Here is a 144,179-nt window from a genome sequence, read left to right on the forward strand (position 1 = left end):
ATCAATAAATGGCCTTTGCCTATCTTAAGAAAAATTCACTCAGAACTCTGATATGTTAACAGTACTAAATAAATCAATAAATACATGCATACACACATAAATAAGTTAATACAATAACTGTGTTAAGATTTAGATTTTTTAAAAAAGTTGTTTATGTTTTTGCAGAATCCAGTATTGCTCACTGGTTGGTCATTACATTTTGTTAATTTGATTTCACTGTTTAAAATGATGCCACCTCTTTTCAGACAGAACCTGTGATAATAAAACAATACAAAATTTTTAGTTCCGTGTTAATAAAGCACTTAAAGCTGTAAGTATGGCTAAATGCTTTTTTCAAAATTAAATATATCACTCCTTAGGTGGTAGTGGCCCCAAGTTCAGTAAAGTTGGAAAGATATTCACAGATTCGGACTTCCAGCATCAATAACTCATTAGATATAGGTTGTCAAAACATAAACGGTGCCTCTTTCCCATTGTTGCAAGGCAGACAATGTGCTACAAGCCCAGTTTTATCAAAAGTAGCTGTCTTTCAAGCTACAGGAATAACATTGGTGTCTATGGAGTGAACAGGATCCGTCTGCAATTTGCAAAACGCTGCAACAGTAAAGAGAGACAAATATTCAATAACTTCACTCTTATACATTGTAGTGTCACTAAAATCACTGCAGCCTTCAACTGGTTCCTGTTGACAAAGTGTTTTAACAGAAATGTAAATGCTGTAATTTGATTCTTTTAATGAACCATGTAACTTGAATGGATGTGATGCTGGTGTGACCACAGTGCACATGTCTGATGTTGCTCACAGTGGTCCAAGGGACGCTCAGGGAGTTTGTGTGTTTGCTCAGACTCAGGAAAAATTAGAGGGAACATTGCATATAAATACTGTCCAATTCTTCTGTTTTCTTTGGCAGAAGAATCTGAGTCTCTCAACTGAAAAAATGAGCTACACAAAATAGAGCCTAGTTGCTAATGGGGTAATCATTCCAATATTAATGTGTTTTAATCCTCTGCTTTTGTTTCCATCGCCTTATCAGATTTTTCAAAACATTTTTGGCATCTAAACTCATACAAAAGGTCAGCTTTTATCAGTTTGTGTTGCAGTTAGAAGTCAAATTCTCTAACAGGAGGGTAATTATTGCATAATGTAGTAATTGTTTAGTTCATATGAAATCAAAAACTATTGATGAAGGCCCTTTGTAAGTTCCCAGGTTCCAAGCTAACATCCCCAAGTAACTCATTTTGAGTGAATAATGGTTAAAATACTTTACATTCTGAATGAATAGTAGCTGCATCCATCCATCCATCCATCCATCCATCCATCCATCCATCCATCCATCCTCTTCCACTTACCCAGGGTTGGGTTGTGGTAGCATCAGCTTAAGCAGGATATTCCCGATGTCCTTCTGCTCAGTAACATTTTCCAGCTCCTACTAAGGAATTCCAAAGTGTTCCAAGGCCAGATGAGATATGTAATCCCTACAGTGGATTCTCTGTCAACCCCAAGTCCTCATCCTAGTTGAATGATCCTGGAAAAACTCTAAAGGACGGTTCCTAGGAGGCCCAAACAGATATGAAGACATGAAGGAGCACCGACTCTACCCAAACACACAGAAGAAAGCTATTTGGCTGCTTGTACTTGCGATCTCGTTCTTTTGGTCACTACCCTGAACTCATGACCTTTGGTGAAGGTTGAAATGTAGACTGACTGATAAATCAAGAGCTTTACCCTCTAACGCCTTCATTACTGCTGATGCCGCACCAATCCACCTCTTCATCTCACGCTCCATTTTCCCATCACTCATGAACAAGATTTCATGTTAGTTAAATCCCTTCGCTGAGGGCAGCAACTCACCCCAGAGGGAGTAGATCCACCAGTTTCCAACCATGACCTCAGACTTGGAGGTGCTGACTCTCATCTCGGCTGCTTCACACTTGGTTGCAAACCATCCTGAAGATGCTGGAGGTCGCGGTTTGATGAAATATGTCATTTACAAAAAAATCTGAGACTGAGTGCACCAAATTGGACACCCTCCTTGCATTAGCTGTGCCTTTAAATCCTGTTTATGACAATTACAGACAGTATCGGAGACCAGCATTTACTGGAAATGTACTTGAATCTGTGCCAACAATAAGAACTCTGGCTGCTAGTTTCATCTCATTAAATGGATTCAACAAGTGAAATAGCTCATTAACTTTCTATCATTTGACTAACAACACGCTACTCTCCCTGTCTAATCTCTTCAATGTTCCCATGATGGAGCAGGATATTTAGTTTAATGTAGATGCAGCTTCCTGACACAGCATCAGAGTCAGAGACGTCTCTATATCCTCTTTTCTAGCTGCTTCCACGGCAATCCGCCGCTGCCTCCAATCCCATTTTTCTATCTGAGTGTGTTCATCTTTGTTTCGCTGACAGACTCGCGCTGTCACTTCATCCAGACTCCTCGATTTGTCATTGTTTGTCATCGGAGAGAAACCCTGCTGCCAGTTGTCCTCGGAGCGGTGGGGTTTTTGCTCAGCCAGTGTGTCTAAGTCTAGTGAGTGTTGGTTGAGTTCAAAAATTGAACTGGGGGGAGGAGGTCTGTTTGGTTTGCTGCGCTCTACAGTAGGGAAGAGAGAGGAAGATTAGGTGGTTGTGGCAATAAAACGAGCAGAGGGGATGAGTGTGAGTGGCTGTGTGTGACAGCAGATCCCATTCCGTCTTTATGGGACGATTTCCAACCGAGAAAAGCGCATTTTGTCATCTCACGGTGGAGCTACAGGAAGCAATCAAAGAGAGCAGCCAGCAATCAGGAGAATTTCTTCAGGTCTCTGCTGTGATTTATTACTCATCGTGTTTCTTGTGACCATGATGCTCACAAGGCCACGCCAATGTTTCATTCCATTTATTTCAAATTATGTACCTTTTTTCTAACAATTTCTGAAAGAATACTGCCATGTTGCAGACGTTTGAAATGGCCAAAAATGTAAAAAAGACGTCATTCCTAAATGACTATCCATGGGTGTTAAATGCTGCTGGCTTTCTGGTTTTTTCCATCATGCAGCGATAAAATGGATGTGACTCATTCGTCGAAGGTTTTCACAACAGGTTTCACAAGTTATTTCACAAGAAAGAAATGGAAATGTAAGAAAATCAGGCTTTTAAAGGTAAAAATACAAGACATGGAAAACTCAGCAACGATGTGGAATATGCATTTGTTTTGAAAAGAAACAAGCAGAATTACTGTTATGCTTGTCTTGATAACAGAGGTTTTGACTGAAATATCTCAATAACGATCAGATGCTTGACTATTAACCCTTTGATGCGCAGCGTAGGTGAGGAGATACCCATTTTCCATTGGATTTGGGTCACTTTTGACCCATATTGTGCATCAAAGTGTTAAAATCAAGCATTCATGGTCCCAGATAATGAATCCTTTCCATCCTCTAGAACTCAAGCACTACCATGGTTGACATATTTTAGAAATCTCGTGAGCTCAAGGTCTTTATAGTCAAGTTACATCCCTTGGAAACTTGGTGACCCCCCTAAGAAGCAGCGGTTATGTCAGGACCAAGCTAATGTCTAAATGAATAGAAAAAGAGCCTTTATTGTAAATTCAACGGTCACAGATACATAAAAACTTCATGTATAAACCCACCAGTCAAATCTGATTTTAAAAAAGCCTAAAAGTTTGGCATCTTTGCATTAAAATTACATTGAAAAAGCATTAAAATAGTTACTCAACACTGCCAATCATGTTGGTACAACAACACAATTGGCTGGATGCTTCTTGGTTTAGCTACTACAAATCAAACAGTTGGCTAAACTGATGAATTTATGAACTCAATCACCAATTTTGAATACTTTTTCAATACAGCATGAGGTTCATTTAGCAAATTATGGTCCCATTTAGAGTGAAATAGACGATAAATGAGTGTAGTGTCCTTGAGTTCTTGGTGTGATCCACAAAATCAGTGGCTAAATTTGAAACCTGAGGCCCTACAACAGCAGTCCACAAACCTGCTGGCTACATCTGTTTTTTTTCATAAACATTCTATGCTAAAACAAAATGTCTCCCATAGAAAGTGAGATGAGTCCCTGCAGCAACATACAGTATGAGAACAAAACATGTTCTAGTGGTCCTCAAAAAATAGAATAATAAACCTGTAAATGCGCAAAATATGGGCTCTTTAAGTTCAGTTATGACTATTTCAACATGTTTTTTAAACGTATATATTTTGTGTATGGGACATTTTGAGCATATTGGCATTTTAGTGAAGGTTGTGTCCCCCCTCAGTATCTAATTAGAGCCTTCCTCCTGACTAATGTCATTCCCATTAGTCACACCTCGACATAAAAAAAGAAATCCCAGAACTTGAATGCAGGTCAAAGATCACCAAGCACACACTGATGCTGCTGTAATTACAGACGCTAAAAGCCTCACGCCGTTCCTTTAAGCCCTTTCAGCCTTTGAGGGATTCAAACGTGGTGGAAAGGCAGCGTTAATTCAAACCATTTGTTGCTATAATTACATGGGGTCACTCTTTAGGCCAAGAATCCGTCTTTTTTCTCCCAAATATCTCCTGCCAAAGTCCTCGTGGAGACATTTTGCTTGCTTGAGGAAGCGTGTCCGTGGCACAGAGATTTGTTAACCGCACGCTGAGGCAATGGAAAAACAAAAAAGCACGAAACTTTTGCGTGACTTTGCACAATTACGGCCGCTTATCCTCCAAAGCTTTATCTAAAGATTGGAGCTCTTCATCAGAGACAGTGAGATCAGGCTGCACCCAGACACAACATGCAGAAACAAGGGCTGACAGGGAAAGTAGCTCATCTATTGAACCAGTGTTCAGTGGTGGGAAGAAGCAGCAAATGCTTACTACAACTCATCATGACTGTGTGTACTGGGCTGAACTTTAAATCTACAGTGAGGCACTTGGGGGTTTGTTAATGATGTAGAACTTTAAAAGACAGACAGGATGTGAGCTTTGTGTTTCAGTTATTCAAAGTGTAGCCTTCAATACAGGCTCATCTCTGATCAGAGCTGCATCCGTGGACCAAACCTCCTCCTAACTGCAGTGAATGATGTGAGCTGCACCTGACTGACAGTCTGTAAAGCTGTGCACCATCTGCTGGTATGATGGAGAGTAGCAGCTGCAACAGCTCAGTCTGAAAGGAGTGTGAAAGACTTCAAAATACTGACTTCATATATTGACATGCACAACTGGTTATAGGCGCAATGTCAGGAGCTGATTTGTAAGTAAATACTCAATGCATAATGTGTAATAATACATTAAAACCTGATTGGACAGTATTTAAGAAGTAATATCTTTGCTGCAGCATCGTTTTGATAAGCTTCTGCAATGTCATAGCATCTATTTCTGTCCACAGTTAGATTCATTTTCTACCAAGATCTTATATTGATGATATTAGAGTCAGACAAAGTCTTCTCCAGAATGTCCCAAAGAGGTCTGGACTCTGTGGAGGACAATCCATCTCATGCTCCCTGATCCACTCATTCTCAATGTGAGCCCATGAATCCTGGTATCATCATCTTGGAACATGAAAAACTCCATTGATGGAAAGACCTGGTCATTCAGTATATTCAGGTATCAGCTGACCTCATTCTTTGGGAACATAACGTTGCTGAACCTGACCAGCCCCAGATCATAACCATAACCCCCACAGGCTGGTAGACACTAGCCATGATGAGTTCATCACTTCATCTGCTTCTCTTCTTACCCTGATGCCCCCATCACTCTGGAACAGGGTAAATCTGGACTCATCAGATCACATGACCTTCTTCCATTGCTCCAGAGTCCAATCTTTATGCTCCATAGCAAACTGAAGCCTTTTTTTTCTGATTAGCTTCACTGATCAGTGGTTTTCTGAGAGCTACAGCTGTTTAGTCCCAGTCCTTTGAGTTCCCTTCACATTGTGTGTGGAAATGTTCTTACTTTCACTATTAAACAGCTGTGAGTTCTACTGTTGATTTCCTACGATCATCTAAGAGTTATTGAATTGTATTATAATAGAAAAATTCCCTAAAATTATGAAAAAATATTTAATATCAAACCAAGAGTTGTAGTATGAGCAGTAGGAGTCAATTGGTGGCTGCAGTAAATTTGTTGAATATTTGTGTCTCTTCGCTGTTTGAGGCGGTTTTGCATTTTGCAGACGGTCCCTGTTCACTCGTCGCACAGCCAGCTGCTCATAGACACCAATGTTATTTCTGCAGCTTGAAAGACAGCTACTTTTGATTAAACTGGGCTTGTAGCACATTGTGTAGCTTACAACAATGGAAAGAGGCGTCGTTTATGTTTAGACAACTGTTAACCGTTCCTGCTCAGCTGCCCGACCGGAGTCAGAAAGCACAGGGGAGGTCAGTTCTCCTGGGCCGAAGTTACTGTCGTTCACTTCGGGGTTAACCCCCTTCACTTCACCAGCAGTTGTAGAAGGCAAAAACACGGGGGTCCGGCCTTGTTTGAGAATACTGCAGCCTTTTATTGCAGATAGACTGTGATTACACTGTTCATTTACACTAGCCCACAAGCTACACTTCTTTTCTTAACTGGCTCCCGTCTTCATTCGCTCGCGCTGCATTCAGTGTCGCTCGGACAACTCGCGCTAACTCGCGCTCGCTCGCTCCCCCCCCCCCCCCCCCCCGCGCGCGCGCGCGCGCACACACACACACACACACACGCTGCTCTCTCTCTCTCTCTCTCAGTGGAGCCACGCACTCTTATAACACAACGTATGTTTAATGAGTTATTGATGCCGGAAGTCCGAATCTGTGAATATCTTTCCGACTTTACCAAACTGTGTTTTGTTTCCTGATGTCGCCGTAATTCGCTGGCTTCATGCTGTCATTTGCGAGCATTTCACCACAAATAACATAATTCTGTCTTGTCCTTTAATAAAACCAAATTTAAGGTAACTCTCGAGGTATAGCCGGTGTTTTTTAGGTACTGATGAATCTTCACCAGTTTTACGTTTTTCAGACACCGTTTCCGTCAGTAATTTTCTAACTGCACACAAACTAATGAATCGGGATGAACCAGAAGCCAACCTGAAGGAAGCGTGGAGAGAAGTTGAAAGATCAAGGAGGTGTGGCCATCGAAGCAGCAAAGGATTTTTGAAGAAAGACCAAATAAATGTGTTTTAAAAATGTTTTATAAGTAGACTTGTGATGACACAGTGAGTCTGTTACTCTGATTTTATCCAGAATGTAAAAATCTATTTTTTATAACATCACAGCCTCAGAGCAGACAAAGCTTCGCCCCCCCCTTACTGATTTTTGGTTTTTCAAATCGACTTTCCGTGCAAAGGGAAGACCAAAACTATATAATTCACCAACCCAAAAGTACATTTATATGATGAAAACCATCATTTAACCCTTTGATGCGCAGTGTGGGTCAAGAGAAACCCATTTTCCACTGGATTTGGGTCACTTTTGACCCATGTTGTGCATCAAAGGGTCAAACAAAAAAGCTGGGAAATGAAGAGACGTGGGAACTTTACAATGTACAACTTTATTTTTAATGAACTCTTCAGTGGTTGGTAGTCACAGCACAGCTTGCATGTATTAAGCCACACACCTATTTTACAAGATGACGGGAAAAAAAAAATAAAGAAAAAAACACAAAAAACCAGAGTAGATGGTCATCAGTCCATCTGCAGTGACTTTTCTTCTTTACTAAAATATCCTTAAAAGGCCACTGAAATGCATAAAATGGTGGTTTTCCGATGAATGGAATATTTGACGGTGGCGATTTTGCTTTAACCTGACATCAAGACTCCTCACATGGCGTTGACAGTGCATGTAGACATTTGTAGAAAGGACTGGGTTAGCAATACCTAAGATATTCTTTTTTTCTTCTTCTTTTTTAGTGACAACACCTCGGCTATAATACTACAGCTTTAAAAAAAAAAAAATGGAAACAAAATTAACAGCACTCTTCCAAGATACTGAATACAATGAAAGTGAAATGTAGTGAAGCGATTATTCTTTTTTTTTTTTTTAAATCTCACAATTATGTGGAAAAAAAGCACTGAACACTGTCAGCCGTCCCGTGCACGAGAGAGGCTCTACTGTACTGTATCCAATGTCTATGAAGAGAAAAAAATAATTAAAACACACCTTTTTGTCCTCTGGAATTTAATAGTAACAGACAGGAACCATAAACGCATGCCATGTGCTGGTCTCAAACAAATACATACAGGTATATACAGCATCACTCAGTACCTGCTAAAACAAAGTGAGAAATACAGAGTATAAACTGACTACACTACAAACTTAAAAAAAAATAGGAGAAGGGGTGAGCGATTGAAGCAGTGGAAGAGTGAAAAATCCTACTTGTGATGGACTCGTCATTAAAGCATTAAAAAAAAGAAAAAAGAAATGCATATTGCACATACAGTGAAAGCTTAAATTCCACCAGGTCCGCGAGAATTTTTCCACACAGAGGTACAAAAAAAAGTTCTTAAAAAATTCGTTAGAGGATGGGTGAGTGTGCGCGCGCGTCGGTGATTTGCGTCGGAGTGGCGTTTAAAGGTTTTAAAGGGTCGAAACTGGGAAAGGAGTGGAGGAGGAAATCGCACGGCACACGACGAGAAGAGGAAACAAAAAAAAGAAAAAAATTACATCAACTAAGAGAAGATTGTGGCACAAATAAAATCAGGTGTTGGATAATATCTGTTCTCCAGTGATAGCCGAGAGAAGAGAAGAGATCGAGTGTTTTTTTTCCTTTTTTCTCTTTATGTACAACTAAGGCTTATTGGTTAAATAGTATTTCAGGCTTCCCCGCCCACTTTTACATGCTCATCACGCAACCCTTTGTTTTCCTTTTTTTTTAACTCTGTAAACTCGGTGGTTTCTATCGGGAGGATGCGTAGATGGGGGGGTGCTGCAGTTGTGGAGGAGCAAAAAAAAAAAGGGAGATTAAGAGTTGAGGAAGGAAAAAAAGAAAGGAGTCTCGTCTCTGATGTCTGTTGCAATTAATATCTAAATGTGCAATTCCATTAGTCACTGCTAGGGGGTGCAGGAGACGGGGAGGGGTTGGGGGGGGGCGTCTGGTCTACTTGGAAAGCTTGCTAATGACTCGAATGAGCGCTCCATTCTCGTCCTTTAGTCTCTGGTTGTCTGCTTTCAAGTCTGGGAGCATCTGGAAGGAGAGAAAAAAAAGGAAACAGGGAAAGGGAGAGAGAAGAGAGGAAAGGTTTAGACAAGTCTCGACATGTCGTTCAACCAGTCAAGCCTGTTTTTTTTTTTTTAATGCAAACTGTTAATTGCAGCCTGTGTAAGATCTCGGGAGTCACACGGCATCTCATGTTTAACGGTCTCTCTCGCTTTTTTTTTTTTTTGGAGGAATTAAATCACATCTTTGCTCCGAATTTGAGAGGAAGCGGGCACACAACAGGCCAAAGATCCTGAGAAAAGCCATGCAGAATCTGATCAACTGCTTCACCAGCAGCCGGGAAAATGAAAAATACACACAGCAGAGGTTAAAAAAAAAAAAAAAAAAAAAAAAACCACTTTCGCTTCATTTCGATGGCGTTTTTAAAATAATGGATGCCAAAGTTAAAATGTTGGCAAATTTGAGGGTTTGAGGTTTATTTTCTTCATGACATCTGCTGGATTACAGAAATAAATATCTTCATATTTGGGTCAATATATAAATGCGGGACTTTTTGTATCATAGTTGACATTTTTGCTGTTTTCAGGCCTAAAATCAACATGGCCGCCTATAACCAAACACCACATGGCATTTTTAAAGAAAGATTCTTCTAAATATTATATATACAACTGAGTAAAATTGAAATTGAAAGTTATTTCTAAAGATATTGTAGTAAACCTGTTGACATGCCATAAATCCACACTTGACTCACACACTACTTTATATTAAATAAGTCAGAAAGCCTTGGAGTCTGGCCAGTCTTTTCTTCAGGAGGAAATGACATCATCATGTGGAGCAGGTCATGTGATCTGGAATTAACACACTTCCTTGAGAGGTGTTTTTGTAATGAGTAACTTAGCTGAAAGTGATACAATTTGTTATTTTCCATATAAAATTTGATATATTGCCAAAAAAGAAATATCTGTCATCATTTAGCTAATTAGAAGGTAGTTGTTATTAAATTTGGATGGTTATTTAGTTGACATTTTAGTGATATCCAGTCATTTTTTAAATTAAGTGATTGTTTCCTTAATAAATAATTCTGGAATTTGTAAAGACACGATTATAATGAACATAAAGAACAACATTTATTTTTTCATAAAAATGTATGCAAGATATATCTCATGGACTTCAAAAGTCCCTCAATTATATATTGACCCATCAGATCAGGGGTGTCAAACATGCGGCCCACCGGCCAAAACCGGGCCTCCAGAGGGTCCAGTCCGGCCCTCAAAGTGTAAAAATTACAGAGAAGACATTAACTGCAGATTGTAAATTTGTAAAACTATAAATTTAAAATAACTCCTAGACCATGACAAGTTGTTTTGATCATAAAGTAAAATACTAGATTGTTAATTTAGTTTTGTTTTTGTTGTTTTTTGTCATTTTTTCTGTTATTTGTCGTTTTGTGTTTCCTTTATGTCTCGCTTGTGTCTTGTCTTATTTTTGTCATTTTGTGTTTAGCTTTATTTGTCGTTTGTGTGGTTTGTCTACCTTTTTGTCATTTTTGTTTCTTATTTCTGTCATTTTTTGTCTCTTTTTTTCGCTTCTCCATTTTTGTCGCTTTGTTTTGCCTTGTTTTTGTTGGGTTTTTTTTTGGCTTTTTTTGTCTGACTTTTCACATATTGATCACAAAGTAAAATACTACATTATTCCGTTTCAGATGACTAAATGTTGTGTTCCTTTGTAGACACTGATCTGTAAGTTGCAATGTGTAAATGATAAACTGAGGCGTAATGTTGCTGAAATTGCATTTATTTTTAAGAAATTTCAGGTTGTTCATGATGTTTTGTAAAAAAGAGAATTCTTTAAATGTGAACATATTCAGAATTTACTTTTTTGCACTAAAACAAACATTTAGTTGTGGTTATTTCTAGGTTATTATGCTGTGATTTTACTGGTCACTTGAGATCAAATTGGGCTGAATGTGGAACCTGAACTAAAATGAGTTTGACACCCCTGCATCAGATGACTACAGATATTATTGTGTACTCTGTTGTCATGGCGACTTTCAGAGGAAAACAGTTTCTCTCAATAACACACATCACTGAGAACCTCCAAGAGATTTCAGTCCACTTCAACACAAACTTTCTTCCATTGATCACAGATGACAATCAACTGCTGCTACACTTGAGAACAGGGTTAAATATGTTCTTTATACTGATCAGGCAACAGAGCAAACCCAAGATCCAAATGAACCCGTCCGTGCATGCAGTCGTCTTATGTATCTGTTGATGTCATCTGTTTAAATCAAAATCTGGGAAGTACAGAGGGAGGGGCGGGAGGGTTCAGACTCAGAAGATTTGGGCCAAAAAAGGTTGATGCCACAGGGAAGCCACTTCATGCAAAGATGCCAGAACAAGCCAAACGGAACAACTGAACTCTCCCTCTGATGGAAGCATCACAACTAGAAGTTACAAAGAGGACACTTTCCTTTACAGTACTATTTTCTTAATACAGGGGGTCCTTGCTTTACGATGTTTCGCCGTTACGTGGAATTCGTCGGCAAGCGGAGCGGATGAATATATCGTTACGACTTTGTTTACATTTGCCAGTTGTACGCCACCTTGGATTGTGCTACATCTGCTAACTTTTTGCCCTTCTAATGAAGGGCAAAAAGTTAGTTAGCCATAATTGTCTCCTAAGCGCAAGTCAGACTTTTCTGATGGCGGTGCTTCCAAGAAAAGGAAGTGAAACTAGACATGAAAAAAAAACGCTCAGAACAAGGCAAAACACCGACGAACATGGGTCAAGTTATAAAAACAGGTCAACATATTGTAGCGACCCTCTGTGATGAATGAGTGAGACTTTATCTGGTTCTCTGCTGGTTTATTGAACCTTCACTCAGGCTACTGTGGGCCGTAGCCAACGCCAGAATAACTAGAAAAACCCCATAACTTAGCTCCAGAATTAGCCACCGTTCCCAGCTCGCTCTACTGCTGACTCTCAGCCAATCAGAGGTGAGCTAACTAAACATGGCACGTTCACTGACATTAGGTAAATCTGGAACTGAACAGTAAACATTGAAACCTCAACATCAGCAACAATATCAGTCCGTTGCAATATTCTGTTATCGTCTTGTAAAATCACTCATACATGCATGAAAGGGTTAGGACCTCTGACGTAAATCGAGGACTCCCTGTAATTCACGTTCTGAATAAAGGTAGAAATCTGTCACCCTTAAACACTTACCTGACTCATTCACCTTAGTTTCTTAACCCTCCTGTCGTCCTGCAGCTCAAAATTGACCCGTTTTAACGTTTGAAAATGTGGGAAAATAAATGTTTTCACAGTGAAACTTCTGATGTCCACATTTTCAACATTTTTGGGAAATCTTTGAACATTTTTTGGTGGAAACAAATGTTAAAAATGTTTCTTAAGAACATTCACATAAAAATCAATCAAAATCCAGCTGGATTTTGGTTGATTTTGTTGTGAATGTTCTTAAAGAAAATATTAGAAGTTTTGCTGCTATATATGTAATGACTTTAGATATTTTTAGGCTTTTTTGGAAGACTTTTACTCATTTTTTGAAAATATTTACAAAAATTTTCTTGCCAAATTTGGAGGGTTTTTTTAAAATAAAACTTTTAAGGGAAACTTTTAAGGAATTATTGGAATTTTCTTTCTGAAGGTTTTGCAAATTTTCATAAATTTGGGGAATTTTATTGCTGAATTTTTGGATTTCTTTCAGACAAGGAGAGAATATTTTGTGGTGCCCGTAATTGAGGACAACAGGAGGGTTAAACCATATTTACGATTGAGTTTGTATTCGTTGAAAGGTGTGGGAAGGACCTGAGAGTTGTGTACTGTAAAAGGAGTGTCCAGTTGTAAGGAAAATAAAAATAAAAGACACCCTCCCCAATCTGAAAACCAAAAGCTCTGGGGAGGCAGAGAGGGGAGTTAACAAAACCAAGTGATGTCTGGGCGGCTGGACACCTGCCTGTCTATGGGTGCGGGGCAGAGCGCGAATGGAGCATGAGAAGAATGGGGTTGGGAAGGAGTGGGGGGGCACAGTGAGGAGGAAGAAGAGGAGGAGGAAGAGGAGGAGATGGTGGTGGACAGACGGACGTGGCTTAGAGGTCGACGCTTGGCAGCTGGCTGCAGGCCGACTGCGAGAGCTTTGCCACCACTCGGGCCAGGGCCCGGTTCTCAGCCTGCAGCCGCTCCTTGACCTGCCGCAGGGCCTGAACCTGCTTTACCTGGGGGAGGTTCTGCAGGGAGGGGTGGGGGAGGGAGGGGAGACAACAACCACAACAGAGGAAGAACAAAGAGAAACAAAGAGAGGATGGAGGAGAGAGTGGCAGGAGAGGAAATAACAGAAAACGTGTGTTCGAAGAGACAAATCAAGGGAGAGAAAAGGATTAATGAAAGACAGGACGATAGAAATTAATCAGAAAGGAAAGGGGGAGGCCGAGAGAAGGAGAGAGGGAAAACAGAAAAGGAAGATTGTTAGAAAATGGGGACAGACTTTGGAAACCGAAGGCATGATTACGAGCTTTCTGGTTCAGCATGATGCTTGTAGACAGAATGGAAAAGTGATAAGATCAGCCTAAAAATAAACACACTTTGTTATCACAGTGAAGGAAGAATATGTGCTGACTAGAGTTTAATGGATTTTTGGTGCTCTCTCTTCTCCCCAAATCAATTTTCCAGAATAATGAACACGTAATTGTCCATCTCAAAACCAAAACTGAAACGTTAACGGTCAACTTAGACTAAAACAGCTGACCTGAACAGCAGAAGCAACACAGAAGTGGACGTTAGTAAAATACTGGCAGAAATACAGAAAAATAGCCCTTCTGGAAACTAAAATAATATTATTATCATCATTTATACATTCACAACATCACACAGTACTGTCAAACATATTGATAAATCAGCTGATATTCTTTATATACATATTTTTATATACTATGAAGACACCGCTTGACTCCGCACCGCTGTGATACTTACTCTGCTACATGTGCTGCAGACAGACCTGAGGGTTTTGTAAAGAATGGAGTTGAGTCGCTCTGTTGGACAAACTGTGTGTAATCTTTAAATTTCCCTAAGCGTTTTTTTCTGGCTGATATTAGCCAACCCATACAATGCCGTTCAAAAGTTTGGTGTCACGTACAAATGTCCTTATTTTTGAAACAAAAGCACTTTCTTTCAATGAAGATAATATTAAATGAATCAGAAATACAATCTAGACATTGTTAATGTGGTAAATGATTATTCTACCTGGAATTTTTTAATGGAATATCTCCATAGGGGTACAGAGGAACATTTCCAGCAACCATCACTCCTGTGTTCTAATGCTACATTGTGTTAGCTAATGCTGTTGAAAGGCTCATTGATGATTAGAAAACCCTAATTATGTTAGCACATGAATAAAAGTGTGAGTCTTCATGGAAAACATGAAATTATCTGGGTGACCCCAAACTTTTGAACGGTAGTGTAAGTCAACCTTAACTAATTTAGAGCAACTTTAACTCATGTACACTACTGCTAAAAAGTTTGGGGCCACTTAGAAATGCCCTTATTTTTGGAAAGAAAACATTTTTTCAATGAAGATAATGCTAAATAAATAAGAAATACAGTTTCCTAAAGAGATCTTGCCTCTGGATTTGGCAAAAAATGCATCTGAGATGAATTTGAAACAGAGATGGTGAGATAAAATGCGCAAGATAATTTATGTAGAGAGAACAAATAGGAATCTATTTTCTTAAAATCTCCAATAGTGATAGTAGGACTGATAACATCAGAGCTTATTGATCCTCTGGTCTTCAATCATTTTGCTCCATAGCCTGCTGATATACCAGGTTCTGGTACCTTTACCTACTGTAAAGAAGGTCTGAAACTGATGACATTTAAGTCTGTTTTGCTTTAATGCAAGTATATAATGTTTTGCTCTTACTAAAGAAAATTGTTTTTTTTTTTTGTCCTTTGTTAGTGGCTGCTTAGAAACATGCGGTATTTCAAGGCAAATTTTTGTGGCTGTAGCTCATCACTCCTTGCAGAGATCTGAGACGGCAGCTAAAAGACAGAGGAGGCCTTCAGTTCAGCTGCTGAGAACAAGCTGTTGACTTGTTTACGACCTCTCTGCTTGTCTCACTGCTCCTGTCATGTCACCATGTTCTTAGACCTTAGAAATTAACTGAGTACAAAGGAAAAACTACAAGCTTAAAACCCAAGTTGTTCCAAACTCATAACATAAATTAAGCATCATGGTATTTAAGCCGACTCCTATTAAAACAACAAAAAAGTGACATTTATGTAGAAACTGACACCTACAGCCTGAGTTTAAATATCTCACATGCAATAATGCGCTATGTGTGTGACCGTGTGTGACGTTACCTTAAGTTCCTCCTCCATCTCAGAAATCTTCCTTTCTAGAGCTCTTCTTTCCTGTCGGGTGAAGAAAGCAGGTTAACTCTGAACTCACACACGTCGCAGATACAAGCAGGAGGAAACACGCTTCAGTGCAGGCTCTACACACGGCAATAAACGGGAGGTGTGAAGGATGGTGAGGGTGTAGCGACAGCACACAACTCAACACACGCATGTTTTGTGAGGCGTCTGTAAGCAGCAGCCAGATCAGACCTACATATTCAGTGAGCTATATGTAATTTACATCCAAAAAGGCAGGAATGAGTCAAGAAATGGGGGATGTAGATGTTTAGAAGTTGTGCTGGATGGCAAGTTAATGAAATGACTCATGGACAGGGAGGTCAGAATGTCTTTTTGAAACGAAAAAGGACATTCTTCTATTATAAATCAGTCCCTCCAGGAATTTGCGATGTTACAACCGCACAAATTCACCCAAATTCAACCAATCTCCGTGAATTTTGTCCAATCACCGCAACTTTTCTGCAATTTTGTCCAGCCTCCCACGAGTTCCACCAATCATAGCAGTCCCCAGCGCAAACGTGATGCACGTACGTCACCGAATTCACTTCCTTGTTTATGGTTTGAAGATGCAGACATATCCGATTCTAACGTCTCTCATTTACCAGCAAAAATTACTGCTAAAGACCATGCAAAACAGTTTCCTGATGTTCTTCACCAAAGCGGAGGTAAACTGTTTGTGGTGGAATACAAACGAAAATCATCGATTGACAAACACTTTTCTACCATGAAAAATATTAGGAGAACGGCTGAAACGAGGGGACCACAGACCAGACAAATCACCGTGACAGAAGCTGTTGCATCCAGATCTGTTGGAGCTCTGAAAGAATGAAGGTAAGTTAGATTAACTACTCTGTCAAGGATCACGGTGGAGTTATGTGATGATCAGCATATGTAAATCATTCCTCTGTTAGCAACATGACTTAAAAACAGACTCAGCCAGAAATCAGCCAGAAATTGTAAAAACAGAAAGAATATTAGGATTTTAATCTTTCCTGTGGTCCTTTAACTACTTATTACTCCGTCAAGGAGGCAAAGCCTTGACGGAGTTTTGTGACAATCGGCGTACGCTTGTCTGTCTGTTCGCAAAATTATTCAAAAATGGACTAACAGATTTGGATGAAATTTTCAGGGAAGGTCAGAAATGACACAAGGACCAAGTGATTAGATTTTGGCAGTGATGCAGCTTATAGTCTGGATCCAAGGATTTGTTAAAGATTTCCCCTTGAGATAGCGGCACGGCATCACTGTAACTATGACAAGTGAACACTACCTCAGCTGCCTGCTGACGATCACATGATTGTGATCCTACTACAAATCCACCGCTGAGGACTTACTGGAAATGATACAAGGAACAATTGATTAAATTGTGGGGGTGTTTCCGAGTCCCATCAATTCCTGTCGCCCGCTACATATTTAGATCACGTGATTCTGTATCCGTACATAAAGTACACATGTATAACACATGCCTGTGCTCAGCACAAGGTCAGGGAACAAACAGTCTTGACCGAGTACTGCACTCTCTGAGTGCGTTTCTTGTTAACTGACATGATAAGCTGTGGGCATGTCATGTCAGGATGTGAAATTAACTTTATAAGCCACTGACAGATATGTCCAAATATGATTCACTCACTAGCAAATTATCATTTAGTGCCTTAAATCTACCAAATACTTCTTGTTAAACCAGCATTTGGCTGCTGCTAATTTCCCACCATGGTGTGCCAGCTTCAGTGTAAATGGGTTGGAGCATGTTAAAGAATTAGTTTAGGAATAAATATTGTCAATTAAAATGTTGAAACATGTTCTAAAAGCTGAAAAATTTAACTCTTAGGCAATTGTCACTGTTCCCTGCAATTTCATCACAACAAATACACTTAAAACGCTGAAATTTTTTAGAAAAGCTGCCACGAATTCAGGCATTTTGGGCTGCGACAATCTCGAAAAATGCCCGCAAAATCCTGGAGGGACTGTATAAAAGGCTGAAAGGACAAATGACAAATGAATGGTGATCTCATGTGTTGCTTGAAAGTAGTGGATGAAGTTCACAAATCCTCAGGTTATGATATCATGTCATGGCTACACAGCTGCAGCTGAAGACGCCAGCGTTGTTACTAAATGCAGCATGAAAACACACATGCACAGTTTCTTAAAAACAGCAGTTCAACAACCTACGATCTCCCTGAACTAATGGAGATAAGACACACTTTCACACACTCGAAAATAAGAAATGAAGCAGTCTGGAGAAAGTGGTGACCACACGCTGCCTCTGAGGTTCAAAAACAAGTGAAAGAGAGGGTGGCAGTGGAGGGAGGGCGTCCCTTTAATCCCAGCTACATGTGTGACACGACAGCCAGCAGCAGAGAGGAGACTGATAACAGAAACTTAGGGGAAGATCATACCACCACCCAGATGATATTGGGGCCTGCTTGTTACCTTCAGACATAAACCCATTGGCAGTGTTACTGTGACGTTTATATAATCAAAAAATAACTGACAAATACTTCTCATTCCATATTTATCCTGACAGTTGAGAGAAGACAGATATATTTTCAGTAAAGTTCATGGTGTTAATGAACAAAACGGTGTGCTAAAAAACTAATTCGGTCATTACCCTTTTCTCCATCTCAAGCTGTGATCGGTCAGCATAGCGTTCCTGCCTCTGGAATGAAAAAACAGAGAGCAGTGGAACAATTCAGAAAACTCTGATTGGGATTTTTACTGATCATCTGAAGTGGTTAGAGCTCAGCGTACCTGTGTGGCCTTCTCTAGTTGTAGCTTCAAGTCTGCCAGCTCCAGGTCCGTGTCACGTAACTGGGCCTTCAACTTCTCATTCTCAGCTAAGATCTGCTCGTAGAGCTGGAGGGAGAAGCAGGCAGATCATAATGAGGTCCAGTTTAAACCCTCTTGTGTTCTGTATATAGGACTCAATCATCAAAAGAAAGGCTATGATTTGTTATTTAGGTCCATGTGTATTACCAAATTCCCTGTATAACATTTGCTTTAAAACAAGACCTATAATTATGTATTTTAAACAGATCATTCTAAATGACATGATGGGATTTCTCTTCAAGTGAGCAGAGGCCTGAATATGGATTTATTATAAATGAATCATATTATTGTGACATTTTATACATTCATGCATCAGCAGCAACACTTAAGGCCTCAGTTTATCTGCATTAAGATTTATGATTGGCGATAATTACAACAGTCATTACAGTGAGCTGTATAATAAGGTTGGGTGACTCTGACTCTCCGTAAAGTGTGATACCGACACTGTTTTTTTATTTATTTATTTATTTATTTAAAAGGCTCTTTCAATGCAGGGTTTCAACGTACTCCAAGTCTGCAAGTTGAAGGTCCATGGTGAATCTGCAATTGTGGACTGTAAGTGGGTTAATATATAATTGCGGGACTTTTTGTATCATAGTTGACGTTTTTGCTGTTTTGAGCCTAGAGAACTATAAAAAACACTAAATACCTTCTTATAGTCAGTGGTGTCGTCTCTATCCAGTCGGCTTGAATATGGCCTTCGACTCTCACCATAGCTACGGCTATAAAGAGCGTCATTGCGATCTAAGGATGAAGTGCTCTCATTCCTGCAACAGCAATGACAGACACTTGTTTAGAACCAAACGTTTTAGTCACAGAGACACAACATGTGAATGACAACGAGGAACACAACATACCTGGACAATCTGTCACTCTGTAAGGAAACAAAAAACAAGGCTAATGTTAATGTCTGGAGATCGAAAAGTACTTTATGACTTCTAATATGTTCACAGAATCAATAGGAGAAGTTATATACACAGAAACCAAACTGAAGAGCAGGATGAAATCTATTATTCACTTGAGACGACAGCCTCCTCAGTATGTCTCAGCACTTGAACTTCACTCCCATGCAGTCAGCCTCCTACAAACTGCTCTTCATGCAAATACATACACAGTAATCCCTAAACAGCTGATAGCTAGTGCTTTGGAAGGCCCGCTGCCTCTCCGGGCCGGCAGCAGCAGCCCTCAGAACGGAGCCACACATCCGATAGCGGGGTCAGGTTGGAGGGGTTGGGTCTTCCAGCTATTTTAAAATGGCCGGCGAGCTCCTTCCTGAGGCGGTGACACAACAATGCTACAGCTTGAGAGGAGAAGTCCTGACAGTGCTTCCAGGGAAAAACATGATTAGATATACAGCTTGGCACTACTCGATGCACGACTGGAGAGAAGATGGAAGAAATTTAGATATAGTCTGTGAATAACAAAGCAATAACCTTTTGATCTTTTAAGATTTATGTATTTAACCCTCGTGTTTTCCTGTTTTAAAGTTTTAAAATGTGGAAAAATATATAAATTTTCACAGTGAAACTTCTGATGTCCACATTTTCAACATTTTTGGGAAATCTTTGAACATTTTTTGGTGTAAAAAAAGACATGTTAGAAATGTTTCTTAAGAACATTCATAAAAGAATCGGCCAAAATCCAGCGAATTTCACAGGATTTTGGTTGATTTTTTTGTGAATGTTCTAAAAGAAAATATTAGAAGTTTTACTGATATATATGGAATCACTTTAGATATTTTTAGGATTTTTTTGGAAGATTTTTACTCATTTTTTGAAAATATTTACAAAAATTTTCTTGCCAAAACTGAAGAATTTTTTAAAATAAAATTTTTAAGGGAAACTTTTAAGGAATTATTGGAATTTTCTTTCTGAAGGTTTTGCAAATTTTCAGAAATTTGGGGAATTTTGTTGCTGAATTTTTGGATTTCTTTCAGACAAGGAGAGAATATTTTTGGTGCCCGTAAATGAGGACAACAGGAGGGTTAATGTCTCATGCACAAATCAAGGAACAATCTCAACTTTTCAAGACTCTGTTCGACAGAGTATTCCATTTAATAATTTGACATTTCTGATGGAAATAGCTGAGCTGGAAAGGAGCTGACTCCAGAAGTTTTTCTGTGTGCTTCTGTATCTCCATGCAGAGATAATATCTTGTTTCCTCTTCAGTGCTCTGCTGCAGCTCCACCCTTTTGACTGTCCTAATGTAAGCGATGGCTAACAGCGATTTCATCACATCCTCGTCTCCCTCGATGACTGTACACAAACAACAACCGTCTGCTCTCTGCTATGCTGCAAACGACACTCCCCTCCAAACGAGAATTTCACCGAGCCGGCAATATTTTCACAATGCTGCCCTCTCTGCCCTTTGCTTGAAAGGATGAATGCACTTAATTAGATTCCAAAGCTTATTTATGGCTTGATTATTTATCCCTTGCATGTCATTTCTAGCATACCGAGCACAGAATGCAAACACTGAAGGTTCAAAAGTGCTTTCATTCCTCTTCAAATCTCATATCCAAATTTCAAATAGGAAAAAACTCGCTGCTATCTCATTCGTGTGTGTGTGCGCTTTGACCGCAAAGACCCGGACTTCCTTTCCTTTGTGGACATGCGTGTTTTGAAAACCTACTGATCTATGGCGGAGAAGGCCGGACAATAACCGGAAGATGGAAACGAGGGAGCAGCAAAAAATTCAAAGGCGGCAGACAGTGAGAAGAAAAGTTCAGTGGGAGGGGAGGAAATCATAGCTGTACAGGACACAGTGGGAATATCAAAGACTAGCGGACCTCTTTGGCCTCGACTAAATGAGAAGAGACACGAGGAAGGACCAAAATAGAGAATAAATGCAGAAGGGCAAAAATCAAACGGAAGTACAAGAAAAGCAACGGGACCGGTTTGATTTGGTTCACGGGGCCAGAGAGCTCTCACTGAAGTCAGTTTTATCTACTTTCTGGGTGTGTCGGTTGGAGATAAGTTACCTGTGGCTCTCCCTTGGTGCTGCCCTCCTCTGAGTCTGACTGCTGATCGGGGTCGTTTTCATCACCCTGGAATTAGAGGGGAAAAAAAGACAGGAGGGTCCAAAGGATCAAAGAGGAGCACTTGGGGTCGTTGTGTTCTGAACTGCTGCAGCTCACAAAGACTGCAATGAATATTTAAGTTCAAACATCTCTTACGTCTTGAGTCCAGAAGGAAACCCCAGTGGAGCGTCTCTTCTCGCGGGGCCGCCTGCGATCCCGGATGGAGCGAGGCTGAGACTTGTCCTCTCCCTCCTTCTCCTCCTCCTTTTTGTCCGCTTCTGTCCATCGAGAAGAATATCAAATGAAGAAAACAGTGAGTGGATTACACCTGGAGCGGATGATTTTCAGGCAGCACAATACATCGTTTCAGCATTGAACTCAAACCCAACACGCTACAACATTTTTGCTGCTTGATATAAAAAGGAAACTTCTCATTTCCTATGACTAATCTACAAGACAAATCTGTCAAAAAGAACACAGTTTACTCTGATTTTAGCCTTATTAAATATGCTACTTGATTTTTCCCTTTAACTTTATTGACAAGACACAAAGTTTGTTGATAGGAAAATGGCAAAAAAGAAATGCAACATCAGTTATATAAAAAAAATTCAGTGTTCACGATAGAATTGCTGCAGAACTGTCATTAAAATTAGCACAACAAGGTTCTGTATAACAAGTGCGAAGCCAAATCTGAAAGCCATCCAAAGCACAGAACAATTTTGAATGCTTCTGTCATTGCTCCACCATAAAGTTCAGGTTGAAATGGCTTTTTTCAGCTTTCTAAGAAAAAGAACTATTCCCTCCCCTATAAATCCATACAAATGATTATTTTTCCAAATACTCTTATTCAGGTTGTGTGACGGAAACTCCTGCATTTTTTCCACACTGTTATATATATAAAATGCAGGAAAAAACATGACAATGTCTGTCTTTTCAGATATCAAGCTGACTTAGTTAACAGTAAGTATAACATAACTTGAATTTCCCTCAGGATTAATAAAGTATCTATCTATGTAAATATAAACATAGTGCACAGTAAATATGGTGCACAGTATAGTATAGTACAGTATAATATATGTCTTGACAGTTGTAGCTAGTCTCCCATCTTGTGAAATGTTTGTCAAAGTCACAGTCAGTGTGTGGAAAGTACAGAAATTACATGATAATGAAAGGGAAAACATAGCATCTGCTTTTCTATATCGTCTTTTTATGTTTACATCAACAGTGTGCAAATACCCGACTAATCCTATAAAGAATACAGTTTCAGGTCAACCAAGAACGGTTCGACTGCACAAGGCACACTCATGACAAGCTGACTTGGCTCCTGTTCAGAGAGGAAAAAAGAAAGCTTTGGTCACAGAACAATGTGGTCACTGTTTCCTTCAGTTGAACAGACTAAAGCTGCTTTCTTCTTTTCCCAGGGATGCTTCATGGATTTATTTGTTAATAGAAGAGGCACTTTATTTAAAAGGAAACCCAATCCCTTTCTGTCTCAATGCTCCTAATCAGCATGTGGCAGTTTGCCCGTGTGAATGCAGACCTGTGCAGAGAGAAACAGTATCAGGTGGAATCCAACAGTCTGCATGTTCTGCCTGTACGGCTTTGTATCGGAATTATTTCACTCCCAGCGTAATGACGGTTAAGACGGCCAAAGATGGCTTGTTAGCGGCGTTAGCACAGGATGACGGGCAGCAACATTAAGAAATAGAATTTTGACAAACTGTCCCACATCAAGGCACCTTTTATCAACAGTAAAGAGCTTAGGTTGGATAAGTACATTTGACACGAAAATTAAAGCACTTCTCTTTGCGTTTTTAATATTAAGCGCCCACTGACCTTTTTCTGTATCTCTGGAGGAACGGCTATAGGAGGAGGTGATTCCCGTCAGACTGTTAGGCCTGTTGAGGGAGCTGGAACTGGAGGACAATGTGGTGCTGGAGTAGGAGGGGGTAGAGGCTGTGGTAAGTGTGGATATGGCGGAGGTGGAGGAGGAAGATGAAGGCCGATAACGCTGGAAGGGAGAGAGGAGGCAAGACAGGTAAGAGGGACGGCATAGTCAAACATTCAAGGTGCAGATTACTGTGAGGTTCCAATGGCCTGTACTCAGGAAAGTAAATACAAAAAGGAGAATGTACCTCTTCGAAGCTGCGGTACTTCGATCGGTAGTCATCTTCCTTCGTCTCCACCTCCTTCTTCTCCTCTTGTTTCTCCTTGTCCTGCTTCTCTTTCTCCTCTTTCTCCTCCTCTCGGGTCTTTGGGGGACGACTCCTGCCGATTGTTTTCTCAGCCTCTTGCAGGTCGGTCAGAGTCACACCCTGGAACAGGAGGGGAAATTTCTCTCACAATTATCTCGAAGATAATTACAATTGTATTATTATTAGTTGCTCAAGATGTGCGGGAGCATTTGTGGTCTGTGATGGTTGATTTCTGGTATCATACAGTCTGAAAACCAGTGGTACGGTACAGGTAGATCGTATTAGACAAAGCTTGAAGTCTGTCAGCTTGTAAAATGATCAGTTTTTTGTTCATAAATGCAAAGAAGCCAAGTCTGGAGCAATATGCTAACAACTTTCACTTTAACACGCTATGGCAATTAAAGTACAATGCAAAGCTGGGACAGTTACAGACCACCATTTGTTAGTTATTAGTTAGACATGGAAGGTAATCTGAGTTCTAGCTAACCTGAGTGGACCTCCTCGACTGTCGAGCCTGTCTGGAGCGAGCTTTCCTCTGAGACTCCGACTCCTCGTCTCGCACTGGCGTCAGGTATGACCTGAAAACACACAGAGGTTAACAAACACTTAACATCAACTGTAAAAACACTCATGCATTATGAGTCGCTGAACCGTCAAGATATAGCTTCCTCTTTTCAGAATGCACGGTAGAAACTTAAAGGTTACGCAAAGGGGAAATGGCCTCTATAATTTACAGATTAGCTGGAAAAATAAACAAAGGACACATTCGCTCACACAACACAGGCAGTCTGAAGTGTTGCAGGTTCTTTCTTTGACTTTGGGTGTGTTCAGTGTCAAGCATGTAACTGACGTAATCCACTCTGGACATTTGTTTTCTCTAATTGCTGCCGTACCAGTGAACAATGAGGCAGGTAATTTCCCAAGTGGTGTGTTTCCACGCGTCACTCTTCTTTCCCGAGTAGCTCATTAAATTTGAATAATATTAATAGAGGAACCCCTCGACCACTAATTTTCCTCCATTTTGTTCTGAGTGCATCACATAGAGTTGGAGTAGAAAAAAAATTGTGCTTCAGTTTCACAAGAGGTTCAAAAACAGCCATTTGTAATTCAATACTGTGTGACAGAAACGTACATCTGTTAGAGTGACAAGAAGATAATTTTTAATGAGTAGGAGAGGCAACTGATATCACTAAAATGTCAACTAAATAACCGTCCGAATTTAAGAACAACCACCTTCTGATTGGCTAAACAATAATAAAAGCTTATTCCAAAATTGTTTTTTATTAAATTAAGATAATCATGACAGATATTTCTTCATGCAATATATCAAATTTTCCATGGAAAATAACAAACTGTATCACTTTCAACTAAGTTCCCATTACAAAAACAAGGAAGCGTGTTAATTCCAGATCACATGACCTGCTCCACATGATGTCATTTCCTCCTGAAGAAAAGACTGGCCAGACTCCAAGGCTTTCTGAGGTATTTAATATAAAGTAGTGTGTGAGTCAAGTGTGGATTTATGGCATGTCAACAGGTTTACTACAATATCTTTATAAATAACTTTCAATTTCAATTTTACTCAATTGTATATATAATATTTAGAAGAATCTTTCTGTAAAAATGCCATGTGGTGTTTGGTTATAGGCAGCCATGTTGACTTTAGGCCTGAAAACAACAAAAATGTCAACTATGATACAAAAAGTCTTGCAACTATATATTGACCCTGTTAATGACTTCCAGTCAGTGCACATATGGAGAACACAAACCCCAATTTACCAGGACAGCATTCCTATAATCAAGTGGCTAATGACAACGAGCAGATGTTGCTACAGCACAAAAGCAGTAACAATTAGTTGAATATTTATTGATAAAGTGGGCCGAAGTGGGCCAAAATTTGCATCCCTACTAGTGGCATTCATGACTACAGGTTAATTGATTGCCGTTGTTGATTTAACTAATCTAAAACATATCAACTGATGAGAAGATGAAGGACACACATGTCAGGAAATGTATTGTACATCAGCTGTAGGTCCTGGTTGCACCGCTAGCTGGAGCCTCTTACTTCTTCGTTACTTTTTGATACTGAAACAACGTAACGAGGTGGTGACTCGGACAACAGGCAGTGTCACATTGGTGGGCGTAACATTGTGGGGTTTAGTTAACAACAGGCCACCATAGCAGAGATTTGTATTGTGATCAATGGATTGCGGCCAGCGCTCACATTTCCAAGACAACCCTTGCTTTATTAGGACAACGTTCCGAGTGTCGGGTGGCTGGTGTAACCAATCTAATGGGAAAATCATGTGTCCATAGTTGAAAAATACTGACAGTACCAAGAAGAGACTGCTGTAGTTCATTCATGTTAATGATTAATCAGTTATTGACTGATAATGCTGCTTTCATTTTCCTGAAATGAACACCTCAGAGGCAAAATATTCCTGGAAAACAAAAACATAAAGTCTGTTTTGCCTCCAAGACAAAGCTTTCAAACGGATTCACATCTCTGTTTTAGGCTCAACAAGCAGCACATTGTGAGAAATGAAAAAGTAAGCTGTTCTGTCAGCCTGGAGCACACCTCTGTTGGCCACACAGGGGTATGAACTCATTCAGTGGAGAATGGAGCCTTGGCCTTTGAGGAAAATGTGCTGCTTCTGCCCACCTTCCTTATAAGGAGAAGTCGCTGGAGCAGTCTGGGCTCTTAAACAGCACTTCCCCACTCCCACTGTGACAGGTGGCTTATTTCAGCACCGCCACAGGAAGACATGCACTCGACCCCACTCAAACACACACGTGCAAACACATAGTTTCTGCAAAAAAACTCTCACATGCTTCCTCTGTCACAGGCAGACAAACAGAGACAAACTCTCACTCTCTTCCCACAGCGTCTGTGCAGGACGAAGATCACTAACTAGGAAGGAAATGCATCCGGATTATTGTTTAACTGAAGGAGGCTTTTCAGGTTAAAGGTAATATTTCTCAAAATTGCTTACAGTAAATATTCTGAAGCAATTTTAAACCTATTTCAGCTAAGAAATGAATAAGAAATGTGTAGTAAATATATACAGTTAGTAAAACAAATGTGTCAAGATAAAAACACAGCTTGGGAAAGGCTCACCTAAATCCAAAACAGCAAGAAACAAAACAACAAACTGTATGTAGTCACACTAAAATATCATATTGTTTAAATCATATCTAAGACAGTAATAATAACCTGACAATTTTCCATTCGTTAAGAGGCCAGCATCAGCAAACAAAAAGACAGTTTTAAAGTTTTAGAGACCTAACAATTCATGTTTCAGCACTATGCGTGTTTGCAAATGTTTAAGAGCAAAACTAACAAGAGAAATTTGTAACAAATTTACATTATTAGTCATGAAAGGACATTCATTTCTATGTTGTGTGGGTAAAGGGGTGTGTGTTTGTGTTACCTGCGTCTTTCGGAGCCAGTAACAGTGCCAGTGGTAGTGGTGGTAGTGGTGGATATGGCGCTGGTCGTAGTGGTAGATGTCGTGGTCGTGGTAGAGCCAGTGTTTATAGTGGGGATGACCGCAGCAGACTCCTTCTCCTTCTCCTTTTCCCTCTCTGCACTTTCCTCTGACCAGTACCTGTTTATACACCAACGTTTTATAGAGAAATTTAGCTGGACAGATTCCATTTCAACTGCTTCTGAAACGCTGGACTTTGTGGTTGTAGACATATCAGATGTCAAATACGGAATTACTCCTACATCCACACATACAGTGATGCACTTCAAGGGCAAATTCCTGTACATTTTATTTCCTGCAAGATGATCACATTTTGATTTTGTTACAGAATTAATGAACAGTTAGCTAAACAGAATAGAACAGAACAGAATCATTTTACACAGATTACACACTACTAGTACTTCATGATGGGTTGCATGATATCATTTTTCACTTTAAAACTTTTCTTAAGAGAATAAAATTTTAAAAAATAATTAGGCTCTTTTCCATTAACTGTTTTGGAGTAAATAAACTAGACTGTGTAGTGTTGTCAGAGAGTGACATTATAGGCTACATTACACATTGCTGTATTAAACAGAGTAGAAAAAATCTCCAAGAATCCTTCAAGAATTGTTCCAGGTCAGACAAGTTGCTATTAGTAGGGATGTCCGATAACATCGGCCTACCAATATTATCAGCCCGATATTGGCATAAAAATGTAATATCAGTCAATATAGTTATTGTTTTTTTCCTATCATGAAAACCAATAAAATAATGTCTGGATTTTGCTGACAGTTTTCAAAATTGTACAGTATAGTTGTCACATTGTAATAGACTCATAGAGGGAGGGAGGGAGAGTGTGACCTGTTGTTTGAGACAAAAAAAGAAAAAAAAGGCATTTTTTCCACAACTTAAGTTGACGTAGTTTTCTTATTTTGCATGGACAATGTTTACAATGGAAAGCCTTCTTGCATTTGAGAAGCATCCAATGGGGCATCACAATAAAATTAGGCATGATGTGTTAATTCCACGACAGCAGATAAGTGACGTTACCTAAAATTAGCCAAATACCCCACATATATCGGTTGATATCGGAATCAGAAATTGAGAGTTGGACAATATCGGCATATCGGTTATCGGCAAAAAAGCCAATAATGGACATCCCTTGCCATCAGGTATTATTTCATGTCAGCTCGTATTAGACAGCTATAAGGTTATCCAGAGATGAAAACGAATAAAGGAGAACAGCTCATCCATGACGTGAATATTTTCTGCATCAGAACATTTTTTTTGAAGTCCCATCACCTATGAAATGCTCTTTAACTCTTTTCATAAAAGCCTAACACCCCCTCAGGCGAGCATAAAAACATTTTGGGGAATGGTTTGTAAATTTCATTCCACAGTTTGCGTTAACTTTTTTCTATCCAATGTGATACTTAAAAAAAAAATTAAAAACATGTTATGCAGATACAGCTATTGACCTGTTGGCATGCATCACTGGATCTAGCTGAACAAAGAAATCATAACTTTTAAAGGACAGATTCAATAAACACAATAAAACAGACACTACTGAAAACGAGGCCACCTGGGAGACTAATTTTTCTGTACCAGGTGTGAATCCTGTACCTGCTGGTGAGACTGGTGGAGCCAGTGCGAGTGGAGGAGGAGCCCAGGCTGGAGAGCAGGCCGCGATGGCCTGTGGGCGAGGTAACAGACGAGGAGGTGGTGGTGGTCATGGAGGAGGAGGTGGTCGAGGAGCTCAAGTCCTCGTGTCTTCTGCCGAAAGAGCCGCTGTAGAATAAAGGAGCCGCCGTTAAAAGAGAGCTACATGCAAGCAGGACTGAGTGACTGCGACTAATTGCAATTATTTTGTTCGATACTATGGCTGAAATCTTGAACTGTCTTAATTAGGATTGATGAATCTAATTACAGTGAAATATTTTTGTTGTCTTTTTACATTATGATAGTTTATTATATTACATAGTTTTAGTGCATTAACTGTGCTACAATGCATTGGAAGCTAATGTAATTGAAGGAGAACACACAACACTAATAAATCATCCGACAAAGCCCGAGGTAACTACAGAAACAGTTAGGATTTATGTTAGTTTTAATAGCTTTGATTAATTAAACTGGGAAGTTCCATTGCTTATTCTGTTAAAAGTAAACTGAACACACTTTTACATACAGTTAACGTAGTATTACAAGAGGACATTATTTATGTGTCACAGGCTCATTAATAGGGCTGCAACTGAGGATTATTTTCTCAATTGATCAATTAGTTGCTCGGTATTAAATGTTAAAAAAAGGCAGAAAAATAGCAGTACGAGTTTCCCAAACCCCATCATAATGTCCTCTAATGTTCAGCTTTCACTACATCTCAGAAGCTTGGTATCAGGGAATTTTTTGTCATTGTTTTCTTAAAAAAATAACTCACATTCTTAATTAACCCTCATGTCGTCCTGCGGGTCAAAATTGACCCGTGTTAAAAGTTTGAAAATGTGGGGAAAAAAAATATTTTCACAGTGAAACTTCTCATGTCCACATTTTCAACATTTTTGGGAAATCTTTGAACATTTTTTGGTGGAAAAAAAGAAATGTTAAAAATGTCTAAGAACATTCACATAAAAATCAACCAAAATCCAGCGAAATTAGCTGTGAATGTGAATTTTATGTGAATGTAAAGAAAATATTAGAAGTTTTACTGATACATATGTAATCACTTTAGATGTTTTTAGGATTTTTTTTGGAAGATTTTTACTCATTTTTTGAAAATATTTACAAGAATTTTCTTTCCAAATATGGGGGATTAAAAAAAAAAAAAAAAAAAAAAACTTTTAAGGGAAACTTTTAAGGAATTATTGGATTGTTTTTCCTGAAGGTTTTGCAAATTTTCAGAAATTTGGGGAATTTTTTTTCCGGAATTTTTGGATTTTTTCAGACAAGGAAACAATATTTTTTGGTGCCCGTAAATGAGGACAACAGGAGGGTTAAATGATCATCAGAATACTTGGCAATTAGTCTTATAGCTGAAAACCCATTAACTATTTGATAGCGCTCTACTTGTTGATCGAAAAACTATGAACTGCTCTGTTCAAAATCACTGAAACAGCATGACAAGTTTTTTCATTCTCCTGCTAAAATTAATTTCAATTTTGTCAAGAGAAGTTGGAGAAACTGACAACCCAAATCTTAACCATGCTTCATCCAGCAGATGGAATTCATTTGGACATTACATGTAACCGGTGAATACATGACGGCCACTCCAGCAGAGCAGAGATGCAGAGTCAGAAAGGACAGGTGGGTGTGGAGACGGCGGTGCCCCGGTGAGGCTGGTGTACCTGCGGTAAATGCTGTAAGACTGGTAGTGGGAGGCGGGTGGCTGCCAGGGTTTAGTATTACAGGTGTTAGGGTCCAAGCTGGAGGTTGACGAAGACTTGGCTGGCACGTCCCGCGTGCTGCCGCTCCGCCCTATTGCTAGCGTATGGGATGTGCTAGCGTGTTGGCAGGCAGGTGGGCGAGAGAGGCATGTTAGCGGTGGAGGCGCGCACACACATATATAAAAAGTACAGGAAACATACATATTTAAGACTATCAAGCTTTGACACACTGATGGTGCATTCATGTCATATGGGAGCAGCTAGACAATCGAAAGCAGAACTTGTGGGAAGCTCAAGAGTTAAATAATGTTTAACTGATTTCATTTTGAGAAGATGTTAAGATGTAAAATTTCTATACTAGATCCAAGGGTTGTTAAAATCAGAAGTCAGAAACCTGGAGAATTACAAGAAACGACAAGTTCCCAAGTAGCTTTTACAAGCTGAAAACTAGGGTGACTTCATTAAGTGGATCATAGCCAACTTTTCTCCCATACAATATGAATGCAGCATAAGTCCATGTCGAGGTTCTGTGCCATCAACAACCCTGGGAATGTGATTTATCTCGGCATCTCGGCTCGTTAAAACATCCGAGTAATGCAATGCAAATTCAGGGGCACAGCAACCTGACAGGACAGGTACAGTCATGCAACAGAATCCGTGGCGGTGATAGAAAGAGGCATTGGGCTGATTTGCATGGCTTTCTCAGTAGCTGCTGCAAATGAAAGCATGTACATACACATCTCTGGTGACATCGTTAAAAGCAAAATGCAGATGACTGATAAAACAACTATCAATCATGACTACATAGTAGTTTAGCTCCAAAGCTATGCAAGTCAACCTGGTAACGGATCAACACATCAGATCAGGTGGAGCAGAGATCTGATGACGAGATGAGGGATGGAGGTTTGGTAGAGGTTTGTACTGCCGTGGAGGCTAACCTGCGCTGGTAGCTGGGGGTTCGGTTGGTGGAGGCGCTTCCTTCGCTGTTCTTCAGGTCATCATCCCAGCGTCGCCGGGTGTAGGAGCCACTACGTATCAGAGCAGTAGAGTCCCTGGAGAACCACAAGCTAGAATAGTACCCTATGCTTCCAATAACAGATACTGACATGTATACTAAAGGTACTGTATGTGCTCCCCCTTCAATTTTATGAATTCTATTAAATTGTCAAAATCTACCACACCATTGCTGCACAACATTACAACTATCAAAGGCAGCTGCTCAGGGCCACACACACCATGCAGTGCATTTGGGCTTTTTGCCTGCAACACAGCAGTGGGCAACAGGAGCCACTCGTGCCAATACATGTTTGCACGGAGCCGCTCGGCTCCAGGGGGTTCACCTGTTTTCCTTCTCGTCGATGTCTGATGTGCTGGCCAATCTCCTGGGGATGGTCGGGGCCACATAGGCAAGTCGGGTTCCTTTGTCTTTTTCCTGTAGGCAGCGAAACAAACAGGTCCCATGTTAGTGACCATTTGTGAAGAGCTGTCAAGCACTGCAGTTTTTAACTATAACTGCTGTTGAAAACGTGTAACGGCCCTTTAGTTTTAATGGATCGCTTATAAAAGCACTGCAGTTCATGGTAGCAATGACTTCTTACCTGTCAAACAAATACAGTCATGGAAAACATTATTAGACCACCCTTATCACCAAAAACAATGGTTATCCAATCAAGTACTAACTCCTTTGTGTATCAAGTGACTAAAACAGACAGAAAAGGAAACATGGAATGCCTAAAAGCACTGTTTTTGGCAGTACAATGCCATAGCTATTGATGGAAGAACTTAAGTGATTTTGGTTTTTAATCAAGAAAACCATGGAAAATGTGTAGATATCAGCTCTTAAATTAAACTCTTATGCACTATTTTTGTTGTTATCATTATATTTGTCCAAACAAATGTACCTTTAGTTGTACCAAGCATTAAAATGTACAAAATGAACAACAGAACAAGGGTGGTCTAATAATTTTTTCCATGACTGTATATATTGCAGCAAGCTAATCAATGAAATCCATAAAAGGAGCTCATTACAGACTCAAATGCACTATCCATTTATACTTGTGTTATATGTATACTGCTAGGCCTTTCTCCAATATCTGGAAAAAAGACAGGAAGAAAGGATTAAATATCTCAGACTATCTGGGCATATGACTGTCTTGGGACATCCTGGTGGCATTGTCATGTCTGATAGGCATAAAACATAACTGAAATAGAAAAAAAAAAGGAAAATTACTATGTCACTGACCTTCTCCTTGTCTTTGTTGTCCAGGGATGAGGAGAGACGAGGACTGGATGCGGAGCGCATCACCCCAGTGGTGTCCTTCTCCCTCTGAGCCTCCTTGGTGGCTGTAATCTCCGCTAGCGCTCCATAGCTGCCCGTCTTCCTCAAACCGAGACGCCACGACGATGGAGACTCGTCCTTCCTCTCCTCCTCCACTTTAGCGGAGACCTTTCCTGCAGGCTGGGTGACCTGAATAGGCGGAAATTGAAGCAGCTTAGTTAACGATGAATCAACCATTTTTAAGCACGGAGATATTAAATGAGATTTTTAGTCGTTTTGGTAAGTAACACAAACGTCAAATCAGGTCAAAACGGTTTGGATTAATCCACAGGGGCTGAAGTTTTTAGTTTTGAGGATAAAACCCGAGGAGGCAATTTTTAAAGGGACGACATGCCAGCTGAGAGATGCACCATCAGACTAAATTCAGAGTAAAAAAATATACACTTGTATCTGACTCCACTACTGAACTACAAAAGAAATTCCTAAAATAACACAGTAAACACCGTGTCAGTCAAACTGTGACAGTTTGAGGGTCCATTTTATAGTTTTCACAAAATCTGTGGCCACATATGCATTTGCAACAATGACCAGAAGATGACAAGCAACTAAACAAAAACACAGAAGCCACACAGATACAAAGTGAAAGGAGGATTAAGACAGTGCGCTTGTGGATTACAATGAGAACGACACCACGTAAGGTCGGTGAGTGAAAGTCAGCCATAGAGAGGTTCAATCACGATGTGGGTTTTTCCACTGTGGGTGGTTCTTCACCACGACACTACAAATGATTCTTCACAATAAAAACATTCCGCTGGTGGAAAGCTTTTATTGTGAAGCACCAACAGCAAGAAGTGTTTGGTTTACATCAGCAGTAAATTAACACACATCTGAGAATATCTAATTAATATCTAGTTAATATCTGAATATAAAAAAAATAGCGCAGGGGTGAATCTAAGCTTCACACCACAGAGATTCAGGTAGAAACTTCTAAAACAGGGGTGTCAAACATGCGGCCTGCAGGCCAATCTGGCCCTCAAAGTGTAAAAATTCCAGCGAAAACATTAACTGCAGATTGTAAATTAGTAAAACTATAAACTTAAAATTATTTCCAGACCATGACAAGTTGTTTTGATCATAATGTAGAATATTACATTGCTCATTCTTCTTTTGTGTCTTGTTTTTGTAATATTTTACCTTGTTTTTGTTGTTTTTTAGAAGAGGCTGGTACAGGCTGGTCGTGGTTGACAGTGAGGGGCCAACCAACACCAGTGGAAAAACCCTACATCACCTCAATCAGGCCAGGGTGGTTAGGGGAGTGTTTAGTACTTTCTCAGTGCACAGGTGCATGTAGGATGAGAGAACAACTCTGGTGCACACCAATGCCTCACCATAGGTTTTTTGGGCCCTAGAGAAATGCCAGTTTTGCGCAAACCTTGACGCCACAATGCAGGACAGCCTGGCTCCGGCACAGGCATGAGAGGAGTAATACAATCAAACTAAAGCCAACCAAGACAAGAGCCCAGGATGAGAAGGATGCAGAGAAGGGAGGGAGGGAGGACAGGGAGGATAACGGAGAGGTTGAGACAGAGAAAAAGCCAGAATAAGACAGAAGCAGCAGCAGCAAAAGAAACACACTTTATGGGCAAAGACAGGTATTTAAAAGCCTAGTCACACCACATAACGCTCACTGTCGAACTCAGGGGGCTGCAGGTTGCATGTTTTCAGTTAGAACAAGTGACAGATCCAAACGTTTGGATCTGGACATTGTTAATGATTTGCTCACTTATTAGACAGAAGACATTGTGGTGTGTGATCACTAGGCTTCAAATAAGGATTGGAACAAGAAGTTTATTGCAAGAAAAGAAGCAGAAAAAAAAGAAACGACATTTAGAAAGCCTTGGATAGGTGGCCACTGGGTGCAGACAGTCGACTGCAGGGTAGAATTTAACCTACAAATAAAGATGCATTCAGAGGAGACTAAGAAGTGAAATATGCAGGTGGTGACTTACATAATGAAATGAGTCAGGGCTTTTGATATTAAAATGTATCTGTTTACTGCCAGCATGTCGGCAATTAAAACATTTTAAATCTGTTTCCGTCACATACAAGGTCACATTAGGTAATATGTAATATTGACTAAGATACGTCCTTGGAGATATTCATCAGATTCTCTTTGGGTAAATGCTTGGCCATAATTTGCCAGCAGAGGGCAGCAGAATCAAAAGTGGGACAATGCTGCCATACAAGCCCTGGTTTTCTCTCAAACCACAAACTCAGTCTACTGCACTAGACACTCTGGCCTACTAGTAACCAGACAGCCTCATAGTAAACTGTTAACATCATCCACCAATCATCCTCATTGTGCAGCCCGTTGCCATCGTTGTTTTCGACTGTTAGTTGTAAGTAGTAACTCTAATGATGTCCGTTAGCTGCACCATGAAGAGCAAATCACAAACACGGCTGGCCTGGTGGCCTGGAATATGTACTTGAGACTAATTTATGCAACTCCCTGTGTATTTAGGTTTGTGTTCAAGGGGGAAAAGCTAGTAAAGAGGTTGTAAATTTTATTGATTTGCGCACATAATGTGACACAAACAGTGCAAGAAAAAGCTTCATGTAAAAGAGAAGTGGCAGCTACTACTTAAAGAAGTTTGATTACATCATGGCTGCCCTGTAGCATTTCACTTCCTCAAAGGTCTTTTAAAAACAAACTACCGAGTGAATTGGTCTGTTTTTAATGCGGCTTATGCCTGAGGGGCAGGTCAACAGGAGCCGTTCACCAGGCCATACCTTTTTAACTGGTGAAGTGGGAGACGTCACCTGGTTAGTGGGGCCAGTTGGAGATGACACGGCGATGCTGGTTGGGCCTGACGTTGTGCTGTTGCTCACCGCTGCCGACGGCTTGGTCTTGTCTGGAGGGGTTAAAATAAAAAGCTGCGTGTTATCAATAAAGCTTACAAGATTACAGTGACAAATTATATTAAGCATTTCACAGTAGCTTATAAAACCGTTTATTGAAGAGCATACAGAAATCGTAGAATTACACATTATGTGGTTTAGTCGGACAGAAACGTATGGAATTCCAAAGAGCTCACTGAATAAAACTATAAGTGGGTTTAAGTGTCCAACAGAAAATGCTTTGGCTTTAGAAATGATTTGGCGATCCCACACAGTGAAGTCTAAAATAGGACACACACAGTACCTGCTTCTGTCTCCGACTCTGAATCTTCTTCCTCCTCTTCTTCACTGGAGCAGCTTGATTCGTCCTTCTTCCCCTCCTCTTCTTCGTCCACCTTCTCTGGTTCTAAGGTCTCAATGCGAGGAGCGCTCTTCTCTGGCTCCAGAAGCAGTGTTTCTTTGCTGCAACACAAAAATATAGACTACATTAATAAAGAACTGCAGCATCGGTAGCCCTGTTTCCATAAAACTGTCACTTTAAGAGAACATTTTAAGAAAAGCAGAAAGAAAAAAAAAACTTCCGCCATCTATGAGAGGAAAATGAAGTCTTTAGAAATTTCTATCGAGCAAACAGTAATTATTCTTTTATTTTAGCTGGCATTGGCCATGTTTCATGTGGTCTGGAGTAGGGGTGGGGGAAATTTCCGATTCTTTGATGCATCGCAATTCGGATGTGGACGAATCTGAATCAATTTACAAACGTCCAAATTTCCATTATTTAAATCTGTTCATTAAACTAACACAGAAGGTTCTAAATAATGCGGAACTAAGAAGCGCGGTACACGTCATCTCCGGGACACTTTGGGATGCGCACCTGGAGCGGAAATGCCGACACGCGCACAGATTAAAACAAACCTGGCTAACCGCCACCCACCTCGCCGTGAGATCCCAACAGCTCCTTCTAATTTAAAAGCAGACGTGTGGAAACTTTGGCTTCTACAATGTCGATGGTGGAAGCAAACTGGACAAGAGCCACATTACATGTAATGTATGTACTGCTGCATACATTGGAGCCCAGATACACCATCCTATCCCGACGCTATTTCACTGACACGGCTATCCCGACGTTCTACAATATACATAAATTAAAAATGCATAAATAATCAATTTATAATCGAATCGTAGTCTTTGAATCGTGATCGTTATCGAATCGTGAGGTGCCCATTCCACCCCTAGTTGGGAGACTAAAAAAAAAAAAAAAAAAAAAAGACAAGAAAGAAATGGAAACAACTGATCAGTAACACGAGTTCAATGTTTTCTACACCCAAACTTATTTGGAAAAGCGTATTCCAGCTCTTATAATGTATGTTGACTCTGAAACAAGTGTAAAAACTTTACATTTGGTCTCTCATATTAACTTTTCTCAATGTGACCCTTCAAAATGTACCAAATAAGACATGACAGAAACATTGCTGGAGTGGAGGCACAATGGTCTATGTATAACATAACAGAAGAAGAAAAATCTAACTAAAACAAAAAGACACCTAGTTAGTTATAACTTTGCTATATAGGGGGTTAATAAAACCCTATAAGTAACTCTATCAACCACCAATTATGTTTCACGATCAACTATTTACCTCTTGAGTGGTTTCAGTGATTGGTTGTTGTCCCCTGTGGTTGTTGTTTCAATCAAAGGAGATTTCTTAACATCTTTCTTCTCGCTCATCAGCTGGAATAAAGAAAAGACACTTAGAATCCTGGTCAAGCGATGAAATCAGATAATGAAAATAAGCTTTACTTTAAGTACAATACCTAATTCAATCAGCAGTCACACCGACTCACCAGATTTTGTTTCTTTTGTAGTTCTTCTAAGTATCCCAGAACATCTTCGTCTGCTACATCAAAAGGGGTCTGGCCCTGAAGAAAAGGAATAAAAGTTAAAGACTGGACAGTACCTAATGACAGGATACCTCACTGCTGTGGTTACTCACCATTTTATTAATGAGGTCCATGTCACATAGATTCTCCACCAGTATCCTACATGCCTCCTCTTTGCCCCAGTGTGCTGCTGCATGTAGAGGAGTCCAGCCGTCATAGTCCTTAATATTTACATCATACCCTGCTTGGATTAAAAGCCTGCACATTAAGGCATGGAGGGGGGGAGGTTGTGAGAGGGAGAGGAAACAAAAATAGTTTTCATTTGAAATGTGCTTCTCGGATTTGATTCTGTAAACTAATCTGTCAAGGTGCTGCCGGGGCCAAGGTTTTTATAAGTGCGTCAGCATTGCAACCCCAGGTCAGATTTATGAGATGTGGAGTCCACCCCGTAAAAATACACAGACATAATCTGAAAATCTTAGTCATCCCATCGCAAAGCTGGACGAAGTTGGCAAATTTCAAAGCCTTTAAACCTATTTCAGCCAATAAATCTGCCATTACGGGGAAAACATTTAGATCCCTGTCTTATGTATGGTAGTCGCGCTAAACATCTGAGATCTTAGAGCTATCTATGGCAGCAGTGTGTCCTGGCTGGCTTCCCAGACCAGATGGACAGGCGGTTGCAGTTCCTATCCTCGAGCAGTGTAACTGTATTAACAACCCACAGAGACAGTGTCGAAACAACGGAAGACGACGAGATGCAGAGATGGAGATATGTCTGGTATTAGCAAAGAAAAACAGCACTAGGCATCACCACTGCCTTTACTACAAACAGTATTCATATAATGTAGCATACAATAGAGAATTTATGTAACAACAAGCCATAAATAGGTTGGTCATAAACTATTATACACCAGGGCTTACTTTAAAACCTCCACGTATCCTTTAGCAGCAGCTACATGGAGCGCCGTTCCTCCAGATTTTGCATGTCGGACATCTTGGATCTGGCCGCTGTTGAGCCACTGCCGGGCATCCCTCAGCATGATTCGCTCCTCCTCTTTCCGGGCCGCCTCGATATCCACTCCTGTTGAGATGGAGGACAGTGATACTGTAAAAACTGACATCCAGAGATTACCTGCTACTTAGGAACAAGCTGCCAACTGTAACAGTGAACCCACAGAGAGAACAAGGCATAGCTACATCAAGACATTTATAAGTTCTATTTGTTTTACATCCCTGGGTAAGGTATGTGAGTGTTCGTCGAGAGAACAGAAAACATCTGAATACAAAGCAATGAGATAAATTATTGCATATTTACATCCTGCTATGATAATGCTGTTGTACTGAAACCCTGTACGCATGCTCAAACTCATACACCCCAGTAGTTAAGACACACTTTAATGCTATACTTTTTTTTAAACTTCTATAAAGAAAAAAAACAATATTCCTCTTACACCATCTCTAAATGCTAGGGTGCTGTCAGGCAGTGGTTCTGCTTTAGGGAACAGTTTTGTGCCAATATTCTGTCAATTCAACAATGAAACAGTGGCTGCACACAAAAACACACACCTCAGCTGGTTAAGTAGGTCAATATGTCTAAGCTATACGCTGCATGCAGGGCAGCAGTAAAAACAGGCATGTATTGTCTTGTTGACACCTGGCTGGAACACAACACGGTCTGAAACACACTGCTGCACAAATCGTTGACTGTTCAGCTGAGCGTCAACTGTGTTGAACTATATAAACAATGATCCGAGAAGTGCTCTGGGGCAGGAGCCAAAACTTCAGCTGATCTTATAGGTTTCTGTTAGACTCCCAAGGACACATCATCACTCATTTCCTGGCAACTCCAGAAAGCTTTAAGACCCTGGCTTTTTAACCCAATGAAAGAACATCTGTTTAGAAAGTCTACCTTTATTCTGAGGTTTATCTCCACACAGCAGGAGAAGACCGCAAGGAGAACACTTGATTTGCAAACAAAGTTAGTGATTTGATTTCCACTCCTTCTGATATCTGATATTGTGTCTGTGAGTATTCCAAAATATAATAGTGAAAAGCAATCCACACCAAACACAAGCTTACATCGAGGCAGCAGGAACACTTGTTTAAGACTGGACATGTTGCCCATTAAGAGGATTAGTGAGCTAAAGTCTAGGAAAGTGAAAGCAAATGGGAAGACGGTGACATAGTGTCTGACTTTGAGTGGATTTCAAGTTTCATTTCAGCCAGAGCAGCTTTGCGACAAGGACTAAGGCTCTGTCTCACTATGGCTGTCTGGTCAGAAAAGCAGTAGTAATTCCATCTGTACATGGTTACAAACATCCAATTTTTATTACAGTCAAATGAGAAGTGACAAAGGAATCAAAATGTGATCTGGGATTTGGTGTCACAGTAGCCAGCCAAATACATTTGTAAAGGAGAATTGTAACAAAGAGCTAATATGTATTTATTCAAGTTAAGACATCTACAAAAATGCCATAACTCAAGCTAAATTAATCTGGACTTCATAAGCCAAGGAGTGTGAATTAGAGATACAGTAGGTTATGGTGAAATGGGTGCCGGCCAGGTAGGGCAACATCCTCTGATCTCTTGGGAAGCAGCCTACACTGCGTCTATAAAAAGCAGGGAGCCTAATGGCCTCTAAGTAGGACTACAGAACGAGAGCCGAGTGGAAGAATTGGCAGCAGTTCAAAGACGAGTTTTACAAGAGAACAGCACATCTTCTACCTGAGCATTAAGATAAAGATAAAATCCAACTCCACCAAAAAAGGACTTGTCTCCCACTTCGCCTTGCTAACACTATCACTACAGAATGCTTGGCAAAGACATAGAAATAAAATATTCACAGAAATGTACCCTGCAGCAAACACTCTGAACCTCAGATGTACGTGAATGGTTTGATCTAAATCACTGTCCTCTCTGTAGCACCCAAGCTAACAAGGACAGAGAGTGAGTTGGAAGCATTTACGAGGGCGTCCGCCGTAACTCCATTACAAGAGACAGGCAGCAGCAGCTTTCACACAGCAGCTGATGGAGAAGGCAGGCGAAGCAGCACGGCTCCCTGGTCACTTGACCCAATCAGGGTCAAGAAGAGGACCTCGAGGTTGGCCCTGCAGAGGGGAAACTATGGCCACACGTTAACAAGTTTAACCCCATGACTGGTATCTCTTTGAGAGGAGAAAATCACATTAGAAACATACAGACGTGTTACACAACAGCTAGTTGCATAATGCTGCCTGCTACCTCCAGCATAAAGAACTGAGCTATGGATTGTCTGCAGCTGCCCTCCAGCCAGGATCACTACAAATTCACTCTGCAGTCGAGTTTTATCATGAAAAGTTGCATGTAAGTGTGAATAAATACAAAAATATAAAGATAAGGATCAAACTTGAGTACTCAATATCCACATGATGAAAAAGTAAAGTCTATGATTATAGTAAATGAAGATTCACATTTTTTTTTGTGCATTAGTTAGTGATGGACATGAGGAGGCTGAGTGAGGATGACTCCAGCAGCGCATCCATCAGGTAACGGGAAATCAAAGCCGACAGCAGCCACTGTATGAGGTGCTCGAGGTTTGGGTGGGTGCAGATCTCACCATCGTTACATAATATGACCAAGGAGCGTAACATACAAGCAGCACTTCCAGTGTGATTATCACTGGATGCCACATGCTTTCAAACACTTGGACCTTGAAATGAGAGTCAAGGGATTGACAGCTTAGAGTCGACCTTTTTTCCTCAAGATTGCTGAAAGTACAAGACAGCTTAACACTACACATGCACTTAAAATCAGTGTGAGCTAAAGCAGCTGAAATCATTATATGGTATGAGGACGGCTGAAATTGTACCTACTTTTCATATAATGGATGTGGCTACAAGGGAAAACAATCTGCACGTTCCCACTAGATTAATTAAAAATCAGCCACAGCAAGCTGAGTGCATTCAACCTGCTAAACTTATTGGAATGAATTAAAAATAAACATAAAAAAAGATTTATTTTAAATTGAAATAATGACAACAGACTGAGCAGAATAGTGCACACCAGCGCATATTTATACAATTCCTAATCATAGCAATAGAACTATCGAGAAATGTAACGCAGACAAGTTAGTCCACTGTTCTGAGGTGTGAAAACTGCTGTTTGCAAAGTTTACACTTGACTCTTTGTCCAGCTGCTTTAATAAAAATGCAGCTACACCAACAACTTCTTTGTCTTGGTGTCAGTTAGTTTGCAGCTGAATCTGAGTAAACATTGAGCAGATGTTAAATAAGCTAGAATTAACAGTCTCTATTTGGTTGGGTGACTTTAAAATTGTGAAAATAAGGAGGTGCTCACAGATAGTTTGTTCCTCCTGCTGCAAAATTAGGAGCTTTTCCCTCTTTAACACCATGGACTGTCCATTGGATGAGAGCCCATCAACCAACCAACTGATCACTCGATCCACTCGACTATAGTCCTAATAGAGACACTCAATCTTCTGACCTTGTGTGCAAAAGTTCATATAAATTTCCAATGAGGCTGGTACATTCATATCAAGACATATATGACTGACACATTGTGCAAGATTTGCATCTCAAACTTACTGCAAATTATTAATAACCATGTTCAAATGTCACACTTCTTGCAGCATGCAAATACCATTATGTAAAAGGTTAAGATGCTAGGTTTGCTCAAGGAAGTGAAAAACGTGCCACAGAGAAGGGCAAGCCAGCTAAACTTTATTAGTGAATATGAGCTGAGGATCACCCCTCTGGCCTGGGGCCAGTTAACACGTCTGTGCATGGCCTCTCACCATAGGGGAGGGCCTTTCATCAAGAATGCCCAGGACAAAAACAGAAAGACCGAACGTTTCAGTTTGGATTCATCACATGAGAGCTCACAACATAGCTGGATCAGTTTTCTATGTTATGTAAGTTTTCATGAAGCAAGCAAGTGAAAAACAGCAGGTGACTGATACCCAATGAGAATTCAGATACTATTTGAAAACATATTCATACAAGCATGAAATACAAACGGGGCCCCTACCAGGTATGTTACCTTCAGCGTGCCCTCAGGGATCATGACATAAGGATTGTCTCGAGACATCATACAAAGTTTAGATTACACAACATTGCTCAAAGCATCTTAACCGCGTACACACTCTAAACTGAAGCGTCTAAATACTGGTATCAACCAAAAGAAACAGTATTCACTTGCCTCCACTACCTTCTTTCACATTACATGATTTGCTGCCCCACATATTGGCTATATTATCAGTCATTGCATTAATTTGACACTGACATACTGCAGAGCATTTTTAATCCAACAGCAGTAAGGAAAGTGTAGTAAACAGAGAGGTAGTCCAGTGTGGAACAAACGGCAGAATTCAAGGTGTTTGTAATACTGTACCTTGCCGGTTGATCTCATTTTGCAGGAGCTCCTCCATTGCCTCCTCTTCAGCGATGTCCAGAGGTGTCTCACCCTCACTGTTGACAACTCCTACACTAGCACCCTGGCTAATGAGATACCTGCAAAAAATAAAATGCAAAACACATAAAACAATTACACCTGTGGCAGCAGGATATTTCTGAAAATTCATTAAATGCGTAACATTGCTTTTGATTTAATGCCAACATTGGCTGACACTGCATCATAGGCTGAATCTACTGTTTACCTCTAGATCAAATTATATTCATTTATCAATTATACAGAATCTATTGGTTACAATGACTACAGTTCATTATTATTTATTCTAATTTAAAATCATTGCTGTCCTGTGCTGGCATCGCCTCCCCATAAGATGGTAATATGGGAACTCTTTCATGTTAACAAGCTTCCAAATGAGATAAAAGAACTTCCAATCTCTTGAAGAACATTTTTCAAAATGTGCAAAGACTAAACCTGAAGGATATCTGCATGATGAAGGTAAACAATCATGGCACAGGAAGGTAAGAAGCTGATGTGTCATGTGTTAATAATTTAAGGCATATTAGATGCACAATGTGGTATACATATGTGAAAAATAAAACAAAGACATCCATTTTTTCACTAAGTTCAGAAACATTTTATGTAGGAAGGCTCAATGTCAGTATTTACATTATGATGAGAAGCATAACAGTTGTAGGTATTTTGTAAATAAAACAGGGCTGCACATATATCGGCAAAATGATAATCATGACTATTTTGTACAATACTGAGAGATCAGGATCATTTATCATGATTACTTATCATGATTACTCACTGATGTGAAGGTATCACCCTGCTAATGAACACGTCTTTTCATCAAAATAAGACTTAAAATCTTCCCCTGAACTCAGTGAACCCAAGTTGAAATGAAGTAACTCCATGAGATGCTTTCTATGAACAGAACATGCTTTGTAAACATCAATACTGCAATTTTGTTTATTTAATTTAATTGTGATTAATTTACAATTCATTGTGCAGTAGAATAGAAAACAAGCATTTTGAGCATAGTCATGGTATTTATGGCCACTTTAATATAATAAAGTCATTTTCATTTTTTCCTGTTGAAGACAATTTCTCAGAATTTGTCACATGAAGAATTTGATCAAAACATTTTGTTAGTGCAGCTCTTGCTTTTCATGAATGATTTCTTTGAATGAATGAACAGCTTTTGTCTGCATAACCCCAAAGGCTCATCATCTGAAAGCATGAAAAACGCAGAGTTCAACCATAAAAAAAAACTCTGTAGATAATATTGGACAACCGAAATAAAGCTGAACACTGCATTTGTGGCTACATAGTGATTTAACCCTTTAACCAACCCCCCCCAGCAGTGATTCAAGACATTTTAATCATTCACCATGTTGACTTCAGCTGTTTCCAATTAAAGCTGTGGCGAGACTCGGGCCCTTCTCATTAGACCGACACACCACTTGAAACGCATTCAGCGCTTATGACTTCCCCCCAAATGGCAACTGACTGGCTATAGTTACATTTCAAAGTTTTATATCTTTTTGATTGGACTTTCTATTCTGCCTATTTTAGGTTGACTTTACTGGGTTTGATGGCTTTGTGGTCTGGAGTCCCCACTGTGGGCTCCTTAACCAGCCCTATAATTACATGGCTGTGGTGCCACCAGGGGCTCACAGATACAGGCCTGCTTTGCAAGTTCCTGTTACTGTGAATGAGGATGCTGGGATTAAAATGGGCCTTCTGAGAGCTTCACCGCCCACATCAGGTTGCAGATTTTCTCTCTGTGACATCATGTCTCCCATTAGTCACACATATCAGGACAGCCACTTGACCTTTTCATTCAAAATCTCGCAACAAAAAAATCTGTTGTTTTCTGTAATGCTAGCCCTGTACTGATGCTGTGTTCATGAGGCCTTCTGACACACACTTGTCTGATCTGAAAAGTTAACATTAAACATGTTAATATGAAATTATCCATGCATTATTGCTAAAAAAAAAAAAAGGCTAACACAGAAGTAAAGCAGGTCACAGCACACTCCCAATAAGCTGAACAATGAGTACAACTGAGCTCCTTCAGCCCCCTTTAGCCTGTTTAAATATCCTCTGATAACATCTGTGTTGTGCTCTATGCCCTATGAGCTGTCTTCTTACCTGAAAAACACTAGGGGCAAGAAAATACTAGAGTGCAACTCTAGAGCTCGATTCCAGATAGTGCGGGCGACCCTGATCTCTCCACATTTGATTACATCACTATAACAATGTTTGTCTGATCCATCAGATGGGTTGCCGCTCTTGTCTAAATGTGACGACAACCGTGTGGCGCTGACAATGTTGGCCCATGAAATTTGGATTCTGGCACACCAGTGGGCATCTTCTCAAGTAAACATGCCCCAATTGGCAGTTGTTGAGGCTGACGTAGTCAAGTTAAATCAATTTTATTTATATGGCACAATCATAATTTTTCCACAAGGCAGTTGTAATATTTACAGCACACAAAACCCTCTAGCCTTGGACTCTTGTACAGATGGGGAAAACTCTATATCACATTAAAGCATTCACCCCAAAAATGGAAAAATCATCATAACGGAAGGTGATAGTAGTGTTCACATATGGAACTTTTGACCAAAACCTCACTGTACTGTGGTAAAACCTGATCAGAGGACTGCATTAGGCCTTACTAAGCAGCAATAATCCTAGCAGCAATATAGAGACAAAGGTCACTAATGAGGGGCCCAGAGGGAACAGGGTGGTTCAGGCCTTAGCTGGAGCCCAGCCATGTCAGTCCCCATGTCACTTTGTGCATGACAGTCCAAATGAAAGCTTCAGTGAGTAGTGCAGCAGTTAAAAAAAAAAAAAAAACAGTCTTCAAATAAGCAACTGTCGACACAAAACAGGATGTGAGGATGAGTTGGCAGAAACCAGACCTGATGAAACAGATACGACTGCTTCTCAGTACTTACTCTGCTATGTCAAGGTATCCACAGGAAGCTGCAGCGTGGAGGGGGATCCAGCCCTCATTGTCTGGCTGGTTGATGCCGGCTCCGTGTTCCACCAGGAAAGTCACCATGTCAACATTGTCATCTATGCATGCCTGAGAGAGAAAGGAGAAGGAGAGTAAGAGCCTTGTTTTCATGCATTAGTCCATTTGTATACATACACAAGCTTACGTCAGTGGGACGGTCTGTGCTATAGTTACAAACATGTAGCATAGAGATAGTTTTACATTGTGTGTCTGCTAGGTTGTCATGTGCGTCAGGAATTGTTGGATAATTTTGGCAGCCGGAGCGTTCCCAAAATGCCGGCACATAGCAGGGGTGCTTGAAATACCACATAGCGTAGTACTGCTGATGGAGGCTTTGAGGTGCTGTGCAGATATGCTGTTAATTTATGCAGAAGTGACATAAACACCTTCAAAGGCTGTTTTTAGTTTAAAAAAAAAAAAAAAAAATCTGTTTTGCGCATAAACTGATATATTTTCAACTGTGATAAATCAAACTACTGACACCCGTACATTCTCCTCATCCACTGAGCGGTTGAAATATCACTCAACTATTATAACACTAAATACAAAAACACAACTAAAATTCCACATTAAAAGAACCCAGTGTTCACCAATCTATGGAATAAGGCTCACTTTATTATATTTGTGAAAAAACTGGACTGATTTCCCGACCAAACTTTCACTGGCATCATTCAAAAGTAAGCAACAATACTGCGAAGCACACTAAATGACATTTCGCTAAAATATGAAGCATGTCTGACAACGAACAACATATCCTTCAGTCGGACAAAGACCCTGCTTGGTCTTGATATGGGATTAGTGCAGTAGAGGGTGCTTGCTATAGACCAATGTAATTTTCTTCACACGGGCAATAATGCTGTTCAACCATTTTTTAACCTGCCCCCAGTAAATCAAACCAGATATGACTGTTGATACAGTGAAAACAAAAGCGATACCCACAGAAATAAAGAGCAACTGCAAGTGGGAGGAATCTAATTTAAGATCTTCTGACTCATGAGGTGGGAGATGTTGTGGGTTTACCTACATTAAAGCTGAATTTGCACCAAGGTGGGACTTTACATTTAATCTGTATCTACTTGTCAGTCAAGTGTTTGCAAGAAATTTACGTTTTTGGAAACTGTAAGCAAAATTCTACTTAGTGTTCTTCACATGTTTTCAGGCAATCTGTATTATCTTTTTTTTTCTTTTTGTTTTAAAACCCTTAAATGTTTGCACTGTGGCCACTACAAAGCAATTCATGTCTGGCCAAGATGTTTCAGACAATGTCCATGTAACTGGAGCATTCCCGCTGTTAAAGTCCAGCCCTGGACATTTGTTGCATGTCATCACCAATCTCTTGCTCCTTTCCCGTCTCTTCTCTATTGCCTCCAGTTTATTGAACAAGACAACGCCATCAAAAGTAATTTGTTGTAAATAAAGAAGTCTGTTTCAGCCACGTTCTGACAAGAACTTTCACCACTGTGAAATGTCCTCTGATGATAAGCCTCTGAAAGTAAATCCTGAAGCCACCTTTTTCAGCAAGGAAAAGCAGCAGGAGAGATACTGCTGTGCACTTTTTATTCATGCCACACAAAGATCATGATGAAGAAGTTGAATCACATCAAACATAACAAGGGTACCTGCAAATCAGTAATCATAAATAAAATCCTAAAGCAAAACCTCATTTTTTAGTGTATTTGCAATTATCCTGAACAAAATGCTCAACAGCTAAAAACCAGTATCTCTGCAATCATGCGTCCACTGACAGTCATTGTAGTAAATAATCGTGACAAACACTTCAAATCCAAAATAACTGCCACTTAGCAATATGAAAAACAAACTTTGCTCCAAAGCCCTCAGACCCATAACTGAGCACCGCGCCTGGACTGTCTCGCTCTCTCCTGGGGTTGCTATGACAACCAAAGCGTTGACAGGGAAAACAGATACACATGAACACACGCCGGCCTCACGTTCAGGGCACACGACTATCTGGCTGGAATCCTTGTCCAAATTTGGGCCGTTTACAGCGCCAGAGCTGGAGAGAGCCCGCAAAAGGCCTCACTGAGCTTATCTGACAGTGCATGCGTGTTTGTGTATGATGGGTTTTTGGGCGCATTTATGTGCTGGAGCACTTGACAGACTCTAAATTTTGCTACAGGGTAGAAGAGAAAATCTGCAGCTCTCATCACTAGTTGAACATCACCCTAATGGGCTTGTTATTTTGATGCCATCATTACATACAAATATTGTGGCTCTCTATGAAGGTGGAAGTGGTTCATGGCTTTAAAATATTCCCCATTCCCTATATTTATTCAAATGTATGAGACAACGGTTCTATATAATCATATCTATAATAGCCATCAAATAGTTAGAAATCACATTACATAATGATGAGCGCTGGGTTGTTACCCTATGACAAGTGCAGATTCATATTTTGCCACAACCAATCCCAGTCTTTGGCTGTATTCATGTGTGGCCATTTTTGCTGTGCACTTTCCTCTAGAGATTCATTATAGTGCAGTCTGCTGCCTTGTGGGAATCAAAATAAAGACAAGTGGCCCTTAGGGACAGCTTTGCCGAGCGTGTTCAATTGGAAACCAAGACAGTAAGTGAAAGTGAGCTGTCTGACTGGCAGTTGTTCAGCCTAATGAATCAGTGATTTCACCCTTGAGCACGGCCTCTTGATTTTTCGCATCTGTTTTCTTATTCCACATACAAAAAGACGACAGATGATGACAAATTCAAAGCAGACAAAACTGTTACAGTTAGTTTTTTTTTTTTTAACGACAACAAAAAAGCCTAGATTCTCACTAGAATAAAAATTGGCAATGTAGGTTACTGTCTTTCTGCAAACTAGTAGTGCATCTTTCAGGGGTTTTTTGGGATCAGAAAAACACAAATAGCCTTACTTCCTCTCATGCATCTGCAAAATCATATATGCATACTGGAAGTCAGCTGTGGTATTGAGTTTTGAGTATAATCTTTTACAGAAGATGCAAGGGGGTGCTAGGCAAAGCATAGCTTCATCATTTTTTTTTGACATTGTTGACTTAGGGATGCACACCATGTCTTTTTTAAATTTGTGCCTGCTTTAAAATAGAAAAAAATTATTGTTCCAGCTTTTTGCCTTGAAAAACTGTCCTCCATACCCTGATCTAAATCCTCTCCCTCAGTCACTCCCCACGCTTATTATCTCTTCAAAGTCGTCTCCTTGTCTAAGAATGGAAACAAGCCCCTTAAGGTGAGCACAGCGATGCCGGTGACCTCCCTCTTCAGTGCGTCACCGGCCTCCCTTCGCCGACTCCTCCTAGCGGCTATTGGAGCCCAACAAAAGTAATCCCTTAATGGCTGTAATTGTCTGTGGTTGACAGGTGCCAGAGTTACTGCCCGCATCGAGAGTATGCTTAGTCTAGCAGCCTGAGGGATGGGAGAAAGAAGCACCATGGCATCCTTAATCATCATTTCTACAGCATCACAGTATCTAAAAGCCTGCCATGCTTCCAGCTGGGGATAGCACACTCCTAAACCAACAAGAATATAGAGAGAAGAGCTGTAACATAAGGTGGCAGCACAGACTTGTGAAGCTCCATATTGCATGTACCCTCCATAAATATACAAAGACAATGTTTCATAACTACAGCAGGCAGAGTGAATGAGTCTGTCAGAGCAGAATGAGGGAACCTGAATATCAATTGGGAGTTATATTAGGAAACACTGTGGGCTTAATCCTGTTTCACACATCACAATCGGCCCCCGTGTGACATATAGAACCTGTACTGTGCTCACACTGAAACATTCAGACATGTAGTGACTCACTCTCAAACAGACACGTAGGCCATTTAAACCTGTTTGGCCAGTGTGCCTCAGAGGAGAAGAGAGGAGGCCTTGTCAAGCATAAAGGTAATAAGATGGATGGCAGTGAAAGAAGAATGACTAAGATATGAAATGTACCGAGAGTAAGGTTAAAATGTGACTCCTATCAGAACTCATTCGTAAATGTATACAAAAATAGATTACAAAGTCATACAGATACCACAGAGATCAGACTAAAGGACCACAATAATATATATTGGCTTTTAAGATCAACTTAAGTTGGATTTTATTCATTTGTTTTCATCCTTAGAGTAACAAAGACACACACACATCATAGATTCAAGAAAGCTCGAACTGACTGGACAACAAGCAGCCACAGGATATTACATATCACCTGGATGTTTGCTGTCAGTTTGTCAGACAAGACATCAGGATGAGTCCTCGCTGCTCTTTCTGATAAAATGGAAACTGATGCTTCTGGGAAGTTGATGTAACAGCAAAAATTAAATCAGGCTCTAAACTAATCAATCGACACAGGATGCTCCATTTGACGGGTCGATAAGAGTTTAATGTACATTGTGTGTGCGGCTTCTGAAAACGGCCGCGTTAATCCATTAGGCTTTGTGGGGATGTGGTTAGCAGATGAAGACAATACAATGAAAAATCATTAATCTCTAAATAGAAATTAATTCAACTAAATCAGACAGGTCGTGAGTGGGAGTCAAAGGTTCAATATGATGAAAAGTGAAATTGTAGACAATGTTGGTAGAGACACAGGAAAAATGCTGGCATCTGACTAACTTCCACCAGTATGGTCTGATGAGGAGGAAACCCTCAAGACTGACATTCATTTTACAGAAGGTCAATCATGTTGCATAGCAAAAGTGTTGTAAAGTAGAAACGTGATACCACAAAAAGTCTAATGTTTGTGTTGTAAAAATTAGCTGTTAAACAGTTATTGGTTTGGTTGATTGTATGCCCCAATATTCAACTTTTTTCAGCTACATTTATCTTGCTTTTTTAACAATTTCTGACAGCATTGATGAATTTGAAAAAAATCTGGAGTCAATCTGTTGTCTCGAATAAATGCTAAAAGATTTAATTCACATTTAAAACATAAAACCTTAGTCGAATCCTAGGTGAAAGGTAGAGTGCTGTAGTGTACAGCATATTTTAACGCCTTGGAAAGGCCTCTTATATCCTGTAGGTAGTGACACCACTTAGCATGTAATTTTACAGCTGCTTCTACCATGCTTCTTCTCCAGCTCCCCAAAACACATGCTTTGAATCACAAAATGTGTCTTCTGCATTTATGAGGAAATGCATGCTATTAGGAGCACTTTAAAATAAGCTCTTATTTGTCAAGAAAGAACTGGCCTCAAGTTGCACTCAGTGAAAGAGGAGGAAACCTGCCCCTATATTCAGCCAGAGTTAATATTGAGCACCGCAAGCAAACATGACACAAAACTGGCTTTGCAATTGGAAAACATTTTACTGGCATAGCCTAACTTTGCTAGATAAATAGTCGTTGTGAATCCTGGATACCTGCAAATAACTTGGCAGTGCTGTTAATGTTGACTTGCTTATATTAACACAAGGTTATATAAAGTACAGCTGCCAAAAAGGCAATTTAAGCACGACTATATACATATCTCACACTTCACCCTCTCATCAATTGATTGCACTGCGCTGGGCTGATTAAAAGCAGAGTCATGAGATTAACTTTAAAACAACAATCCCAAGCCAGCAGGGATAAATATGGAGAAGATCAGGACAGCGACAACAATATAGCGAGCATCATATGCAGCAGTCTAATCCTGAAATAATATGGAGGAATTCAAGCACCGCTCTCTTCTAGCACCGCAAACAAGATGGGCTAAGCCGTTCTCGGAGTGGGCCCAAAAATGCACCCATGACATGCACCTAAGAAAGGAGGCCGGCCTGTTGCCACGACAACAAAGCCAAAAAGAGAACACGGGTTCAGTCCTTGTCGGGCTTTTGTAAGAAACATAAATAAATAGAGAAAAGACTTCATTTTAAAGCACATGGGGGGGCGCTCAGATAGCCCTGAAGGCAGTGCTTTAAGCAAACCACTGTGAGAAAACATCAAAAACTAATGCTGAAAGGAGCATCTTGAGGTGCCATCTTTCTTTTTTTTAATCTCTCGCAACTTTAAACTGCTATTGGAGCGATTCTCATGACCTTTTATGGCCAAAAACGAGATGGCTTGCGCTGCGATTATGTGGGAGGCGATGTTACTAATTATGGTCTCTAATTTATAATGTCATTAACAACACAGTAGACGGAACATAAATGAATACGAGTCACAGTGTGGAGATATTTAATCAATCACAGAAAACTATGACTAAAGCATTTTTAATTCATAACAGTTAAATCCTTTTGTTCCCTTATTCCTGCATATGCAGGGGCTATCATGGCATTAGACTTCAGGTGATTGCAGCAAATAACCTGTGAATCTCTAACCTGACTGGGCTGGGCAACAAAGTTCCAGTCTAATGCAGGAGTGTGAAACACGTGGCTCGCGGGCCAAAACCGGGCCACCAGAGGGTCCCATCTGGCCCGTGTAAAAATTACAGAGATAACATTAACTGCAATTTGTAAAACTATAAATTTAAAATCATTTCTAGACCATGATGAGTTGTTTTGATCATAAAGTAAAATACTAGACTGTTCATTGTTCGTTTGTCATTTTGTGTCATTTTTATAATATTTTGTCTTGTTTTTGTTGTTTGTTGTTGCTTTTGTCTGATTTTTATCATTTGTGTCACATTTTTGGCGTTTTGTGTGACGTTTTTGTCTCGCTTGCTTGCGGTTTTTTTGTCTCATTTTTGTCACTGTTTTGCTTTATTCATTGTTTTGTGTATCGTTTTTGTCGTTTTGTTCCACAGTTTTGTCATCTTTTTGTTGCTTTGTTACTTTTTTGTCTAATTTTTGTCACTTTTTTGTTTTGTTTCATGCCGTTTGTCTCTTTTTGTCATTTTGTTTCTTGTTTTTGTTGTTTGTGTGCCATTTTTGTAATATTTTGTCTTTTTTCTGTTGTTTTTTAGTCTTTTTTAAAAGTAAAATACTATATTGTTCGCCTCCAGACACCTGTTACTAAATGCTTTGTGCCTTTGTCGATACTCTGATCTGTAACTTGTAATGTATAAATGATGAACTGAGGAATAAGGTTGTTGAAATTTAATTTATTTTTCTTAAGAAATTTCAGGTTGTTCATAATGTTTTGTAGAAAGATAGTTCTTTAAATGTGAATATTTTCAGAATGTGCTTTTTTGCACTAAAACAATGGAAAAATTTGGAGTTGTCGTTATTTATTGGTTATTATGTTGGGATTTTACTGGTCTTGTCAAACAACACCTCTTCAATGTTCACAAAATGTCAAAGGTATTAACTGTAAATGATTCAGACAGATGGAAGCTTGAATGGTAAAACCACAGCAGACTACCTGCAACATTTACACAAACGTCTGTTGTACTAACTGAGGGCTTCTTCTGCTCAGATAGATACGTCTGACACCCCAAACAAAACACTTTACAAGGCGCTGTCTTCCTCCCACTATAGTAAAAGTGTATAGCTACTGTGTGTGTATAAAAAGAGTAGGTTTATTATCTAGTGGGACATCATGCAGAGGGCTCCAAGCTTAATTTAGCAGCACTCCACATCAAGGAGATACTTGAAGACCCCTCCCCTCCTTGACTTCCTTTAGTAGCACCCTCAGATGGCCGACTCAAGCACCCTGCAGAAAGCTGCTGTTGTAGTCTCTGTGCTTTTAATGCTCCAAGTGGTATGGGCTATACAGTCTATAGTCAATGACTGGGTTAATGTTGCACATCCATGGCAACACCCATGACTGACAGCGCTGTGCCTGCCATTCAGAGATGTACTGAGAGCCATCATTTGGTAGGTCTAAAACAGGAGAACCCAATTTGATGCAGTTGGTCATTGAAAATGTTAAGACATGTTAAAGAAAAACTCTATGCAATTCTACTGCTACAAACAGCATTGGCTGGTATGAATGTGGAGAGCTAATGCAGTGTTTTAAAAATATTTTGAAAATATCAAGAATAGGTTGATGTTTGTCATAACAGTGGACACATTTCCTTAGTATTACTTCTGATGCCTTTGTTAGTTTTTACCACTGTATCAGTTATGCTACTCTTTATATTATTTTGCTATATCTTTATACAAAATGTTCTTTATCTTTGTCTGACATATGGGCAATTTCATTTGAAAAACAAGTGTCTGGCGCTATAAAATCTTAGCACACATAATAAAATCCACTTGGCATTATTGTAAATAATGGCAAATCTCGGTTTAGTTGCTTGTTATAGCTGCATTGTACATAAAAATGGCACAAGGACACAAAGCAAGCCTTTAACAACCAGATCTTTATATCAGATTAACATCTGAAATGTTTACGTGTTGTACTGAGCATCATTTTCAGCACTGACGATACGTTATGATAGGATGTATACTTTTTAATCCATGAAATCAGCTCACCTCAGTAAGACACACATACGAAAATACCTCTCTTTTCCATAGTGGTGTCTAGTCTTGCACATAATTCAGATTTTGACTTCACAACGTAACAGTGACATTTCTTTTCAGGAACAATGTCCAGATTGCTCATGACAACAGGCCTCACAGTCAACACCTTTCACTGGGACGACTTCTACTGAATAAAACGACTAATAAAAACACTCCACATGAATGTCTATATATTATACCATATTCAATAAATGTAAAACTACAACAGCAACAAACCAAAAGATAATTACAGCGATGGGAGAACTGTGTAACCACCAAACCACAGAAGGCTTGAGTCACTCTCACTACCATTGTGATCAGGATTTGGAGTTGGGATCAAAGTACCTAAACAACCACAAGACACTCAAACACCCTTTAAAAACATGGCACTACAATTCACTACAAGAAAACATTGAACAGACTCATAAGCACACAACTCCATTTGCTCATTTTTGCCATCCTTCGCAATCATCCAGTGCTTTCAGTAAGGGCTTCTTTATTCTTAGTGTGATCTGGGAGGAAGGAAAGTCAGTGGTGGAATAGATGGTTGAAGCTCTGTTGTTATCTGTGTACATTATCTATGTATTGTGGTGTAATGTTTCTCAAACATTGCATGCACAAAATCAAGAAGGAAGAAGGCTTAGAGGCTTTCAGAATTTGTGTTCAGGGCATTCACAATGAAGCTTAATGAGCAGGAGTCTTTTGTTTTGGCTCGCAGGGAAAGAGCAGCTTTCTCCCATATAAAGCAACAGTATGGACAACAAAGTAGCTTCTCCTGGAGCTCACAACTGGCCTCTCTTACTTTATTCCTCTCCCTCCCCCTCCAGTAGTACGACTTCTCTCTGCAGCCACCTAGCCAGTAAGCAGCAAGGCCCTGGACTAGCATACCAGTGGAGAAATTCCCAGATAAGTAATACTCCTAGCCTTGGGGCTTCAGGCATCAGCGCCCTGGCCACTCCTCGCAGGCTACGTCATTGGCTCAGAGGCGCACAGCCACTTCCACAAAAGGAATTCCTTCTTACTGCCTGCATGTAAGTATGAGTGCCTTATGTGCCTGCATTTGCATGTGGGTTAGACAGGTCAGCTCAGGCGCAGAATCGGGATGAACATTAAAAATGAAATTAAAAATGCATGACACCAGAGACGCAAACAGGGGATCGGTACAACTGTATTTGTGACAAAGACTAGAGCACGATGAGTCATTTGGGATTGTAGTGTACATCTGTAAGCATGTGTGTGTGTGTTTGTGTGTGTGTGCGCGTATTTATGCCTGAGACAAAGAGCTCGCAGCTCCTGTGCTATTGGCAGGGTTCAGGAGGCCAGAGGGTACGAGGGGGAGGGCTGAAGCGCTGCAGGGCGACCAGCTGGGTCCCTCCACTAGATGAGCTCTGTTGGGAGCTGTAACCAGACTACAAACACACACACACACACACATATACACACAGCCTTTGCCTTCAGTGCTCTAACTGCTGCTGCTGCTGCTACTGAGGACGACCATATATGGCCCTGGGATTCCCATGGAAAAAGAAGACCAGGATTGTGGAAGAGGGGGAAAAATGCCGGCAAGATTCGTACTGTATGTTTCACTTGGGCTTTTGCTCGGCAGCCAAAACAATAGCCCCACTTGAGAGCCAAGTTTGTTTCCATGTGAGGGGTCCAAAGGCAAGAGGGGGCACCGAGGGGAGAGGCAGAGAGGTCAGATAGTCATGGAGAGATACAACCTCTGTTGATATTTCCATATAATAGAACCCTTATGTGCAGGCTTCTATACAGAGGACAGCGGATAGCTCAGTCAGCAGTCACTGACAGTCGACTAAAGAGGCATTGAGCATGAGCCACGACACTCCCCCACAGCTCTTCCCCCAACATACTGGCACTATGTCACCCCTCACGCCAACAAGCTCCAAACCCAAGAGGTTAAATGGGTAGCGTGGATGCCAGTGTGGATGCCAGCGCCTTGCCCTGTAAGCATTTTACTAATTTATGGGCAATGCCAACACAAATATGGATCATCATCAAAGGAGCACAACGCATGCAAAATGGCAGCTACACTGTCATGCAAAGAAGACAGATCCTGCAATTCATGGACCAAAACAAGCTTAATATAGCATAATCTAAAGAAAACAACCTATTTGCATGCTAAAAAATATAACAAGCTTGTACATGAACAACATGGTGAGTTTGACTTATTTTTTATTTTTCATGCAGTCCTACAAAAAAAGACAAAACTGGACTTTTAGCTCTTCAGGAGTCTGAAATAGCAAAATGATTATGTATGGATACAGTGTCGACGTACATCATCTTTAGACAGCAAACTGGTAAAAAAAATTTAATGAAGATTTTTTTTTAAAATATCAATTTAATTACTCATGCCACATGTAACATATATTTGTTTAAATAGATGATAAAGCGTACTCGTTCTCTTTGTTTTAGCAGAATCACTGTGCAAAGCAGTGGCGCTAGCTGTATGAATACATGTGTGTAGATGTGTCTATGTTGGTGTCAGTGATAAAAGCAGAGGGAGTGGAAGGAGCAGGCTCACTAGTGGAGCCTCAAAGAGGAAATGAGAAAAATAAACAGCCCCTTCCTGTTCCTCTCCAGCCTGAAATCTCCAACACCCAGATCCCTCCTACCATCATCACCTCAGTGTGGACAGATGAGCATTAGGTCTGCTCAATTATTGCAAAAAAAAAATCATAATCCCGATTATTTTGATCAATAATGGCAATCTTTTTAACTTAAAATAAAAAATGTTTTAAATAACATGTTTCCTTGAACTTCAAATTATTTACATTCAACTGAAAAACAAATTTAAAAAGAAATGTGAAAAAGACAATGACATAAATAAGATCAGCTGCAAGTGATTTAGGACTAGGTTCTCTACAAACATGCGATGCAAGAAAGGAGAGGGGTGAAAATCATCCGGCCGCACTCCAGTACCTTCACGACAGCCAAAGCTGACTATCTGAGAACAACCGAAGTTCTGAAATAGCGCTGTATCATCCCGTCCAGGCAGGATTCAGACTCAGAGGTTCTCAGAGGGGTTCTCTTAGAGGTGGTTTTGCACCATGTTCTTCCCAGTCCTTATTCAAGAGCATACATAAAGCACTGACCAGCATTACTCCTGCAACAACACATCATCAATGCTGTAAAACTAACCTGCCTTCTGACAGTCTAACTCCAGCTCATGTTCCTTATTAGTGAGTGAACAATCCAATGGTTGGTGAACGCAGGAAAGGGGTGCACTTGATTTATAACAAGAAAAAAACAGAACTAGAGCATTGTTGTGAAAGAGAACGTGGCACAATGACCATTTTATCTCCATTATCTTGTTTTAACCGTTGGAAAACAGAATCAGAACTGCAAACAAAATTCGATCAATTGTCCTGAACTAACGAGCAATAATGCCCACTTCTGGGAAAACACAGCACAAGGGCATCCATTTTCACTGCCCTTCAAACAGACTAAATAAAAAATTAAAGCGTATGAACGCAGATTATAACTGATATTCAGTTAATTAATGATTAACAACTGCCATTAGCATCTTAAAACAGGCATTGCGTGCAGCTGATCCCTCAGAGAGAACAAATAATGTGCACCACCTTTGCATATTGTCTGTTGAAGTACAAAACATTTAATTACCAAACTGTGACATTTATCAGCTAATCACTGAATAACATTACATATAACAGTACAGTAGTCTTGGTCATCCAAATTTATTAAACATAGCTTAACTTTTTTTCTCAGAATGACCTATAAAATGCCCAGGACCTACATATGGAGGATTGTAACTTGGCTGGGTCTTTGGGCCACGATGTAATGAATTCTTCATTCACTATACAGCGGCCTGACTGGCTTTGGTTCATTAATCATTAATTTAACAGTCTATTAACATCTCGGCTTGATTGGACTCAGTGACCTCACATTTATGCTCTATAAAACACGGAAATAAAATTTAGTTTTAGGACACTGTACTGTAATTTCATCAGGTCTTACTTTGCAATCAGTGTGTGCTTTTTGTCATCTCTCCCTGAACAACAGCATCATTATGGCTTCTTTAGGTACAATAAATTAGAATTAATTCATGCAAGGCTGATTCCTTTAATTAAGATTGTGTCATGTCACCAAGAACTGATCATAATAAATATTTGTTGACAATATTTAAAATGGCATCAGCAAGAAATGTTGACATCACTAAAGACCTACGTGTCTTCCTTCACCAAGTAGGTTCTTTATATTTGTTCACTGCTGCATATTTGGCATGAATCAAGGTTTAAACATTATGAAAACAAAACAACATCAGCTCCAGCACACACAGAGGCCATACTTATGTAAGTGCATTTGAATCACAAGCCAAAGTACTTAGATTGTCCAGGTCCTGGCCCATTTACTGACACTGGCATTTATCGGCAGGAAGAGCATCACCCACATGTGCTTACTCACAAGAACACTAATGGGACAGCATCACCACAAACAGCAGGTTCATTCACTCTCATTGCTACCCACGGATCAGCACTAACAAAAATCAATGTCAATCAATATATGTGTTACAATTACAGAATATATTCCTTAAAGTTTCATGTAATTTATTGCATCATGATTAATTTTGAAAAACACCAGCAGGCTCAAGTGAAACACGAAAATCCTCAATTTGCATCCTTTTGTCGTCGGCAGGTTATACAAAGTTCTGTGACAAGTGAAAGCAACACGGAACAATAACTTTGAGTCAGAAAGACAGGTTATGTGTGATGGGCCAATCGCCATTTCCACTTGTGTTCCTCATTTTGTCAGCTGAAGATGCAGCCATTTTGAGAATAAATGGAAAGAATGTAACCTCACCCTTCCATAGACAACAAATGGACATGCGCTCTCTGCCTTAATTGTACTCACTGCTCTGTAAGACAATGAGGAATTCACCGTCTCTGGGTCCAGGTGTTTTCAGTTCAAAAACAGCTCATAAAAAACACTCAGCGTGAGGCATGTGACTGCCGCCAAGCAAACAACAGCGGGATGGCTTCAAGAAGACCTGGCTTAAGTAGAAGGCAAGCACTGTGTGCCACAGGGTGGGAAAAAACAAGCTGAAGTCATCCCACAAACATTTCACAGCAGCTCAATACTATGCACAGCCTGAATAAGTGGGGGCAAACAGAAAAGCAAGCGGTGGTCATTAATGTGTTAAGTCAAGAGCCTGTACCTGTCAATCTTACATAAACATCTCGACAGGTTAAATGGGCTTGCATCATGTTATTTATCATCAGCTTCTCAAACCGATGCAGTGAACAATAACCTTCAAACAAGCACACACTGACATCATCAAAACATATTCAGTAGAGAGGGGCCGGTAAAAATAGCAGCCTTTGGTTTGAGACCAGCTTCTCATTTTGCAAAATTCATAGAGAGCAGCACTGCCAGGTTTCAGCAATGCAATAATTACATGTGGCTAAAAACTGAAGTGTGACATAAGAACATTCCGTGCGACATAAAATGCACTGCTGGGTAAGGTCATGTCCATAGCCTTGCTGTCTAGTCAGCACTGCTCATATACGTGGCAGCAGCCTTACTCTACTGAGGAATTCTCGTTACGACCCCAGGTGAACCAGTTCCAACCTGCAGCGATGCTCATCTGAAATACTTCACAGAAACCCTCATCATTCCAGATCCTCTGGTGGGGATGTCTCTATGCATCATCGCAGCAGGGTCAGAAACAGGGTTTGGATATGCCATGTATGTTTTTGGTTTTAGATGGACTCTATACTGCAGGTCTAAGAAAATAAACAATACTCTACACTGAATATACATGTACCAATTTAGCCTGACATGATATATTTTGTACTATTTATGGAAATTACACCTTTGATTTCTACTATAGAGAAGTTTCGGACCGTTTTTGTAAACAACAGACAAAACCTTCAACCCCTTTCAACTTGCACTGTGTGTTTCAATTTCAAAAGTCATACATGTTATCTTGACACGGTGTGCACGGAAACAACATCGACGTGTCACAATCAGCAGATGACCTGGCATGTTGCGAAGCATTGGCGCGCAAACAACACAAGGACTTCCTGCTGTTGATTATGGGGTTGGTAGCGAGGCTGAATGAAACAGTGAGTGAAGCCAGCTTGACAAGGAGAGACCTGCCAATTATATACAGGTAAAATATACATGTTGTAGGACTCCATTCTAAAATTAACGCTCTCAGTCATCAAGCAGGCCAAGGTTACAATAGTGCTGCAGTGATTCACTCCAGACTGGAATGTACCACATTCAATGACCTGTAGTTCAATGTAACAACTTAAATTGAGGGTTTTGTCTCATATTAGCACATCTACGGTGCAACTGTTTCAATTAATAACACCGAAATTCAACACACCCTTCAGTAGTGGTCAGCCACTGCACACAAACCATCTGTAATGTTCTTAATGTTGCTACTGCCATCTGTTTGACTTAATAGATAGGTTACAGTTTACTTCTGCAAGACCTGTTTTGCCTCATGTGGTTAATAATATTTCCACTAGTAAACTGATCATTCATCAAAATGATGCATATTGGCAACCAGAAGCAAAATAAGAATATGTTGAAACAAAACCTAAATTACCTGAGCCACAGTAGGTTTTATTTCAGCATCCTTTTAGATCAGGTGTTGAAATATTAAACAAATGTGTGACATTAGCAATTATATGTAATCAAAACTCATGTAGTGAGCCGTAATTAGGTCTAAATATTAGTCATAACAAATCACCAAAACATTAAAAAAAACTGTTAACATTTGAGGACTGGTAGCTGGGTGTTCGAGCTAGACAAAGAACAATAAAATCTAGACTGTCTATATTCCAGACCATGAATTATTAAGTTACACCTTAATGTATTCAGCAATATGTTAGAGATGCATGAGTGACTTGCTAGCTGTTCCTGTAAGATGCCCTTTAATCATAACAAAGAAGCCAAAAGCCTTGTACAACATTTTGCAAGACAAGCAGTCTGAAAGCAGACTTCTTCAGAAAAGGGGCAAATATCTGACAATTGTTTGGCACAGAGACTCTGTTACAGCCTAAATACTGGAGCACCTCACCATAAAAACCATACAAAAAATTTACATTTCATTAAAGCCAACATTTTAAAATGCATTTCCCTTTATTCAATCAACTTTAAAGCCCATCATCCTGCCAATAAATCCTCGGTTTGAAACTAGTTTTGTACATGAATTTATCAAAAGAAATGACAGCCATAGTCATAACTAAATAATAGATCATATACAGTACACAACTACACAACTACTACCATGAATAAAACTTCAAATGAAAGGCTGCACTTCCAAGTTGAGCGAGGTCTTTACAACTTGGACCTTCATGTTCAAGAATAAGTTATTATGAAATACTCAATCAGGCTTACCACCAGTAGAATTTCCCTTTAAGGTCATCCATCTTCCTCTTTAGTCTATCTGACAGCAAAACACTCAAGTAGTGTTTAAAAACAACCCCCAGCATGCTAATTTTTATGACCATGCATATCAGAAGGCAGTGAATTTAAAACGTTTCACCTGCTTCCAAATTAAATGTACATGCAAGAAAGTTGTTATTCGTCATCTGGGCTCATTTTCCTAAGGCTAGACCTCCCTACAAATCTTGCAAGCTGCTGAAAAACTGAAAACGGCACCATGTGTTACATCTCATCCTCAAAATATGTCATCTAAGGTAGTCTTTATCTAACAGTCACCAGAAATGGGCGTTATTATGCAGGCAGCCTATTGAGCTGGAGCCCGCACAGATTTTGTGGATTAAGCCTTTCTTGGTAAGTCTGTGTCTCTTTTGTGTGGGCAGGCGGAACAGGTGAGAGCAACAGGGAAAATCTATAATGCAATGTGATGCACACATGTTTCTCCTGTCTCCGCCAAGAGGCCTCTCCACATGAGATGGCGGGATTTTCTCCCTCAGGCAGAAAGACAGGAGGAGTTGGAGTCTGTAGGAGGATGCCATGCTGCCTTCATCAGGACAGGGACATGTCAAAGGCATTTTTTTTAACTCCTCTCGCTGGCCAACTGCAAGCCTCTGGCACAGCTGAGAATCCCAGCTCTGCGGCTGTAGTGAGATCCACAGCAATTATGTAATGTGTTAATATGACTGATGCTGGGCTGGATGAAAAGAAACGCAGCCACCTCATCGTCTTCCACCACATGCTCTGTAACCGTTCCATTACAGATTCATGAGGTTGATTCTCATTTCGAATTGTTCAGCACTGCCAAAGACTCTCTGTTCAGTCTGTTATGCAACTCCCACTCTGTCCATGCAAATCCACCAACACAAGTGACTAGCAACCTTCCGAGTCGTTGTCATGGAGACAGCGCAAGATAATGTTCATAGACTTCAGGGCCATAATGAGGGTGTGTACCGTCAACAGAGCACAGGCATTGTAATGCCCGGCTCTGACATGTTAAGCTGAGCTGAGACCTGTCACCTTGGTCCTGTGGATCAGTGACGGCCGTGAACGCTAAAGAAAAAAGTTCAGGTGTAGGTCAGCGTGGAGATTTTCGTGTGTGAAGCGACAAGGCCCGGTTACCTCCACTCTAATTGCCTCGATGGAGCTCAGTGGGCAACAGTCAGCCGGGCCTTGGCATCATACAGGGAAAGGCAAGCCAGAGAGAGAACGACTCGAGGGGAGGGGTTTAGGTGACAGCTGAGGAATGTCTTGTCTGCTCTCTCTTTGCTATGGTTTCCAGCGACCGTCATGTGAGGAATGCACGGTCTAGGACGACAGGACTTGGAATGCTACCCTCTGAGACGAGTTTAGCCGACGGGATCTGGAATCTCCACTTGTCTAGTGGACCCCCTCATTCACTTGTACAACCTCTCTGCAGTCCACCTGCATCATGCCGTCTGTGTTTGGGTAAACCAATCTGGCTCGGTGACTCACAAAAAATGTAAACGTTACTTTGAGACTACAAAAGCTGTATCGTGTCTGACCTGTCACTCTAGTTTTCTTGTGTGTTGATCTGTGATGACATTATGGATTCTCTCACTACGTCCTTACGTGCAAGAGGTCTTCCATCACATTACTGATGAAACATATGAACATGTATACAGGTCCTTCAGCAAAAAGTCATTTTTTTAAGTGACAGAAGGTATGTGACTCACACTGACACCCAAACTCTTGCCTAAGTGTGAGATTATACCAGGGCTGCACTACAAAGCGGAGCTACAGACTCTGAGTCATACCCAAACTTAGTATCATCTCCTGAAACCCAGTTAGGAGAACTTGTGGCGGAGGTATTTATAACCCCGCACTGGTCACCAGCAATGGGAGTGATATTGCTGCACCCAGTGAGGAGTGAGCCCTCATGTCACAACATGGCACACTTCACAACAAAGGCAGAGGTCAGTCACTCACCAAAATAGTTATCCTCTGAAATTTTAGTCTAAAATTGAAAAGAAAAAGCAGAACAAAGACATCAAGAAAGACAACAGGTGACTCCGGCTGTGCTGACTCCATTCCATCTAAGAAAATGAACATCAGTTCGACCTGGGATTAAAACATAAATCCTCGTATCACCTTTCTTCAGCTCCCTTTGTAAGACCCCAAAACCCAGAGATCACATGCCAGCCTACAACACACAAACACACCAACAGCAGCTTCATGTCTCCAGAGATGGTTACGTCTGGAGAGCGGCACTGCAAATTCTTTCCTCACTCTGGCTCATCCCTGGACATCGGCCCAAAAAAAGGCAACGTTTCCACCCAGTGAGTTTGCACAGGGGGCCATGCTAATTCCAGGTTCAATTATAGCAGACTCTGAGCTCAGAGAAAGCTTGATTTACACGCAAAGATAAAATACAGAAAGGAAATCACCTAAAGATAACAACCTACCCCAGGAGACCCATTTTAAAAACATCTGATCTGTGCATTGGAGTAAGTCTTGGGCAACAAAAATACCATGTAGCCAGGTGGTACTCACTCTTACTGAGACTAGACATGTGGACATGAGTAATGAGGTGACATCACTGCAGATCTATGCAAGCATAAAACATTTAATGTGAATTCTTCTGTTAATCCTTACATCATTCAAACACTTGCTATCCAAGCAAGTAGAATGAGAAACAATCACCGCTGATTTAATGATTCAAAATACAAATGGGTATCTGTACCAGAAATAACTGAAACTTTGATTTCTTCAGAATTAAATAGCTAACTGTAATGCCCTGGGCACAAACAGCCTGGGATATATGTAAAAATGTCACTGCACATTTCTGTGAGTATAAAAAATGAAAAGAATTAGGTGACTGATGAACAGCAGCTGATAGAAACTGCAAACATATTAGTCTTATCTAATTTGTAACAAATATCAATATAGAAACAACATAATAAATGATCTAAATGTTAGATCTTCTATGTTTATCAGTAAACGATACAGATCTGCGTGCAGAATGAACGACACAAGTGAATCTGTTAACTACACAGATCTATTCTTCGATTACAGTTAACCATTTCCAAAGCCACAATGAGACAGTATGAATTTCTGAGGCAAATCTAACGTTTGTACACATCAGGACATCCAACCTGGCCAGAACTTTCTGTATACTAACCGCATCAACAAGCTATCCATACTAATCCATATCAACACTTGAGCCGTGGTGTTTTATACAGATTGTAAATAAGACATTTTGCCCAGTTTGGTTTGAAATGACCTCATATATAAGGTAGCACCTGACGTGAGTGACTAACGACTGCCAAAATGAGGTGCCATTTTCAGTATTTGGCTGTGGAAGCACAGGGGCTAGTCAACGTAGCTACTGCGGTTAGCGGGCAAAAAGTTAGCTTGGCACTGCTGACATTCCGGCAAAATAGCAAAGTAATAACTCCCACATACGTTTATGGTCAAACCCACACACACTAGGGCCACTAATCGTCAAATCTGGACAACATAAGTTGGCACTGACGTCGTTCCTCGAGTCAGCTAATGAATGAATTAACCCAAGCTAAACCCCAAAACAGCTAGCGACAGTTAGCATGCTAACGTAGCGTTAGCATACCTTTCGCTTGGCGATATATTGCACTTTAGTCATGTACTGCTTTATCATAAATTAACTGCTATATCGGTAGCTGATGTCAGTGTTGATAATACATTAAATGGCACACAGTTAGTGTCGTGCAATGGTAACGTTAGCTTGTAACCGAATGACGTTGTAACTAACCACCGCTAGCTAGCTCCTGCTTCCTCTCCAGAGAGTAGCCACAGTCGCGGTGGAGGGTTTATCAACAAAACGACTTTTACTGCTAGCCAGGTAGTAGCCATCCACTGCTTGAACTCATTCTGCTGTGCTGGAGTCTCAATCAATGACAACATTTACACCAAACTCCCAACATGACTCGATTACAGCATCAGAAATGACTTTTCTTCAACAACATCACTGGATCGTTGATACCCCGCTTGGAAGTAAATTACAAGATAAAATGACCAAACGTTTCTATCTGAAATGCAGCAAGCACAGCAATTAGACTGCACCCACAGACTGGAGATATGGACTAGGCTAGTTTACCGAGGCAAAAAGTGTCATTAGCCCCGAAAGCGAAGCGTTTAACTTTGTTCCTTAGTGTACTGTGCAGGCTGTAAGTAGGGTTAGCGGTGTTTACTACATAACTAAGCTGTGGCAGGAGCCAGCGGGTTCATCTCTGCGTCGAAAAGGACGAGTGTGGCTAGGTAGGTAAACAACGGGATGAGAATGGCTTCCATTTGACAGGTGTTCCAGGGCGAGCAGTAGCTAGCAGCAGACCGATACTTGTGTCTTGCGGTGACATGGACAGCTACGGCGGGCTAACACAAACCTGGTGGAGGGCGGTGAGACCGTCTACATTGGCGTAGTTGATGTCAGCGCCCCGGTCAAGCATTCGGAGCACCTCCTCGGTATCGCCGCTTGAGCAGGCGGCCAGAAACACGGCGCCATCATCGAACTTCACCTTCGTCTTCTTCTTTTTCAGAACAGGAGGCTCCAGGTCCGTCTCCGAGCCCAGCCATCGCTTCAGCTGCTCATTCCTCTTCTGCTTGGCGTCCGCCATCTTCATCCCCCTCCTGTCTCGGGCTTCTTATCTTTCTCCGAGAGAGGATATACTTTATAGTGGCACTATCCCACAGCGCACTGGGGCGTGGGAAGGGAGGGCTGGGGAGGAGGGGGGGGAGCCGAGAGCGAGAGAGAGAGAGAGGGCGTCTGGATTGTTTTCCATAATCTCGCGAGAACTGGAGCCCAGGAGCTGCAGTATAACGTCACCGTGAGCAGATTATGAGGGGAGAGTGAGCAGGGTAATCCCTTATAGACTGTGTACACCAAATAAGACAAGAGTGCTTGAAAATATTACATAACAGTCCGCCGGCTCGCAGGCTTTTTCACACAGAGCCACTGTTACTTACAGTAGCTGCTATTTTTACCACCTGTTTTATATTGTATAGGCTGTTGTTTACTGTGTTGCTGTTGGGTACAAAGAAGCCACAGTTCACTTCTAACCAGTACTTTTGCAATAAAAATGAAAATATATGAATCATAATGCAGAATAACATATCATTTATCCTTTGGTGCTGATAGGTGGAGCATTGCTCAAGATTACAGAGTAGAGACTACAGATAATTTATAATCATAAAAAATATATCCAGATTGTCAGATCCAGGAATCAACCAGGCCCAACTAGCTATAACATAATTTATGTAACAAAAACAAAACACATCAGCTAACATATGTGTCATTTCTAAACCTTTTCACATCTCCTGTCTTTTTTTTCTAGATAAATAGCTTCTTTTTGATTCTAATTTACCAAGGTTATGTTCCTAAATGTTGCTGTTGTTTTGGTTTTATTCATTTAACGCTTTCATTTGGTGACAAGAAGACAATCAGCCACTTAGATCAAACATTTACTAGAATCTATCAATCACTAGTTCTAAAAAAAAAACACATAAAGAAAAGATTTTTGCACTGATAATTCAGCTTTTCTGCAAAATCTTATCAACTATGCAGTGTCTAGTGTGGTTTTGGGGACAATATGTGGCTAGGTGTGTTCATGAAATTGGAAAATGGCACTAAAAAGATGAAAGAAAGAACAATCATGTACATTAAATAACGCTAACAAATCAAAAGTGTCTATAAATCGCTATTCATACATTACACTCTCTTGTGCTGCATGTGTAACTGGTAACTCTGTGCCAACCTGGAAGTCTGCTACCTGTGGGACTGAAGTTTTCCTGCGCTCCATCCAGCACTGTTCAGGCCGCTGCGCTTCATTTTTATGGACTGAAAAACAGCATATTCATTCTTCATGTATATATTTTCCACTGGTGGATCCAAAAAACCAAACCTTATGAATATGTCTATTCACAAACCAAATACCTCATCCTCATGTTAAAAACTGCTTTAGATGGGAGTTTTTGTGCCACACTGTGGTTTTTTTTGATCATTCTGCGTTTGTCATTTTGTACACTGTAAAACAGCAGTAAAAAACAAAGTCAAATCAACTTATCTTTTCCAATGTAAACATGAGTCTTACCCTTTTATCATCAATTGAACATTTAACAATTTAAACAAAATAAAATAAAGTAATTAATTTAAATGTATTAAATGTAAATTAATTTACTTTGAATTAAATGTAAATTAATTTAATTTAAATGTATTAATTAATTATTGATTATAATGAGCATATAATTAATTATTAATTTAATAAATAACTAATTCATAAATTAATAATTTATTGATTTAAATTCAAATTAAATTAAAATAATACAATTTCTCATCAATTTAACATTTAACAATTTCATTTCATTTCATTTCAATTTAACAATTAATTTTTTCATTGAAATTTGTTTAATGTAAATTAATATCTTCATTAAATTATGGTTGTTTCTGTCCATAATAATTTCTAACCATGACACAGTTTAGTACTTAGAATTTATTTTATTGTAACTGAGAGCTGCTTCACAGATTGACTTTGTACTGACACTTGTCAAAAATGACTGCAGCTATTTCAGCTGTAAGTTCTCAGCGTTAAAAATAAACTCTATAAATTTCAAAAATATAAAAGAAAATCAAGCCAGTCTGTAACCAGCCAGTCTGTTTATGTGACTGATTGATTCAACTTAATATCTTAAGTTTCCTGAATTTGTTTTCTCAAGTTTTTTACTTGCACAGCTCAAAAAATGACTCTAATGGTGACCTAATTAAGCCACTAAAATGGAGTTACCTCACATTTTGAAGGTTGAAGGGGAACTTACGGTTTGTAAGCTGATCTTGAAATAATTTCCAGTGTGCAGAGGTGACTTTTCTGTTTTTCTTTTAATTTCAGGAAGTGGCGTTTTGACCCGCTAACCGAACAAACACTGATTTTAGAGCTATTTCCCTCTTTCTTCCACACATGAACACATTCATGAAATGGCAGTTCCACCTATGTTGCACTATGTTGCATGTGTAGTTTCCATCTAATAAAAACACATTGCTCACCGAGGGAAAATAAAAGCTTTCTTACCACAGAGTACCTGCTACGATTTGATGAAGCTCTAGGAATGTCTAGTGGACTCGAGCACCGGGGTGGTCCAGTTCAACCTGGAGTAAAAACGAGGTGGTCAGGCATAAAGTGCTTTTTTTATTTTGGCACCGCCATGTGTTATTGTTGGCAGACACCCATGTGTACTCAGCGGGGGGTGTGGTATTGCCTTCTCATGTGCCAGTTGTGGGTATGAAGCATGCAGCCGCTTTTGTTTTATTAGACTGAGGTGTCATTACGCATAATAACAGTGGTATTTTTGCAGTTTAAAGACAGGATTCAGCATCAGATAGAAGAAATCATTTGACAGCATCATCCGTCATTTCTTGTTGTAAATGCGCGAGGCAAACTCCTGTCCTTCATCATCCTTCACTTTGATCTCCTCCGACGATATAGTATTTTACCTTAAAAAAGACAAAAAGCAACAAAAACAAGACAAAATATTACAAAAATGAGGCACAAAATATTACAAAAATGGGGCACAAAATGACAAACATGAGACACAAAATGACAAAAGCAAGAAACAAAATTACAAAGAAATGAGACAAATGACATGAAACAAAACAAAAAAGAGACAAAAAATTAGATAAAAAAGTTACTATACTATATTGTTCTCACCAACAGTGAGAGTCAGATGAGATTAAAGTGAAAGGTGATGAAAGACAAGAGTTTCCCTCACGCATTTATGATAAGAAATGACGGATAATGCTGTCAAATGATTTCTTCTATCTGATGTTGAATCCTGATACTGAAATTCACATCGATACAAATATTCTCAGTAAAAGTCTGATATTTCATGACAACTGCATGATCAACACATGGTTGGTCGATGAGCTCTCTAACTGCTGATACCTTCACTAAAACAGGCCATAATGTACCGCACCACTAAGGTAAATACAGCTGCAGAGGGGGTACAGCAGGATGCATAAACAGGATGCATCCCAGATATTTGAATAGTGTTAAGTGGAGTGTGTGGATATACATTAAAAGTTTCCAGGCCTTCAGTGCAACAAGAGGCCCTAAGTGTGCAGTTGATTTTAAGCAGGCTGGAGCAGGCAAATGTAGAGCATTCAGATAGATAGATAGATAGATAGATAGATAGATAGATAGATAGATAGATAGATAGATAGATAGATAGATAGATAGATAGATAGATAGATAGATAGATAGATAGATAGATAGATAGATAGATAGATAGATAGATAGATAGATAGATAGAGAGATAGATAGATAGATAGATTAAACCTTTGTTGATCCCACAGCGGGGAAATTTACAGATTCAAAGGCAGAGTATATTTAAATCCCTTGCATATGTTTCCCTTAGTAGTTGAATTTAAAATGAGTACAGTTTCATTTTGGGTGCAGAGCTACACAGAAGGATAAGTATTTTTGATAGAAGTGATCCAAGCTTTTTTTTATTGGTTGTATTCTTAGTTGTATTCGATTGCAGATTGCTAACAACTCATTAGCAGATTAAATCACCTGAAATTTTCCAGTGATGTGCAGAATTTAAAAATGAATTTGCCTTTGAATCTGACTCATTTGATCTGCTACAAATAGCTTCAATGTCACAGATATCTTTTAACATTCCATGAAACTGTCATTGCTTTAATTTTTTTGAACAGTTTTTCTTCTAATTCTACTTAAGATTTTATTTATTTATCTCCTTGTTAATTCCTACTTTTTTTAGCATTGTTAATTTAACTGAAATCGCCATGTATTTTTGTTTTATTGCAATTTAATTTCAGGTTTGTCCACATCTGTTATCGCTGAAAGGTCTAATTCTCTCCCTGTGTGGTTTTTTGAGGTTTGAAATAATTAAAATGAAATCAACAGCATATGGAATCTAAGAGTATTGTGTACTTGTAATTGAATTTTGGCGCTATCACATATTCAGAAGCTGGTATTCATGTGTTTATGGACAATGGAAAAATCAGTTACTCTGCTTTTTGAATAACTGAACCAAAACTTTGAGCTTAAGCACAAGTTTTTGCTGTTTGTGCTGCAACTCGTTAACACTGTCTGCAGCCCTCAAACTGACTCTGTGTATCGCACAGATACACAAACACCTACACAGCATCAGAGCTGGATGTTGCCACATGACTCACTCTGCTCGGTAACTAAGAGTCTCTTCCAAACTACTCTTCAGTTTCCCTCCAAGCCTCCAGCTATCAGCCTGGCGAAGCCTCTGGCCAGCAGCTTCCTGACACTGACGCTGTTGGTGTTCCACATCCCCATGAGTCAGTGGAACCACACAAATTTCCCACTCAGTATCAGCCGAGCCGCCTGTCCCCTCCGCGTCCTAACCTCCAGGCCTCATTTGCTGCTTTGCAGACAGTAAATTACTGAAATGTGTCTGCGTTTAGTGTCAGCGACAAGAGAAATGGTCCCGAAATGAGAAAATGAGGATGGCGTGACTTTACATAATGGCTCATGGTTACAGTTGTATAAATGTTTTGGAACAGGATTTTGCGCAAGCAGCTTGTTATACAGGATGTCGGCTTCAAGTTCAGCAGGTGGGTGGTATCATTTTCATCTTTAAAATGCCTTTAAACTGAAAAAATACCAGCGTTTTTTGTCGTTTTGTGTCTCATTTTTGTATTGTCTTGTTTTTGTCAGCTTTTTTGTCTTTTTTTGTCAGATTTTTGTCGTTTGCCTCATGTTTTTGTCATTTTGTTTCTCGTTTTTGTCGACTTGTGTTTAATAATAATAATGACATGTTTTATTTGTATAGCGCTTTTCAGAACACTGAAAGACACTTTACATATAAAATCAAAAAACATTAACCCTCCTGTTGTCTTCATTTACGGGTACCAAAAAATATTGTTTCTTTGTCTGAAAAAATACAAAAATTCAGCAAAAAAATTCCCCCAAATTCTGAAAATTTGCAAAAACTTCAGAAAATTCCAATGATTCCTTAAACGTTTCCCTTAAAAGTTTTATTTTTAAAAAATCCCCCAAATTTGACAAGAAAATTCTTGTAAATATTTTCAAAAAATGAGTAAAAATCTTCCAAAGAAATCCTAAAAATATCTAAAGTGATTCCATATATATCAGTAAAACTTCTAATATTTTCTTTAAGAACATTCACAAAATTTTTTTTTTTTTACCAAAATCCAGCGAAATGGATTTTGGTTGATTTTTTTTGTGAATGTTCTTAAAGAAAACATTTTTTTAAACTTTTTTTTTCCACCAAAAGATGCTAAAAAATTTCCCAAAAATGTTGAAAATGTGGACATCAGAAGCTTCACTGTGAAAATATATATATATTTTTTTCCAAATAGTGGAACATCATAAAAACTAGTCATAAAATACATCATAAAAATAAGTTTCTATTGTGTATTAAAAACAGTTTCCTTTTTGTCTCACTTGTCTTTGTCATTTTGTGTTTCGCTTTATTCATCATTTCTAAAAACACATGTAATACAAAAAGGAAGCACAAAACAACAAAAATGAGAAACAAAACGACAAAAACATGAGACAACAAAAATCATACAAAAAACACCAAAAAGAAGACAAAATATGACAAAAATGAGACACAAAATGACAAAAATTAGACAAGTGACATGAAACAAAAGAAGGGACAAAAAATTTCACAAAAAAGTTACAAAGTGACAAAAAAATGGACAAACAAGACAAAAATGACAACAGTGATCTCCTCTGACTGTTTTCCTGCTCCTTGAGAGGATTAAAGTGTCAGGAAGTGACTCAGGTGTATCAATACCACAAATTTACCCCGGTGCACTCTCACTGTTGGTCTGCAGCCTCTGAGACGAGCTTATTAAAGGCCAACGACAGGCCTGAAAGTCACGTTCTCCTCGTCGGCATGACATCAGTGTCAGAGTGACTGATCCCTCAGAGGAAGCTCTTGTTTACCGCTTTAACTGAGTATTTCCGAAGGGACCGCTCTCCGGTGTGGTTTGTGAAACCAGATGAGGTGTGCAAGTCAAGTGTGCTGGAAGAGCAGCTGGGGCGAGGGAGGAGGGCTGTTTGTACATGTATACGTGTATTTCTGTTTATATTATATAGGCTGTCTGCAGTCAGCTTGGTCCAGCACGCAGTATTCTGGAGGTTCCTGCAGTATCTGAACTATGGCATCATCATATAATAGATGAAGAATTTGGGATATACTGTTGTTTTCTCTCTTGTTGAGAGCTTTATGAGAAGATCAATACCACTCTTTTACTCTGCCTGGGAAATCTACAGCTACAGCCAGAAGCCAGTTAGCTTAGCTTAGCATAAAGACTCAACGCCGGAGAAAAGAACCTGCAACTACCAGCACATGTAAAGCTCCTAAGTTTATACTTCAGTTTTTTAACAGATTGAGTAAGTGAGATATTACATGTGCAGAGGTGGAAGTTACAGATGCAGGCAAGCAGATCTGTTTCCAAATTGATAATTTTCCCCTGTTTCTAGTCCTCTTTCTAGTCTTTATTCTGAGCTATGCTAAGCTATAATATTTTGCTATAATATATTTCAATATGTTGTCTTGTTTTACCTTTCTACAGATTGTAGCTAGCAAAATAACAGAAAAATATTTTATTATTTATTTATTTATATATTTTATTTGCATGCTAATTGCAAAAACAAAAGCAAGCCAAAACTGTAAGTAAATCAGGTATCTGTATCTGTATTTTTACAAAGAGTAATTTATTGTTTTACAGTATTTAACTGTGATATTACAATTTTTTTTACTGTATTGAAATTTAAAAAAATATAATCTGACAGATATTTGCTCTTATTTGGAAAAAAACCTTTTTATATTAATGACTGAAAAATGGCAAATAATTTTGAATTAGCAGTTATTTTACAGATTATAAACAGTTTTGTGAAACTACAGTCCAGTAAAACAATGTCTTACTTTACATGTTGACTGTAAAACAACAGGCTAACAGGCTATATTATTGAATACCAAAACAAAACAATGTCTCAACAGTGATGTCAGTCTTGACTAGCAATGGTCAAAGCCTTCGCACACCGCTGAGATCAGACATGAAAAACATTTATTTATTGTATTGCCCATACAGTAAATGTATTCAGTCATATCTAGCAGTTTCGATATATAATTGCGGGACTTTATGTATCATAGTTGACATTTTTGCTGTTTTCAGACCTAAAGTCAACATGGCCGCCTATAACCAAACACCACACGGCATTTTTACAGAAAGATTCTTCTAAATATTATAGATACAATTGAGTAAAATTGAAATTGAAAGTTATTTATAAAGATATTGTAGTAAACCTGTTGACATGCCATAAATCCACACTTGACTCACACACTACTTTATATTAAATAACTCAGTAAGCCTTGGAGTCTGGCCAGTCTTTTCTTCAGGAGGAAATGACATCATGTGGAGCAGGTCATGTGATCTGGAATTAACACACTTCCTGGAGAGGTGTTTTTGTAATGGGGAACTTAGTGGAAAGTGATACAATTTGTTATTTTCGATATAATATTTGATATATTGCCAAAACAGAAATATCTGTCATGATTATCTCAATTTAATAAAAAGAACACAATCAAAACGATTTCTGAATCAGCTCATTTTATTATTGTTTAGCTAATTAGGAGGTGGTTGTTATTAAATTGGGACGGTCATTTAGTTGACATTTTAGTGATATCCAGTCATTTTTTTATTAATAAGTGATCATTTCCATGATAAATAATTATGGAATTTGCAAAGACGTGATCATAATGAAGATAAAAAAAAACTGTAGGTTTTTTACTTTAATAAAAATGTATGCAAGATATATCCCATGGACTTCAAAAGTCCCTCAATTTTATATATATATATACATAGCCAGCAGCATGTCAGTACAGGTCACCCAGACCAGCAGCACTCAGAGCAGTGACTGGTGAAGTGTGGACAACTCAGTCCCATCTGACAGAAGCCAGACTCTGTTCTCTCATGTCACCCGAAGGCTGTTGTTGGCGCCTGTGGCTCTGACACACTCATCTCCTTCCCCAAGTCGCAGCTTTATCCAACAGATAGAAATAGTCGTGCTTTGATGTTATCGGAAGACTTCTAAAAAGTGATGTCGGGAATCACTCTGATAGTGCTTGCTCAGCCCTTCAGACCCTTCTAATTAGCCATTGGAGGATTGGGAAGCCTGTCCTGGCCTGTGCTATCAGGTGAGAGGTTGCAGCTCAGCAGACAATGAACAGTGCGACTCCGGTGAAGCACAAAAATATGCTTCTTGGAAGATTCACTAGAAAGAACCTCAAGGTGACATCGGTTGCTGGACTCGTCCCAAAATCCCCGTCCATCACTCATGATTGGCCACTTTACTGCATGTCAACTATGTGCAGAACGTCACCGGGGGCTTCAACTGTCAGAGTATCTAGGGGCAGAGTGGAACGCAGACTCCGTCCAAGGCCAGTCATGTGTTAGGCAGCGAACCGGACAAACAGAAATCAAATGGAAACGAAAGGAGAGGCAGTTGAGAGGATGGCAGGTGGGTGCAGATTGGTTCAGGCCATTCTCATCAAGACTAAATAATAACAGCAACCCGAGCCGTCCTGCGGTCAAACGCCGTGGCCTTCTTCTCAGCTGTGGAGGCCGCTTTACATACTTGTGTCTGGGTTCCCCTTTGTGTGTTTGTGCTGTGTAAATCCACTCTAGGTCCGTATAATCATTTGGAGCAGACACTGAGTGATTAAAACACCATTTGGGATCAAAATGCAAACTTGCAAGAGACTATCTAGAAAGCCCTGGAAGATACCAGTTTGACAAAATAATGTGCTCTGTTTGTACATATTACACAACATATTCTGAAATCTTAAACATTATATTTTGTATATATGTGGGCTAACACATATAATACTACATTGTATTCATTAAAAATGTTTTAAAAACTATGAATTAAGAGGAAATTTACTTTTAGGTGTATCAATTTTTCATCTGTTAGTTTGCGAGGTAAATTTATGGATCAGTCAAGATCAGGGGTGTCAAACTCATTTTAGTTCAGGGGCCACATACATTCCAATTTGATCTCAAATGATCTATAAAACCAGAGCATAATAACATATGAACAACGACAAATTTTTCCTTTGTTTTAGTGCAAAAAAGTACATTCTGAAAATAGTTGCATTTAATGAACTATCTTTTAAGAAAACATTATGAACAACCTGAAATTTGTTAAGAACAATAAATTCAATTTCAACAAAATTATGCCTAAGTTTATCATTAAATCATTACAACTTACAGATCACAGAATGCCCACAAAGACAAAACCAAAAAAACAAGACAAAACATTACAAAAATGAGACACAAAATGACACAAACGAGACAAAAAGTTACACAAATGACACAAATGGTACAAAAAAATGACAAAAGCGTGAAACAAACTGACAAAAAGATGAGACAAATGACAAAAGTCGGACAAAAAAGACAAAAAACAACAAAAGAAAGAAAAAATATTACAAAAATGAGACAAAATGACACAAACGAGACAAAAAATGACAAAAGCGTGAAACTAAATGACAAAAAAGACAAAAAACAACAAAAACAAGACAAAATATTACAAAATTGAGACACAAAATGTCAAAAGGGAGAAACAAAATGCCAAAAATGAGACAAAACAAAAAAGAGACAAAAAATTAGACAAAGGTTACAAAGCAACAAAAAAATGGAGAAGCGACAAACGAGACAAAAAGTTACACAAATGGTACAAAAAATGACAAAAGCGTGAAACAAAATGACAAAAACATGAGACAAATGACAGAAGTCGGACAAAAAAGACAAAAAACAAAAGACAAAATGAGACAAAATGACAAATGCGAGAAAAAAATGACAAAAAAATTAGACAAAAAAGTTATGAGACAAAAAATTACAAAAGCGTGAAACAAAACGACAAAAATAATAAACAAAATGATGAATAAAGCAACACACAAAATGACAAAAACATGACACAAGCGACAAAAATCAGACAAAAATGGCAAAAAATAACAAAAACAAGACAAAATATTACAAACATGAGACACAAAATGACAAAAGAAAAAAAATGACAAAATATGAGACAAACGACTCGAAACAAAACAAAAATGAGACAAAAATGAGACAAAAGAGACAAAATGAGACACAAAATGACAAAAGAACAATGAACAATCTAGTATTTTACTTTATGATCAAAGCAACTTGTCATGGTCTAGAAATTATTTTAAATTTATAATTTTACAAATTTACAATTTGCAATTTATGTCTTCTCTGTAATTTTTACACTTTGAGGGCCGGATTGGACCCTTTGGAGGGCCGCTTTTGGCCTGCGGGCCGCATGTTGGACACTCCTGGTCTAGATGATGAGCTCAAAATGAGTATAACTGTAAAAACTATTTCAGAAAGTATACAAAAAAATACAGAAAACAGTAATACATGAGATGTACGGACATTTGGTGGGTAGAAGTTAAACTTTAACTCATTTTCAGATGTTATTTCAGATTCTCTTTCTCGTTTTGTTTTATTTTCTCTTTTGGCGTGAGATATCAGCAAAAACCACCCTGTATCCTAAACTGGGGTGCATATAGTCCGGGGTTGGGGAGTGTGCATGAGGTGATCGACTCGCAGACGACAGCTGAGTGCTAACCCTGGACAGAAATAGGGCAGTCGCTTTCACTTAACAGAGTCTGTGCAGCCAGAGCATCACTTCATTCTGCTCTTTCAATCCCAGACCATTACGTTTGATTGTGAGATCACATCTGTGGTGACTGCATTATGTCAGGTGTGTGGAAAAGAGCAGCAGACTCGATGCAGACGCACGTCACTCTGCGACGCGTGTTTCTTTAAGGCCGAATGACTAGTGACAGCCTAATAAGACAAGGCTATTTGAGTGACCTTGTTTCCTAGAGAAAAGAGGCTAATAATAGGCCAAAATCTGGAGCTGTGGTGAAGCCCGTAATGGGTTAGTGCTAAAAGCTACGATGAATCATTCCAGCCAAGCAAACCATGGAAAAAGAGACCATCAATTTCTGCTGTCAGGAGTGAATATCATGATCCAGCTAGAAGAAGATGAGACTGTTTCATATCTTTGTTTCCAGTGGACGGCGGAGGAGGGTGTGAGGAAACAGATTACGAGATTGCAGATGAGCAAACAGCAGGTGTATAGAAGGATAGCTTCACGTTTATTCGGGTCTGTTTTAGCCGTCCTCACACGCCTCATGCTCCCTGAGTAATCAGTCAGTGTGATTGTTCCTGGTGTCCAGACTAACCAGGAAGATTCAGTTCCAAAGAAAGAGATGGGAGTCAAAATCTCCAACCTTCTAACCACATATGAGACATAAGAAGTTGAAGTCAGTCATATGAAATTAGCAACTTTTAGCCCTCTGAACACATTCTTTAAAATAGATTGATGTAACTTTATAAGGTTTATATGCTGAACTATTTACACAAACAAAGCAGCATTTATTACTCCGCCAAGGAACGGCAGAGTTATGTGAATATGTAGCTAGACCCAGCAGGTTGTTAGCTTAGCATTAAGACTGGAAGCACTAGGAAACAGCTAACCAAGGGATGTTCAAACTAAACAAAATCCAGCTATGAGCATCTATAGCTCACAAATTAACCACCCCATCTGGTGAAAATTAAGCTGTTGCTTTTTACTCTGCCAAGGAGTGGGCGGAGTTATGTGACAATCAGCGCATGTTTGTCTGGCTGTCTGTCTGTTAGCAACAGCATCACTCAAAATCCGGCTAACGGATTTGGATGAAATTTTCATGGAAGGTCAGAAATGACACAAGGACCAAGTTGTTACATTTTTGGCGATGATGCGGCTTATAGTTTGGATCCACGGATTTGTGTATCATTGTGAGATAGTGGCATGGGGGTCACTAACTATGACAACAAGTGACGATCACATGATTGCAATGCCTTTGTGCTAGACTAGAGTTCAGTTGGTTTGTCTGTTTGTCTGTCTGTTAGCAACATTATTCAAAAACGGATTAACAGATTTGGATGAAATTTTCAGGGAAGGTCAGAAATGACACAAGGACCACCTCATTAAATTTTGGCAGTGATGTGGCTTATAGTCTGGAACCACGGATTTGTTAAAGATTTCTGTTTCATTGCTAGATAGTGGCACAGCATCACTGTAGCTATGACAACAAGTGAACACTACGTCAGCTGCCTGCTGACGATCACATGATTGTGATCCTACTACAAATCGACTGTTGTGGACTTATCCGTCCGGACTTACCCGTCGGAAATCATACAAGTAACAAGTGATTACATTATAGGTTTCCAAGTCCCATCAGTTCCTGCTGTCTGCTACATATTTAGGTCACCTGATTCAGTATCCGTATATAACGTACACATGCATAACACACGCATGCTCAGCACAAGGTCATTTTGTTTGTGGGTACATCTATATTAAAAGACCACATTCTACATTGTCGTGATTTCTCCTACTAATTTTTATTTTAAGATTTCAGCTGTCAAATGATCCAAGGACTGAGCAGCCTTGGTGGAGCACTGCGCTCTCTGACTGCTTTCCTTGTTTAGAGTTGTGTTCCACTGAAGAGCCTAATATTCCCTGTCCCTCCAGCTCTGATCTGTTCTACACCAACTCCTGTGGGAAATATGTGGAGTTTAAGCTCCTAAAGGCTTCATTATGTTCACCAGCAACTTGTTAATTCTGTCCGTCTGCTGTTTGGTGCTGAGCATTACATTAGGTTCATTAGAGGCTTTAGTTGGAAAAAAGCTGCCTAATGCAGATGGAAACGAGGAATGGATCAGACCAGTATATTAAAGACATAGCCCAAAAACCAAAAGCATGTTTTAAAAGATTTTGAAATTGCTCTGGAAAGCTGAGGGAGATGATTTGGTGATGATTCTCTGTGTGTTTGGTACATAAGTGACTTTTTTTGCATTATCATAGTGTCCCAGCTGGCATTGGGCAAGTGGTGGGATTCACCTTGGACACACTGATAGTTCATTCCAGGGCTAATACAACGAGACACACCTACAGTAAATTAAGAATCACCAGTTAACCTAGCGTGCATGGAGGAAAACAGTATACTCAGAGAAAACCTGCACAGGCTGCATGCCACCCCTAAAATATCACATTCAAAAATGGTAAAATGCATTCATGCTGTTACTGGCTTTAGAATAGTCAATTTCAAAAACATCTGTAAAACCATAACATTATAATATAAAAACGCATATTGAGTCTGGATATAATTTACAATTCAAACCCTATTGAAACTCACTGGTTTCAATTGGGTCTTCGCACCATTTGTGCTCGGATCCTAATAATGTAAAACAAAATTTACAGTTAAAAAATTATGGTATTCATTTTTTAAAGTGAATGTTGTGGGGAATATACAGGATGGGCCATAAGTTTCCATACACAGGAAAAATAAACATTTTATGTTGGACAGCAGTTTTTATTTATATAATGTGCTGTATATGATTACCATTGTTTCGAAAACACATGTCAACCCTCCTATTGTCTTTATTTATGGGCACCAAAAAAATGTTGTTCCCTTGTCTGAAAAAAAGCCAAAAAACTCAGCAAAATAGTCCCCAAATTTATAAAAAATTTGCCAAATCTTCAGGAAGAAAATTCCAAAAATTGCTTAAAAGTTTCCCTTAAAAATTTTGTTTTTAAAAAAAAAAAAATTAATCCCCAAATTTGGCAAGAAACAAAAAAATAAAAACATTTAAATATTTTCAAAAAATGAATGAAAATCTTCCAAAAAAATCCTAAAAATATCTATATCTGAAACATTAGAAAATATATATTATACATTTTCCTTTGTATGGAAACTTATGGCCCACCCTGTATAATAATTAGATCAGAGGTGTTTACAAATATGACTCGATATTCTGATGCGACCTCAGAATTTCACCCAGCAGTTTATTTAGTTGTACGTGATGGCAATAGTATGCGGCATTTGATTGGTTTTGAGGATGAAAATAGTATTTGATTCAGTTTAGAAACCGCGAGGGAGTCAAATGACTGGGCACTGAGCTTGTTGGCAGCGTTGGCGTGTGAAGAGACACATTTAATTGACTACAATGCGGCATTAGAGGTTCCTCGAAACGGTTTCCACAAAAGTTGAAAAGGATACCCCCACTTCCACCGGCAACACTGGTCTCCTATATCATTTCAGGGGCTTCGGTTATCTGGTTTTACAGTTCTTGATTTAGCTATTCCAACCCTCTGGTGCTCATTATTTCCATTCGCCTTGACGAAGAGGAAAAACAGAGCTGTGTTCAGTCTTTCAAAGCCTCTGCCCTATCAGGTTTAAATACCACTTAAACACTGTGAACTAAACTCAACCCCTGTGGACGATCGGGGTTTGTATGCCTGGTGAGTGCATTCTCTGAGGTCTAAGGTCGCTGACTGTGTCGTTTGTCATGGACAGTACTTCAAGGGACGTCGCTATGCATGTGGAAAGGTTCATCTTTCAATTAACAGGTGACATATATCTTGTTTCCAAACTGTGACGATTTTCCCACGACCTGGGTACGTGTACAATAAGTTACTCTGGAAAAATGCCTCTCTCAACACAAGAAAAAAAGCTTATTTCAAGGAACTTTAACCATGAAGTAAGTGAAAACTCTGCCAATAGAACAAGTGAAAAATATCTTGGTAAGATTTCTTGAAATAAGATATGATATTTAGAATATTGACATCTTAAAATTAGCTGGGAAAACTGATTTTAAGCTCTATTTTACCAGGATTGTCAAGTTTAGGTGTCTTAAAATAAGCCAGACATGCTATTAAAAAAAAAAAAAGTAGTTTTTCACTCAAAAATAGATTTTTGCTTTCATGTAACCTCCTAATTTGAGATGTATTAAACGTATTTTGAGTTTTCTTGTAAAATACAACTCAAAACAAGATAATTTCAAGATTGTTTGATTTAACAAGATATTTAAGATGCATTGTCTTAATCTTCCCGTTTCTTCATTTACAGGCACCAAAAAATATTGTTTCCTTGTCTGAAAAAAATCTGCAAAAAAATTTTGACTAAAAATAAGACAAACAGACTTGGTAAGATTTTGAGTTTTTGCAGTGTACAAAAGATATCTATAGGCTCCAGCATCGATTACATTCAGTTTGTCTCAACAAATACATGAATTACACTTGTAAATGGCATTAAAACACAGATAAAGGGCTTCAAATCAAGAAAATGAAGTCAATTTCAGGCCTTAATGTCGAATAAAGATAGTGTCCGGCCTCGAAATGCAGCTTTTAACTCTCCATCGGTACACAGAAATGATGTTCGGTTGAGCTCCATCCAAACACTTCACAAAGGAAGCCCTCAAGCTGCAGCTTAAAATAGATAAGTGTTACTTGTGCTGCTCAGCTGCAGTGAAGCCACCCACATATGATTATTACCCTTTATGCAGCCATCTGACAGTATTATCAGCACTAACTTCTGCAGCATACTGTACGAGCCAGCAGAAAGGTTGCTGGGAAAAAAAAAAAGATAAAGATAAGAATTTCTGACTACTCCTCACAAACTGGGGCTGCTCAAAAGAGGTAATGTAGGTTTATAGCAGTGCTGTTGGTCTGGATGGATTTCACTTCTGGATAATGAAACGTCCATGTGATGTGTGTTTTTACGAACTGACAATGGGTGTGAAACAGCAGGTAGCGGAGGTGAAAAAAATACCCCACGAGACTGGATGTAATCTCAGCTAAAGCACACTTTCAAGTTTGTTCTTCATAACTTACCATGCAAATATAGTGTTGTTTTTTGCGACCGATTTGGAGGCCTGATTAGTGAACCGCTCTCTGTGATGTAGTTTAAATTTAGAGTGCACTACGAACTGGGTCAAGGCAGTTTTAGTGCCAATATTCACAATCCTCGTCTCCCATGTCCAGAGGAATGCAAGTTAAGTACATTTTGAATGCTGTGGACAAAGTCGCGGACAAACTGAGGGCGGGTTCGAGGAAAATTGCGGTGACCTAGTGTGTAGTTAGATTCAGCCGTGTTATCTCTTAGACATGGGCCTCACAGCAAGGTGTGGTTGTGTTGCTGTAGACAAGGTGACGACTGACGCTGTTCGTCATGTGTGGTACCTTTCAGCGGCCTCAGTCTGCTCGTATACCTGCCCTAGAGAGGAGGATGATATAGGGGTCTCCTTTACCCCTTTAACACTCCTGTTGTCCTCATTTACGGGCACCAAAAAATATTGTTTCCTTGTCTGAAAAAAATCTGAAAATTCAGCAAAAAAATTACCCAAATTTCTGAAAATCTGCAAAACCTTCAAGAAGAAAATTCCAATAATTCCTTAAAAGTTTCCTTTAAAAGTTTTATTTTTAAAAAATCCCCCAAATTTGGCAAAAAAATTCTTCTAAATATTTTCAAAAAATGAGTAAAAATCTTCCAAAAAAATCCTAAAAATATCTAAAGTGATTCCATATATATATCAGTAAAACCTCTAATATTTTCATTAAGAACATTCACATAAAAATCAACCAAAATCCAGCAAAATTCGCTGGATTTTGGTTGATTTTTTGTGTGAATGTTCTTAAGAAACATTTTTAACATTTCTTTTTTTCCACCAAAAAATGTTCAAAGATTTCCCAAAAATGTTGAAAATGTGGACATCTGAAGTTTCACTGTGAAAATATATATTTTTTCCACATTTTCAAACTTTAAAACGGATCAGTTTTGACCCGTAGGACAACAGGAGGGTGAAAACACCTCAAGGGTAACTTGCACTAATCAAGACCTTCCAAATGCGACCAGAAGGCAGCCCAATGCCCTCAGGGCCTATGACTGTCCTGTTTCACATCCTGACAATAAAAACAACCGTAAAGACCCCATATGACGAATGTTTTTTCCTTGTTAACGTGTCCATATGGTGTTTGTTTTGTTTTTTTTTTTTTTACATGCGGGAAGATAGATCATGTGCAAAATAAGCAGTGAACACCATGGCAGAGCATATCTACACTGAGATTTCAATGTACTGATGACAGTGTCCAAAACACAGATTCAGACTTTCTGGTTTGAACATGTGTGGCTGAATTACTCCAATATTCTAACTTGCCCAATGTGCAGCGTAGAGTCATTTTACTGTGTTTGAGCAGAGTCATAGGTGAGCTGGTGTGCTCCAGCTGCAGCAATACATGAGTTTTTAGGGGTTAAATGAATAAACGGAGAGTGACTTGTATGAGGAGGTTGATACCATTGCCATATTTATAGATGTTTATAGATGTTAGCTTAGCCTAACATACAGGCCGGAAATTTAGGGAAAAGTTTACCTGGTGTTGTCTGAGGTTTCCTAAATCTGCATACCAGGCTCTTATTCACTACTTAAAATGATAAGTTAAGGTAGTTCTACAGCAAGCTAATACAGCATTGTGTTTTTAGCCTGACATAAAGTCAGCTAGTTAGCCTTTTAGCCTGATAATGGTCCTTTTTTTTTTTTCCACCACTTCGCTATTGTGTTGTTGTATTAGATGGCGGTGCACATAATTGATCAGAAATCTAGAGTGTTGAAAATCATTGAAAACAAAACACAGAGGCTCACTGAAAGGCTCACTGATGATTAGAAAACCCTTGTGCAATTATGTTAGCACATGAATCAGTCTTAAACCCAAAATTATGCCAAATTTTCATCTTTTATTCAAAAAATGGGCTTCTTCTGGCTGGATATGCCAAAAAAAAGTAAGAGAAGTTGGTAAAACAGAGATGTCAGTGACAGATTTCAAAATTTCCCCCATTTTTAAGCATTTTTTCTAAACCTGGCACATCCAAAATAGTTCATGTGCCTAAAAAATGTCACAAATATTTGAGAAAATGCAGATTTTATACCATTCCAATTGATCCTGATGAGTCCCACCATGTTCCAGAGTGTTCTAGTATAAACTGACAGGAAACAGTTTTTTTTCAAGGAAGATAACATTAAATGAATCGGAAGTCCAGTCCAGACATTGTTAATGTGGTAAATGACTATTCTAGCTAGAAATTTTTAATGAAATATCTCCATAGGGGTACAGAGGAACATTTCCAGCAACCATCACTCCTGTGTTCTAATGCTACATTGTGTTAGCTAATGGTGTTGAAAGGCTCATTGATGATTATAAAACCCTTGTGCAGTTATGTTAGCACATGAATAAAAGTGTGAGTTTTCATAGAAAACATGAAATTGCCTGGGTGACCCTAAACTTTTGTAAGGTAGTGTACATTAGGCCCGTTTAACGCACAGACATGACAGTGATATCAGTCATCTCATCTACCCCTCAGCCACAATATTTCCCAAAATGTTAAAATGTTCCTTTAAATACCATGACTTCGGAGGCCGAGATTGTTTTTTATGTAGAAGCTAGAACTACCATTAACAAGTAGAAAACTGCAAAACGCAGCTAAGGATGTAAGTTAGGCAAAAAAGGTCCCACAATGAAGCAACACAGAAATCCAGTTTGACAGTAAACAAACAAACATGAAAAGTGGGTAGGAAGAGTAATCCAAGAAAAACAATCCGATTTATTTCTAAGGCCTGTGTGACATCATTGTAACCACCACCAGTGGCTGACCGGACGCTAAAAATAGGGAAGACGTCAAAGGGCTGGTACATATATGTCCATGAAGTGTGCGAGGAACATTCCCCAGATAACGGCAGATGGCTCGTAGATTAGAGCCCCGTGAGGAAAAGGTTGAAGAGCTCGCTGGCACACGCCTGACGCATCTCACTCCAGGCGCTGCGGCTCACCTGGGAAAAGCCAACGCAAAGCCTCTGAAATGATGGTGTGTGAGGTCAAAGGGAGCAGAGGGATCTGTTTGGGCCTCTGTGTACGCGAAGTGGATCTTGACCTCTATTGCAAGGGCTACGATGGAAAAAGTGAGTGTGGCTTGCTGAAACATGGAGGGCAGCAGCTGTGTGAGAAGACATCCGCTATTTAATGCGTCCTGATCGGTAGCTGATGGATGCAAAACGTGTCTAAATGAGATGGTTTCACTCTTAGCCAAGCGCGACTTACACAAGGCTACTTCTGCATGTCTCATTGCTATCGTGACACTGCATTTCCTCCTTATTTCTGCTTTTGCTTTGCAATAAAGGGAACTTTGCAGCAGTTCCACAATTTAAAAAAAAAAACCAATAACATCATTTAACCCTCCTGTTGTCCTCATTTACGGGCACCAAAAAGTATAGTTTCCTTGTCTGAAAAAAATCTAAAAATTCAGCAAAAAAATTCCCCAAATTTCTGAAAATTTGCAAAACCTTCAGGAAGAAAATTCCAATAATTCCTCGAAAGTTTCCTTTAAAAGTTTTATTTTTAAAAAATCCCCTAAATTTGGCAAGAAATTCTTGTAAATATTTTCCAAAAAATGAGTAAAAATCTTCCAAAAGATGAGAAAAAATATCTAAAGTGATTCCATATCTATCAGTAAAACTTCTAATATTTTCTTTAAGAACATTCACATTTTTATGTGAATGTTCTTAACCCTTTGATGCATAACCTGGGTCAAAAGTGACCCAAATCCAATGGAAAATGGGTATCTCCTGATGTGGTCTACGCATCAAAGGGTTAATAAACATTTTTAACATTTCTTTTTTTCCACCAAAAAATGTTCAAAGATTTCCCAAAAACATTGAAATTTGGACATCAGAAGTTTCACTGTGAAAATATATTTTTTTTCACACATTTTCAAACTTCAAAACGGGTCAATTTGACCCGCAGGACGACACGAGGGTTAAAAACACCCAGAAAGTCAAAGCAGACTGACTGACTGAGTACAGGAGAGCATAATAACTCCCAATCTAGGAAATCCTAGCTTTCATAACAAACCTTTCCAGGCTACTGATGGATGGAAGCCCTATTTCAGCTCAATGAAGTCATCAGTGTCGTGTGTTTCTCTCATGTGCATGATGAGTTTGGCCAAAGCTCGGCTCCGCTGCCGGGCTTCTCCGCTGCTGTCGGAGGGAAGAAAAAGAGAAAAAAAATTAAGAGGGGGGAAAAGGAAAGAGTCCACGACATCATCTCTCCAGACCTTTTAAGGAGCTCTCCAGTGGAGGGCTGAGAGCGCTGGCCCACTTTCCCATCAGAGCTTCCCAGCCTCATCTCCTCTCCCCCTGGGAGCCAGGAACACAGAGTGACTGAGCACAGACTCAGAGGCACACTGGGAAACGTAATATGGGTATAATATACTTCAAAAACACACAGTAAGACGCTGAAGACAAGAAAACACAAAATGCATGCATCATATGTCATGTATGAGAGAGCTGAACCACGAGTTGCAGCATGTAGTCAGCATGTTTTCAAGGTCACACTTAGCATTTTTGGATGTTTTAATGTCTGAAGAGGGAGAAATGAGAGGATGCAAGCTGCAAGAAGTGGTTGCATTCGTGAAAGCTTTCGCTCATGTCATCAAGCTCAGTCTTAACCTTCATGTCGTCCCGTGGGTCAAATTGACCCGTTTTAAAGTTTGAAAATATGGAAAAAAATATATTTTCACAGTGAAACTTCTGATGTCAATATTTGCAACATTTTTGGGAAATTTTTGAACATGTTTTGTTGGAAAAAAGAAATGATAAAAAAAATATGTCTTAACCCTCCTGTTGTATACATTTGCGGGCACCAAAAAATATTGTTTCCTTGTCTGAAAAAAATCCAAAAATTCAGCAAAAAAATTCCCAAAATTTCAGAAAATTTGCAAAACCTTCAGGAGGAAAATTCCAATAATTCCATAAAAGTTTCCCTTAACAGTTTTATTTTTAAAAAATCCCTCAAATTTGGCAAGAAAATTCTTGTAAATATTTTCAAAAAATTAATAAAAATCTTCCCAAAAAATCCTAAAAATATCTAAAGTGATTCCATATATATCAGTAAAACTTCTAATGTTTTCTTTAAGAACATTCACAAAAAATCAACCAAAATCCAGCGAATTTCACTGGATTTTGGCTGATTTTTTGTGAATGTTGTTGAAGAAAATATTAGAAGTTTTATTGCTATATATGTAATCACTTTAGATATTTTTAGGATTTTTTTTGGAAGATTTTTATAAATTTAAAAAAATATATATTTTTAAGAATTTTCTTGCCAAATTTTTTTTTGTTTTGTTTTGTTTTTTAAATAAAACTTTTAAGGGAAACTTTTAAGGAATTATTGGAATTTTCCTCCTAAGGGTTTTGCAATTTGGTTTTTTATAAGTTTGAGGAATTTTTTTGCTGATTTTTTTTGATTTTTTTCAGACAAGGAAACAACATTTTTTGATGCCCATAAATGAGGACAACAGGAGAGTTAATGAAAGAACTGCTGGTAAGAGGACAAGCTTCTTCAGATGTCAGCTAGACCCCACATGGTCCGGCCGGCTCTCACCCCACAGCCACCGCCTCGCTCATGAACCCTGACCGGACGCCACCCACGCACTCACTCACGCAGAACGAGTGAGGAAAACAAGAAGAGGACGGGTGGAGAGAGATGGAACAAGAGGAGCAGGAGGGTGATGGAGCAGATTGTGTGGGCGAGCCAGAGAGATTGATGGAGGGGAAGTACCGGTGCATGTGTGACAGCGCAGACAAACGGCGAATGAAAGGCTGTTGTGTTGGCAAGTTTGGCCCTGCTCTGCTGCCAGATCAGCTCCATGAATTCAACTCTTCAAGTGCAGCTCGGAGCTCCTCAACCTGCCTCCGTAAACAATAGGCCTCGCTGAAATACATAATGAGGCCGTTTGAGTCAGCTCGATGGACTTATTTTGTTTTCCCGAAGCGAAACTGACGGTATATTACAACCCTGTGGGTCCAAGAAAAGCCGCAGAATATGAAGAGTTGCCTTTTCCAAATTTCGAATACTGGTTCACAGAGACTCACAATACTAAAAGAACACTCATCTAGCCAAACCAGTAAGTTTTGTACTGAGTTTCAAACCGAAAAATCTGCCAGTGAGGTGAGATGATTGGGTTTGTATACAGAACAAATTAACTTAAATATAAAGATTACGTTTAATGTCATTTAATACAGCATTATTTACTCTCCAATTCATATCTGTGTTCCTTTTTAAAGCAAGGTTTTACAATTCACAGTAACATTTGTGAAATGTCAAATATGCACATATGATTCTCTGAAATTTATGCACTGATTATAGTTGACATTTTGCAAACTGTAGTTAAACCAATTAAAGTCGTTCAGGTTGCGTTCCCACTTCAAAACAAGCCATGGTTTCAACAAATATCTGTGGCATTTGAATGTGAACTGTACCTAACAGGTTAAACAAGATGAAATTCAAATAGAGCTTAAGTTTTTACCCCAGTCAATTTACTGCAGTCAGTAGATACAAACAAAAAGTGTTTTCAGGAAGTAACATCAAGCAGATATTTTGTAGATGGTTACGGATCACAAGCATACAGACAGGAAAGTATATTCAGTGTGCACTTATTAAGAAACTAGTCAGAGGCAAAGGAAAATAAGTGCACATTCTGTATAAATGTATTTGTTAATAAGGGGCCTAAAAGTGAAGAGCAACAAACTGCAGTTCCTCAAATGGCCACTTGAGGCTGTCTCCAGAAGTCTGTCCATCCCCATAAACCCCCATATTAATATGACCAACCTTAAAGCAGACATAAACATGTTTACGTACTAGTACAAAAAATGGCTTTGGTCTCAAATGCAAATTTCCTTTTTCAGTACAACTCTATGGAAGGTGAATTATTATAAAACCCACTTTTCAAAATTGTATTATTGTTCAAAGTGATGCTTAAATAAGGGCGTAACTGCTTTGTGTGATAGGCAGTTGCCATCACAAGACAGATTGTGTTTTTATGGATGATTCAAAACTGCTTTTAAGAGCCTTATAGGTAAAAGTTTGTCCATCTTCATCCCATTAAGGGCACTCATTCAAATACTTTGAAATTCAGAATTTCAACCCTAGAGTGTTATTGGAGGACATAAGACTTTTTTTTTTTAACTTTTGTGACATTTTTCAATTTTTTAATTTTTATGATAAAATTCAAGGTCAATGAAGTTACCATATATGGTTCTTTGCCCAATAGTGGTTAAAAAAAATCCAAGAAATGTATATATCATTACTTAGCACAACTACTCAACTGTAAAATGTGTGAGCTTCGTCAACTAACCGTGGTTAGTTTTGATGTTTCGACCGTCTTTTTCTAACTTCAGAGAAAAGAGAAAGTTTGATACATTCCAGGCCTCTGCTGATTGGTCAAATGCCACGAAGTGGTGTGCTGTAGAGTGACCTTCGCTGATTGGCTGGGTGAAAATGATCACTTGCACAATGAAGGGCTAAGTCCAGTCAGTGATATGACCTCAGTCTCACAGCTGGACACTGGGTCATTTTTACCATACAGACTGAACTTTGGTTTTATACTATATAGAGAAATAAAATTTGCTACTATATAGTATTTTCTGTGCGATTCCTTTGATATAGAATAGAATTCAGCTGGTGAGATTGTTCAACAGAGTTCAGTTATTCTATGGCTCTATGGTATATATATATATATATATATATATATATATATATATATATATATATATATATATATGTATATGTACATTGTTTTGAAGGGGGAGACATGGAAGTACCCTCAAAAAGAGGAATCTCTTTTCTAGGACAGGCATTTTTACATAGTAGCCAGTTAATATTACACTACTCTCAGGTATGGAAAGCCAATAACTGTGTATGAAACACTCAAAAAGGCATATTTCAGACATTACACACCTTCTTATTCCTTTCCCGTCTTGGTCAGATTACAACATGTGGATCCATCCTTTATAAAAGGAAAAGATTATTAAAAATAGGTACAGAAATTCCTCAATGCTATCTATCTAGGTAAAGCACTGCATTCTGGGAGGAGAGACGACAGCTCCTTTCTGCATTCTCCTGTGGCCCCAGCTCCAAGGCCAGATGGAAGTTGACAGAGCATGGGACAGCTGCAAGGCCCATTGCTATGCGGTAAATGCGTGCTGAAATAGCCAAATTAATGGAAGGGGCTCAAGTCCAAACCAGGGTTCAATACCGGGCTACATTTTAGTGCTATGAGCTGTCATCCAGTCAGGCAGACATCAATATTTACCGCTGCCATGGCACAACGACAGACGAAAAAAGGGGCGGCGGAACCCATTTTGGTACCTCTCGCATTCGGGGGTGACTTTAAACTGGTTTCAGGAAATCCCCCTTTTTGGTGGCACATTGGTGCACCAACTTTGCATTGTAGCTTCTTAGTATTGTGACAGAAATACTGTAAGGGTTGTCGTGTAAGTATTGCACAAGAAAGTCTGATATAAGCAAAACTCCCTGTAAAAACCATAAACCAAACAATTAATTCTGCAGTATAATGTGGATCAGCATCCTCAGTTTTAATTGGATTATTTGAGCGCAAACGGTTCGATCGCGTCGCAAGATTGAACGTCCTGCTACATTCGAAGATTTCACAGCAAAAATGGTGATAGCGAGCCCGAGCTATTTATGGGTCTTCGCACAAGGATATAAAAGGTAAGACCTGTTGCCTTGAATCATATTTCTCTTGACTTGCAGATTCATGGGCCTCACAGCTGTTTCTCAGGGAAGACACTTTTCTGCCTCATGAGCCCAAAAGAGTTTTCCCCTGGGTTACCTCGGCAACCAAACTTCTGTATACCTCACAAAACCTTTCTGCGCCCCTCCAGGCCTCTCCGCCCACCGGGCTTTAGCAGATCTTCTTCTGCTCAGGGAAACTTCAATTACCGGCAACACTTTTTCAACCAGTGCAAGGCCTATTATGGTCAAATGAGACACTATGGCCGGCCAGGAACAGCATCTCCTCCCCTGTAAATCTGAGAGCGTTGTCTCATGCTCGGGGTGCTGTGACAAGACAAGGTCGAGGGGTCGCGCCTCCAGGTGATGTGTTTCCATGCGGCCGTGGAGAGGAAATGCACATATATGGTGCGGTCTTTATTTATTGCCAGCTCTTTTACTGGGATGACTGCAGACTCTCCTCCTTCTGCAAGCTCTGCACCTCTTCTGAAGCGCCGAGGCTGGGCGTCTGCGTGGGGATTTCAGCCTTGGATCTTTTTCCAGAATGCTACGATTTTTATCTACCGTATATTTACAGTATAAGTGAGTGTATATGATTTTCAGTTGAATAACTGACGGCCCCAAGCTGTAATCCGAGAGCGTAAATGGTTGAGAGGTCTGGACTTTGTAAGTTGAACTTGACAATCAGTAACACAAAAGGACTGTATGTTTTAGCGGGCTGCGGAACACAGAAGGAAATCGGGGACGACTCAGCAGCCTGTCCATGTTTCCTATGCAGACAGCGATGGAGAGGCCCTTGTGACCCATTATACAAACACAGCTTTATCTAAAAGCTTATAATCCAGCCTGGGGTCCTCATTCAGTGTTTCCTCTGTCTGTCTGACTCGTGTAGATATTGGCACTCCCAATCTATACCTACATCCCTCGCATTTATCTCTTGGCTAATAAACTCCTCAGGCTTGTCAGGCAGTATCTGAAAAGGAACACACAAGGAAAAACGAAAGTGATGTTCCTGGATTAGGTCCTTCAGGTTCCATTAGTCACCACATAGGCTGGAGGAAAAAGGTCCAAACACCTACTGTATGTCTTCATTCATTTCTCCCAGATCTTTCCTCTTTATTCCACATCAAAGAGAAAGCAGCCCTGTGAATTTAGGGACTAGCTTAAAGCTGCGATATACAAGGTTTGATATTTACAATGAATCAAATGACATCTTGTAAGGGGTTGTAAAAGAGTTTGGTCACAGCAACCGACAGATCTTTATTTCCTGACTCTGCAGTGTCAAGCATCATTTGAGTCAAAGCAGCAAACTCTGGGACTGAAAAATAAAGCAAATGCTGTCTCTGTATGGTCAGTGTGAGTTTGCGTCTTTATATTTTGGGATCCAAAGTTAAGTAATTATAAAAACAATATTTTGGCTAAATTTTGAGAATTTCATGTGCTCTCACACCTGGAAATTTTGGCAGTTTCAGCACCGGAAAACATCCTCGGAAGGCATTTTTCTGGATCAGCACCTTCGGATGTACAACTCAGCCATGAAATTTGATGAGCCAAAACTGTAAACCAATAGATTCAAATGATTGGATGGCATCAGGAGAGGCCAAATTTTTAGTTATTGGCACTTGAAAATGGACTGCAGAAGAAGAAAACAATAGTTGTATGGGGGCCCCAGAAAGTTGATGTAGGTGTATATATACGCTACTGTTCAAAACTTTGACGTCACCCAGGCAATTTCATGTTTTCAGTGGAAACTCCCACTTTTATTCATGTGCTAACATAATTACACAAGGGTTTTATAATCATCAATTAGCCTTTCAACACCATTAGCTAACACAATGTAGCATTAGAACACAGGAGTGACAGTTGCTGGAAACGTTCCTCTGTAATCCTATGGAGATATTCCATTAAAAGTCAGTCGTGACCCCAAACTTTTGAACAGTAGTGTATATGCAGATGTATCTGTATTTCCTACTAAAAATACAGTCCTTGGTCAGCATTTTACCAACTTCCGAAGCCTCTAACACCAGTAGAATTTAATATGTGGCAAGTATTGTCAGCCAAGGTTCCAATTTTTGGCTATTTTGATTTTCCAATAATGGTGACATTGACTTTTTTGAAGGACCACCATATCTAATGATATCTGTTGGGTGCCAGTAGTACATGCTCTGGTCCTGCAAATGAGTCTACATCATTATTTTGGCATATCAAAATATCCCAAACAAACTGGAACCTTGGCTTACAAAACTTACACATTAAATTCTACTGATGTTAGAAGCCTTAAAAAGTTGGTGAAATATCAACCAAAGACTTTATTTTTAGTTGGAAATATGGCTACATCCATGTATAAACACTTTGAGGAACGTTCTGGGACCCCAATACCACCTACATTAAAACGTTGCATTTTCTTCCATTTTTAAGGGTGATTAATTGAAAATTCGACCTCTGTGACTGATTGGATGACTGTGGGAGTTATATTCCTGGAGATACTGAACCTTTAAAATGGCTTTCTAGGTAAGACGTTACTTTTGAAGATCTGAAAACCTATTTAAATGGACTGACCCTATAACTGAGTTCTTGACAACTATACTGGAAGTCAATTTCTATACAGCTCACTTCATTAATTTGTATTGGGGCTCAAAATTCTGCATATTTAAGGTGGCTGCCATTAGCTAAACAATAACAATAATAAACAAACAATAATAAAATGAACTTTGAAAAATTGTTTTGATTATGTTCTTTTTATGAAGTTGAGATAATCATGACAGATATTTCTTTTTTGGCAATTTATCAAATTTTATATGGAAAATAACAGATTGTATCTGTGTCCAAGAAATCCCTTTCACCTGATTTTTTGGAGTAAGTTCCCCATTACAAAAACACCTCTCAAGGAAGTGTGTTAATTCCAAATCACATGACCTGCTCCACATGATGTCATTTCCTCCTGAAGAAAAGACTGGCCAGACTCCAAGGCTTTCTGAGTTATTTAATATAAAGTAGTGTGTGAGTCAAGTGTGGATTTATGGCATGTCAACAGGTTTACTATAATATCTGTAGAAATAACTTTCAATTTTACTCAATTATATATATAATATTTTAGAAGAATCTTTGTGTAAAAATGTCATGTGGTGTTTGTTTATAGGTGTCCATGTTGATTTTAGGCCTGAAAACAGCATAAATGTCAACTATGATACAAAAAGTCCCACAGTTATACATTGACCCAAAGATGAGTTACTGAACATAGTGCAACATCTTCATGTTAAATATTGCAAGGAATTTGAGACCAAATCTTAGAAACAAGAAGTCACCTCATTAGGTGACTCCAAATGAATACTGATGTTGTTCTTTTAAACGGAATGAAAATATTAAAAAGTGGTCAAAAGTCAATGTTCTGTTGTCTTCTTGTTCTGTTGCTCCTGAACGGCCAGAAACTAATTAATCCTGCTTCAAAAATACAGGTTTATTTCCACAATGTTCACAGAAAGCAGGAAAAATCAAGAGAAAACATGCATTAATGCTTACGGAAACTAACATCTAAAACTCCTCTAAAGCAAACAGAGCTCCGTGCACAGCGCAGTGGTTTGTGCCAAGTCGAGACTGAAAGCAGTGAAATTCATTATCCATCTCGAACAGCTCATCAGCAGGCAGCCCCAAGGGGAGTACGCGTTCCCTCTGACAATAAAAGAAGCCAGGTGCCTGCTCACCCGTGGCCGACACTATAAACACCACTCTCCCTGCAGTAAATGTCAGGCATAGGTAGGCACTCCACACTGTGCACATGACTCACACCACTGTATACAGATTCCCAAGATGCTATCTATCTTCAGTCGTTCTCTGACCCAGGAATGGCCCTACTGCTTCCCTCCTTTAAGGGTAAGACTGCGGCGTGATGCTGACACCTTTCTTTCTCCTCCACACTGCAGGATGTGTGGGCCTGAGCATCTTTATCGAGGCTCCCGGTGCTAATTTTTCACCCTTACATTGCTCTGATTGAGTCTAAACCCCCTCACAAGGAGCCATTTGTTTTTATCACATCATGAGAAAGTGGAGAGGGGGACCGTTTCCGCCCACAGTCTTGTTTGCTCATGTCAACATTGTCCAAGATTGTGGTTTAGATCAAAGGCTGTCTCTTGAGTAGGACGGCTACAGCTTGATATTTAGCATCCTTTTTCCCATGTCGTGCTGCATTCCCATACCCTGACCCTCAGCTACACAGCCGCGAGCAAAGCGGAACCACATGATCTCTGTGGCGAGCTTAAAAATTAGATTTAACCAAACCAAACTGCATTTGCTTTGTGCAGTTTGATGTAACCTGTGATGGCTTTGATGCTGGGAACATTAATGTCCTTCACTCATCTTGCCCCCCGGCTGAAGTGGCGGTGACGTTAACGCTTCAAATTGTGTTTCGGCAACACCAGATGGTGCTGTTGTGTGAGGAGGAGACCTGCTTCAACTCAAAGTGCATTAACAAACCATTATCAGCACCGTTTATAAGCTGGGCGCAGCTCATCCCTATTTTTAGAAACATCTATCAGAAGAAACTAACATTACTGGTTTTTCTGATACTGTGCTCTGACATTTCCCCTTTAACTGGCAGCAGAACAGTGCTGCTGCTTCTTCTTCTGGTTTTTGTTGTTTAGACAGCCACTTTCCTCCTCTGAACGTACACTCAATCTTTCTGAAAAACACACAGAGAAAATATATTCCGTATAATCACGTCTTTCTAGGTTTTAACCATTTTACCACATTTAAAAGAAAATATTAGCCTCGTTTTCAGTTGGTGGCATCATAGTACAAGATAATCCCTTTAATGTGCCACTTTTCTATTCTGGGCGATGTTATGCATTGAGGTTTTGTGTTTTGTCAGTGTCACTTTTATTGCTGTCATAATAAAAGGGTGTTGAATGAAGTTACAACTGCAAGAGCAAAACACTCTTGAAAACACTGATGTGCAAAATTATGATGGATTACGTTGAACAGCAGGGTTTGATTTAAAAACTTTGAGATGAGGGGCTGATTTTGACTTGTTACAGAAAGAAAACACAAGTGTAACATACAAAAAAAATCAGCTGTAGCTTAAGTTTACATTTTGCTCAACAGTCAATCACTACTAATTACTAGAAATGCAATGATGAATGGATTAGTTGCCAACTGTTAGATTCATTGAGTTATTTTGATAATTTAGCCATTGGTTTAAGCACTTTTTAAAGAGAAAAAGGCCAAATTCTCTAATTCCAGCCACTTAAATTTGAATATTTTCTCATTTATTTCCTTCTCCATGACAGTAACCAGAATATCATTGGCTTGTGAACAAAGCGCGACATTTGAGGATGTCATCTTGGGCTTTGGGAAACAAGGATCAACCCTTTTTACTATTTTCTGACAGCTTATAGAACCAAGTAACTAACTGAGAAAATATGTGACAGATTTATCAACAAGGAAGTTAGTTACAGCCTTAGTGAAGATTACATTTGCTTGAGACATTTGTGGTCTAAGGGTTGGGGGCGTTTTAAGAGTGAGAAGATAAAAGGTGTCGTTCCTACAGAAAAGAAAAAATATACCTTGAAGTAAAGAATGATCACTTGAGTTTAGGACATGTTCATTTACTTTGTGAAGGATCACTGCTATCTCGTGAGTTCTAAAGCCATATATGGCCCACAGCAGTGAGGTTCATCCCGAAGACACACAAAAGTGAGCATGATCAGTCTGCATACATTAAAACAAAAAGACTAAGTTACCATATTTGACAGAAATCTTTGCATTTTACTTTCATTTCTGACCATTTGATGAAACAAATCCATTGGTCAATGATGATATTCAGATGTGCATTTTCAGCCAGTAGGGGGCAGAGCTGAACCTTAGGTTTCCATCATCTCAGAGAATTATTATTTTAACCCTGGTGCCTTACAAGGGACCCTTTTTTCTTTTCTTTTTTTCTTTTAATCCTAATTTTGGAAGCACATGGCTCACTATCTGGGTCAATATATAATTGCAGGACTTTTTGTAACATAGTTGAGAGGTATCATAGTTGACATTTTTGCTTTTTTGAGGCAGAAAATCAACATGGCCGCCTATAATCAAACACCACATGACATTTTTACAGAAAGATTCTTCTAAATATTATATATACAACTGAGTAAAATTAAAAGTTATTTCTAAAGATATTGTAGTAAACCTGTTGACATGCCATAAATCCACACTTGACTCACACACTACTTTATATTAAATAACTCAGAAAGCCTTGGAGTCTTGCCAGGCTTTTATTCATGAGGAAATGACATCATGTGGAGCAGGTCATGTGATGTGGAATCAACACACTTCCCTGAGAGGAACTTAATAAAAAGAATACTATTCTGTCTTGGCAGAATACTAAACAAACTGTATTTCCAGACAGATAGCGAACAAAGAAAGGAGAGACCCAGCAGGCTTGACTAAGGTTGAGTCGTTTTACTGAATCTTTGTCCTTAAAACACTTTGTAAAACTGCAACACACAAAAAAGGGTACATGTCACAAATGAGGCTCCACTACAAAAATAACTAGCCTTAGCAGCTAAGCTAATGACGTGCTAGCGGTTAGCCTCGCGGTTAGCATTAGCGTGGCTAGCACGACGCCAACGCTAACCGCGTCTTAACATAAAATAAATGCCAAAAAAACACCACCTTGACACTCATAGTGTCTTCAAACAATGTAAATAAACAAATAGCATCCATACTTACTGACTGTTCCACTGCAAGGCTGAGACAGTGAACTCTGTGGTGCAGTACTTTGCAGACATGAACACTGGTCCTGTTTTTGAAATGCGCAATTACAAAGAAGCACCACCAGGGGGACACTAACATTTTTCAATAATGACAACAGTCTGAGCAAACAATCAATTTTTGAATACGCTCATTATATTATTGTTTAGCTAATTAGAAGGCAGTTGTTATTAAATTCGGACGGTTATTTAGTTGACGTTTTAGTGATGTCCAGTCATTTTTTTATTAATAAATGATTGTTTCCATAATAAATAATTATGGAATTTGAAAAGACATGATCATCACGAAAACAAGACACAAAATGACAAAAACGAGACACACAACGACAAAATCAATACACAAAACATGGAGCAGGTCATGTGATCTGGAATTAACACACTTCCTTGAGAGGTGTTTTTGTAATGGGGAACTTAGTTGAAAGTGATACAATGTATTATTTTCCACATAAAATTTGATATATTGCCAAAAAAAAATGTCTGTCATGATTATCTCAACTCAATAAAAAGAACAAAATCAAAACCATTTTTGAATAAACAAATTTTTATTACTGTTTCGCTAATTAGAAGGTGGTTGTTATTCAATTCAAATGGTTATTTAGTTAATGTTTTAGTGATATCCAGTCATTTTTTATTAAGTGATTGTTTCCATAATAAATAATTATGGAATTTCTAAAAACATGATCAGAATGTACATAAAAAAATAATTTTCTTTACTTTTAATAAAACTGTATGCAAGACATATCCCATGGACTTTAAAAATCCCTCAATTATATATTGACCCATCTGCATCTTGATTGCACTCCTTAGCCCCTGATGAAAACATAGACTGAAAACATACTTATATACTGATTAATCTTTCAAAAAAGCATTTCAGATTCATGAAGATTCAGATTCAGAAAACTTTATTTGTCGCCGGGGGGGCAATTAAAAAGGCACGCAGAGCAGGTAGTGCAACAATGATGTAATAAAGAAATAGGGATAAATAATAGTAATATAAGAATAAAAAAGAATCACGAAAAGGAAAAAAAAAGAAAAAAACACAACTTGGTAAGATACCAGTGCAAATTTGTCAAAATTTGTTAAAAATGGCAGAAAATCTAAAAGAGATACCAACTTTTTGCTCTATATCCTGCTATATTTATTTTTATTATTACATTTTTTCCCCCGGTTTTTGTTTCTATAGTTTCTTTATCATTATTATTATTATTATTATTACTATCTGTCCATATTCCTAGGGTGACACCAACAGCAGAAGCCATATTCCTTGTATGTTGTGTACGTATTTGGCCATTAAAGCTGATTCTGATTTATGAAAACACTTCACTTCCCTCAGAATATAAAATGGAGGTAGAGCAAGAGCAACTGTCGCAAACTCTGCTCCAAAGCAGCTTGAATCGTCGTAGCGGAGCCCCTGATGCTCGGACTGAGAAACCCCGTCGGTCTCTTCGTACGGCACCCAGGCTGAAGACGGTATGGTGTTCATTCTTATCCGCCAAAATACTGGAAAAATAAGCTTAATAACGGCTTTGTAACGCGAGTTTTGTCTTTTGTGTGTTTCAGAAACATGCCAGCTAAAGGTCCTTTGCAGTCTGTCCAGGTGTTTGGACGTAAAGTAAGTAAATACGTATAATTTATTCCACGTGTGGTAACGCAGCTAACTTGTCTTGCTAGCGGACAGGGGCTAAAGCGGCTAACGTGAAGCGACGGGCCGTCATTTTATAACGAAATATCCCAGTAATTAAACAGTTAGGTACGCAGTCATAACGCCCAGAGGTACTGAAATGTTACATGAAGCTGAATTTCAGTCACACCGGTTTGCTGTGTTCATTTGAGGCTGTTGCTGTGTTAGCCACTGGTCAGCGTTACTGTGTGTTAGCTTACCTAGCTAGCCCGGTAGCTAACAGGCGTTTACAGGATGGCAACCACATTGTTAGCACATATGTCATGTGAAAGAGTTAACTGTCCACATTTCCAACTTAATAATTAAGATGGGTAACTTAAATATGTGTCACTGAGCAAATAATGACGAGTTTTCAGCATCGCTATTCTGAATTAATGAGATGCCATAGGTTTCATTGGTTAAAGATAGCTGGGAATGAATGAGAATCTGATTTACTGCTAAGTATGTATTCTCATATGACGGATTTTCTTTTGATGCAAAATTGTAAACATTGGCAAGTTAACACAAAAGCAAGTATAGCATGTTAAAGCCATCATAAATTGCTAATTAGCTGTATGAATGTCATCTCTTACTAGTTCATTGATGGTGTCTGATGCTCTGTTATAGAAAACCGCCACAGCAGTCGCCCACTGCAAGAGGGGAAATGGCCTGATCAAGGTGAACGGCAGACCCCTGGAGATGGTGGAGCCCGCCACTCTCCAGTACAAGGTGAGGAAGGAGGATGAATATGGAAGGAGAGAGATTAGCGGATGCCTTTAACATCTGTAACTGAGGCAGTGAATTTTGATTCAGGCAGTGCCATAAAGTGAAGTGGAAAGTAGAGATATCCGATATTGTCCAACTCTCAATTTACGACTCCAATATCATTGGGTACAGACATATGTGGGCTATTTAACTAATTTTAGGGAACATTAATTAACACATTGTACCTGATTTTATTGTGATGCCCCATTGGATGCATTCTCAAATGGAACAAGGTTTTCCAAATGTGAACATTGTCTGAGCAAAATAAGAAACTACTTCAACTTAAGTTATGGAAAAAAAGACTTTTTTTTGGTCTCATACAACAATTCACACTCTCCCTCCCTCCCTCTATGAGTCTATTACAATGTGGCAACTACACTGTACAGTTTTGAAAACTGCACATTTCTTTGAGATGCAAACAATGCTTCAGGCTTGAGGTGAAGTGCAAAAAAAAGGAAATATTTTAAAGTGCACAAATATAAGCAGCCTGTGTCCTTGGCCCATTATTTGGGCTAATACAATCATAAAAAATTATAAACTGGTAAAGGTAAATGCTGGCAAAATCCAGGCAATATTTTATCGGTCTTCACAATAGGCAAAAAAAATGGTAATGATACTGACTGATAATAATTTTTACGCCAATATCTTGCCAAAAAATTCGGTATTTCCGCACCTGGAAGTTAATGTTTAGACTCCATTATGTGAATAAAAGTAGTTTTTTTTTCTTTTTCATTTTCTTAGTTATATTTTGGGCACAAGGCTAGCTGGAGACAGTTCCCATGGTGCTTGAAAGGTTTATTGGTGGGGGTTTTTAATTGATTTTGCACAGCAAATCCCTGTCTAATTTTTTTTTTCATAACTGTTATGGTAATAAACAAATTCAAACCTCTGAAACCCAAAACATACCAGTGGGTTCAAAAGGCAAGTTATTTTATTTTTACAAACTGCTACAATTGTAGCACAGCAGGCAAAAAACTTGAGTAATGGCGAGAATCGTAAGATTTCAACTTTCAGTACATCCTTGAGTTAAAGATGTGTGTCTAAAAAACAATGTAATAGAAATTGAACGTGTGGGTGGTTTGTCTAATTTGCTTTATTCTACATATCTCATTGTAACATTCGCCAAAAATAAACTGCCAAATTCTGTCAGAAGGATTTTTAAAAGCGTCCTTCAGGCTGAATTGCAGGCAGTGTTTGCACAGAGAAGATAGGATATATATATATATTTATATATACACACACACACACACACACACACACACACACACACACACACACACACACACACACACACAATGTAGAGCCATCCTATTTTACCAATTTTGCTAACACCAGTGGGAACATGAACAAATGTGAACATTATTTATGGCATTATAGCTGTTGCTGTACCACTCAAAAGAAATTTTCTTTCAACTTCACATGGTTGCTCTGTTTTCATAGAGGTGCAGGACTTCATATTGCTGTGAAAAATGAGCCCACAGTGACTGAACACATAGCAGAAGCAAAAAAAAGCCCAGAAGTTGCTTGGGATTGTGAAAGTTAAAACTTGCCAACAGTCTGTTCAGTATTAGTGTTTTATTAACCACAAGTACAATTGACCTCATTTCCCTCTCCCATTCTCTTTTTTAGCTTTTGGAGCCAGTGCTGTTGCTGGGCAAGGAGCGCTTTGCTGGAGTTGACATCAGAGTCAGAGTGAAGGGTGGTGGACACGTCGCACAGATCTACGGTGAGCACAAACCTTTTCTTTCTGGGATTTGGATATTGGTGATGTTGGATGATTGCATTGCTTTAACAAGGTGCTCTGGTGTAACCATCTAATTATTTTTGTCTTTCAGCTATCCGTCAGGCTATCTCCAAAGCCCTGGTTGCATACTACCAGAAGTGTAAGTATTCAAATATATGCTGTTGAAGGGATTCGGTTACAGTAGCTTAGGATAAGTGGAAAGTATTTTAGATATCCTTGTTGGATTTCATAGCAGTAAATGTCAATAGTGGACAGAACTGGACATACATTTTTGTTCCTGAGAAATCTTGTTGGCTGAAAGTCCACCTGCATATGCTGAACTGACAGTCTTGGCTGAACGCTGCATTAAGGACTGCAGCTGTGTGCTGAGCTCGACTGTAGAATTTGCTGTGCAAGGAAAGGTGATATTGTGTCAGAGCAGGTCAACAAAATGTTTTGTACACGGATTACTCTGCATTCAGGAAGAGGACGTCTAATGTCAGGGGTCTCAAAGGAAAGTAAGTATTAAATTTTACATTTAGAAAAAATACCAGTTTTGTTTACATGTGAGACCCAAATGTAGAGGGAAAAAAAACATGGCAAAAAATGTATATATGTGTGTATATATAACCCAAATATGTAAAACAATTGCAAAATAATAGCAAAAATTATATGTATCTATACCTCTAAATATAGGAAAAAACGCAAAAAAATATATATATAAGTATATATACCCCCAAATATAGAAAAAAAAGGCAAAAAGTTTGCAAAAAAAAACTTCACACACATATATACACACCCAAATACAGAAAAAAAGCAAGAATATATATAAATATATGAATAAATAATAAAAAAGATATAGCTGATGTTCTGCAACCGTTGGTTTTACAGGGTAAATCAGGGTTTTGATTACTTAATAATAGACCTGTGAAATCTCTGGAAAATGCTTAAATTTCTGTTAAATAAAGTAGAACAGACTCATGGGCTTTACTGTATACAGACCAAATGTGCTTATTTTCAACGTAGTTGATCCCTTTAGGCTAATTCAGAATCAGGAAAAATGTTCAAATATGGAGATAGTTAATTTTGAGTGAATTGTGTCTAATTTTTAAAGTGCACACATTGACATGGTGTTTTAACACATTTCAGTGTTCTAACAGCCCCATAATACTGAATAGCTTGTAGTCTGTACAGAAACTGCCTGCTTGGGTACACTTGTCATTCTGAAACAATTAGGAAGTTAGGAGAAGATAGTTCACTGTGCAATTTTGAGAAGTTCATAGTAGATTTTTAGTAAAGAATGTGACGAGAAAGAAACCAAGCTCTTATGAGAAAGTCTGAAACAGTTGAGGGCTCGTGGCTTTGTCTAAACGTAGGTATATATAGAATAGAGAGGCACAATAAAGCTGTTAAATTGCAAAGGACACATAGCATGAGAGCGGAATAACCCAAAACGTTCTCATCTTCCTGCAGATGTGGACGAGGCCTCCAAGAAGGAGATCAAAGACATCCTGATCCAGTACGACAGGACCCTGCTGGTCGCTGATCCACGTCGCTGCGAGTCCAAGAAGTTCGGTGGACCTGGAGCTCGCGCCCGCTACCAGAAGTCCTACCGTTAATTGCCATGTACATTTTCATAATAAATCAGGTGGAACAAAGAATTAAACTCTCAGGTTTTTATTTATTAAGCTGCCGTATTCCACAAGTAAATCACACACGATTCCTCTCGGCCTCGCCTGCACAGACGCACAGTTCATAGTAAATTACTTACTTGTTTAGGTTGCTAGGCACCCATCAGCCAGTTTGGATTCTCAGCAGCTCAAGTATGTTTAATGAGTGGAAAACGATGCGTTAAGTAAGCAGACTGTCAGTGACATGGAGAAAGAACATGAGCAGCAACATCCTCCGCTGCTGAAATGAGTCCAAGGTAGCTGTAATGTATCTGAGCTTGACCCTGACCTCTGCATGATGAGAGACACTGGAGGGTTTTGAATGAATTAACATTTAATTCTGCATAGCAACCTGTAGTGACTTCAAACATGATCATGCAGTGCAACAATGGCCATAAATGCAGGTGTAGTGCATGTTACTGAGGACCTGAGCAAATGTAGAAGTTTGCAGTTTTTATTTGAGCAATTTTCAGAAATGAGAATAGATGCTCAGCTCAGCTACACAGTAGGATCTGCTCACAGCACACATTTTGGTTTTTAAATTAAGAAATGCAAGTGTTCCTAATTTCAGCTCTGTGCTAGTTAAGTGTCCCAGTAAGCCCTTAAGTAAAATATGACAGCGAACCAGCATCTAAAACACAAGGATCCTGAAACTGAAGAGAGTAAATTAAACGTAATTGTGCTTTTCTGTCAAAATATCCTCTGTGCAAAATCCCTGTTTACTGTGATCAGTGAGGAGCTCCATGTGATTAATAACTAAATAATTTGTAATAATAATGTAATAATAATTATTTTTTTTAAATCGTGGGAAAAAAATGACTTTTTTTTTTAGCTGAATCAGACAATGTAGTTTACATTTTCTATGAGACTCTTGTAAAATTGTTACTTCTATGTACAGACATGGAAAAACTTATTAGACCACCCTTGTTTTTTTCAATTTCTTGTTCATTTTAATATCTGGTACCACTAAAGGTATATTACCTGAAGAATACAATGAACACGACAACAGATGCAGCTGATTCCATAATACTTTATGTCCTGTTTGACATCTTTAAGCTTCATTGTATTCCAGGGTATATAAGAGGACATTTCATGTCATCAGCAGCACATGTAAAGGCCTAGAGTGGTTTCCTGCTGACATTCAAGCCGTAGCACAACTCAGAAGTTGTCAGCTCTCACATAATGCCTAAAACTAAAGAATTATGTGAAGCTGTAAATTGGCATGAGTGAGAGACAGGTAGCCAAAAAACTGAAGATCTCCAAGACAGCCGTTCATTACATCAAGAAAAAACAAGCCCAACATGGTTCTACCAAACTGCTAGCTGGTCAGGAAACGTTTTTCTACCCACCAGATGACGTCACTCATCTGTTCCTGTGTCAGGAATCGTCCTCAGACCTCCAGGGACTTTAAAAATGAATGGGCACTGTGGAGAAATGTGACTTGTTCAGCAAGGACAGTTGGAAAGCGACTTTGAAGCTGATCTGAAGTCCCACAGGGCAGGAAGAAGCCCTTCATCAAGGAAAGGTAGAGGAAAGCCTGGTTACTGTTTGCTGGGATCACAAGGATTGGACTGTTGATGATTGGACTAAGGTTCTCTTCAGGGATGAATCCAATTTTCTGTTGATGTCCACTCCAGCCAATTTACTGGTTAGGAGGAAGCCTGGAGAAGCTACAAACCAGACTGTCTGCCCCTACAGTAAAACATGGGGGTGGATCAGTGACCATCTGGGGTAGTTTCAGTCTGGGTGGAACAGGGCAAATGAACCAGGTCATGTACAGGACTACTCTAGAAAACAGTCTTCTTCCATCAGCTGGAAAACTCTTTCCTGCCTTTAATGACTGGATTTTCCAACAAGACAAGGTCAGTTAAAGCCTGGATGGAGAACCAGAACATTGGAACCATGCCTTGTCCTGCTCAATCACCAGATCTAAATCCAGTTGAAAACTCCATACCCAAAACTGCATCACATTAATCTCACTCATTATCACCCCAGTAGCGAGTATGATTGTGTTTTTGTTTTGTTTTTATTTTTTATGTAATTTAGTCTTTTTACCTTACTTTATACTTATTCTTAACCTTTTATAATATTACCTTTATTTCTGCACTGTGAATGGATGTGAGAAACATCATGTTGTTTAGCTGTGCACATTGCTGAATGACAATAAAGCTGAAGAAATCATCATGAAGAAAATCATCAAATGCAAAATGGAGAACCACAAGCCCCAAAACAAAGCAAATTAGAATTAGTGCAACAGGAATGTGCTGCTGTGACAGCAGAACAATGTTAGAAGCTGGTGGAGAGCAGCCAAGATGCATGGATGCAGTCATCAGAAACAATGGTTATGAATCTGTACTAACTCCTGTGTGGATCATGAGACTAAAACAGACAGAAAAGAAAACATGGAATCCTAAAAGCTGTTTTTGGCAGAACAATGTCATAGATATTGATGTAAGAACTGAAGAGATTTTGGTTATTATCAAGAAAAACATGGAAAATGTCTGATATCAGCTCTGAAATTAAACTGATGGACCATTTTTGTTATCATTATATTTGTCCAAGCAAATATACCTTTAGTTGTATTAAAATTAACAAGAAATTGAAGTAAACGAGGGTGGTCTAGTTATTTTTTTTCCATGACTGTATGTTTTATTGAGATCAGTTCTTTGTCACACCTTCAGACTGTATTTTTCTCTTTACATGCAGTGGATGAGAACACCTTTTATGAATTTTCCTTAGTTTTTTGCCTTTATGATTACAAACATCCACCAGGAGAGGTCGCTAGAAGACAATGTGAAACAATAATATCCATTTTCTCTCCAGCAGCCATTAGAAAAGGTGTTCAACTGGCCTGCTGCCATTTCAGAAAAAACCTCTTAAACCTCCTGATCAGCAGATATATTATCGCTGAATATGCATGACAGCTGGCGTCCTGAAGGCACAGAAATCTACCTGCATGGATAAGTGACTGATTTGCAAAGTGTTCCCAACCTGAATTTGCTTCAAAATCAGCACCCTGCACAGAGAAATACGACTACAGATGTTGACTATTGTATGTTAAAAATGAGGCATTGTGTCCAGACAGCTTGTCCCACTGCTCTACTGATAGATGCTGTATAATGAGTCCAGCTTCACTCAGCCAAAATGTCACATTTTATTATTCTGGTTGGTGCTTTTATTGTATTTTTCTCCTGTGATAAGAATACCCTGCACAGTTCATTTACAGCTATTAATCTTCCACACACACAAAAGCCCATTTCCTGCTCCCTCTTGATTACGTCCAGGGTGATATATATATTTTTTAGCACAAAATTGCAGCACTCTTTCGTCAGTTTTTTCGCTGATGCACTAACACTGGGGCACAACAACAGGAGTGTGATGAGGTGAGCTGAGGCCCAGATGTTGTTGGCCTCTCTGTGGGCAGCCAGCAGCAGCCGTTCCCGCTCAGCGAGCTCCCGGGGGGGATCAGGCCTGTTTACAGCCCTCCAATAATCAACACAGCAGGGAAGCCCACTCCCCACTGCTACTGTTGTTTACTACTGTTTATTTTCTGCCCCAGCCTGCCTCCTCACCCCTAAAGGCCATAATACTACATCGGGGACATTCTGCACCTGTGGAAATGGTTGTGTTTTCTGCAGCATTAAGAGGACAGAGAGGAAACTAATGTGGATAACGCTGAGAGCTGTGGAGGGAGCAAAAAGCTGCGATGAGATCGATGTTTGTGGCTGGTTTCTCTCAGCGATAGGCTCCATCTCTGGTTTTGTACAGTAATTTGTGTGATGGGTCAATAGGCCAGGAGTGCAATCAAGACACAGATGGGTCAATATATAATTGAGGGATTTTTGAAGTCCATGGGATATGTCTTGTATACATTTTTATTAAAAGTAAAAAAAATAATGTTTTTTTGTGTTCATTATGATCATGTCTTTACAAATTCCAGAATTATTTATTACGGAAACAATCACTTATTAATAAAAAATGACTGGATATCACTAAAATGTCAACTAAATAACCATCCGAATTTAATAACAACCACCTTCTAATTAGCTAAACAATAATAAAATGAGCTGATTCAAAAATAATTTTGATTGTGTTCTTTTAATTAAGTTGAGATAATCATGAGCGATATTTCTTTTTTGGCAATATATCAAATTTTATGTGGAAAATAACAAATTGCATCACTTTCAACTAAGTTCCCCATGACAAAAACCGCTCTCAAGGAAGTGTGTTAATTCCAGATCACATGACCTGCTCCACATGATGTCATTTCCTCCTGAAGAAAAGACTGGCCAGACTCCAAGGCTTTCTGAGTTATTTAATATAAAGTAGTGTGTGAGTCAAGTGTGGATTTATGGCATGTCAACAGGTTTACTACAATATCTTTATAAATAACTTTCAATTTCACTTTTACTCAATTGTATATATAATATTTAGAAAAATCTTTCTTTAAAAATGCCTCAAATTGTATTTCATTTTGCAAATATATTTACTGCATTAAACTTGAATCCAATAGCTAATGTATTAAATAAAAGTAATTTTTTTTTATTGAATAGTATTTTTTATGTAGAAAAATAATTTCATTGTTATTCACAGTTACAGGGATATTTTTGACGATTTAAAAAAAATATATTCAGAAAAATAACAAATAAAATTACAGATTTATTTCATAGTGTGTATAAATCATTTAGCAATAAAAATCTTGTAGTCAGTTTTTCAGAATAAAAGCATAAATGATAACAAATAGCTTTATTAGAGGATTTATAAATGATTTATCTATGTTTTATCTATGTTTATCTATGTTTTATAGATTACATAAAAGCCCATCTGTCAGGTAGACACCTCTGTATGACCTTTGACCTTTTAATAAAGCATTTTTAGTATTAATTAATATTATAAACTGCAAACTTATTTGATCAAAAACCCTTTAACATTGACTTCTACCTGTTTATCAAGAACCATTTACAGCACACCTATTAATAGAAAGTAGCCCACAAAGGCAAAGAAAAGAAATTTCAGCTCTTTGTGTGGTTTAATATAATTTTTCGTCTCACACGTGCAACATCTTGGCACCTGTGTCGGTTTATTTTTCTTCCCCTTAACGTGCTTTGATTCAGTTACACTTCGTCTGGGGCAATTTTTTAAAAAAAACAATGAAGAGCCACGATTGCAAATTAAGCGAATTTGATCTGGAACACAAAAAGGTGTCAGAATTATTTTTGCACAACAAGTGGCGGAGTGCTCTTGGTGTTAAAACTGTGTAATTAGGTGTACGGGATTTATTCCTTTATGGCTGAGCACACACACACACACACACACACACACACACAGAGCAAACCTAACACCTGCCTTTCCTCTGTTAACACCTCTGCCTCTCTAGGTCTCCAAATCACACAAACACGGAGGTGCGAGGACAGGATGCATTTCGTCATCACTTGCACTTCATCCCCACCTCTCCTCCTGATGCCTTATGAACACACACTGTGCAATTAACACATGGAAAGCATATGAATACACCCACAAAATCAGCCGCATTTTCAATTTCAACCTTTTTTCTGCAGTCGAAAAAAGAAAAGAAAAAAAGACACAAGGATGTTCATTAACATATATCGACCGGCGCCTTCCTTTTCCTGCCTGCAGCGGTCGACTCCTCGTCGAGCCTCATTGCCCAGAATGAGTAAACAACAATTGGTCGACGGGGGCCAGTGGCTCGGGATCAGGGCGCTGCGGCGGCAAATGTTGGCTTGGTTTCAGAGGAAATGCAGGTGACGCGCTGCTGTTTGGGCTGAGAGCGATAATGAGGGGCTCGGTGATTATCTGTTGCATTGTCCTTGAGAGGAGCTCGTCTGTGTGTGTGTGAAGGAGAAGGAATGTTTCCTCTGAGAATACAGCTGAGCCCTGTGTGTGCCACGTGTTTTTCTGTATATCCCTTTTCTTAACAATGTCAAACGGCCTAATTTATAAGGCTTTGTAGGGCTAAATCAGCTGGATTTGGCCGAGGCAAACCGTCTGCGCTCCCAATTTTCTTTGTTTTCGGATTATTGGTCGCCAGTGAAGTTTGGAACCTTTTTCAGCTAAAACAAAATTAAATAAAGATAAAAGTAGAAAAACAGATGATTAAAATCGTATTTGCTGCTGTGGTCTAAACATTGTTTTAGAAATTAGTTTGGTTGCAGAGAACTAGGAAAGAAAGTGAGCGCTCCACTCATGTCAGTGCAGAAAATAAGTAGCTTACAGTTCAAAATTAGCAACACCAGAAGCTTCTTTTTGATCTGTTTTACGCAAAGAATCAGTTGTAACTTTCAGGACACAGTGTTAAAGTCTGTGTCAGTTCATTGATTAAACCCCTAAAACTCTTCTCTGCGTATCAAAGTTACATATTTACACATTTTTCCATGAAAATAATCCCTTCCTGCCTTAGAATGTCTTCAGGATAACTCTACATTAAAATTTGCAGATCTAGGAAGTCCCCAACCCTCTCTCTACCCACAACTCCCTATTTGCTGCAGATCAAGCACACCAGCTCACCTATAACTCTGCACAAACATTATAGAACTTTGTAATTTTGGTAGAATTCAGTCACACGTTTGAGCTGGAATATAATTCTTGAGAAGAATTTTGTTATGTATGAAACCCTCGGCTGTCTGAAGCCATATTTGCGCTAAAGTATTGACTGCTTATTTTTCTCATGACGTGTCTTCCAGTGCATAAATGACAACGTATGTACAGGGGGTCCTTGGCTTACAACGTCCTCGAACTACAGTGTATCATCGTTACTGGTTATGTGGAACTAGTTGACAAGCGGAGCGGATGAATACGTCTTTATGCGGTGATATAAGAAGTCTTTGCTTACATTTGCTGGTTGTACGCCACCTTGGATTGCGCTACATTCGCTAACTTTTTGCCCTTCATTATGGCTCCTGATGGCAGTGCTTCGAAGAAAAGGAAAGTCATCTCTATGGAAATGAAATTAGATATAATAAAACACTCGGAACAGGGAAAAACACAGACGAACATCAGTCAAGTTGTAAAAACAGTTCAACATATTGTAGCGACCCTCTGTGATGAATGAGTGAGACTTTATCTGGTTCTCTGGTGGTTTATTGAACCTTCACACAGGCTACTGTGGGCCGTAGACAACTAGAAAAACCCCATAACTTAGTTCCAGAATTAGCCACCATTCCCAGCTCTCTCTCGCTCCACACACACTGGCATGTGATGCACGTAACGGCTTTGTTTACTTTTTCGCCCGAGTTCCGACTTATGGCGAAAATTGACTTATGTTGATCCCTAGGAACGGACCTTCAACGTAAATTGATAACCCCCTGTAATGGTAACAAGACAAACAAGATAAGCACTCAGAGAGCGCAGTACTCCACCAAGGCTGCTCAGCGGTGGATTTGTAGTAGGATCGCAATCATGTGATCATCAGCAGACAGCTGATGTAATGTTTACTTGTCATAGTTACAGTGATGCTATCTCGCAATAATATAGAAATCTTTAACAAATCCGTGGATCCAGACTATAAGCTGCATTACTCGCAAAATTGAATCACTTGGTCCTTGTGTCACTTCTGACCTTCCCTGAAAATTTCATACAAATCCGTTTGTCCGTTTTTGAGTAATGTTGCGCACAGACAGACAGACAGACAGACAGACAGACAGACAATCATATACACATAAAAAACAACAACTTGCTTTTCACCAGATGGGGTCGTTAATTTGTGAGCTATAGATACTCATAGCTGGATTTTGCTAAGTTTGAACATCCCTTGTTTAGCTGTTTCCTAGTGTTTCCAGTCTTAATGCTAAGCTAAGCTAACCACCTGCTGGATCTGGCTACATATTAAGCTCCCTACAAGAAGTTAAGCAAACATATTTCCCCGAAACGAATATCAAAAACTAACTACACATACAAGAATCTGATTGCAATGTACCTAGAAGAGTCAAGAACCAATACTTAACAGCAATTAAGACAATTCTACCATGATGTTAAAGTATTCCAACCAAAAAAGCAACAAAAAAACAAGAGTTAACAAAACAGCAAACCACACACAAAGGAGACCATATCTAAAATAACAAGCCCTGATAAACTGAGCAATAGGCTCAGACTACACTGAAGTGACTGCTGGTATTCTGAAGTCTGTTGCTAGCGGCTCCGCACAGAGAACGCAGGCAATAATCAACTCTTTTCCACTCATCCGGAGCCAGACTTTGCAGACAACGGTTAACAACCCTCCTGCGTGTTCAGTGTAAGTGTGTTTGCGTGTCTGTATTCATAAGGCTTGCTACAGGCAGCAGCTTTGAACGCTGTTTTCTTTGGTCTTTGGCGTAGCAGACAAAGCAGTCTGCAGTGTTATTGTCATGTCAGATCACGCTTGGGATCATTGGCTGACTAGTTTACTGCCTCTATGCACAATCTTTTTTGCAGAGGAACAGTAAGTACATATTCGGCTCTTAATGTTCTCAGTTTTGTCACGTCTTTTTCCTGCATTAGTGAAAATGACTGCTTTGAGCATATTTTTTCACTTTCCGTTACACATTTTCATTGTTGCCGCTGAACTGCTGTTGAAAAGGACAATTATCACAAATGAGCAGCCACCTGAATGTTTGAAATTTCAGAGGTCTGGAATGAATGCAGATGACTGCATTAAAGTCAGGTTTTCTTGTGTTTATGCCACAATCCCACGCTCCACTTAGTCCCCCACCTCACCACCGCCCACCACCACCACCACCCCCAGCCTGTTCCCTTAAAGCACCCTTCGTTACCGTCAAGGATTGAGAGAGAACATGGAGCTGATGATGGATTCATCTCATCTGTTTCACTCCGGAACAAAGAGGCTTCGCTGGCTCTCCTCTCAGTCTGTTTTTAGTCAGAAAGCAGCCAGAAAAAGGGCTCCCTGTTACTGACCCGCTCTGTTAGTCACACTCTCTGCGGCCAGCATTGACTCATTCCCAACGCATTTAACCTAGACTTGAACTAAAGCAGAATTAGTCCCAGTAGACTCACGCGGCCGAACCTTTGTCTCCCATTAAAACCCGCCTCTACCCTCGCCTCCGTATGTCTTTTTCTTCCTCCATGTTTGCGCTGGTGGCACTGTGCCACTGGACTCGGTCTGAGCCGGGTCACGCTGGGGTTTTTCCCCCTGAGAGCTGGGCTGAGCCGAATCAAGGGGTCAGAGGCTGCCTCGCACACCCTTCAACCTTTAGCCCCGAGCTTTGGCTGCGGTGCTCTGATGCCCTGCGACACCCTGCAGAGGACCTGCACTGATCCCCCTCCTCAGGGGTCAGCCTGGATCTATTTTAGTGAAAACACAGAGAAAACTTCACCTCCTGTGCAGACGGGGCGAGGAGATTATTAGAGATGAGATTCCAGACGGCTTTGAAGTATAGAGGTTATCGTTCATTCTCGTCACACTTGTTGTTGTCTCTTTTAACGTCATGATTAAAGGAATATGTCAAGATTGGTCAACTGTGTTCCTTTTGAGACCAATGGCTCTTCATTAAACATTCTCTGGTAATAGTAATAAATCACTAGTGTCATCTCAGCTTTATGTGGCTACTAATCCTAATTTTAAATGGACACATACACCGATCAGCATTAAAGATTAAAACCACTGACAGGTGACGTGTATAACATTGATCATCTCGTTAAAATGCAACATCCTGATGGGAAACCTCGGGTTCTGGTATTCTTACTGACATATTACTGAAACACTGTTCCAGGCAAGCATGCCAACAAGACTTTTGCATCAGGACAGTACACTCCTCATCTGCTGCACAAACACCTAGGTTAATGACTTGAAGAACATGACCAAGAGCCCAAGATGTTGACCCAGGCCAGAACTTTCCAGATCCTAATCCAATCAAGCTTCCTCAGAATGCACTGAAACCCCCACATGTAACACACCAGATGCAAAGCCTTTCCTGCAAACATCCCAGTGCCAGACACCACAGGACACCACCAGGGGTCAAATCTCTCATTGTGGCAAAAGAAGAACCTGCACAATATTAGGAAGTTGGTTTAATGGTGGGGAAGATTGGTGTAAAATTTCAGGTGCTTAGTTGCTTAGTGGATCAGCACCTCCAAGTCCGAGATCATGGTTCCCTGCTGGAAACCGGTGGATTGCTCCCTCCGGGTTGAGGGGGATTGCTTCTCCAAGCGAAGGAGTTCAAGTATCTTGACAACTTGTTCACGAGCAATGGGAGAATGGAGGGAGAGATGGACAGGTGGGGCGTTGTACCGAACCATCGTGGTGAGGAGGGAGCTGAGCCGCAAGGCAAAGCTCTCAATTTACCAGTCCATGTACGTTCCAACCCTCACCTATGGTCATGAGCTCTGGCTAGTGACCGAAAGAATAAGATCGCAGGTAGAAGTGGCCAAAATGAGCTTCCTCTGCAGGGTGGCTGGACTCAGCCTTAGAGATAGGGTGAGAAGGTTGGACATCCGGAGGGAGCTCAAAGTAGAGCTGCTGCTCCTTCGCGTTGAAAGGAGCCAGTTGAGGTGGATTGGATATCTGATTCAGATGCTTCCAGGGAGACTTCCTTTGGAGGTTTTCCAAAACTTCCACCTGGGAGGAGACCCCGGGGTAGACCCAGAACCCGCTGGAGGGCTTATGTATCTTGTCTGGCCTGGGAACGCCTCAGGATCCCCCAGGAAGAGCTGGAAAACGTTGGCGGGGAGAGAGACATCTGGAATGACCTGCTTCATCTGCTGCCTCCGCGACCCGACCACGGATAAGCAGAAGAAAATGGATGGATGGATTGGTCATAATTTTGAATATAGGCCGGTTTTACTGCAGTGTATAAAAAATTAAAAACTAAATTTAAAAAACATCAACAGTATACAAAAGCATTCATTTAGTTGTTGTATAGTTTCAGTCTCAACATATTTTACCAGCTAACTCCAGACAATGAAACTGGGACGTCGTGTTCCAGTTTAGATTTGAATTTTGTTAAAATCTGGATTAGATCTTTAGATAATCTGAATTAATAAAGTCTGACAGTAAACACTTAAATTCTGATTTTGCCGCATCCTGGTTGCTGTGTTGAAAAAAAGAAGACTTGACTTAATCAACACCACCAATGTTCACCAAGATTGTATAATTTCCAACAAATAAAAACACATGCCATCAGGTTAATTTGAGTGAAGTTATTATAGCATAGTGACTTAAAAGACAAACCACAACAGGCCACTTTACCTGTTTAAACAGCGGATAAAGAAGCGCTAGATCTTGTTATTAGAATACATAGAAAGAGTCAAGTAAAGGTAATAATTCTGCATTTAGTTTTTTACTTAAATGAAAGTACAAAGCATTAGCATGGACATTTACTTTAAATACTAAGAGTTCTCAATATGTAGAATGGCATATTTCAGAATAACATATATATAACCATATTGTATCATTATTAATGCATTAATGTTATCATCACTTTGATTCTGCAGCTGGTAAAGGGGAAGCAGATATTTATTATTTACTGTTGTTTACCCCCTGAGGAGCGATGAAGATCTAATAATAAGGCATCAGTGGGGCTTTTAACCACAGTCAGCTACATGATTATTTGTTTGTTGATTATATTTTGCATTATTAATCTGAACACGCAATGCAACTAGTAAATAAAGGTTTTTAATAAATGTAGTAGATCGAAAGTACAATTTTTTGCTCAGCGGAAGTAGCAGAAAATGGAAAAGTAAAGTAGAGGTGTCACAAAACTGCACTGTATTACAAGCAAATGCACTTCACACCACTGAGCTAATGGATCTAAAAAGTGGCTGACAAAAAGATGCTGTTTAAATCTAAAACACTTCACACCAGTTGAATCTGTATTAACTGTCTGAAATACTTCCAAAACTAAGCTGCGTTAAAAAAAATTACATTCATAAAACACCAACAGCTGTTTTGTTTGTGTGAAAAAGAGCATTTTCTCTTATTTTACAACACTCCCAACCTGTGATGTTGAGTCATCTTTTATCACAAGCGCCTGCTAAACACCGGGATTAGGAGGCAGGTGAATTTTATTGCCGATGCTCTCATCACTTAATGGCCTGTGCTGGCAAACCTCCCAAAAACCTGTTGCTCTCCTGTGAGGGATTTGACCTCCTAGTCGGCTTCGCTAAACGCTGCCGAGCACATGAGTCGCTTGACTCAGACCTGTCAGGAAGTGCTGTGAAGAATGTAACCGAGTGAGAACACTGAGAATTGATTGCCCCCCGACTGCTGCCAAAACGCGCTCGGTGTGCCATCCTGTGTTGAGTACGTGTGTGTTTCGGCCTGTCATGCCCCCTATATGTGGAGATAAGGGGGACATGGCTAATTAAATGGACTTAAAGCTGTTGAAAGGGGCTGGACACTGCCAGCACGAGAGGACTTGACACCCATGTGTTCTTGTTTCGAGGGAGCGAGGGGGCAAGCGTGACGGAAGCAGGAGGCCCACATTGTGGTACCCCCGCCTGGCTGCCAGAGCTCAGTCATGGGGCAGGGACCCGTGGGGAGGAGGAAGAAGAGGCCGTAATGGAGGAGGCTGGTGTTAATATTAACTGCAATTCCAGACCTTTTTCTTTTCTGCATTTCCACCCGAGCCAGCAGAGCGCTCTGAACCCCGACACCCCGTCCTAACTGCCACACACACACACACACACACACACACACACACACACACACACACACACACACACACACACACACACACACACACACACACACACACACACACACACCAGCGTATACACACATTCCAAGAGAAAGGGATGGGAGCGTGACAATCGGGAAACAACGGCTGTTAGTTACAGAAAATGCATTACGGCGTGAGCCCGGGCAGCACAGCGAAGAGGAGGAAGTGGTGGGATTATGGACGGGCTTGTACGAGGAGAGCACGGGGCTATTTACTCCCCCTCTCTGTAGTAAACTGTCCAGATTTACAAGGCCCACAGGGATATGGATATCCCATCCTCGTCCCATCAAACCTCGACAGCTCCTGATTTAAAAATAATCCTAAATCAGCACATGACAGTTGTCGGTGGGGCATAAGGAGGTCAGAGGAGAAAAAGCAAATCGCACAAGGCAACTGTTGGGTAAGAGAGAAAACTTGTGTTTACTGTGTATTTATTGCGGTAATAAGTGGCCTCTTATTCACTTAAACAGTGTGATTCTGGATCTAAATGGCGCTTTTCCTATACTAACATTTGAATCTAATACTTTGTATATCAGCAGTAAAGTTGATGTATTTTGGGCTTGTAAAATGTTGGTAAAGTGGTTGATTTTTATTTACAAGAGTCAGTTTTTGAGAAACAAGGATGATATTTTTGTATTATCCATCCAATATGCCTGCATTTTCCTATACGTCTGAGTTCTGTTCCAACGTGATGTAAGTTGGAACTCTGGCGAAAATGCAAACAAAGCCGTTATGAGTCTCACAGTATCAATCACTGTCATCAGAAGAGTCTGATTTATGCATGGGAGCTATAATGAAAGGCAACAAGTTAGCGGATGTAGCACAATCCAAGGTGGCATACAACTGGCAAATGTAAACAAAGTCGTCTTATAGCCCCACGTGACGTCGTATTCGTCCACTCCGCTCACCATCTAGTTCCACGTAACCAGTTCCGACGTAACAACAAAACGCTGTATGTTGAGGACGTCTTAAACCGAGGACCCCCTGTATATTGCACATACACACATATACAAAGATAAAGCAAGTTTTACATTCTCAAATGGTGTTTGATGGAATAAAATAGTCTTATGTTCCAGATTTACAGCTTTCAAATATTGTAATTTGCATTTACAGGCACTTGTGACCCCTTCCTTGACTTCCCAAATGTAAGAAAGTGGTTCCAAACCCATGGATCAGGACTCCTGAGGTGTGCCACGACAAATCTGATTGGCCACCAGACTATTAAAGAGATAAGACTGGGAGAAAACCATTATTGATACTCAAAATTGTGTTCATTTCCATATTATTTTTCTCCAAACACAGCTTTTTCTTTTTGAAATCTCACCTAATGTGACATCTTTTGAAATTTATTCCAAAGAAAATCTATCATGGTTCTGGCAATGCTATTTTCCTTCATGCTTTTCCCTGTGTTTCCTCTATTTGTTCAGCCTGTCAACATGAACTACTTAGACCTCGTCTATTGTGTGGTGGTGATGCTAAGGCCTCCTGGTCCTTTGCTCAGCTGTGTCTCATTGTGTTTCTGCTTTCCAGTCACCAGGTTTCTCAAGTGCTTCAGGCTCATTTCTGCTCCAGCCTGCCTGAATGCTGTCCAGCTTCAAGATGCTTTGCTTCAGCAGCCTCGCCAACCCTCCCTGCCTGCCCATTCTCTGTCATCCATCCAGCCACGTTTCCTCCTCTGCTCATTCTCTTCCAACCGCTCAGCCTTCAGCATCACCTCTCAGCAACACTGTCTCCATTATTCTGCTATTAACTCCATTAAACTTTCCAACAACTGATGCACACACACACACACACACACACACACACACACACACACACACACACACACACACACACACACACACACACACACACACACACACACACACACACACACACACACACACACACACACACACACTCTAAGGGGTTACAAATAGACTTGTGTTTGTTTCAAACGCTAATCCAGTTTGTTGCAGCTTATTAGAATTGCAAACTTCAAAATTATCATGCAAACAGTCAACAGTATCAGTTCACAGATCAACTTCCTGGTTCAACTTTGACTTGTCGCACTTGCTGCAGGTGTACTGGCAATTTATTAGCATTATTGCCATATTTTGGACTTTCTGTTTTTTGGTCTATCCATCCCCTTTCTTCTAGTCATTCCAGATGTCCCCCTCAACCCAGCTACATCTCCAAGTTCCTCCTAGGGGATCCCTTGGTGTTTCAATAAAGAATGAGATATGTAATCCCCCCAGTAAGTTTTGAGTCTGCCACCTGGTCTCCTCACAGTTCAATGTACCTGGAAAACTTCAAAAGGAAGGTTCCCATGAGTAATCCTAATGAGATACCCAAACCTCCCCAGATGGCTCCTTCTGACATGAAGAAACAGCAACTCTACTCTGAGCTCCCTCCAGATGTACAAGCTCCTTACCCTATTCTCTAAGGATGAGCTCAGGAACTCTTTGGAGGGAAGTCCTTTTGGCTGCTTGCTTCTGCAATCCCATTCTTTCAGTCAGTACCCACAGCTCATGACCACAGGTGAGGGTTGCAACGTAAACTGACTGGTTAACTCCTGACTCAGCTAATGCCCGCATTACTGCTGGAGCTGCACCAATTGGCCTGCCCATCTCATGCTCCATTTTCCTGCTACTTGTGAACAAGAAACCAAGATAACTCCTTCCATTGGAGCTCAATCCCAACCCAAAGAAAACAATCCACAGTTTAAAGCAGAGAACCATGGCCTTTGACTTGGAGGTCTGGCTGCAAATCGCCCAATTGGTGCTGAAGCCAGCGGAACCACACCATCTGCAAAAGACTTGACTCTTAAGTTACTAAACTGACTGCAACTTGAGACCCTGTCCATGAACAGGGTTGAAGACAAGTGGCAACCCTGGTGGAGTCCTACGAAAACATGTGTGATCTTGTACGGAGAATACAAACGATATTCTCTTTTGGTTTCAAACTGAAATAAAGTGGTTGAGAAAATCAGGCTAAACTGTTGACTGACAATTTGTGTTTCTTGCCTTATTGGATTTTGTTATAGGAAAGTACAGCATTATGACAACTTAAAATCCAAATAATGTCCAAAAAATAGCTAAATTCTAATGCAATATAACTGTTTTTTATCAAGTTAAAACAAGATGAGTATCGACTGTTCTAAGGAACTCCATCAAACTGCATCAAGTCCCCAGTCTAACACTATCTCTTCTCTTCTACATCCTTCCAGTCTGAGTGAACATATTTCTCCCTGTAGCCTTCCTAGCAGTAAATAATAGCATCTCCCTTCTCTTCTGTTCCAGCTACTGCTCCGTTGATATATGTTTTTTAACTGTGGCGGCATCACCTCAAACCGGATGCACCGCCAGCCTCTCCTGTGATCACCGTGGGCCTCGGAAGACCCCTTCAACAGAAACAGGAAGCAGTTCATAGCGCGGGTCACGACCCCTCTCATTCAGCCCCATGAGTCAAGCAGGGCCCACCCCGGCGAAACACAGGAAAGTTCCGGTCCCATCAACAAAGTGTGGAAGGATGTTCAGGAGGAAGGAGGAGGGGTGCAAGACTTCTGCCTCGCACTCCCAATGCACATCTGTATGCATGAAGGGGAGAGGTGCACATCTGTCGAGCAGTTGCCGTGTAACATTATTACACACAGGGCCCGGAGAGACACACCTAAACTCAACTCCAGCTGCCTCCAATACAATCCTGCATCCTCAGGAGGGAACTACTGTATGAGCTTCTATTGAACAAATATTGAACAATCATGGGTCCCTTCTGACTCCTCATGTGAGGCTCTGGGCCATAACACAGTCTATAACTGGACATGCATGCATGCCTCTAGTAAAACAGCCTTTCCCATAAGGTTCCCAGCAGCTTCACCTTTTGCAGTATTTCATTTTGCAGTAACTGATTGTTTCTATTTGTATTTTAAACGTTTTCCTGTCTTTTCTTCTCATGTTTTATACTGCCCTCATGAGCATCTCAGGCATCATGTGCTGCATGAATCTGTGTAAACCGACTTCACGTAAGATAACTTGACATCGTGAGATATGATGTAATGTGGCGTGAAATTATATAGCTTGTTTTGATGGCTGTGTTTGAAAGCAGTCCCCTAGAATAGAGAGTAGTTTACTCTGTAGTGTGCAGTAAAAGGAGATTTCAGATTGTACTGTAGACTGTATATAAAGATGGATGAACACCCTTCGTAATGTCGCCCGCAGGTTTCCTGAGGAGCAGTTTTGAAATGAGCAGAGGTGGAGCATGAGTGGAGCTGAGGCCGTGAACTGTCTGACAGCACCCATCTGTAGTTCAAAGCACGACTGCATTGAGTTAGTTAAGCATAACTTTCAGCCTTCGCACAACTTAACCCTCCTGTTGTCCTCATTTACGAACACCAAAAAATATTGTTTCCTTGTCTGAAAAAAATCCAAAAATTCAGAAAAAAAATCCCCCAAATTTCTGAAAATTTGCAAAACCTTCAGGCAGAAAATTCCAATAATTGTGTTAGGGTTGGCTTGTGTTTCTTTTTCTTATTTTTGTCACTTTGTGTTTCGCTTTAATCGTTGTTTTGTGTAGGATTTTTGTCATTTTGTGTTTTTTTGTCTCACGTATTTGTCTATTTTTTTGATCATTTTGTTTCTTGCTTTTGTCATTTTTGTCTAATTTTTGATGTTTGTCAATTTCTTTGTAATTTTGTATGTTTTTTGTCAAATTTTTTGTCTCTTTTTTGTTTTGTTTCATGTTGTCTCATTTTTGTCATTTTGTTTCCTGCTTTTGCCGTTTTGTGTCCCATTTTTGGAATATTTTGTCCTGTTTTCGCTGGGGGTTTTTTGTTCTTTTTGGTCTGACTTTCGTCATTTTGATCATAAAGTAAAATGTCACGACCTACAAAATATAGATAATTAAAAGACACGTGTTTTACAATATGTATGAGCATAACTAGTGAGAACTACGCTGCCCATGATTCTTTTATTGTATAATATTGTGCCTACTCAGCCAATGTATTTTCAAGGTGTTTGAGTGATATATTGTAAGCCAATAGGATTTTCAGTAAAGCTGCACTCTTAGCCAATCAGAACTCACTTTGTTGGGGCGTGTGGGTAAAAACAGGAAGAAAATCGGCGCGACGTTGGAGAAAGAGAGGCGAAGAGTGCACACGCTATAGAACAGCAGACGACGAGCAGGGGAAATCAAGTTTAATGTCGAGGTGATTAAAGCTGTAGACCTGCATACTTTAAGTATTGGCACAACTATTATTTAGCAGATCTCTGTCTCGTGAAACTTGCAGTTTAGCGTCTCACTCTACCGAAGTTCAAAGTGAAGTGCAGCTAGGCTAGCAGCTAGCCGCGGTTATTGTTTTTTTTTTTACTAGCTTGAAAAAGTCTAGGCGTGGACTCAACCGTGGACATTTAAGCACGTATTGCTATCAGAGACAGTTAGTTATAAACACCAGCCGCCACTTTCACTGAGGAGGATCGGGAGAGCTGAGGACTTCGCTGGACGTCCGTGCATGCTAATTAGCCTGTTGCTACTGCTGTGACGAAGGACCCCGCCGCTGAACTCGCGTGGACACAGGGACGACACCTGTTGCATCTCGCCTGCTGCTGCTGCTGCATCTGCATCATCACCGCCGACACTTCAGACCTGCTTTGCATCTTGGATTGGTGAGTAAGAGAAACCTTTTCCTCTGAGGCACTGCGATGGTTGTTTTTCCTATTAAAGGGAGCGTTTGTTTTATTTGTGCATCAACTAAGGGCCCCAACGATAAACATAAACCCAAGCGCTTGGTAACATTGTGAACAACACACACACACACACACACACACACACACACACACACACACACACACACACAAAACTGAACATTGAATACTGTCAAAACTGACTGTTCACACATTCAGTTAAGCTGCCGTTGTTGAAGGTATAATTCATGCTGTTAAATATTAAATGTATTATTGTTATATATGTTATTTGGTTGACCTGCATATTTTCATATTATTTGACTCTATTAACATCTTAGACATTTATTACTTGTTTCTGAGGAAGTACAATTGTAGTTCATAGATTTTTGAGTTAAGTAGTTCCGCAGTGGAGGCACCGCGCTGTTATTATTCTTTGTAGATTCTGCCTGTACAACAACATCTAATTAAACAAGGGGATTTAGCCAATTCACCATCAACTGCTAAGCACTCAGGGTCCTGTTTCTTAAGGCTAAAATAGTAACCTAACCTAATAATATACGTCCAGCACAAGGAAGGAGTTACAAAAATACTATATCATTCAGTTCCAGATACCTGTGACTAAATGTTTTGTTCCTTTGTAGACAGTGTGTGATCTGGAAGTTGTAATGTGTAAATGATAAACTGAGACATAATATTGCTGAAATTGAACTATTTGTCTTAAGAAATTTCAGGTTGTTCATAATGTTTTGTAAAAAGATAATGCCTTGAATGTGAACATTTTCAGAATGTACTTTCTGAAAATTTGGAGTTGTGGTTATTTATAGGTTCTTATCTTGTGATTTTACTGGTCCGACCCACTGGAGATCAAATTGGGCTGAATATGGAACCTGGATTAAGATGAGTTTGACACCCCTGACTCCCACTAACATAAGCTGACTTAATGCATCGTCACTTGCGATGCTACTTGTGTGCACTAAAGTAACATAACTCAGTGCAAGTCCCTTGAAGTAATGTGAGGCTGGACTTGCCCAGATATGCTTGCAGATTGACAAAACAAACACACCATGCTGTACACAATAGAAGATGATTTCAGGACTATGCAGTAACTATACTCTCACTGTAAGCTTTAGAAAACATAAAACACTTGCTCAGTGGATGTTTTGTGGCAAAGATTCAGCCTTTTTGGCCAAAACAAGGCTGATGTCATGGGAGCCGCGGTAGTGCGAGGCCACATCTGATATTTCACTTTAATGGAGGGTTGTTAATAGTGGGAAGCGGAAGGGAAATAGTATGAGAGAGGAGAGATGAGAAGAGAGAACATTTGGCTTAACAAAGCAAAACTATATTCTTTCCAAGTGATTCCCATATAGGTTTCTAACATGTGACCAGCGTTATCTCTGGACTCCCGTGATTTCAACTTCTCAGATAATCTATACTAAAATAGCTTCCTCTCTGAGCCTGGATTATTCAGCCTTCCCAGTCATCTCTAACTGCTGGCGGCGTTATTAGCACCCAAGATAAATTTGTGAAATCAGTACTTAGCGGGAAGGCCATTTCGTACACTATAAGAATTATCTATTAGCGCATGTTGGCTCAATATAACGCTGTTACCAGTTAAAGCTGCGCTAAGCGATATTTTTTTTACATTAATAGTGAATCAAATGACCATGTGGAATACCAGAGGGGCAGCTTATGTAATAAATCTTCAGAGAATTATCATACAGTTATGTCATTTCTTTCAGCTTCCCATACATTTTCTGCTAACACAGTGTGACTCATGAATGATTTTAGCATTTAATCATATGAATTCGATAGCAATGACATCTTTTTTTCTTCAATATAAAAAAAAAAGCTTTGAATTTGCTCGGACTCTAATTTGCCAATTTAATTCCAAACTTGTTTGTTGTTTGTCTGCTTTACCCTCACCCTAACTGGTCGAGGCAGATACCTGCCCTCCCGGAGCCTGGTTTCCTTCCTTTTCAAAGGGAGTTCTTTCTTCCCACTGTCTCCAAAAGCTTCCTTAAAGGGAATTGTTGAGTTCCTATCTAGAATAAAATACTTTAAGGTCTTGATTTTAACACATGAAATGCTCGGAAATGACTGCATATATATCAGTAAAACTTCTAATATTTTTAAAAAAAAAACAAAACAATTTTATCATTTCTTTTTTTCCACCAAAAAATGGTCAAACATTTCCCGAAAATGTTGAAAATGTGGACATCAGAAGTTTCACTGTGAAAATATATTTTTTTCCCACATTTTCAAACTTTAAAATGGGTAAATTTTGACTCGCAGGACGACAGGAGGGTTAATCTTGTCCATAAAAGTATGACAATATGTGTGTTGTGCCTTAATGTTGTATCAGATAAAAACTGTGCAAAAACTTCCTTTTTGTAATAGAAGGTACAGAATGGTTTTCTAAGTCTTTTAACGTCACAAAGCGCCTGTTTAAGTAACTCTATCCTGTATCTGTTTTACAGCGATAAGAATCATCTTTTTAACAAATGAGCTGGCTTTTCTTTTGTTGAATTTATGCCTTGCCAGTTCTGGTATTTGTCCTTTTGCCAGCTGTTTTCTTTCCTGAGGTAAATCTCTATAAATCAATGGGAGTTAATCTGCTGAGAAGATTGTGTGCTCGCCCTGGCTATGGGGGCACTCCATCTCCATTGGTTACAGAGCATCCATCAAGCGCTCAATGAAGGCTCGGCGGAGCAGTGACACCCCGATCCTTCCTAACCCCATCACCCCGACCCACCCCCGAACCCCTCCCCGGCACTTCTTCATATTCTTCTCGGGATAATTAGGCTGTAAAGATGGATTTATTCCGAGGAAATAAAGTGCGATCACTGGAAGAAATGCATTGTATCCGTCGTTATCTGCTCCACATTCTGTATCTGCTCCGTCTTTATCTGGATGTCCTCTTGGCCTCACTGTGAAACATTTCTTCCTCCGGCGTTGTCTCAAGGGCGGCTGTGTCTTGCTGCATTGGAAAGTTGATCTGATTGCCCCATCATTCATCATGTAACTTTAACTCCGGGGGCGCAGGGAAGTGAAGTGAAGACTTCTTTGCAGTGATATAAAGCCGGGCCTGCATGGGTGCAAATCATCTTTGCACTCGATGCAAGGAGGAGATGGGTTTTTGAAATTCCAGCACGGGAGCGTCCCAGCGGATGGATCTCACCTGGCACGATGGTTTCAGTGACAAATGCATGTACAAACATATCGCATGCAGATACGCCCATCATTCGTCAACTCTGCAGAGTACTGTATGGTTGGAATGGACAAGTATCATTGCATATGCGGGGAAAAGACAGAAACCAGGGGAGATAAAAGGAAACTCTTGAGGGGAGCAAAGGGATTTCAGAGGTGTTTGACAAATAGACAAAGAGAAAGAATAACAGAGAGAGCAGAAAGACAGAAGAAGAGAGAGACCTTACCGTCAGCTAACTGGGTTTGAACCCAGGATGACCCTGTTGTGTTTACTCAGATTGTCCCAGAGCTCCTCCTGCTTTAACCACCATCCCAGACCTCCATCCACTCAATCTAGTAGCCTTTTCCCATGTCAGGACATTTGCTGACAAGCAAAATAATCCCAAAAGTCGACGACATGTCTAACGGATACATTAAGGCTCTTACAGTACAAGCAGAAACTCTTTAGTGGAGTGAATGTCAAAGAAATGGTCCCACTCAGGTCCCAGGTAGCTAATTAGCTGCTGTGCTACATGTTGAATGATAGCAGGGGAGTAGCATTAGATTAACCCTCCTGTTGTCTTCATTTACGGGCACCAAGAAATATTGTTTCCTTTTCTGAAAAAAAGAAGAAAATTCCAATAATTCCTTAAAAGTTTTGCCTTAAAATTTTTGTTTTTAAAAAATCCTCCAAATTTGGCAAGAAAATTGTTGTAAATACTTTCAAAAAAATGAGTAAAAATCTAACAAAAAAAATCCTAAAAATATCTAAAGTGATTACATATATATATATCAGTACAACTTCTAATATTTAAGAACGTTCGCATAAAAATCAACCAAAATCCAGTGAAATTCGCTGGATTTAGGTTGATTTTTTTTTTGTGAATGTTTTTAAGAAACATTTTTAACATTTCTTTTTTTCCACCAAAAAATTTTCAAAAATTTCCCAAAAATGTTGAAAATGTGGACATCAGGTTAATCACAGCGTTGCTGTGGATTATTTTCCTATTAAACATGATTAAATATCACTCATTTTTAATCTGTATTAATCATGCTTCATTTTGCATGAGCAAACAGACTCAAGAAAGAAGGGTAGAACCAAGATGAGGATTTTATGTCACTAGTGGATGATTTTATGTCATTAGTGGATGATTTTATGTCACTAGTGGATGATTTTATGTCATTAGTGGATGATTTTATGCCATTAGTGGATGATTTTATGTCACTAGTGGATGATTTTATGTCATTAGTGGATGATTTTATGCCACTAGTGGATGATTTTATGTCACTAGTGGATGATTTTATGTCATTAGTGGATGATTTTATGCCACTAGTGGATGATTTTATGTCACTAGTGGATGATTTTATGTCATTAGTGGATGATTTTATGTCACTAGTGGATGATTTTATGTCACTAGTGGATGATTTTATGTCATTAGTGGATGATTTTATGCCACTAGTGGATGATTTTATGTCACTAGTGGATGATTTTATGTCATTAGTGGATGATTTTATGTCACTAGTGGATGATTTTATGTCATTAGTGGATGATTTTATGCCACTAGTGGATGATTTTATGTCACTAGTGGATGATTTTATGTCATTAGTGGATGATTTTATGCCACTAGTGGATGATTTTATGTCACTAGTGGATGATTTTATGTCATTAGTGGATGATTTTATGTCACTAGTGGATGATTTTATGTCATTAGTGGATGATTTTATGCCACTAGTGGATGATTTTATGTCACTAGTGGATGATTTTATGTCATTAGTGGATGATTTTATGCCACTAGTGGATGATTTTATGTCACTAGTGGATGATTTTATGTCATTAGTGGATGATTTTATGTCACTAGTGGATGATTTTATGTTATTAGTGCTAAATGGGTCATTTTAGTCTCTGCTGCTTTAAATGTAGCTGAGCTGCTGCTGTCCACGCCCCCTTCAGGAAGAAGACTCTTTCTGTTTCTGTGACATGAATAAGTATGTGACTTCTTATTGCTTCTAACTTTCTCCCTGAACAATCATATTACATTGAAATATTGCTAAATTTACAGCACAGCCCTTGTTTTAAACTCATGCATTTTAGCGGTGCAGAACAGCTGCTGGGAAACGGCACTGAAGTGACTTTTGGTTAACATGTCATCTTAATGGGCTGTGTTTCAGATGCCATTTCATGCTTGTTATGTTGTCTGACAACAGAAAGAGAAAAATATGTAAATGAGAGCGGCTTTATTTTACTTGGCTGTATTAAAATGCAATAACAGATGTAAACACTGGCTGAGAAGCACCACAGGTGACATGAAAACACAGCGGGGTCTAAAACGGAGGCAATTAAGCTTTTTGAACGCTATATTTCAGTGGGAAACAGGTGCTAACTACCAGCTGAAATGCATTCAAAGAAATGCTGTTAAAGATTATTGTCTTTTCACTTAGGCTTCCTCTGCTGAATGTCGAAACATTTTTCAACCTGTGAATCACCGAATCAGTGCAGTCATAATATCATTACTGCAGTCAGATTCCTTCATTTTTGGGTGTGATGTTTTAATTTAAATTTGCCTCCCTTAGTCTCAGAGAGCACTTGATCTTGTGGGCTTGTGTATATGTAGTGATGTTAGTCTTAAATTCTCCCTCCTTCATGTTGCGGTGCTCCTGGGGAGATCAACATTCAGACTCCATGTTGAGCTCCTTTCTAGCCGTCACTTCTCCTCAGGCTCACAAGGCTGTTTTTGAAAGCAAGCCAGTAGGGACCACACGGAGAGAGGGAATCAAGGAAAACATGTCCAACAAACACGACCAACAACCCCTCATGTCGCCTTTCATCTGCCTCGATCCAGTGCAGAAAGCGTGGGCGGGGCATCACTGATGAATAAACTTATCTAAATCATGACTACAGTGATGATTTCAGGGTGGTAAAAGCCTTTGTTGGTGTGCATTCCTCTGTGAAGCACTAGCAACGGGTCAGGCAGGTCAGTTCTGGACATTAGTGTGTCCGAGTGCCAAAGAAAAGCAGGGAGGGAAAAAAAGGGGGAATTACTGGTCCAAGATGACTCCATTCCCTCCTATTGTTCCTCATCCTGATCATCTTCTTTCCATTCGAGAGGCGTGAAGAAATGACTCAAAACTCAAACACTGGCCCCAAAGGAGCTCCTCACTCACAAAGAATGTCCAAATGAGCGCGAGGGTCTCAAACATCAGCGCCGCACTCTTTAAACAATGTCTAAAATTCTCCGGCGTACAGACGGAGCTGGCTTGACTTTCAGCCGGCAGCGGAACTGGACTGGTGGGAAACTGGAATAGCGTCTAATAGCAGTTTAAAGTTACAAGTTTGTGTTTTGATAATTTGACTGGGAGCCAGAGGGTGGTTTTAGTTCTAATGGGCTGGAGCCATGCTCTGTGATCGGCTCGGGTATGGTGATTAGCTGGGAGGCTTATGGATGAACCCCGGGCAGCGCAGGGTTTCAGCTCCCCACTGGCGTAAACTGTGGGTGGCAAGGAGATAAAACACAAGGCAGACTCAGCATTGTTTATGCTGCCTGTTTGTGGTCTGCATCCACGGAGGTGTGCGTGCGTGCGTGCGTGCGTGCGTGCGTGCGTGTGTGTGTGTAGCCCTTATGTCTCTGCAACGTAGCGCGGGGATGCTAAAAGCTGCTACACAGAGATGGAGGTGTCAGCCAACAATTGAAAGTTGAGAAATCCAACTTCCAGTAAGTGTTTAACCCTCATGTCGTCCTGCGGGTCAAAACTAACCCGTTTTAAAGTTTGAAAATGTGGAGAAAAAAAATATATTTTCACAGTCAAACCTCTGATGTCCGCATTTTCAACATTTTTGGGAAATTTTTGAACATTTTTTGGTGGAAAAATAAGAAATGTTAAAAGTGTTTTTTAAGAACATTCAGAAAAAAATCTACCAAAATCCAGTGAATTGCGCTGAATTTTGGTTGTTTTTTTTTTTGTGAATGTTCTTAAAGAAAATATTAGAAGTTTTACTGATATATATGGACTCACTTTAGATATTTTTAGGATTTTTTTGGAAGATTTTTACTCATTTTTAAAAAATATTTGCAAGAATTTTCTTGCCAAATTTGGGGGATTTTTTTTAAAAATAAAACTTTTAAGGAATTATTGGAATTTTCTTCCTGAAGGTTTTGCAAATTTTCAGAAATTTGGGGAATTTTTTGCTGAATTTTTGGATTTTTTTTTTCAGACAAGGAAACAATATTTTTTGATGCCCGTCATTGAAGACAACAGGAGGGTTAAAGAGTGTTGTAGGCTCATAAGAAGCAACATATATCAGACAAATCACTTCCTGATATAAAAACCTACTAAATACACTAGTAATTGTGCATCTACCTCAGCAGACAGGAGGAACTGTTCTCTACTGGAGGTCCCTGGTTAAGTATGGGGGGTCCGGCTCCACCTGTCCCCCTGCCCCATGCACCCAGGGTCACCCACCAGAGAGGTGGTCCCGCTTGGCTCCGTCCACACCACGAGCCCACCCTATCAACGCCGAACGGTGTGAAACAACACATTAACTAGCGGCCTGTCCAAATGTCAGCCAGGACAAGTGCTGGCTTTAAAAACGACTAACCACACATCCAGTTCTCTAGCTGTGTGGTCTCCACATGAAGTTATGTTGTTAGATTTTGTTGTTGTTGGAATCCACATGAAGACCTCAGCTGACCGACGTCTGAATCACCGAGTGGGTGAAAAGGAAGTTTTGGAAAGTTGTGATTCTCATGCAGGAATTTGTGGCGGTGATGTGCGACCTGCATGAGTGAAGGAAATTACAGTGTTTGGGAATGTGTTGACGTCTTGATGTAGTTATTTGGAGGCATATTCCTCCTTAGTACATTTTATAACGGCACAAAACAAACATTATATAATCAGTATAGTGTTTGCTTTTTATGTGGAAGTAGCAATAGATATTTACCACTGACATCTTCAGAAATAGACATCGTTGGTGCATTAGGAGACAAGGAACACTATTAAAAAATCGGATTTTGGGCCAGCATTTAGACATACTAATATAACGGGGCCCAGATAGCTCAGCTGGCTGGACAGGTGACCCATGAAGAGGGGCTATAGTCCCCCACACAGTGGTCATGGGTTCAACTCCAGCTCATGGCAATTTACTGCATGACATTCCTCCACTCTTCTACCCATGTTTCCTGCCTCTCTCTCACTGTCCTATCTAAAAAAGACAAAAATGCTCAAAAAATAATAACTTTAGACATATTGACAGAATGTAACCCTGCAAATCCCTTGTGATATATTCATTTTGATTCTGTAAAGTGGCTTTTTCCTCAAAAACTGACATTCAGGCAAGGCTAAATGAATATTCAATTTGCCAGTATGTTGTCAAAATTTTAAAACATTGATCTGACATTGAACTCCTGTCACTCAATGCAGTCAGAGATTTGATGAAATACTGTGAATCACAACAATCCCTACCTATTTGTGGTGTAATATAACTAAATAAATATATATTCAGTGCTCTATGGCAGTACAAACCTGAGCTATTTCCATTTTATACCACTTTATACTTATATTTAATTAGTGTTTTTAAACAGATACTATTGCTAGCATCTTTACAAATGAGGTTTTGGGTCAATATATAATTGTGGGACTTTTTGTAACATAGTTGACAGGTATCATAGTTGACATTTTTGCTGTTTTCAGGCCTAAAATCAACATGGCTGCCTATAACCAAACACCACATGGAATTTTTACAGAAAGACTCTTCTAAATATTATATATACAACTGAGTAAAATTAAAAGTTATTTATAAAGATATTGTAGTAAACCTGTTGACATGACATAAATCCACACTTGACTCACACACTACTTTATATTAAATAACTCAGAAAGCCTTGGAGTCTGGCCAGTCTTTTCTTCAGGAGGAAATGACATCATGTGGAGCAGGTCATGTGATCTGGAATTAACACACTTCCTTGAGAGGTGTTTTTGTAATGAGTAACTTAGCTGAAAGTGATACAATTTATTATTTTCCATATGAAATTTGATATATTGCCAAAAAGAAATATCTGTCATGATTATCTCAACTTAGTAAAAAGAACACAATCAAAACTATTTCTGAATAAACTCATTTTATTATTGTTTAGCTAATTAGAAGGTGAAATGTGGATGGTTATTTAATTGACATTTTAGTGATATTCAGTTATTTTTTTTATTAATAAATGATTGTTTCCATAATAAATAATTCTGAAATTTGTAAAGACATGATTATAATGAACATGAAAACATTATTTTTTTACTTTTAATAAAAATGTATGTAAGATATATCTCATGGACTTCAAAAATCCTTTAATTATATATTGACCCCTTTACATGTAAATTATTTAAAATATGCTACATTGTTATAGGTTAAACCACCCAGTAGTAAAAGAACTACACTTAAAATGAGCTCTATTCATGAAATCATAATGGGAAAATGCTACTTACATGTGAGCAGTGTATTGCTTGGATTGGACATTCCTTTCCTTGCAATGCAGTCTGCACTTTGCAACTTTTACAGAAGTAAGAGATACTTCCTCCACCTCTGCAAGCCACAGAAGAACATTATAAGTTTGGTGCATTATTGTTTTCTTTATCACCTAAAGGCCATTTGGGGCACATTGCTAATTAAAGTGTAAGGATGTAATTAAACCGCACTTTCCTTGCATAATTGTATCCATCCGAAGACAGAACAGTGTGAATCCAGCGAAAGCCGATCTGCCTTTTTTAATTAAAATGTTCAAATTGGCCCCGAAAGTGTACGAGTGAGGCATCTTCGGCATTGCAACACTGCGCGGTGGGATTAATATCGCGACACTTTGGTGGTATCGTGCAACTTAAACCCTCACTACTGTTCCACACATAAATCTCACAGAGCGTGACTAACACCGGTGGTAACAGGAGCCGGGGCTGGCTTGTCCCCACGGACCCCGTCCTGCATGTCAGTGTTTCAGCCCACTCCAGTGTAAGGAGTGGCCCCCAGAACCTCCCCGGGCCCCCGGAGACCCTGTGAAACCAAACAGTGAGGTCAGCTCTGGGCTCCCATCTCACAGTGAGGATTACAACAAGGCCACATACACACTCACGGAGCTGAAACCACTGAGACTGAACTTGGATTAAGTCATTAAGGGTTACCATTCCCTAACATCTCAAGCCAGGGACTTTCTCTGGGGAAGAAAAAAAACAAAAGAAAAATCGTCTCTTCTCACAGCAATTGATGTTCTGTCTGTGAGCCGAGGAGCCGAGGCCCGTTCTGACCTTTACTTTGGCTGGACAATTAATTTCTGCAGTGGATTACTACTCATTATATTCTTCATTAACCTTTCTTCCCTGCGAAAACACCGTCTCAGTAAAAGCCTTTCCTGATTATATAAGACAATGAAATGGAATAGCTGTACAGCGCATACTGATGCTTCCCTATCAATAATACTGCACCCGCCTGACCATTTCCCTGCATGCACCTGCACTGCCGTCACACACACGCAATGAAATCCAATCTCCAATAACTTCCACAACAGTAATACTAGATGTTTTATTGTATCAAACAGGTGGCGATGACCTTCATGGTGAGTGAAATCCACGGCACCAGGCGTGCTGGAAGACCCGATCCTCCGTCTCACGCTGCATTTCCGTGTCTTTTTCCTGCAAAACACACCAGCAGCACTTAACCCTCATGTCGTCCTGCGGGTCAGATTAACTCGTTTTAAAGTTTGAAAATGTGGAAAAAAAAGATATTTTTACAGTGAAACTTCTGATGTCCACATTTGCAACATTTTTGGGAAATTTTTAAATATTTTTTGGTGGAAAAAAGAATGCTAAAAAAATGTTTCTTAAGAACATTAACAAAAAAAGCAACTAAAATCCAGCGAATTTCGCTGGATTTTGGTTGATTTTTTTGTTAATGTTCTTAAAGAAAACATTAGAAGTTGTACTGATATATATGTAATCCCTTTAGATATTTTTAGGATTTTTTGGGAAGATTTTTACTCAATTTTTTTGAAAATATTTACAAGAATTTTCTTGCAAATTTGGGGGATTTTTTTTAAATAAAATTTTTAGGGGCAACTTTTAAGGAATTTTTGAAATTTTCTTCCTAAAGGTTTTGCAAATATTCTGAAATTTTGGGAATTTTTTTGCTGAATTTATGGATTTTTTTTTTTTTTTTTTAGACAAGGAAACACTATTTTTTGGTGCCCGTAAATGCAAACAACAGGAGGGTTAACACCAGAGGGATGGCACACACAAACACATGCTTTACTACCACAGATGCACAACCATCAGCGTCCCTCTCCCGTGTTTAGACAGTAATGCTAGTCTGAAGGGTTTTGGGTGTGGAGAGCAACCTGTTGAGAATAATTCATGCCAGTGTCAGAAGTGAGAATCTCAGGATTCTCTTACATTTTCGGGGCCACACACATACGGACAGAGCCAGTCTTCAGCCCCATTCGTCAACATTATAGGGATCAATTGTAAATCATGTTTCATTTATTGCTTTCAGCCAAGTCAGACTATCATAAATACTGGAGTCAAGAGGGGCAACCGGTTATTTGGGTTATTTTACATGCAGTGTGCAAAAATATTCAGGATCATTCCTGGTGGAACCCGTTGGGATTTGCATTCAAATAGATGGAGGTCAGTATCGGCTACACTGTTTGTTATTCCTGTCTTATTTCTAGCTGACATGCATTAATATTTATTCACTTACATGATTTTATGAGACAGTTAGGGAAGAGAAGATGAAAATGTCTCATCATATTTATGGAAAATCACTGTGGTGTCTTCTGAAGAAGGCTTTATTTAATATCCAACACAGAATACAATAAAATGATTACAGAAGTCTGACTTTCCAAATTAAAGGAGCTGAATTGGATTGAAAGTCACGTGTATCCTGCTGAATATCTTCTATATGCACTGCATTTGTGTGAACAATCTACTAATTATCCATTTTAATTATTTCCAGAAGAAAATGCCCCCGGGAATGAGCGCTGAAAGAATTTCTGTCATCATTGATTAATACATTGATTATATTTGTTCCACGAAATGTCAGCGAATGAGTGACCGTTGCATGTTACAACTTCTGTGATGATTTTTGTAATGATTAAAATAAAGCAAAAACAAATCTTGCAAAGCCAAATATCACATGATGCTGACTTAGAATCATTTTGATACTTTTATGTTTGAAAGTAGCTACAACTTACATGTTATATTAACCCTCCTGTTGTCTAAGTCTAAAAAGTCTAAAATCTCAGCAAAATATTCCCCAAATTTATTAAAAAAAAAAATTGCAAAATCTTCGGGAAGAAAATTCCAAAAATTTCTTAAAGTTTCCCTTAAAATTTTTATTTTAAAAAATTTTTCACAAATTTGGCAAGAAATAAAAATTTTAAAAATAAAAAAAAATTAAAAATGTAAATATTTTCAAAATATGAATAAAATTTTTTTAAAAACTCCTAAAAATATCTAAAGTGATTCAATGTATATCAGTAAAAGTTCTAATGTTTTAAGAACATTCAGGAAAAAAATCAACCAAAATCCAGCGAAATTCGCTGGATTTTGGTTGATTTTTTTCTGAATGTTCTTAAAGAAACTTTTTCTTTTTTTAGCATTTCTTTTTTTGTACCAAAAAATCTTCAAAAATTTCCCAAAAATGTTGAAAATATAGAAGTTTTCAAAGTAAAAAAAAAATAAATAAATTTTTCCACATTTTCAAACTTTAAAACAGTTCAATTTGACCCGCAGGACGACACGAGGGTTAAATGCATTAATCATATAAAACCAAGTAAAACCACTTCCCTTGAGACTGAAATGTTAATTTAGTTCAAAATAAGAGAGACCTCTTGTCATTATTCTCATATTTTCTCCATCCACTGTCAATATTTTTGAACATTTGCTCCTATTTCATCTTTGTTTACTTCATAAACTGTCAAAAAAATAGAGAAATTGTATTCACATTCTTTTCCAGATACCCAATTTACAGTGGTATAAAAATAAAAGTAGCAAATCCTCACAAATGATAAAAAGAATACTGGTTGCTTACAATGTGCGGAGAAACTGCGAATGCCTCACAAAGCTCACATCAAATAATGTTGACTGGATGATTCGGCTTTGGAAGAATGTCCACATTAAGCAAATTTTTGAGTCAACATCGGTTTTGAATAACAAAGGCTCTTCACAACAGCTGAGCCGGACATGGATTGTGCTCTTTTACCCACTGTGGCTTTACGGCTATCATGTTATTACCTGGCAAAGCTCCTGCGCCTTTGCGATCTGTTGTTTTAATGATAGACTCCATATTACCAATTATACAGCGCAGCAGTGCCCCTCTTCTCACTCGTCAACGCTGACATTCATCAATATCCTATTAGTTTCTCTTGGAGCCGGGCACTTTATCCACCCCCCACTTTTTAAAAAAAGTCTGCTGTTGTTGTTATTCAAGAGTCTGATTTTCATTGTAACAAAACACGCTTTGTTCTGGGCTCAGGCACTTCAGAAAAAAAATAATATTGGTGGATCATTGTCACCCGAGTTGCCATGGCTACAGTCACACTCGCTCATGATTGGATTCATTCTGTGTTATCGCTGGCTAAATCCCCGACTCCCAGAGGCAGTGTGATATTCATGATAGTGATGTTCCCCCATATAGTTTACTGACTGCAACATCAAAGCACAACTGACAAAAAAAAAAAAAGTCAAGACACTCTTCTTTTGATTTGGATTCAATTTCTGCATTCTTTGTGCGTGGAAACACTGCTCACACTGCAAAACCTCTAAATCTTACCAAGTCTATTTGTCTTATTTTTAGTCAATATGTCTCATCCCACTTCATTTGAGATAAATGCACTTAAGTGACATTTCAGCAAGATGGAGGGACTTGTTTTAACCCTCGTGTCGTCCTGTGGGTCAAAATTGACCCGTTTTAAAGTTAGAAAATGTGGAGAAAAAAAAAATTTTCACAGTGAAACTTCTGATGTCCACATTTTAAACTCTCCTGCTGTCTTCATTTATGGGCACCAAAAAGTACAGTTTCGTTGTCTGAAAAAAATCCAAAAAATTCAGCAAAAAAATTCCACAAATTTCAGAAAATTTGCAAAACCTTCGGGAAGAAAATTCCAATAATTCCTTAAAAATTTCCCTTAAAACTTTTATTTTAAAAAAAAATCCCCCAAATTTGGCAAGAAAATTTTTCTAAATATTTTCAAAACATGAGTAAAAATCTTCCCAAAAAATCCTAAAAATATCTAAAGTGATTACATATGTATCAGTAAAACTTCTAAAATTTTCTTGAAGAACATTCACATAAAAATCAACCAAAAACCAGCGAAATTTGCTGGATTTTGGTTGATTTTTTTTTTGTGAATTTTCCTAAGAAACATTTTTAACATTGCTTTTTTCCACCGAAAAATGTTCTAAGATTTCCCAAAAATGTTGAAAATATTGACATCAGAAGTTTCACTGTGAAAATTTATTTTTTTCCACATTTTCAAACTTTAAAATGAGTCAATTTGACCCGCAGGACGACACGAGGGTTAAACTTATTTTGAGTTTTCTTGTAAAATTCAACTCAAAACAAGATAATTTCAAGATTGTTTGACTTAACAAGATATTTAAGATGCATTGTCTTAAAACAAGTCCCTCCATCTGCTGAAATGTCTCTTGTTAAGTGAATTTATCTTAAATCGAGTGAGATGAAACATTTAGACAAAAAATAAGACAAATAGACTTGGTAAGATTTAGAGTTTTTGCAGTGCATGTACGGGCCCAGACGGACAGAGGCCAACGGGGTCAACGTCTCACCTCGCTGGCCAGACTGGAGGTCTCCTATCGTCTGCTGCTGGGTCAAGGCCAGAGCCCCCTCTTAAGACCCCATCATTGGCTCAGTCTGGCAGCCAGACAGCGATACAACACTAAACACACACTGACCGAACGGCAAAAGGCTAATCCATCACTCTCCCGAATGAGGACAGAATCAATCAGGAGGGGCCTTCAGATCACGGCGACCTAAATCACCAGTGGATGTCAGGTGATAAGCTGCAGAGGGTCGGACTCATTGTTTATTACAGTGGAGGTCTGTGTTGAAACAATGGCATGGTGGCGCAGGGATGCCAACAGCTGCTTGCCTTTCGCGCCGTTTCTTCCTTCTTTTCCTCTCGATATATTTATTATTCTTCGCATCCATTTGCAGGAACAACCCTTTAAGCCGGTCCGTCAATACCAGTCCATTTGCAAGAGGCCTATCGACATTGCCTGACCAGCGTGCGACACTCTCATAATGCAGTCCTCTGAGGTCATGGAGAGTTGGCCGGCCAACGGGCAAGTTAGCAAGCTCTTTCCCCCTCGCTAATTGATGCACTTCAGCCGCCGGGCCTTTGAACTGAATCCCCGCATCGTCCACCAGAGAGAGGGGCAGATGCCATCAGTGTTCCCTCCTCCTTTTTCGCCTTTGAAACCCAAGCTTCCCCGTCTAACCCGTGGCTCAGGGCACGAGTGAGAGGACCCGTCTGTTAGCTTAGCTTCAGAGACTGGTTGCTCTCCTGCTTTGTTTGACCACCGTTGAGTAGAAGGCTGGGAGTTGGAGGGAGCCGGGCCAGAAAGATTAGGGTGATGCTATCATACTGTCTGCTGCTGACTGTCTCAGAGTTTCTGTTGACCCAAGGAGAGGAGCTGTTGTTTGTTCAAGATTTTAGGCACTCTTCCAGGCTGTGCAGAAAGGCTGTGAAGAATCCTCGGCCTATGTATTCATGCATGTGAATCTGTTTGCTCTTATTATGGAAATGGCACTGTAGTGGCTCAATTACTCCAAAACTTCTACATTTGTTGTAAGTATAGTTGCAAAAATGGAGTGGGGCCTCCTGGAATTTAGTGATATCCCTAAAAAAAAAATTTCTAAAGCTCTCTGCAAGGCAGTAAGTCGAACTTCCCATTTCCCATCTCCTGCAAAGTGGTTTTTCAACTGCCAAGGAAGTTTTCATTTTCAGCCAAAATCCAAAATGTGTGCCTTAAAGCCCTATGCTGCTTTTTAAACTGATAACCCTCCATGAGGTAATGAAAATGGCATGTCCAGTTCATGTTAATACCACATAATCCATTTTCTGCCTCATAATCTCAAGCAGCAGTTTGTAAAAGAAAATTGGGCAGTAGGCCTGAGTGGCACTATGGAAGATGGACTGAAATAGAAGATAGTTTTAGGGTAGAAACATTTCATTATTGACCGTACTGATTGCAAGGTTATTTACTTTAAGATTACACCTCAGTACCTATAATTCCATGTACTGGTTTGACGTGATTTTTTTTTTCCTGGTTGATGAAAATAAGCTGAAAAGCAGAGTGACTCATTGCTCCTATTGATTGACTGTAACCCCCTGATTCTTGTCTGAGCCCTTACTTTTTCCCTTGTCTGCATTTATTGGCTCTATTGTATATGGTTGACAGTTTTTTGGAAAGCACTTTAAACACTCAGGGAAGTTCTGCTCAGAAGAGAATTTTCACTTAAAACAAAATTCAGCTCATGTACTTGAAGATAATGGTATGGCACTAATAGTAACTGCATCGTCACTGTAATGCAGTGCTATTGCACGCTAATGGTTACTATTTTGCAGTGCAGTGGTGACAAGCTAATGGTAGCTGTATGGTAGGGCAACAGTAACATACTAACAGTAACTCAGGCATATGGGTTCTGTAAAGCGTGTTGAGACAAATTGGCTGGATATAAAAAAAATTGAATTGAACTGTTCTGTCACTGTAAAATAGTTTAGGAATCACAAGCTAATGGTAACTGCAACATTATTATAAGGCAATGCAGCAATGACAAGCTAGCAGTAACTGTAATGCAGTAAAGTAGAAACAAGCTGGTAGTAGCTGTACCATTATTGTAAAACAATGCCACAATCACAAGCTAACGGTAAATTTACCATCATCTGTAAGGTAGTGCGGCTGTGGTGAGCGAAGAGTAACTGTAAGGCAGTGCATCACTAACAAGCTAATGGTAAATATAAGGTAGTGCTTCACTAACAAGCCAACGGTAACTGTAAGGTAGTCCTCCAATAACAAGGTAACTGTAAGGTAGTCCCATGCTAACAAGCTAGTAATATATGTAAGGTAGTGAAACAGTAATGAGGTAATAGTAACAGCACAATAATGGTAAAATTATGCAGCTATGACGTAAGGTAGTGCTTCACTTACAAGCTAATGGTAACTGTAAGGTAGTCCTGCACTAACAAGCTAATGGTAACTGTGAAGTAGTCCTATGCTGACAAGCTAACGGTAACTGTAAAGTAGTCCTACACTAACAGGCTAATGATGTATGTAAGGTAGTGAAACAGTAATGAGGTAATGGTAACAGCACAATAACGGTAAAATAGTGCAGATGTGACGAGCCAACATTAACTGTATGGTAGTCCTATTCTAACAAGCTAATGGTAATTGTAAGGTAGTGCTTCACTTACAAGCTAATGCTAACTGTAAAGTAGTCCTGCACTAACAAGGTAATGGTAACTGTAAAGTAGTTCTGCACCTGTAGTGAAGCAGTAATGAGGTAATAGTAACTGCACAATAACTGTAAATTAGTGCAGCTGTGACGAGCTAACATTAACTGTATGGTATCTAAGGCATAACAAGCTAATGGTAACTGTGCTGCAGTTCTAATGTAGGTGTAACATGTCATACATTTGTCAATTCTTTTCCATTACAGGAATGAAATCCATATTTTGTCCTCTCATTAATTCTCATATAGTTTTGCCCCATTATCCATGTATTACCCATCATTCCCAGCTTGCTAGTTTTTCGTTGGGAAAGAACTCTAACCCTATGGACACACTGAATTTGGAACTTTAACTCTTCAATACACTTTTTTTTTCAAATGGCATGTGCAGTAAGTTAGAACCAAATTTTCTAGAAATAGGAACAACCCTAATCTGTTTAAATTTCACCAGTGGGTTTCCGCTTACTAGCTAGCCACTTAAGTAACATTTAAACTTTAACAGTTTAATCTACCTTGAAGACAGACACTTTTTTGCTACCATCAAGTCACTAATGTAATATTTTCCAGGGAAAAACCAAAGAAAGGTAAATATATAAAACATTTACTAAATAAATGTTTAAAGAGTCAGTTCTTCATTCTTATAGCTGTATTTGCTATGAAATATTGAATGCTTGTGAATTTTTTACTCTAAAAACAGAGAACAAAGTAAACAAAAAGGAAGAGACGGCAATATATGTACAACAAAAGATTTATTTTGAATCTGATGACATATTTATCATTAGTGTCCCGACATTTTCCCCCAAAAACCATAATTTTATTGAGATATGAGCCGTCTTTTCCATTCATCTCTCTTTGCAGCTTGAGTCAGTGGACCGGTGACCCCGAGGTTCAGGAGGTCTTGGTCCCAGGTGAGGCATTGTCATCGGGCCCATGACCAGAGTACTTAACCCCTGATTGGCTAATTCATATCCCAGGTGTGGAGCCGGGTTATATGCGCTGTGTCCGTCACGGTGCTCAGAGTTTCCTCTCAAACAGCCCAATGAGTGTTCAGCCGGTCTGAGGGGAGGATTGTGGGGGACGGGAGGCGTGTGAGGGGGAGGAGATCTGCAAAGACGAGGTCCCGCACTTCATGTTCATTATCAGGTCTGTTTGTGACCCCCGTGTCAGCACTAGTCCTAACTGGATCCGACTTCTAACACCCGCTAGAAGGAGAAAAATCACACGGACATGACCTGTGTGTACAAACCCCGACGTGAACTGTAAGAGAACATGATAGGCGTGGCGGTTTTAGTCTTTAGACTGTGTCAAAAGAAGCGGCAAAGAAAGAGAGAAAAATAAAGTCAAAGAAAGCTGTCAAAGAGAGCGCATAATCCGAGCTTTCAGTAGCATCTAACCAGCACATGATTAATTCTGGGGTAAGTGACCACGGACAGACATGGCATTATTGATGTTATTTGGTCAGTTTGATAAATTATGTTGCATTCTGCACCAGGTTAGAGGAATATGTGCCGAAAAGTCGTCTTGATTAGTGAGTTTTGAGCTTTATCTCAAGCTATTCCATTGTATTTACAAATGGTATCTGACTCTTTGTCAAATAAATAAACAAAAAGCAGTGATGAACCTTTCAGTAACAAAATATGTCACTTTCAAACAGTTATTATTCATATCAGTATTCCTAAGATACAGTAACAGCATTCTTACAAGTATCTAGTCCCAAAAAGAAAATAAATACTGCATGAATCTTGTGTGCTGATAAAAAATGGACACAAACGACAGTTAGAATTTCTCCGTTGCATTCTGGTGTATGTCGTTATCTCTTTTCAACTTCTCCCCCAGTGCTTGCTCAAATATTCACCTAAGAAAAAATGTTTGAATCTCAGAGTGCCAGTGGAAAGAGAGACTGACTGTCCCAGCTGGGATCACAGCCTACTTTAATGTTCCAAATGTCGAGGTGCATCCAAAGTGCAGGAGTTCCTTTTGATCCTCGTGAATTTAATGTGTCTGGAAGCAGGGAGGTGTAGGAGAATCAACCTGCACTTATTTTACTAAACTGTTCAATTCTGTGGAGTTAAACGCCTTAAAGACTGATATGCTCTTTAAATGTAGACTATATAGAGATGTGAAAGGAAATGCATATCTAATAAACATATATAAAACATTAATTTCAAGATTTAATAAAAAATTCTTTGAAGAAATAGTTTGACTGTTTGCTCTCTGGTCTCCAGCAGCCATGTAGCTTAGCTTAACGAAGACTGGCAGAAAGAGATGGCTAGCCTGAAGCTACAATAAAAGAAGAGTTGAATTGATTTGATTTTAGAACCCTGGAATCCTCATGCCCACAGGTGTGTTTTAGGGGCATAAAACTACTACTTTGACCTGCTCTGTATAAGCACAGCCTGCAGTTTCGCCAAATAGGAACTGAATTTCTGTCCGTTGGTTGCCGTTGAATCACTAATGGCTTATAAACTGGCAGAAGAGTGCAGATTTGTTGTTGTTTTTTTGTTTTTTTTTTCTTTTTACAGAATTCGATTAATACACATTGTATGCGTCTGGAAAACCTTCAACTGAGACTTGCAGAATAACATTAATTTGATAAAATAGCAAATTTTGAAGTTTTGGATTTCTTTAGACTGTCAGAAAAGTCGTAAAGTTCAAAATATGAAAACTTTTTTCTTTATTTTGTCTTACTACTACCTACTGAGAGGCTTTGAGACTCATAGTTTTAAAATCTTATCTGTTATTGCTTGTGCTTACTTTTTATGCTAAGATAAGCTAATATCTTGCTAGCTTTAGCTTCCTATTCAGCAGTCATACCTGCATATGACCAAAAACTTCTTCAGTTTTTGTATGTGTTAAATGAAATATGAATTAGAGCGCTTTAGATGTGCTGATTGGTAAAGTTGGACAGAGCCACGCTAGCTGTGTCCCACTGGTGTCACTCTTTGTGCTAAACTAACCTAGCCATCTTCTGACTGTAGCTTTATATTCAGCTGTCAAGCATGACAGAAGTCACTGTGTCTGGCTAACAAACTGTCCAGCACACAAACCCCCATGAAAAGAAAATTTGACATTTTTACTTTCTAGTTTTGTGTATATTAAACAAACAAGGCATAAAATCTCAGGTGCGTTGTTTGGCTATTCTTGGTAAACTTGGATAGAGCCATACTAGCTGTTTACCCCGGTTTCCAGTCTTTGTGCTAAGCTAAGCTAACAGCTCCTGGCTTTAGCTTCATATTAACTAGTAAAGTTTAAAGGAAGTCACTGTGCCTGGCTAGTAAACTGTCCAGCATGAGACTAAAACACAACTTGCTGGTGGTGTTTTGTTCTTATTAAGTTTTTGTATGTGTTAATTGAAATGTTCATTCATAAGCTTTAGATGTGCTGTTGCCCTTGATCAGAGCCAGGATAGCTGTAGGTTAACCTCCCATCTTCTTCCTTCTGGCTCCATTTTTAGATTTAAAAGTGGTATTAGTCATCAGATCTAACTCAAAGAGAAAATAAACGTCAACTTTTCCAATAAACAAGACAGATTTTTGGCTTTTAGTGCAGGCCGGTGCTGTAAAATGACCTTTTTATTCACTGCTGTAAGACAATCTAAAGAAGCACTATGTCATGCAGACATTTTAAATACAGTCGTTGTGTCAGCTCCACACAACCAGACCTTTCCTGTGAGTTTTCAGACTGCAAAGCTGCCGACTCGGAGCCTCTTTGGATTCCAGACAGATTTACGCTTCCTGCAGTCCATCCTGACTCCTCCTCTTCCCCGAGAGGCCAGATCCTCCAGTTTGAGTTTCTGCCCAGGCTATCCCATGATTCTCCCTGACAGCTGAAGCGTCAACCCCCTGACACTGACGGGAATTTATGGCCAGGTTCAGGATGCACAGTAGCCCCGCGGTGAGAATACACGATCAGGGCACAGCAGGGACACAACTCCATTCATCTCGAAAATGTGCAGATTTCATTGTAGCCCGATGATCGAGGAACGGTGTGGTGTGAAGTCAGGCCGAATTTTAATACACGCTCTATCTATAAGCCGGTCTATTTATCATCGCTGTTCATTCATCATGTTTTCTTTGCTCTCTGACAATTTGTTTGCATGAAAATGAGAAAGCGGCAATAACAGGGAATGCTGCTTGTTTTGTTTAGTTTTTTTTTCATGATAACTATGGGATGCAAAATCTATCTTACTCAACAAAACACACAGAGACACCAAACGCCTCCCACCCCAGAGAACTTAATGCACCTCATTCACAGACACACAGTCTCTTCTGTATCGTACATATCACTTCTGCTGCATGACAAGCAGACGAATAATAAAAGCTGTATTGTTTTCCACAAGTGACTGCCCCGGAGAATACTTCACCTCTGAATAAAAATAATCAAAGAAATC

General features: G+C 39.4%; 2 protein-coding genes and 1 long non-coding RNA gene across 12 annotated transcripts; 1 reads left to right on the forward strand and 2 right to left on the reverse strand.

The window, feature by feature from the left end:
• Positions 1–7,493: 7,493 nt before the first annotated feature.
• On the reverse strand, positions 7,494–66,416 carry ppp1r12a (protein phosphatase 1, regulatory subunit 12A). Of its 10 annotated transcripts, none has more exons than XM_055006459.1 (28): positions 66,087–66,415; positions 45,872–46,002; positions 42,885–43,003; positions 38,418–38,577; positions 37,607–37,751; positions 37,458–37,532; positions 37,253–37,344; positions 35,920–36,077; positions 35,508–35,629; positions 34,106–34,213; positions 32,682–32,906; positions 31,780–31,871; positions 31,378–31,491; positions 30,401–30,553; positions 28,686–28,850; positions 27,024–27,200; positions 24,080–24,170; positions 23,533–23,712; positions 23,234–23,408; positions 21,554–21,675; positions 21,359–21,424; positions 19,236–19,252; positions 19,028–19,145; positions 18,301–18,405; positions 18,161–18,208; positions 17,949–17,982; positions 15,499–15,549; positions 7,494–9,144 (listed from the first exon to the last, which is right to left on the reverse strand). In XM_055006459.1, the coding sequence occupies exons 1-27, from the start codon at positions 66,321–66,323 to the stop codon at positions 15,518–15,520; spliced, it is 3,261 nt and encodes a 1,086-aa protein (XP_054862434.1). In that variant the 5' UTR covers positions 66,324–66,415; the 3' UTR covers positions 7,494–9,144; positions 15,499–15,517. The 10 variants fall into 10 exon arrangements, with proteins under 10 accessions (XP_054862434.1, XP_054862433.1, XP_023125880.2 ...); XM_055006460.1 differs by lacking the exon at positions 7,494–9,144 and adding an exon at positions 13,231–13,370; XM_055006458.1 differs by lacking the exon at positions 17,949–17,982.
• Positions 66,417–84,639: 18,223 nt separating this feature from the next.
• Positions 84,640–97,993, reverse strand: LOC129347923 (uncharacterized). Its single transcript, XR_008600271.1, has 3 exons — positions 97,917–97,993; positions 86,523–86,647; positions 84,640–85,444 (listed from the first exon to the last, which is right to left on the reverse strand). It is a non-coding gene; the product is annotated as an uncharacterized LOC129347923 (long non-coding RNA).
• A 1,356-nt stretch (positions 97,994–99,349) lies between these two features.
• Positions 99,350–103,771, forward strand: rps16 (ribosomal protein S16). Its single transcript, XM_055006255.1, has 6 exons — positions 99,350–99,427; positions 99,518–99,569; positions 100,245–100,346; positions 102,012–102,108; positions 102,218–102,265; positions 103,579–103,771. Exons 2-6 carry the CDS (start codon positions 99,522–99,524, stop codon positions 103,722–103,724), a joined length of 441 nt encoding a protein of 146 aa, XP_054862230.1. The 5' UTR covers positions 99,350–99,427; positions 99,518–99,521; the 3' UTR covers positions 103,725–103,771.
• Positions 103,772–144,179: the final 40,408 nt, after the last annotated feature.

Source organism: Amphiprion ocellaris, chromosome 21 (assembly GCF_022539595.1).
Source record: "Amphiprion ocellaris isolate individual 3 ecotype Okinawa chromosome 21, ASM2253959v1, whole genome shotgun sequence".
In the NCBI taxonomy this organism is placed as follows: domain Eukaryota; kingdom Metazoa; phylum Chordata; class Actinopteri; family Pomacentridae; genus Amphiprion; species Amphiprion ocellaris.

What these genes read in the sequence shown, in the direction of transcription:
- ppp1r12a (XM_055006457.1), bottom strand. Translation starts at nt 66,323, where the DNA reads ATGAAGATGGCGGACGCCAAGCAGAAGAGGAATGAGCAGCTGAAGCGA. An exon ending in TCACTGAAACCACTCAAGAG is followed by an intron (nt 36,078 to 37,252) that starts GTAAATAGTTGA and finishes TTTGTGTTGCAG; the next exon opens with CAAAGAAACACTGCTTCTGG. An exon ending in AGAGTCGGAGACAGAAGCAG is followed by an intron (nt 35,630 to 35,919) that starts GTACTGTGTGTG and finishes TAACCCCTCCAG; the next exon opens with ACAAGACCAAGCCGTCGGCA.
- rps16 (XM_055006255.1), top strand. Translation starts at nt 99,522, where the DNA reads ATGCCAGCTAAAGGTCCTTTGCAGTCTGTCCAGGTGTTTGGACGTAAA. An exon ending in ACACGTCGCACAGATCTACG is followed by an intron (nt 102,109 to 102,217) that starts GTGAGCACAAAC and finishes TTTGTCTTTCAG; the next exon opens with CTATCCGTCAGGCTATCTCC. An exon ending in GGTTGCATACTACCAGAAGT is followed by an intron (nt 102,266 to 103,578) that starts GTAAGTATTCAA and finishes ATCTTCCTGCAG; the next exon opens with ATGTGGACGAGGCCTCCAAG.